This window comes from Patiria miniata, unplaced genomic scaffold (assembly GCF_015706575.1).
Source record: "Patiria miniata isolate m_02_andy unplaced genomic scaffold, ASM1570657v1 HiC_scaffold_2, whole genome shotgun sequence".
Taxonomy (NCBI): Eukaryota; Metazoa; Echinodermata; class Asteroidea; order Valvatida; family Asterinidae; genus Patiria; species Patiria miniata.
In genome coordinates this window covers 3,755,689-3,899,867 of record NW_024037058.1, presented here as the reverse complement: position 1 = coordinate 3,899,867, position 144,179 = coordinate 3,755,689, and the positions used below count along the sequence as shown (strand labels likewise).

General features: G+C 39.6%; 4 protein-coding genes across 4 annotated transcripts; 1 reads left to right on the top strand and 3 right to left on the bottom strand.

Moving 5' to 3' along the window:
* Positions 1–20,327: 20,327 nt before the first annotated feature.
* LOC119727034 (RNA-binding protein Musashi homolog 2-like) lies at positions 20,328–47,154 on the bottom strand. Its single transcript, XM_038198924.1, has 6 exons — positions 46,807–47,154; positions 46,420–46,460; positions 42,647–42,728; positions 41,119–41,203; positions 34,953–34,994; positions 20,328–20,384 (listed from the first exon to the last, which is right to left on the bottom strand). Exons 1-6 carry the CDS (start codon positions 46,866–46,868, stop codon positions 20,343–20,345), a joined length of 354 nt encoding a protein of 117 aa, XP_038054852.1. The 5' UTR covers positions 46,869–47,154; the 3' UTR covers positions 20,328–20,342.
* Positions 47,155–62,607: 15,453 nt separating this feature from the next.
* LOC119727033 lies at positions 62,608–112,201 on the bottom strand. The gene is made up of 8 exons (XM_038198922.1): positions 111,904–112,201; positions 110,301–110,519; positions 107,755–107,846; positions 105,534–105,598; positions 102,704–102,818; positions 87,860–87,921; positions 85,191–85,318; positions 62,608–63,984 (listed from the first exon to the last, which is right to left on the bottom strand). The coding sequence occupies exons 1-8, from the start codon at positions 112,057–112,059 to the stop codon at positions 63,691–63,693; spliced, it is 1,131 nt and encodes a 376-aa protein (XP_038054850.1). The 5' UTR covers positions 112,060–112,201; the 3' UTR covers positions 62,608–63,690.
* Positions 112,202–112,291: 90 nt separating this feature from the next.
* LOC119727032 (probable tRNA (uracil-O(2)-)-methyltransferase) lies at positions 112,292–121,644 on the top strand. The gene is made up of 9 exons (XM_038198921.1): positions 112,292–112,914; positions 113,655–113,772; positions 114,760–114,991; positions 116,053–116,229; positions 117,048–117,226; positions 118,084–118,267; positions 119,017–119,431; positions 119,612–119,728; positions 120,310–121,644. Exons 1-9 carry the CDS (start codon positions 112,395–112,397, stop codon positions 120,534–120,536), a joined length of 2,169 nt encoding a protein of 722 aa, XP_038054849.1. The 5' UTR covers positions 112,292–112,394; the 3' UTR covers positions 120,537–121,644.
* Positions 121,645–125,142: 3,498 nt separating this feature from the next.
* On the bottom strand, positions 125,143–141,502 carry LOC119727031 (nucleolar complex protein 4 homolog). The gene is made up of 11 exons (XM_038198920.1): positions 141,311–141,502; positions 139,552–139,800; positions 138,128–138,232; positions 136,871–137,023; positions 134,179–134,313; positions 133,299–133,461; positions 131,521–131,581; positions 129,843–129,953; positions 128,750–128,913; positions 127,538–127,734; positions 125,143–125,752 (listed from the first exon to the last, which is right to left on the bottom strand). The coding sequence occupies exons 1-11, from the start codon at positions 141,470–141,472 to the stop codon at positions 125,636–125,638; spliced, it is 1,617 nt and encodes a 538-aa protein (XP_038054848.1). The 5' UTR covers positions 141,473–141,502; the 3' UTR covers positions 125,143–125,635.
* Positions 141,503–144,179: the final 2,677 nt, after the last annotated feature.

Here is a 144,179-nt window from a genome sequence, read left to right as displayed (position 1 = left end):
CTCCATGCCCACACAAGCCAAACAGGGATTATCTTAAAGTTCTTGGGTTTTATCGACTCGCTTTTTTTTTAGGCAGTGTCAAAATGTGCTGTATCACTTTACAGACACACCTTTCCCTCCCACTGTGAGAAAACCATGGAAGAACCCCAGAAGTGCCCCAAGTTTTTTGCACAATGAGTGCACAGTACTACATGTCTCCATTTATTGACTGGTACATGGAGGACAAAGGAGGGTCCCTTTTTGCTGCCAACAATAATAGGGAGCAGTTAAGGGGGCTTTATGTGGGTGATTATGGGATTAACACCTTCCCTGGTTTCCAATCAATAATGTGCCAGACTACCAACACAACATGTGCAGCTAGTCATGATAATAGGCTGTGGATTAGAATGCATCTCCCAGATATGTCTGGTTCAACTCTAGTTCAACATTCCAATGGATCTCCTCCATCATTCAAAGATTTTGAATCCAAACTTTTCCCCTTATTCACGCTTGCTATATTTCAATCTGAAGGCCATGTGCATATTGCACTTGTCAGTTGTTTTTTTTAAAGTTGTTACAAAAGCTAGTGCAGAAGCTGATTTTTTTCTTTGAACTGCCTGTCTAGACCAACATAGCTTTCCGTAATGCTAAAATTTAAAACCAAGTCAGCAAAAATCAAGTTTGTTACCATCCATGGTGTGTTTATAACAATACGAGGAACACCTAGACCTACATATGTACATTGTCTTTCTGTTATAGTTTGTTTCAATTTCATCTATATTTATTTTAATTTTACGTATTGAAACCAATGTACTGTTGAATGTAAAGGACCACGATAGAAATAAGCTGCTTTTAGTTTTTTGTGTGTAATCCTCGACAACACCTCGGATACACATTGTATTTTTGTATTTCTGTGATTCTAGTCTGTTTTTAATTTCATCGGTAATGTTCTGTTCATTGTTCTTTGTGAGATATCCGTGGAGATTGTCAAATAAAAACAAACAAACAAACACCCCTGTACACCCAATATACAAATACAATGTGTGCATTCAGAACCCTGCCAAAATAGCATAATGTAAAAATATACAGTACACCAGCCCAAAATAAAACTTAAGGTGTGAACAACTTTCAACTAGAGTGACTGAAAAAAAGTCATAAAAGTTCCAAGACCTGGTGTTCCAGTATCTTTCTTATTATTAAAGGCAAAAGAGAAATTTTCTACTTAAATCAAAATATCCAGCCCTGGAACTTAAATAAAATAATATACAGACTGTTAACTAAACTTGCAAACAAGAACTCGCCTCTGGTATAGAAAAAACAAAATCATACCCACAGTATAAAAAAAATGAATAATATTATCAACAAAAACAAATATACTCAAGCACTGAATAAAACACACCACGGATAGTGCAATGCCTGCCATGAATTACATGCCCACATGTGATTCTAAAAAAAAAACATTCATGACACATCCTCCGAGAATGCACAGAGATCATCAGGCCAGATTAGGAATTCCGAGCCCCAGTCTATCCCGGCCCGATCAATTTTACAGTTGTGGCTTTGGTCAGGTTTTTTTCCCCTTCAATCTAACCGCAGAGGATAACACACATCACAGACACGCACACACACGCATGCGGAGAGAAAATGATGGAGAGTTGGTGTTACTCTAATGATATTCATCGTTGGTAAATAACGGGTTATCCTTTATGACATCAGGACCGATTCCTCCTCCTGGGATTTCAGCGGTTGGAATTCCCTTCATGCTGAACCGGCTGGTTTGACAGAAGTGAGAAATTAGGGAACTCGCGGTCTGGGAACCTCCATAGTGGAGCGTGAAGGTTTGAGCCGGCTTTTGTTAACCGCAGAGTGAGCAATTTTATTAGGGTGACCCTTGCGACCCAGCAGCTCTAGACACGACCCCTACTGGATATGAGCGTCATCGCTCCGCTGCACATCAGCAACGGGTCCGAGAGGGCCTGGGAGCATTACTTTCAATTACGTCCTGGTGCGGAGTAGATCTTCCAAAAGGGGGGGGGGGGGGGGGTTAGAAGGATGAAGGCGGTTAAGAACACTACAAGCTGATCCATGTATGCACGCGACGGGTGGACACCGCGTAAGATGGATTTCACTTTCCAGAACAGGGGGAATAGTAATGAGTGGAACGTACGATGATTGCGTTAAAACGTTTTGTAGAGGGTACTTTTTTTTTTTAAGTCCAGCGTGTAGCTGGATTAATGAACCAGGAATTTCAAGTGACGGCAGGTTTTCGACTCTCAGTGACTGATGACCCAACCACGAGGAGAACGCACATTAAAACAGCCCTGCAGGGCGAAATCAAATGACCAGTTTTTACCCCATCCAACACCGCGACCGTGCGACAGCGGGAACTTGTTTTTCAATCACGGGGGATATTTATAATTCGTGCGCGGGGCTGACATTTAACGGTGGTATTTTCAAGTTCAGCCAAGCTCGCCAAATCACATTAATGCGAGCGCCGTTGCCTGAAATCCTAAACAGCGCACGGGCAATGGGGAAAGTACATGCACATCGCCCGTAATGACATTAGTTCATTAAATGGATACACTGCAGATTGCATCACAAATCCAAACGACCTTCACAAATATAAATTTCCACTGCGCGCTCATCTGTTTCAAGAAAGGACATTGATGAATTAAATTACCAACAGATATGTAAAACCTCCTGCAAAAACGGCTAACCAAAAGCAATGACCCAAAATTCTGTTATGCATAATTGTATACAATCTGAATATATTGTATACAATTTTAATACACTGTTTAGAAGCTAAGAGGGCCTAGCATTGTGAACACAACACAATTTCATTTTCATGTTTGGTAAATAGGCCTACAACAAGGCCTTATTCTTGAATAAATGAGAATGCTGCGAGGACGCCATTTTGGGAGCATAAACAGACATGTTATTAGAATTCAAAAAGACATTTTTTACATCTTTTAAAATTTCTTAGATTTAAGAAAAGGTATTATTCAAATGCTTTAACCCTAACTCCTGAGAGTTCCTCAGGACTACCCTGAAATCCAACAGAGTCCAATGGTTACTTCCTGCTCAATCCAACAGAATCCAACTGTCCCAAATTTTTAGTTGTCTGCTGGATCCAAAAGAGTCCAACTTGGCGTTATTTATCAGTACTCTGAATATGTACGTGTACATTTGTACAAGGGGTTTACTGCTCAATCCAACAGGCTCCAACGGGTTTATGATATAGTTGGATCCTGTTGGATTCAACAGGGTTAGTGTTGAACATGATTTTCTAGTGTCTGTACCCAGAAACTGGCATTGTTACAACGTTCACTCAAAAAAAATGGCCTATTTACCAAATGCCTTACATGTTCAGTGTATCCTGAACAACATTTTATTTTACCAATGACCAAAAACCTAATTCTTCCGTTGAATAGATTTGCATGAACAACATTTGGCATACCTCCGGATCAAACTACAGGAACTGCAAAGTTCACTCCGAAGTGGAACATTGCATGCGTGTCTCAACGGCCGTTGTCTTCTGATATTTACATCAAAGTTATTAATGGCATTCCACAGAGCTATCAATCGTCCAATATCCTCATAACAATTTCTTCTGAAGTCAAGCTCAAAAGGCAACTGTCATAACAAACTAACTTTCTCTATTAAACTCTTTGCTTGGAACCTGGGCCCAAGTTCGGGCTCTGCTTACTATTAGCGAAAGACATAGAAGAAAACGCTTAGCGTGTCAGAAATTCCATGCTTACGGTTAGCATATTTCATGGGTCAGGAATTCTGGCTGTGCATTTACAGGTAGTACAGGAATCAGGTACCCAATTGAAAAAAAAAATGTTAAAGAAACCTAACCCCAAAATTTAAATCTTGGAAGTTGCTGTACAGATTGTTCATAAAGGTCTGCACGATAATATTACCACATCGGTGCGTCAATACAGCAAAATACAAGTGTCTACGGTGAGCTCAATACATGTACATTTAGCCTTACAATGTAAACTGCTTTTTTGCAAGTGTCATGAATGTAAATCTTCGGATCATCCTCAACAATTTTCCTCAAATTCTCCCAAACCTTACGGTTGATTTTGAAAGATCTTCCAGCTTAGGATTTAACAATAAAATGTCATTACACATTTGTGTCGAAATAATAATCAATTTGACAAATTGTCATTAAAAGTGTTATGGATTTTAATTCCACTGAGTGCATTTAATCATAAAATCATATGCGAGTCTCAAAAATTATTTTAAAAGCTACAAAAAAAAATTGAAGAATTTTTTAGAACTCTTATGGATGAACAAATGGACAGTATTTCCCCACATCCCATTTCCACTAAATTCCAAGCAATAAATCTGAAATGGACCATTAATAAATGTGAACATTGGAAAACAATATGTCCGACAACCCTTTAAGAGAAAAGGATCTCATGCATATTCATGTAGTCCAATTCCCCGCTGACCCAGTGCCCTGGAATAGCCGAGCCTTCAGATGACTCATTCTTTTTTTTTTCTCTCTTGCGCAAGGGCGAAACTGAAACGCGGATTATGTGTTAGTGTAATTGAATAGCACATAGGTAAGCAGTGCTAACACAGAGCACACATACACATTGTGCTGGCGTGCACACGTTTGCGGTTAGCATTTTGGGAAGTGTGACCGCTACAGATTCAAATCCGAGAAACAAATACGAAGTACTTGTCACGTAACGAGGAATTCTCTTCTTTTTCATCAGATTCTTTGTTTCACTTTACATGTACTGGGTATGTATAAATGTACAGGATGTCTTTTTTTTAAATGTAGCAGTCGAATCCATAAATATTAATAAAAATACTAGCAATCTCATTTTGCAAACTTATCTACACTATAGAGTCTAAAGGTGTAGTAAATACTCTACACAATGGTCTTTATCCCATCTCATTTGGACACCCCAGTCCAGAGATACAGCTAATTAAATGAAAGGACTTGAATTCCAAGTTGGGCCACTTGGTATCTAATGAAAGGCATTCACATACCAAGAAGATGAAGAAAGTGGCCCATATTTTGACAGTCATTACAAGCTTTGCTGTACCGGTAGCTTATAAACTAAAGGTCCAAATCACACAGAACAAAAAGCCTGTCAAAGGATAAGAAACACTCTATTATCTCATGTTAAATTATTTACCCTCCTGCTACGGTATCTGAACAGTCACAGACAGTCAAAAAATCAATCCTTTTCCCCTGCCATGCCTTTTACGCAGGCTAGTCACCAACAGTCAGTCTTTTTAGCAAGCACTGTGATTCAAATTCAAAAGCAGGCAAGTGCTAGGCACAGCTGGCTAATCACTCACAAAATCATAGCTGTATCAAGTTACATAAACAGTCACAGCCAGTCAATCCTGCTTTACATGTATGTACTGGTAGGCTGGGAGCTCTTAACTGTTGAAAACAGTTGTTTGATTGATATTGACTGCAAGGACAACTTGGCACAGAGTGTATGTTTGCATAGGAGGGATAAGCTATTTATTAAAGTACACGATGTTGTGCTGGCTAAGTGAATCCTCATGATAATGCCTATGAAATCCATAATTAATGCAACAGACATACATGTACTTTACGGAATATTAAAAAGCAGACATCACATCTCCATAACGACACCGGGCCCAGTTTCAGTTACACACGCATTAATTTAAAACCCGTAACTGATCTAGCACGGGGAAGCGTAATGTAGATAAATCGGCACTGCTGATGATAACGGCTTCCTGGCACTGGCCCCGTACGCTGGCCGGCCGACCGGCCTCTAAACAAATTGTGCTATGTGTATCAAAGGATATGCCAAGGGTAGCACCTGGGACGAAAAAAAACCTAGTTAACTAACGGAAGTGGGCATTTGTACCGGTCAGCTAAATTACGGTTTGCGGGATCGTGGAGCATCTGTAACACGTACAGCAGATTCCATGGCAACGAGTTGCTACACAGATTGAGGTTTTAATAACAGGAGATGCGCGAGTGCGGGAAAAAAAAATTAAATCAATACAATTAAGTATAAATACTCCCTTGGGCTTAGGGTTAGAAAATGGATTCCCACTGTGCTTCGGGGTATAGAGTGACCACTGCGTGTGGTCACTCTTTTATCATTGCTTGATGCAAAAATATACGCATCTAAAGCTGTAATGAGGGCAGTTTGTATTCATCTATACATTGGACAGCCGTGATTTCGCAGCGCGGTAAATTTGTCATTCCAACCACAGAATGCTTGAATTTGTTTTGGGCCTCCTCTTAATACCTGTCCGCATCACACCTGTGGACAGGTGGCCACTCAAGGGGTAGGGGCCCAAGATGGATGGGGTCAGGCCTAGCCAATTTCATTAGCGGATTCCGTTCAAAACGCTGAAAACACAGGTAAGCAAAAGAAGAAAAAAAGAAAAAGAGAGACAACTGTGCCCGAAGGTAAGCAGTAATTCAAATTGGAGTGACCCAATGGCGATTTGGCCTTTTCCTTTTTCTTATACTTTCTGAGAGTGGGGCCGTTCTTTGCGGTCAGTTGACATGTGCACACGAGCTGAGTACAGAAAGAAAACAGCAAAGCAGGGGGAGAAGGAAAAAAAATTCACCATGAAGAGGACGAGGGGCAAGGGAGAAGCCTGTGCGCTTTATTCGTGTGGACAGCGGTGCGCAATTATTGGGTCTTGGTCATCCGTTGCTAGGGGTTACCGTTTGTTCTTGTTCTATTTGCCGAGAGACTGACCTAACCTGTGGTGTTTTATAGATTCTGAGGCAGGCCAGGTGAGGGGCATTGCGAAGGTGTTGAGGAACTCGAGCAGAATATCTGAGAGATATTTTCACAAATTCTTTTTAGACAAAAACTCAGTTCAATCCTGCAATCCTGCCATTATAGCAAGCTTACTCTCAAAGTTAAAAGTGTAATTTGTCAGGATAGCAAAAAATTGTAGACTAAATTTCAGTCCATACGATTAAGAAACGAAAAGCTTCCATACACATGGTCGAATAATTTACAGTAAATATAGTTGTAATTTAATCATGGTAATTGTCATTCCATAAATCTGGGGTCCAAAAGTGTGACATTTTTGGTGCCCCTGTTACACCTAACCTGTGTGTAATTTGACATGGAAATATCATTGAAATTGACTTCAAACTATTTTTATTCATTTAGCAGGCACTTTGCATTGTAATACATAATCACTCTTCGAGATAGAAGGCATTAAAGAATGTGTTCTGAATTTACAAAATCTTATGTCAGATGTAACAGGGACACCAACAAAAAATTGGACCACAAATGTACAAGAATGACCCCAATTTAATCACGGTAAAATGGAGGTCGTAGGTTCTATTCCCGCTCCAGTCAATTTCTTTGTTAACTTTTGAATTGTTATTAAAGTACGCACCTTTTCAGTTTAACTTTGTGGTTGATTTGATCATCTCTATGTGTTGTACTGGATTAAAAGGTTTTGGGGTTAAATATATTAAAACTTGCAGTCATAGAACTGACAAACTAAAACACTGCACAGACCGGGAATTTACAAACGAATGTTTTTATCGAGAATCTTTGAATTTTCAAAACAAGGCAGACACAGAAAAAAGATCCCTGATTGTCAAAAAAATTCAAATATCAATTGCATAGTTGTAGATTGAAAACTATAAAAAATAGAACTTTATTTTTATCTGTGCCCTTCTACATTATAGTGGGGCAGATAGGGGAAATATTTGGGGGAATTGTGCCTTTGATGATACAAGCATGGCATTTGGCACTCAGTCTGAATAATATGTGTTAAAAAAGATATTTGGCTGTAACACCATCGCAAATTTGTCCTTTGAAAAAAATATAGGCAGAATAACAGCCATTTTTAAATTTTCAAAATGGCTGCCATTGCTTGTTATTCTACCTATACTTTTTCTTAAGAAAGATATTTGGCTGTAAGACCATCGCAGATTTGTCCTTTGAAATACAAATATAGGTAGAATAGCAAGCCATTTTCAAAATTTTCAAAATGCCTGCCATTGCTTGTTATTCTACCTATATTTTTTCATAGGACAAATCTGCGATGGCCCTATAGCCAAATATCTTTCTCATGACATACTCTGACTGTGTGCCAAATTCCATGCCTGTACCATCAAAGGCACAATCCCATCACCTATCTGCCTAATATTACAGTACTTTCATACCATGAAACAATATTGCCTACGCTGACGATAAAAATGACTAAGTAAAGCTGAAGAGACATGTAGAAAACAAATTTAAAGTATGGGCAGCCCAACATGTCAAAAGGGTGACATTTCCAATGTTATTAAGATGCATGAGCATGGAGTACCATTGCAAAATCGCATTAATGGATAGAAGCCAACTCAGCAAATAAGAAAATCTAGGTTTCTCAAACAACATTTTCTCAAACAGGACTGCGCTGGCGTGTGCCTGAGAGCAGCAAATTCAATCTCGTTCGAGTTCTTTTTAAAGAACACTCGGGAAATGAGGGTCCCGCATGTATGCAGCTTGGAATCAATCAAACACACTCCTTCAATTTTGAAGTTCTTCACCTGTGCCCCCCAAATCTTCTGCCCCGGGTGTGCAGCGTCTCAAATCCTTTCTATTTTCGTAATCCTTTTCTCTAGCGTTCCCTCCTTTGCCCCTTGAAACATGTGACATTTTCAGGACATATTGGGTGATGTATCCGTCTCGACCTGTCTTGCGGTTTCAAGTTTTTTTCTTTCCTTTTCTCATCTTCTTTTGGTTAAGAAAAGTAGGCTAAACAACCCGCTCCCTTGCGGACGAAAAAAAAAAGGGAAAACAGGCTATCATCTTTTTTGTTCTCCCGAGGTGGTCCAGAATTGTGGATTTCTGCAGGACATCAGAAGTCCACCTTCATCCAAAATAATGGAGTTTGTTATTAGGAAAGAAAATAAAGGTGCACTCTTTATAACAGTGTTTTCTTCAGGAGTCGTTTATTTACTAGAGTTGGGTTTTAGGGGGCGGGCTGCAAGTGGAATCACTAGGGTAGTTCCAAGATATGCTTAATTTTAAAATTTTCTTAAAAACTTTTTAAGTTTGGAGAAATGTCCACATGTGTTCAATATAAAGAAAGGAGAAAAAAAGAAATTTAATTGGGTGATCAGGTACCACCCGTCACCGTTTTAAAATTGTTAGAGGTTTTTTTCTCTTTTTTTCTTTTCCCCCAGACAATAAGTTTCCGCACTTTTTCTTCTAAATGGTATCTGGTATAAACATGAAACTTTGAACAAAGATCAACCCTGACCCTGAGTTGTGTATATTACTCTTGACGTCATGATGACGTCATTTTATTTGAAAAACTGACCAACTTCTTTCAATAACCAAGTTGCCTATATGATTTGGACAACCGATAATGACTTTGCGAGGTTTCAGGATCATGACGTCATCAGACTGAATGTTATTGTAGGGAGAATTTGAAAATGATCAGTTTTCTTTTTTTTTTATAAAATCCATCATTTTTTCGTGTCCAATGACAATGTTCTTAGCAACATTAGCACAAATAATGATATCAGCTACAATGTAGACCAAGGTGTAAATGTATTTTTCACTTTGCGGTCAATACAAAGGCACAGATTTTCCTACCGTGAAATTTAGCCAGAACCAAAAACTGCGCCCATAAATTCACATTTCAACTTGACCCCATTTATTACTGACCCGTTGAGTAAACAAATAGCCAGGACAAAATTGAGGAGATCCTTTTTCATCAGGTCAACCGTTTGGGCCAAGAGTAAACAGCCTACAGTCAATCCGCTAGAGTTTACTTATCCATTCTTTCATATTTTGAAAGCGTGGACCTAATCTTGGATAGGGAAGTCACGGAATGAAAAAAATGAAAAAAAAATGGGTGAAAAATGATGCAGTAGGGCAGATTGTTGAAGCAACATTTTCCAATCTTGTTAAAAGCCCGTCCCAAATGCTTCCACGACCAAAAAAAGAAGCAGATATATGAACCTGAGAAGTTAGCAATGGCTACTCGTGCAATATTGAAGACGCTTGGCCGATTTTGATATTAACGAACACAGCGGGGAGTCAAAGGAGGAGGGGGAAGTGGAAAGAAAAATTTGCATTAATCCAGAAGCCAGCTCAAGGCCTCGGCTAGGGTTTTAATCCCAGCCCGTGATTTCCTTCTTTTTTTTTTCTTCTTTTTTTTCCAACGGCCGGTGGGCTGTTCCGGCTTTCTTTTCTCTTCTACTTCTCTGCGTTCGCTCGCTCGCTCGCTGACTCGCTTTGCTCGCTCGATGTCAGGGTGTGATGCAACTGGGTCACGCCGTAAAATTTCGGGCAGGATTTTTTTTCTCGGGGATGGGCTCGTGGGGGTCGCTCCAATGACCTGGATTAAATGCGCGCGGACAGCTGGGATAGAGGGATGTGCGGGTATTGGATACAATGGGGCCAGCGAAAGGGGGAGGAAAAACATGAAATGGAAAATGAGATCTGATCATCAGGATTAAGTGCTACTGATAGAACCACTTTAGCATGGACTTTCATCTTTTTTTAACCCTAATTCCCTAGGCATATTTGCTATCATGTAACCTCAACCTTGCAAAATACTCCAACTGCCTCCATGTCAAGATTGCATGCAGCCTCAATTCTACAAAATCCTCTAGTTTAATACTTCTTGAATGTGGTCCTTTAAGGGGTGACCACTGCCTCAATCCTGCACTCCAACAATTACTGTCAATATGTTGAGGCAGAGCCAGTGAATAATCCTGGAGCATTTCAAGAGGATTTCAGGTATGATCCAGGCCTAAATCTATGCACAGCTGAGCATAAACAACACACGGTCCGGCCCAAGACCTTGACACAGTACATCCTCCAAAACCAGCCATACAGTTTTGCCATGATGTACATGTAGCCTCAATCCAGCAAAATCAGAAGGAAATACTAAGTTTGTACTAAAATTCTCCTTTAAGAAAAATCAGGGAGCCATAGGCAGGGGCATTTGTCTTTAAACACCCCCTTTAAAACCATCACTCAAAATGCCAAACTGAAACGACTGAGCAATCCATGGAAACACACCGTGCCACAAAAAGTCAGGCAACCCCGACAACACGAACCCTGTACAAGTTAGTTTGAACAGGCTGTGCCGGTATTGTGTGTAAACAACAAAGGCCAAAACCCGGCGTTCGTTGTATTCAAGGAGGTTTGCAAGCAAGGGTTGGACGGGCAGCCCAAGTTTAGGCCGTTATTAAAAAAAAAAAGGCGATAATAATATTACTCTAAATGGCCGAAGGGGAGTCATCATTTTCAATCTTTTTTTATTTTCTTAAAAGGGGGGGGGGAATAGTTGACTTTAACCCATGGTTGCAGAACAGTAATGCTAAAAATAGGTTGCGGAAGGAAAAAGTCCATTTTTGTGTTGGCGTTGCAGTGGACAAGTGGAGAATTTCCATTCAAAATGCTTTCAGAATTATTCTTCTGCAATTTCTGATTATAAACGACTGTCGAAATATAGATGGACAAAAGTATTTGACAAATTGGCTGTACCACATGTAATGCATGATTAAACAGTTAAAACCAATATTTTTGGTCGCATACCTTTATAATAAGAAAATTTCCTGATGTTTAACGACATTTAATTTTAGCTTTAATCACAACTCCATTTATTTATAATAATCATAATTAAGAAATGTGCATTTATAAAGTGCACATATCCAGAAATATTGCCATTTGGGGAACTATCAGACACACAAATTATATGCTGTGTAATATTCTGATTTTGAAAAAAAATACTCGCAGAGGTTTATTAAGATAAAGGGTAACAAAACACACCTATTCTTACTAAAGTATTTCAACAAATTAAAGAGCAGTTGCATTTTTCACATTTTTAACACAATCAATTCCACAGGAAGCAAACAAGAAACCCTAAAAATGTATCCCTAACCTGCCCGATGGAAATATTTTGTTTAGGCCAAAAAAAATTATAGTCCTGCTTCCAGTTTCCTTACCTACCCTATTCTGACAGCCCCTACCCTAATTTTCTTATGGGAAAAATGAGGAAAAAAACACCCAAAACCATCAATTTCTACCTTTTACCCTTGACTACATGCAGACGCCTCCATATGATCGTACACAAAAAAAATTGGCAAAAAAAACTCCCCACCTATATGTACCTACCCTATTTTCGAATGCCATGTCATCGGAAGCAGAACTATTATTTTTTTGGGCCTTATTATTGTACATTTTTATACTTCCCCTATTTCAGATGTACTTTCAATTCCTCACGCCAAGCAGACAACACTCCCCCCCCCCCCCCCCCCCAATGAGATCAAGAACCCAGTCCCATGGGAAGCCCCGACGAACTTCCAAGCCTGAACTCTGTACCTAGCTACTACCATGAGAATAGCCGTGAGAATACAGTTTCGGCAGCTGACGATAACATTTTTGCCGTCCGCCGTTCAAACCATCAATACAATATATTTTCCCTTCCTTATCAGCAAAGCAGAGCATGCCAAGTGCTGATAGCAGCATAACACAGGTTTAGCTGTACTTTACGCGGATCAATGTCCAGGAATTTGCAACTCTAGTTTTATTTTCTTCTTCTTTTTTTTCCCCTCTCCCCAGTATTATTCTCCCCCGTCAAAATCAATTGTAACTTTGTCACAGATGCGTCACACTTTGCCACCTCAACAATTAATAGCTTATTATTTCCCAACGATATTATTGACAGTGCACCATCTGGTTGTACCATCCTTGTTTATACAACTGCTCACTGCCTATATGTTATTTCTTTTTCATTTTTTTTTTTCAAACTTATTCGCAGATCAAGGCATAATTAATTAGCGAAGAAGTGCCGATACTACCACAGGCACGATTATCGACAGTCTGGCAACAGTATCATTTTTGTTTTCCTTAACAAATTTTGACAGCTTTGAGACGTGTATTGATAGCTAACAATTAAAAAGCTTGGCAGCAATTTATATCACACATTTAAAAGGGATTACAGTGTATGTCATGGATTTGATTAAATACTATAACCAACAATCACCAGAGCTGTATTAGAGAGAGTTGTGACATGAAGGGCACCAATTTCCGGCACCACTTTTGGTCTAAAAACGGAGTAAACATTCTGTCATGAGACTCTGGGGTTAGTTTAGTAGTATCCTCATCGTTAGTGACAGAAAATTTAGAAAAACTGGTGACCGTGCGCAAAAGTCCCATAGCGTTACAGATACATGTACAACGCGTGCAAGTTGAGTTGGACCAACCATTAGGCCAAAAAAGTCTCCGGTTTCTGGAGTGCGCGCACGTTGCCGTAGCCATGCGCATCAGCAAAATGAAAATTTTATTTTTTCAATGTTAGATGATGTCTAAGAACTGCCAAACTCACAGGTTTGACTGGAATCCTGCTGCTGCACAATTTTAACGAGTTTTTAGATGGGGTTACCATCGAGTATAAGCTTTAAAAAAAGCCACGTCGCCACACCACTTTTGGGGCAAGCTCCATACCAGAAACCGGAGACTTTTTTGGGGGGCCTTATCATCCAAATTGATAGTTTTTGCCTCTGTACGGCTCTGACAATCTCTTCAGATGAGTAAACTTGTCTGATTTTTTTCGGTATTTTCCTGAAGGTGACACTCCACAATCTTGCCAAATCTTCCAAAACCTCCTGGCAGATTTGGAAAAGCTTGGCAGGATTAGGGTTACACTTTCATGGTTCAGGATGAATTTGTTAAAATTTGTTTGAGTATGACCAATCATTAGCTGCGGGAATATTCTGTAATGATCATTTCCTGCTTCTACAACACTTAATCAAGCAATTCAATCCCTAGTCAATTGGCATCTTCTCTAATGATCTCTCACAAAAGACAAACCGTGGGTTAACAAAACATAATCACATCCGATGAAAAATCTCGGAGGAATGAGGAAGCAGAATTGAGGAAACGGCCGGACCACGCCACCTGTGTTTAACAATGGTCACTTCGGCCTTAACACATCTTTAACAAAAATAAACCTTCGGTTTCAAGAGACATAGTGGAATCATTAACATCATGGTGTATAAAAAGCAATTCAATGTGGACAATGAGTGGCTGAGACAGCTTTAGCGGCACAAACAGCGAACACAATACAGGTGTTTGAGAGAAAAGCTATTCTTCTGTCCACAACAATTCATTTCCTGGTTCTCAGGGATTTTTATACAAATTCTCCGACCATTGCTATGTAACCAGCCGGTTAGTCAGCCGGCTGGGCCCGGCTTGGCTTGAGAAGGTGCGAAAATAAAGAAACCCGGCGGTCAAGTGGACTTCTCAAGCCAGTAATGTGTACACTGGTACCAGGCCAAAAACAACACAACTATTGAATCGGCCGGAGTTCGGCAAATAGACAGAGCACCAGGAACGGAGGTGGTGGGTATGGAGTTACATGTACAGCGGTTTGGGTGTTCGCTTGCTCGTTTACCGCGCCGAGGACGATGAAAATGGAACGCTGAAAGCACAATAAAGCCACGGTGCGTGCTGGACGCTGACTTTGGCATATCCGATCGCAAAGTCATGTGCCGGACAAAGGGTTGCGCAACGTAAAAGGCAGTGTCCATCTCAAATCAGCTTTGTGACGAACGCTACTTGTGATGTGTGTTTTTCTATTTCTGTCTTACATGTATGTAACCTTACGTGTACAACAAAATTGTAACTTGAACCACAATATGGCTATTATGGTTGTGAGAGTAATAAACAATAACGATGATAATAAAAAATCCAGGTTATTTATTAAAGCAAATGATATAAAACCTTGCTATTTCAATCTTTGATAACAGTTAGTTTTTCTGTTTCAATGTTGTTGTTTTTGTCAGATCTGCCTTGTTTGGGAAGATTAATTCCACATTCCAAAATTTATTTCTCAGAAATGTCAAAGAACCTACAATGTACACATCTTGACAGATAAAAATACACCATTCTTATTTGATTTAATACGTGATCCGAGTCCCTATGAGTCACCGAAACCCGAAAAATCATCCACTTGACAAATAATTTTTGAACAAAGATGTTTATTGTCAACGAGGATCCTCCTGTACACATAGGACCTTCTTCACTTAACCAACTGTATGCCAAAACCCACATTATCGGCCAAAACAGGAAACGCATTCTGCGGATTAGCGTCAAAGATATTTTCCTCCTACCCCTTGTATCAACAAACACGGGACACTTTTTATTACGGGTTTGACAATAAAGTTAACTGTACTTTGCACTCCGGGGTGATTTAATAAAACCGGACTATCTCGCCATTAAACGGCTAAACAAAGTCCTCAGAAACCAACCAAAAATGCATTAGTCACCTTCAGTAAAAAGTCAAAAAGAAATAAATATATGACGATGAGGCCACCGAGGTTTGAAGTTCTACCCTGGTGCCCGCTTTTTTATTGAGCACAAAGTTAGGATAGAACTAACGATTGTCCGGCTGGGTTTTTTATTATGGCGCAGCACAGAAACCCACATTTAAAGACAACACTGGGGCTGATAGCTGGCGATAACATTATCAACAAACACACCTAATCTCCGATAACCGGGTGATACGTTTGTGTTGTGAGGTTGTCTTTGGTTTGGCGAGTAAAAAAAACAAACGAAAGACAGAAATCAGGCCATTTTTAGTTTGTCATTTCAAGAAAGGTTTTTTGAACGTGTTGCTTCCTTGTCACATGTACACGTACACACTTTGAGTGAGCTCCGAAACAATAAAAAATACATGTACCCTCAATAGTTGTAAATTGAGAAAAATTTGTTGTAATTTAACCTTTTACATGTATAAACAAGGCTACTTTGATGAAAGATATTAACTATTTTAAGAAACTTTATTGGATATTAAGTCATCCATGTTTGTAATAATGAACAGAAGAATCTTGCTAGGCAGATTTTCACTGGTAACCGCATACAAAATTACGCACAAAGTACATGTCACATTTGGCTGGTTGTCTGTACTATATACTAAAATGTAAAAACTGCCTTTTTCCTCAAGGGCTGAAGTTCGAGTAATTCTTTTTTTTTATTCACTTCCCCTCTTACATCAAAACCGAGTTGGAATATATCCACCATTAATTTGGTGCGACACTCCATGTTCAATGCTCCCCGTGCTATTTACTCTTCTGTCATTAACAGCACAATGGGAGCCTTTTGTGCACCTAGCCCTTCGGATCACAACTCGGTGTGAAAATGGAACAAACACACCAAGCAGGGATTGCTTTCATACTCGGAATATCCAAGAAGAAAAAAAAATCCACACGGCTAAAAAAATGTTGACTCCTTTACTGGCCTTTCAGCTTAACATTTTTAATTTGCTTTGAGGGAAACTTAGCCGACAAGAATGCAATGGGCGGTTATTAAACCTACATGTACCCCCCCCCCCCCCCCCCCCACAAAAAAGACTTTCCTTCACCTTTCTCATGATCTTTTACAAGGCCTTGTTCAAATAAAGGCTGTATTCTTTTCTTGGGCGAAGGCGGGAAAATTCAGTGCTTTGTTGTTCGGGATTGTTTGCGGAAAGTCTTTCATGGATTTGCAGGAGAAAGGTGCAAACAATGTACTACATATAATGTACCTACATGTACCACTAGCCTAGTCTGCCACAGAGCCCACAGATTTTCTGTCTGAAACTGTGAACATAATGTGGATACATACGTGTACATGTAGTCCTTTCCACATTGGTTTTAGTCAAGAATTTTTTGTGAGACTTTCTTGGGGAAGCAGATTTTACTTAAATTTGTTCCAAACTCATCCTGTCTCCTCTCTAAGAATTGACAAATAAAGAAAATGAATTTGTCCAAAAGTAGACATTTTGTCACATAAGCCTCCTGTGCAAACATACACTCTGTGCCAAGTTGCAACAGTTAAGAGCTTCCAGCCTACATAAAGCAGGATTGACTGGCTGTGACTGTTTATGTAGCTTGATACAGCTGGGATTTGACTGGAGGTGATTGATAAGCCAGCTGTGCCTGCCACTTGCCTCCTGCAATTTGACTAGTGCAAGAGCTTGCTCAAAATATGATCTGACTGTTGGTGACTAGCTTTTGTAGAAGGCATGGCAGGAGAAGTGGATGGAGCTTTTGACTGTCTGTGACTGTTTAAATACTTGAAGGGTTAAAGGTTGCTTCAACTTATACATGGTATCATGAATTATAGACATTCTCTGTGTGCAAGGCATCTGTAGCATGGACAGCATTGTCCTTCAGTAAATACAGACATACACAACTGGCAATGTACCGGTAACGCTGTACACGTATAATTTGTTCAATGATGAGTCTGTTTTTTATGCAAAGCAAGCCCAGTGCACGGCAACACCGACTGCGTGTTGCGTGCCAGGCGATCTACGACCACTATGTGCTCTGGGCAAACAAGGGGCGGTTTGTTTGTGTTTGCGAGTCGGATTGGTGGTGAAATGAGAAGGAGAGGCCCCACAACAATGACGACGATGAGGCACGGGTGGTGATACCGAGCTGAATTCATTGACCGTGTTATGAGGTTATTCATGGGGAGCAAACCGGTTGGCACAGGGTGTCATCTTCAGTCCCCGAAGCACGGACGACAGATTTTCACACAAAATTAAATTCCATCTTGGATTTTGATGGGTTCTGTTATGATAACCTATCGTTTCCACCAAAGGACGAAATTGGACGCAGAGAGTTCTCACTCTGATTTCACAACTGATTTTTTGTATTATGCAAAAATATATTTTCGACAAACTTGAATACTTATACAGGCTATTAAGCATTAATTATATTTCGTACACAAAAATGGGTTACCAGGCAAAATGCAATAAGTTTTATACTGCTTGCAAACTGGTTCTCAGCCGATTTTGGCTTATTTTCCTAACAATATCTTACACACATGTACGTGTATGTTTGCATGTTTTACTATTGCAAATTATAAAAGTCTTGTACACAACACTGCACAAAATATTTTACCAAAACTTCTTTTGGTTGAGGTCAAATTGTGAAATAAACAACTTTTATCAACATGTCTACTAAAATAGATGTGTGCACGCTAATGTCGACAATGTGGACAAGCACACATGCAGTCCACAGTTGTCGCGATATGAACATAACTGTCAATTTTCGTCTTCATTTGATTTCCGAAACGGCAAAATCTAATAAAACGGTGGCGCAGCACTGGCACACGCGACAGCGGAATCTCGGGGACGGTAAGGGGGGAAAAATAAATAAATAAATCTTGGGAATCTTAATGAAATCAACGCAAGGTTCTGTGATCTTTTAGCGAGGAGCGAGGGGTTACAGAGAGGCAAGGAATGCTGCCACGGTCATCTGATCAAGCGAAAGCAGCTGTATTTTTCGGGAAAATTTGATCAGGTCCTGCAAATTCAACAAGACGACCCTGCTTCCCAAAGTGCGAGGTGTATGAATCAAGCATCATCTATTGAAGGTGCTCAAACACAACACTTGTCAAGGATGTGACGTGCCTGGCAAACAGCTCTGTGCGCAGACAAGAGAGGGCATTTTGTACCACTTTCGAGAGCCCAGTCGACAGGACAAACCGCGTGCCCTTACCGGTTCTCCGTGCGTATAGCGCGAAGTACGCACGACTTATTTCATTCTGCATGTGCACAAAGCCATAGCGTCTTCACGTGAGCGTTAGGCGCCGTTAATAGCGAATCCGTATATGAATGCGCGCAAGCGTTGACACAACGCATATGTGCGCGCGGTTGCTATTATTCGCCGGTTCAATGCGTGACAGCGCGTAGCTGCAATCGGCTGAATGGGAATGTATCCCGGATGCTGATTGCAGGCGCAATTCAAAATATGACTCGGCAACTTTTGAATTGAAATGGAGATCCTAGAATATTATTTACACTGTACAACATTCACAGAGCTAAAACTTCATCAAGTTTAGCACCTGTCTTATGATTCTGAGCGCTTTTTGTTGCTTCAAAAGAAAAATATGCACCAATAACAAAGGCAGGTTTCCAGCAAAACAAATGCTAACAATTAAGTTGGTTTAAAGTTACTTTACTTCATAGTGTTTTGTGAACAAAAAAGGCCTTCTGGTCCTCATAGATATCTGTTCTCTCCGTCTGTTGATTTGTGACCTTTCAAAAGATCAGTCTAACCCCTACCCCCTCCAGTTTCTATTACCTAAATCATCAATTTTTGAAGTGCATTTACTTTTTTTTTTACCAATCTAAACAAAATGACAGATAGCCAGCCCCGTATGCGTAAAGCTATTCTTAGAAAGCCTAGCCCAGCAGGATTTATTACTCTTGGAATGTCACCTTTTTAATTTCAACGAATTCCCAACGGGGTTTCTGCTGCCTCCGTGAGAGTGAAACGCAAAAAGCAAAAACAAAAAAAGTGGTATGTGAACTCTTACGAGATGCCATTGTGATATGTGTGCGTGCCTCGCGACCAATGCGTGCACTATCGTGTGAGATTTGACGCCCCGAAAAACGCAATTCTGTCAAGCTATTAAAACTAAGGCAGTTTTAAAAAGAAGTACAAGGTACCTCAAAGTATCTGAAGGGAAAAAATGCCATATGTCATGTACAGCAACCTTTCCCAACTAAAATTTTCCAATTTAAAAAGGTATGTGTACAGATCGTGTTCTCTAACAAGTTTGAAGTCTCCTAACAAATTTAACTTGTACGTTTCATTTAAAATGTGGAAAAACTCTCCTTTTATTCTATGTTAGGGGTCTTCAACCCTATGAATAAAAAAGGTTTTAGTTTGGGTTCCTTTTTGCACACAAATTAGCAAGTACACTGGTCCCGCCAGACCCCTACATAAGTGATTCAGATTTGGGGCAGGAGCCAGTCTACTCTGCGAGAACTGATTTGCGGTGCCGCAAACAATTCAAACTTTGTAAAGTAATCATTCCTAAACTAAACAAAGGCCATTTGTTTCAATTGTTGTCTCATTCAAAAATGAATTACTCCTTGACTTGCTGGATCTATTTTGAGAGTGAAACTAGGAACATAGCACGTCCAGTACATCTTTCAAATTCCGCAAACCCTCCCGACTTTTCTTCCCCAGATTATTTGCTGTTATTTGTACTGAATACTGGGCAAATACGGAACGTGGGGCCACGACTTTTCAGCGAGCCAAAGCAGCTGGTGGGGTTTTAATATAAACACCCTGACTCCATCGACTCCCCGAATAAAAAGAAATAATAAAACGTGACTATGAGACCAGAGCAACCCACTGAAGGAGACAAAAAAATTCTCCAGTTCACTGACGGGGGAAGGAAAAAAAACAACCTAGAACGAGACACCTGGTCTTTTGTAAGACAGCGCCGGCTAAAGATATTTTTTAAAACTGGGCTGGATCTTTGGAAAATTCTAAGCACCACTGTAACTTCTACATGACTTTTAATGTGGGCATGGTCTTGTTGTCAAATTTATGAATGTGGAAAATGAAAAAAAAATTAACTCACAGTTTCTACGCATGGTTCACTGTTATCCCCTATCTGTACATTGTAAACAGAAATAAATAAATAATAAATAAAAATAAATAAAAACAATAAATAACAACAAATTGAATGTTGAATATTGTGTCATGAAAAAAAAAACATTTTTGTTAACATGTGATTTTGTCTGATGATTGAGCACAAATTTACCGTCACTCTAAAATTTGTTTCATCGACTAGATTAAAGCCCATCAAATTCACATGGTAATATGTTGACGAAAAATTATGAAAAATAGCAACATTCATACTTGTAAATTTGAGGCAAGGAATGGGTTTAAAATTAATTTACTAAAAATTAGCTTTGATAAGAACTTTTGTGGAATAATTGTGTCGGGGAGATACATGTATGTAATAAATGTTTTTGCTTTTCAACAAACTATTTTATGTTTATTAAGGCAAAAACTGACATTGAAAAAGCTTTGGTAAATTCAGGACGATCCTTCAACATTTCAAATGCATCTTTTGATTCATACAGACATCCACGTATACATCCCTTAATAACGTTCAAAATTTGTAAACAATTATCTCGAGAGCGGTTTCGTAAGGTGCCAATACGAAGCAATTTTCGTAATGCATCCTCTGTCATGTCAAGTATCAATTCTCCCGGTTGAAATGTACCGAGGGCATAGAAGGCGGGCAAATTCAGCGCGTAGGAGTAAAGTGTTTACATGCGCCGAGTAAGGCACGAAACCGAGATAGATGTTCCCGCAATCGCCAACAAAAAGAAATCTTATCGGTCGCAACATGCGATATACATCAAAGACATACTGGACCAAGTCAATATCCGAACATTATCTGCCCACAAACTGACAAACTTAATTCGTCAACCGATCAGAAAAGATGTTGTAAAGAGAACTAGAGCCAATTTGGGCAAATAAATAGCGGACGCAGTTGGTGATTTGAAATTTGTTGTATCTTTTTCTATTTTTTTCCCCGGAAATTACAAAAATACACTTTTATTTCGTGACAGTTAATAATACAAATAGATAATCATGATTTGGTAGAAAGAAATTAATACCGGTGAAATTTACCGTTTCAATGTTTCTGCCACATTTTAGCCTCTACTGCGACACTAACAAAAAGTACAACTCCCCATCCCAAAACAGAAAAACCCACAAGAATGCTAAATCGAATCTTAAGAATTTCTTTACTCAAAAACACACCAAAAAAACCCACAAGATAACATCTTAAGACCATTCATCAACTGCCACTGGCAGTAGGAAATTGCACTGCCCTGATACTTTGAGTTCCACCATGTAAAAGAAAAACTCTTTGGGCATTTTTCAGACTGCACTAAAAAGACGGGCCGAATGCCCTCAAACTTTCCTTGGAGAAGCCTAATTCTGGAGCCCTGGCTGCCTTAGTTGTTATCACAAGACTTGACCTCATCCTAATTGACCTAGTTGACCTCAGAATAAGGACAACCCTTTCCATTTGGGGTTCCAGTGGGGAGTAAGGGAGTAAGGAGCCCCAGGGATAAATCTCTAGTTTAATTGGCTTACTTGCCCTTATTAGTGCAAAGGGCCTTGTTATATAGGGATCCAGTGCAGGGATTTCTATTTTCTTAGATAACGCTGTGACACAGTGACCTAGAAAGCATTATCATGGCATTTCACTGGGGACTAGGCCTTTGTCCTGAAAGTTTTCATACTACTCCAAGTGGTAATAGAATCAAAGTTGAAAAAAGCATCACTGAATGGAGGAATGGTCGATAAACCTTAATCTGAAAGCCAATTAGATTTGAACAAATTCCTTATTTTCAAAAGAGGGAAAATATTCACTCCATTTTCAAACTAGGGACAAATTGATTTAGAATGAAATTTGTTCTTTTTTAACAGCATTGCTCCATGGAGGAATGGTCAATAACACTTGTGTTTACCTTCAACTGAAAGCCAATTAGATTTGAACAAATTCCTTATTTACAAAAGAGGAAAAACTCACTTTATTGAAGTGAAACTTCCTCCGTCCAACTCAAACTATGGACAAGTTGATTTAGAATGAAATTCCAGATTCAGCCAAAGTAAAAATTTGAAATATTTATCAGTTTTCCAACCTGCAAGATTTTAAGGAAAATTAGTCGTTTTGCTCAGAAACCAGACTTATTTATTTCCTAATTAGGGCCTAAATGTCAGATTTTAAAAATCATCTATGATTAATTGTAGTTTCTAAACTAAACGTGTATCACTTTTGCATTTTTTAAGGGGGAAAAGTTTATTCTGCCAAATTTCAAACAATTTTGTTTTAGTAGATCTCATGAAGAACTTTTTGGACAAAATTCTTTGGAAGTTATACATTTCGCCTTTACCCAAAGAAATCCCTCAAAAAAATGGAGAATCATTCGACCAGTGACTGTAAGATTGAATGCTATAATATGTTTTTTATTTGCAATATGTATGCAGTTGAATCATTTGTTGGTTATCACATGTGCATTCTGCGCAACGCACCGCCCGTGCATGACACGCTGGCTCCGGAATTATTTCTGACCTTTGCGGAGAAAAATTCTGGCCTGCTGAGCAGATGTAGATTGCGCTGAATTAACCGTTTGTCCGTCTCAAATGCTTGCGGATTAAAAAATAAACTGATTCGGCACGGAGGCACGAATGCGTTTTCGTCATCGGAACGCGAAGTTAGCCACAAAAAAAAATTGAAATGCTGCCGATAGTGTCCTCTCGAGAAAATTTACCGTCCTGTTCGCAAGATTTTCTTGATTTATTCAGAGGACGGCAGAGGATAAGCAAAATTGGAAGGGGAGTGGAAAGACGAGGGGAAAAAACTGTCAGGATTTTGAGAAGTTGGCATCGTAGCCCGGCTAAAACAGCATGCTCGCTTCACAGGAATGCAGGGTCAAGTGAAAAAAATGCACGAGGGGTTTGAATTGCTTGGGCTGTTTTATTTGACCGTTTGCTCGGCATGCCATCACACGATGGCCGTTGCTCAAGCTTTACATTGCCAACAGGCAAACAAAAAAGAGAGGGGAAAAGACAAGGGAATAAAAAAAAAGGTAGAACAAAATAGAACCTGGCTTTTTTTTCTTTCGCAAGCGGAGTAATACATAATGTACACAGTGGAGGGAACGTGTTGGTCGTGGACGGAGCAGGGAAAGAGAGAAGATAACGCCTGAAGGGTTAGGTTAGATCACTTGCGAGCTTTCTCGCTGGCATGGGGGCTGTGATTTCATTCCTGACAGAAGGGGGAAAAAAGCACTTTTGACGATTTTGTTCATTTTTTTTCTCCTTTCTTCGTTCTGCACGCTCCACATGTAATTGCAAGCCGAACGCACCTAGGTCAATTTTACTGGTGGCAGAAGCGGGATTTTTTTTTCACACTGACCCCGTGCTATTGGGCTGATGAAATACATCATCCAGAGAAATGAGCTGAACCGAGTTTAACCTACACTGGAAAGGAATTTAAATGTCTTCCTTATATTTTCTGTTTATGCCAATTTTGAATTGAGAAATATTACAATTTAATTCCATGTTAACACGCAAGGAAACTGCGAGAATTGCGATCAGACACAGTTTTGGTTGAAAGCCAAATTGTTTTCTTAATTACAAGTTGTAAATAAAAAAAAATGAAAAACAGATAATTGCACTTAAGTTGTTTTTATAAAGATGGTTAACAAGTTTTACACTTACACAAAATGGACGTGTTCTTTTGAAAAATGTCTAAAAAATTCAGATGACAATACTTTTGAGATACTCTATCTGTCTGCAAAAATAGATAAGGATAGATACCCCAAAATAACAAAAATGATAATGTTGAAAAAAAAATAACCAAATTAAATTTGAATTTCTTGTGTTACCAGATGAACTGAACCTCAAGCACAAAAACTTCATGTCTACGTGTCAAACATTTTAGTTGCTAATGAGAAACCAATTCTATTATTTTCCTTCGTTTTTTCTAACCAATCAAATTACTCGCAGCTGTCACAGGATCGAACTGCGAATCAAAAAAAAAATAGCATCACACAGGAGCAGCTGTGTCACAAGCATTGAATTTACTCTAGCAACTGTCGTCACGGAGACGGTCACCCCGGCAACCGGCAGGTATGGAATGTCAGCGGGTCAGCAGCAAGGCTCCAGTAATTAAGGGGCAACCAGTGAGAGGCTCACCTAGGGGGCTTTTGTGTACGGTTGGCATCAGCGTTGTTGACCCGAGTTTGGTTTTTATTTTAAGGGGGGGAGGGGAGAGACGGTGGATAGAGTTTGCGTGTCATCTTATCGTGGTCAGATCATGCACAGGAATGTCGTATTAAACCCGCAATAAAACACTGAATCAACAAACACTATATTTCGCAACCAGCGTGCACAGGAACGTCAAAACTGAAGAAAGAAATTAATAGCCGACAGAAATGGAGCTAAATATAAGATGGTGCATTACAGAACTTTTGATGACTGGTATGAACGGAATGTCATTCCACAGCTTGATGCCCCAGACGATATTTGATGATTTTGGAGCCGAGAGTCACGTCCAAAGTTTCCAGACGAGAAATTGTGGTTGCACGGTAATGGCCAATGACTTTTTTTGGTGGCTTTTCCAAACAGTGTGGAAAACCTTTGTTGTTTTTCTGATTATTTTTTTCTGTTTTCTTTTTTCTTGTTCTTCTTACCCTCATCAAAATTTTCCTTTTTTTTTGGCAGTCCCTCTCGAGTACATTATAAAGAGAACTTCATTAGGAATGTTAACGCTTTTCTGAACAGTTGTGGAAAAGCCATTGTTTTTGTTCTGATTATTATTTTATTATTTTTTCCTTTCTTGTTCTTCTAACCCTCATCCCATCCACTTGGCACAATTTTCCTTTTTGTGGTCCCTCTCGAGTAATCCGAGTAGATTATAAAGAGAACTTCATTAGGAATGATAACGCTTTTCCCAACAGTTTGGAAAAGCCTTTGTTTTTGTTCTGATTTTTTTTTGGGGGGGGGGTTGTTCTTCCAACCCTCATCCCAAACACTTGGCACAATTTCCTTTTTTGCTGTCCCTCTCGAGTAAATTATAAAGAGATCTTCGATAGAAATGTTAACACCTTTGAAATATTCGGAAGGCAGACAAGGACAGCCAGTCATCGATGTGGCTTTTTGGACTTGGCTTGTGCAGTCGGAAATTCATCTGGCGATATTGATTATTGACTTGTTCACAGCAGTGACAAAACAACAGCTGTGAATTTTTGTTTGTCATTCAACAAAGCCCTCTTCTTTTCAATGCCTTCACATGTGACTGGAGTGACTAGTTCTATAAAAAGAGCTGTGTTCCACGAATTTGCCAAATTACTAAAGCTTCATAACATTCAGGAACAAAAGCCATGGACATTTCCATGGAGGTAATCAGAACATCTCTCCCTGTTTTTCTTTTTAGTGAATTTATTTTTAGTTAATAGCCTGAAGAAGCATTTAGCCTATAGTTGGATGTGAAACTGACTTTATTCACAAAAACGAAATTCAGTTGCCCACATTTTCATTTAAATTGTCACAGTTTATCTACCTAGATATGAGACCATGTATGAGTTGAACATGTCTTTTTTTTCCATTGGTGTAAGAGAAGAAAATTGCAAAAAGTTAATATTTTTCCCTACCAAAATATTTTCCAAAACTTAGACTACTGAGAATATTTATTGAGCAAAATTACTCTTTTTTCTTCAGTACAAGTGAAAATATCGTTCTAAAGTTTCAATTTTCCCTACCCTTATACTGGATTACTATGAACATTCAATAAAGCCATTTTCCTTATTCCTTCAGTGTAAAGCCCGGTTCATACCTCACGCGAAAGCGAAGCGAAATTTGTGACGTCAACAACTTCCAAGTGCATCCATCATTGTTGAAGACATAAATTTTGCTTCACACTTGCTTTCGCGTGAAGTATGAACCAGGCTTAAGCAGGAATGAAATTGCAATTTTTACATTTTCTCTTGCCCAAATGCTTGTCCAAAAAAACCTGCCTGCTTTAACACAAACTTATTGGTATGCAAAACAAATCTAACGCAGCATGACAGTCCAGAAGCTCTTTAAGTTCTCTACTTGGATCGATGAGATCCCCTGAACCTTACTACAGTACAAAGCAACTTCATGAGAGATTTAGGATGAAGAGGGAAGATTAAAGGACAAGATTCGTTCTTTCAGGCCTGAAAATATCTTAAATCCTCAGGGTTTTTCCCCCAGGAACCCCACTTAAAGGTACAATATATACAACATTTGCTTTTCTTGTAATTTTTAGAAATGGCTGGATTTGGGGGTAGTATTTATAGCAAATATTGTAACACTGACCTGTTTAAGGTTTTGATGCTGGAAAAACCCAAGAAAAAAAAAACATGTTGTTCTTGTATTCTGGTTCCCTGATCCTACTTCAGACGAGACGGAGCAATTTTTAGACGTCGGGGACTTGTCAAGTCAGGGAACCAGACTAGCTGCCTTGCACCCGTTCACGGATGTGTAATTGATTGCAAACGAAATGTGAACTTACTAAATTTGGTAAACTGGGGGCAGTGTTTGAAAAAGGTCATTTTTTTTCCAACAATGGTCGGTCAACCATCATTCAAAATTGGTGCATAAATTCCACTTTTTCTCAAAAATGACCCCATCATTGTTGGAAATTGGTACAAAAAATCCACTTTTCTTGAAAATGACAGCTCAGCAGGTTATCTCTAAACGTTCATTTTGCCCTCCTAAATCACTCTGTATTACACTATTCATTCCTTACACAAAAATAAACTGAATGTGTAATCTTGCACCTCAGGGCAGACAATGGCGTCCATTGTTCACGTCTAGTGACCGCAAACTAACAGGGCTGGTGAATAATGTATTAAAATGGGCAGGGATATACACACACCGGCGCCAGGCGTGTTGTTGTGAACAACCAGCAAGCGGGGCTATAACTCAATGTTCAGTCTAGTGGAAGCCCAACTCCGATCCACCGTGGTATTAAAGAAGCTTTTTCCAGACAAAGCACCCATTTGGCCGCGAAAAACAAACGCATTTACCATAAAATGATATAGTTGAAAAGATGGTTTAAAGTATTAGTACGACCATACCTTGGAAATTTTCTGGTTTGTGTAATGAACATGCGAAGGAGTCTCGGGGTACAAAATTGTGGTCTTCAAAAATTGAGGTGTTGGAGTACTAGTCGTCATTCCAGCCACATAATTTCTTTAGAAATTTCTTTAAACGTGTGTGTACTAGGATTGCTGTTTTGGGGTATAATTTGAAGCAAGCGTGGGACTTGATAATTATCTCATAGTGAATGTCACAGTGAATTGAACACATTTTATGCATTGCCAGCAACATCTCCGGCTCCAAATATGATACCAAATGAAATATGGAATAGACAAGGCCAAAACCACGTCAGTTGTAAAAAAAAAATTAAAAAAAACAGGGTTTTCCAAAATTTTCTCCCTTAACCCTAAACCAACCCAACCCTTCAAAATCCAACTGCATGTTTTGTTGGAATCTGTTGGAGTGAGGACTGCACTGGTAAACTGATTATGCTTTACATGGGGTCAGGCATACCACCATCAGAGTCCAACAGTTTGGGTGTTGAGTAACCATGGTGTTGGGTTTTGCAAGAGTGAGAAATGTTCCTAGTAAATCACTGAAGGGGTTAGGTTTTAATGTAAGACGTTATTTGGGTTTCCTGCAACCATTTCCTGTGACCTTGAAATACTACATGTACCTGTATGTAAACAATCTAAAACAGATTTTTTTGTTGTTGCCAAATCTAGCCAAACGTGTATCTTTAAGGCCAGTACCGGTTTTGGTTTACACAGGTATTGTAACGAGCAGCGGTGCTGGTGCCCTCATGTTTAATTGAATGGATCTGTAGCAGTCAGAGTTTATTTGTATAACTCCATGCGGTAGAAGATTATTTTCTTTTCTTTGCCGGTTACATGTATCAACTGATATTTTTTTACAAAAATGGAGACATTTGAAAGGCAGTTAGAACGAATCCAGAATTTCCTCTTTTTGTTTCAAGAAAGTGGTATTTCTAGGAGTACGACGTCTATAAAAATGGAGAAAGCAGTTTAACAGGGAATTTGGAGGGAAAAAAATTCAACATGCTGTTCAGCAGAAACCTCCAACAGGGCAAAAAGTTGTCTGCTCAAAAATGTTGTACAATCGATCACTACTTCAGACTGTGTTTGTAAATCAATGTGATAAGCATTATAGATATTTTATATGTAAAACAAGTACGGGATCATATGAATTAAGTTTATTATAAATGGCATTCATAAATACATGTACCTGAAACAGTTACCCATTCCTATTGGTCAAGAGCCTGTCAGGTGGTTTTAAACCACCGATGAAACACCGGCTGGTTATGAACACAACTTCTGCATTCTGCGCCACATCGCGCAGTACGTGCCGCGCGCGCCAATTTCCATATTGGCACTAGGCACGCAAGGCACATACCATAGACATGGCCAGAGGAGTGTTTCACAAAACATGAATTGTTGAACAAATTTGTGGGAAATAAGTGAATTATGGACTCGTTTTGACTTTTTGTCCGAAAGGTATTTATGAATGAGAATAAATATGTGCTTGGCTGGTTTTAAACAAGTACGTTTAAAACTGAATAGGAGGCTGGCCGCAGAAAACAGCCCTTGTCTTCGTCCGTTAATGGCAACCAGGCCCTAGTACTTATTTTAAACCGGCCAAGCACACATTTACATGTATTCCCTTAAAATCGGCTGCGGATCAAACATACCTTTATAACAAAAGACATTCCCTAATACTTTTCCTGGTCTTATTTGCAAAACGGAAGCATATGAGAACCTCAAAGCCTATTACAATCTGTGCCTACCAGGAAAACATCTTTCGAGAGATAGCCTTTAATTATCACCGGTTCAGTAACTCGGTGCACTGAACCACTAAGAAATGGCGTTTTCCAGGCTAAGGGTCGGGTATCTGCACCACATCCGTGTACGTAATCTGTAGGGAACGCCTTCATCATATTAATTTGATCCGAGATGATCCATCATATGAGGAGAAACCCCCGACAATATTACTTGTGTAGACCGAGGTTACGGCGTAAATTCCGTGGCTGAAATTGCATGCAAATGCACTGCGCACCCCTTGATGCAAATTTCAGTTTTGCAATAGTCCAGTTTGCCCCTCAGTGATGCAGATTTATGCATCATGCATCCCTGGATCCTAAAATGGAATACACCTTTTCAGATTTATTTTATGTTGGGCTTTGCGCTTCGTGGACATAATTTAAAGGTAGCGTAGATCATTTGCAGCTACCCAAAAGTAACTGACACAATTATTGTTGGAAAGTTAATTAGTTTAAAGATAGTAATGGCACTAAACTCCCTGTGAAATTATTCTTTCTGGCATGCTGTCATTTTGAAGAAAACAATAAAAGAAGGCCATTTCCAAAGAGGCGTCACACGCTCCCTCGCACACAACAGCTCAATTTTGAAGAGTCAAAATTGTTGACCACCGAAATTGGTTCTAGCAAGTATAACACAAAAACGTCCAGTTTTTAAAGGATGGTTGTGTGGATGTTTATATCTTAGTTTTAAATGCTCTCTCCAATTCATATTCTCGTTTCAAATGCGTTTTGTAGCTCAATTGGTTGCATCTCAGGACATAACGTCCCTTTAATTTCCAAAGAGTTAAGCTAGGGACCAAAAGTTTGAGATGGAAAATCCTCTAATTTTCGATGCTCTAAAATAACATTCCTTCTGTGGAAACTCAATTTCAAATTCAATCTGTTGACACTGTAAACTCAAAAGAATGAATTTCACTCTTACTTACTTGTCTTGTCCGTAACTTCGTTCAGATAAAGGAAATTTGCGCTCTTCAGAAAATGACATAATATTCAAAGTACGGTACAGAGAAATGAGCGGTCATGTTGAGGTCCGATTTGCAAGTCAATTCAATGAGGACAATATTATTTCGCAACAGGATTTGTGGTCAAAATAACTTAAGAATCTTCTTTCTTTCTTTCTGTGCAAATTTATTCAAAAGAAAAAAGAGTCAGCGTTCTCGCTCGGGGACGGCAAACGTTATCTGTCTTTGCTCGCTCCGATCTTGTGCCAACAATCCGCAGACCGCGGGGAAAACAATGACATTTGAGGAAAAGATACCTGACGGAATTGGCCGCATGATTACTGAAAAGTAGGAAATTCTGTTTATGAATAATTTTCCACCTGGCTTCGCCGGGAGAAAAAGTAGGTTTTTTCTTGGTTTCGAGAATAAAGAAATTTATAGAGTGGTGATTTCAGAATATATTGACAAACGATACCTGATTGTCACACTATCACTGAAAAGTAGGAAATTAGGGTTTTTTTCAGGGCAAGGGTAAAGAAAGTTTGAGCAGTTATATAACAATACATGTATGTCGCGTCAGTGCAACAAGGTCGTAACTCCAATTTCTCTCGTCTCAAATAATTCCAATTTTAAACTTTTGTGGCATCATCTAATTTTTTTAATAGATATGAAACATGCAGAGTATATTTCACATGAATGAAACTATTACATGGTACTTCAATTACAAAGTTTAAAATTGGAATATTTGAGATGAGAGATCTCCTAGTTACGACCTTCAAAAAAGATTACTGAAAATTAGGAATTTCTTCAAGAATAATTTTCAAGCACGTCACAAGGAGAATAACTTCTTTTTTTTTTCCTTTAAATAATGTTTGATTGCAAATATGTCAAAGTTCTTGGAACGGTTGACAAGTCAACAAGGTTTAATAGACAAAATTCTTCAAGCTTCAATTGCTTCCCAAGAAATCTGTTTTTCATGTTACATTATCTTTTCTCCGCTTAGATTGCACAATTTGAGACATCTGCTTAAAGTTCAGTGAGACCTTGAAACCCCTGATTAACATTGCACGCATACACAGCCTGAGCTACGTGTATACATTTTTCAGTTTATGGATGACATCACTGTCTCCAAATGCAAAACTGAAAGGACAGTGACCCTGGCAAAATGGGCAGCCAAGCATGGGCTAACAAATGAACATTGCCACTGCCGGTCCCCGGTACACGGTCTGTTGGCCCGTCCCCTGCACTCCCTGTAGAAGTCCGCCGAGGATATATGGGCTAATACACTCGACATATGCACATACATTACCGGGCGGTACACATGTCGTTCGGCTAATAGTTTTAATAGGTAGTGGCTTGAAGAGTGCAGGTCCGGTTCAAGCAACTGGAACAATTCGGCCGAAGCGCGGCGTGGGACTGAAAGGAATGCCGCGCGACCACGCAGTGACCATTAGCTACAAATTTATCTGCGTTTCGGGACGGGTTCAAGAATCTCAATAGTGACGTCCACACTTTTATTTTTTAATCTGCATGCTGCGTAAAACTGACGACAAATAAATATTGTTGAATTCCACTTTTACGTGCAATCTGTCATTTGAAATGGGATTTTAAGGAAAACCAACAACTCTGGGAATAGAAGTCAAATTGAAAATTTAGAAGCGAAAATTTGATTGGAAAACGGTAATATTGTACAACTATAGGCCGATATTGGTTATTACTTAAAATAAAGAGGAAAGTTTCAAATTTACCGTTTCCACTTTTTATTTTTTTTGGTAAAGAGAACTTCAAGTACATTTTGCAATTTATAACTTAAGTTTTGTTAATCATTTCTTTTCTCTTTAGCAATTGAAAATAATTAATCATACAAGGCTATTTTCAATACCCAACAGTGTTTTGGGGATTTAACTTTATTTTTTATTATATTTAAAAGGGGCAGAACCACAAATGTAAGATTTATATTATGCAAAGTACCATACATGTACATGTAGGTAAATTTTACTGAACACCACTCTTACTGCAACAAGTCAGCTTAATCCCCGGCGAAGTCAATGTTCACATTTTTCCACGCCAGCAAAATTTCCATGCTTTAACCCCCGATCAGTGCAACTGCCAGGTAATATTATGAGTACAGATTGGAGCTTTTGCGAAGAATCGCGATCATCGTTAGCGCGCGTATTGCATTACATCGTTTAGCTCAGCACCGAGGACAGGGAGATACATATAATGATTACGCGGGCTCACAATTACGACGCTTCAATTTTGAGAACGAAAAGCAAAAGAACTTGTTTTTCCTCTCGTCCCAGAGAAAATTATTTCTGGAGAAATCCCATGATCTATGACCAACAGCTGCTAGGTAAAAGACCTTTTTTTTTACTTTAGCTTGATATTCAGAGATCATGCTTTTTTTTACCAATTTTGGGAAAAACCTGATCAATTCTAATATCGAAGAAATACTGGGCAAGATTACACTGTAGTTGACACACATTTCCTTTGACCCTAACGACCCCGAATCCATCATAATTCATACCCCTGTTTTGGAGTGTTGAGGCGGATTGAGGACACCTCCATATTGAAAACTGGGGGATTTTGATGGTTTCAGGATTGTAAGCCTAGCGGTACTGCAGGATTTTGATGGATTCAGGATACTTCCATACCGAGCAGTCACCAACACCAACATTTTTGTGTATGACACAGTAGGTGGATTTTGGTGGATTCAGGATATTTTCTAGTAAAAGTGCTTAAGGGGTTAGGGCTAATATAAGAACAACTCAGACATGTTGTTGTTGTTGTTTTGTATTAATGTTTCCTTTTGTGTGTGTTTTGTGTGATTCTGCGTAACATGCACTTTGTCTTCACTTCCCAACCCAACCCCACTTTCTCCTCGAAAACAAGAATAACTCAAGCCCGACAAAAACCACACTCGGCCGCCATAAATAAAACTTAAGCCCCGGTAGGGTTTCCTAAGCGAAAGCCTTCTGGTATAACCGGATGAAATATGGCAACTGCTGACGACGATTCCCGCCAACCGTATATGGCTTCCAATGATAAGCTACGATCCAATTTCGCGTTGAAGCATGACGATGAACGATTACAACTGACCGCGAATTATCGCTTCATATGTATTCGTTCTGAAATTGTGATGTATCACAGATCGCAGAGGTTCATGAAAAGGGTCATAAATACATTTATGCATCTGAGATAAGCAAGTGTTTACGTGTAGTTCCACTTTGAAGCACAGGGTTTTAACAATTTTACATAAAAAAAACATTGCCCCATATGTATTTCTTCCTTGATTTTGATGATTGAAGATCATGTATATCAATTCATAAAAAACTTGGAAGGATTTACATTTTCATGGGTAACCATTTTGCTTCATTTCCTAACCACTTCTCTGTACACAAGCCCCTGACAAAAATTATTACAAGCAAACGGGCACCATTTTGAGGACATTCATGTACCGAACTGACATGTAGTACATATGTTCATATTAAAATTATATTTTAGTCCAAAGCCCACATCAGACATGTTTTAAATAATGCATCCATTAAAATGGAGAAACCTGCATTGAATGTACTTTTTCAACACTTTCAGTCTTGGCGTGGTGCATGTATATTTCAATATTTAATGGTTTAATTAATTTATAGACAAACCCAATGAGCAGTTACTGTATTTGGTCACAGAAGCGAGACTGCAGTGAACTGTGCATGCTCCATAGTATAAAGGATTGTGCACTTTTCTTGCAAATTTTTGCCGTTGGAGCATTTGTAGCCAGCAAAGCATCTTCCTGAGTGTCCCTTTAACCTGGCCATTGACATTTTGGTTTATGTACATTCAAGAATAATTCAACAAGTCAGGACGAACATTTTTTTTATTTTGAGTGGACTTCTATCTTCCTGAGTGTCCCTTTAACCTGGCCATTGACATTTTGGTTTATGTACATTCAAGAATAATTCAACAAGTCAGGACGAACATTTTTTTTATTTTGAGTGGACTTCTACAGACTCAGTCGGCTGGTACCAACGCAATGACACAAAATTCCTAAACAGTTGGGCGCTTTCACATTGGAGTGTGCATTTGCAGGTACTACGGGAACCGGGCACCCATTTGACAAAAAAACACTGGTACCGGGTACCTGTTAAAGAAACCCAACCCCAAATTTGAATCTCGGAAGTTTCTGTTCAGATTGTTCATAAAGATCTGCACAATAATACTGCCACGTTAATACAGCAATTTCTGTGTGTACAGTGAGCTTTACAGCTTTATGGTCAAAACTGCAACTTTTGCGAGCGTCATAAATGTGAAATCTGTGTTTTGGTTTTTCCAGGTAGCCTGGTTTTCACTTTGAAAATTCCCCACAAATGACATTCAAAACCTTTCTTTCTCATTGTCTGAGAAGATACTTAAGTAATTTGTAAAGTTGGTTACTGGTACCCGATCCCATAATCTGGAACCAGTTCCTGACATCAGCGGTCGGATACTCCGTACCCGGTACCGATGCACGGCCCTACTCGCACACATCACTTTCAGTACTGTCGCCAGTTTCATTTTTAGACCAATCCTAGGCTATCACTGTAAACCCACCGAGGCCCCCATCAATGGAGGAAGCATTGAGCTAGCTATTGTTCAGATCGTCATGGGGCAGTTGCTGTGTACAATAGCTAGCCCAATGCCTTCGCCATTGAAAGGGCTTCCATGAAAGTGCAGTGACAACATGCTTTGGTCTACGCAGCTGAGATAAACATCATGACGTAAACTTTACTCAGAACACAATTCTAAACTTTTGGAAGGAAATATAAAAGCTCCTTACCTTGGGCGGTGACCTTTTGGGGAAAGCGACCTTGGGGTCAATCTGAAACAAGAAGGGAAAGCAAAAACGAAGATCAACAGAGTGCAAGATTAGATAAATAAATCAATCCAACGGTTTTGCAGTTGGCAACAATACCTCCGTGCAGGCCGTTGTCCTTCCAAAGGAAATGTTACATCCAATGAATAACACAGCCGAGGGGAAATCTATTCCATGACCAAACTCCACTTGATTATTATTTCTGCTCGACCTTGTTTAGGGAGAGTTGTACAGTTCCTATGCAGACAGACAATGTCTGCCACTTTAAATAATGTTTTCACACACTGACTCCTGTGTGCTTATGGGGAAAGAAAAATCGACAATTTCTATAACATGCGCCATCGCCTGATTAAATTCTCGGTTAGTTTGCTGTTTCCTTTTCTCAACATCCAATTCCAGCACTTCGCTCATTTGCTTTATAGTATTTACACATAATTCTCTTGAAACTTTGTATTATTTTTAACATTCTAAATATTTCATGGCTGCATATATCGAGAGCTTCAAGCAAATTCATGTTTAAGTGCATGTTTAAAGTGTATGTTTAGTTGTGTTTATTTTACAATGTTTAATATAAAAAAACGAGACTACATTTTGATGTACATACTTTTGAGAAAACCGTCTAAACAGCGTTTAAACATTTAAGACACTTGTCATTAATCCTAACCTTCCCAAATCCTCCAAAATCCTCTTTGTAAGATGGAGGATTTGGCAGGATTGAGGCTACATTTTTGTATATGGCAAAAATGTGTCATCTTTTGCCATATACATTTGTAAGCCTAAATCCGGCGACATCCTCAATTTTGCAAAGAGAATTTTGGAGGATTTGGGAAGGTTGGGGTTAAAAAATAATTGAGACTTGGTAGTGGTAATGCACACATCACTTGAGCCAATATCATACTGCTGATGATAAAAATCTTGAGTTGAAAAAAAATTGAACCGAACACAGCATTTGTTGAACATTTGTTCACCAAATACACGTAAAGTGCTAAGTCACTATACAGACAACAGCACTATTCTGGACCATACAAAGGAAAACCACACATCCCATATGTTAACACCAATTTCTGCTGAACACAATACACTTTGTAAGGTTCAACATCCACAAGTACATTTTCCCCCAATTTCACATTCTCTTCTGGTGGGAAAAATGCTCCATTTTGCCTCACGACCATACCCTCGCTGTCAAAACAATTACGCACCATGTTATATGTGACACTCGTCAGTAAGAACATTGGGGGGGGGGGGGGACCAGAGTGCAAAAGCAATTTTCGAGATGTCACCCAACGGTGTCAGGCTAATTCATAGCTCGACATTCTCCATGCTATTTAGAACAGAAACGGGTGCCTTCAACTTTGGCCGACTGAAAGGGTTCACGGATGTGTAGTGCGGCAGGAACATAAAGAGAACGTTGTCTCCCAAACAAAATGACAAGTTAAGCCTATTATTAACTCTAACCACCCTGAATCCATCAAAATCCATACCCCTGTTTTGGAGTATTTCGGCGGATTCAGGATACCTCCATATTGCAATACATAAATGTGTCAGAAACAGTCTGGTGCAATCCACAAGGTGTTGGCACTGTGTACTGAGTCTTCCAGGAATGTGACCACATGCACATTCAGGTATTTGTACATGTACATCAATGTGACAAGGCCGTTAGCGCGGACTGCCTACGGTGATTATGGCTACATGACCACAAACAACTTAAAGGGATGCAATTTCCTCAAAAAACAATATTTCTCTGTCGCTTTCTTTAGTGTGGCCCCACAGTGAATTTTCTTTGTACAATGCAACAGGGCTCACGGAGACCTGCATATATATGCACTGTCACATTATTCTTAAGTATCAAAACAATATTCTTTTTCTCTTATATTAAGTCAGCAAAATTTCACGGATATTTTCAGCAAATTTCACAGGGATCTATAAAGGGAATACAACGTTTGCTTTTGTTGTAATTTTCAGAAATGGATGGATTTGGGGGGTAAGTATTTTATAGCAAATATTGTTACACTGACTTGTTTAACATTTTGGTTTCGTAGATGCCAGAAAGTTCTTGTAGTCTGGTTCCCTGACTCCACTTAAGATGAAACGGAGCAATTTACAGACGTCGGGAATGGTAAGGTCAGGGAACCAGTCTAACTGGTTTGTACCTGTTCACAGGTGTGTAATCAATTGCAAAGAAAATGCAGACTAACTAAATATGATAAATTGGGAGCAGTATTTGAAAAAAGCCAGTGTTTTTCCAACGCTGGTCGGCCGACCAGCACTGGAAATTATTGGCAGCATACCAGGTGCCTAGAGTTACATGTAACAAACAGGATGCTTTAGACTGTCATTCACTAACAGTCCAGTAAGGTATTTCATGATAATTTGGTAGTTTTGTTTTCTGATGTTTGCAAATGTTGTAAAAAAAAACTCCCTATGAAATTTCATTGATGTAAGAAAATTTTACACAGAATAGCAGTTACATTTAGATGTAATATTTAGTCAGCAAAATTTCATGGATATTTTCAGCAAAATTTCATAACGATCTTAAAAAAACAAAAAACTCCTATGAAATTTTGTTAAAAGAATTACAAAGAAAAGCAGTTTCATTTAGATGCTCATAGAAAATGCTTTCATCTTACGATATACCCATTCATTCCAATGCAGGAAATGGACTTTACACAACCCCAGACTGCCCGACAAAAGATCTCGGGTTCCTGAAATTCTACATGTGCGTTTTGGCACAAAGGGTTATGAACTACATACATGTTGATTCTTCATTGGTAATCTATCAGTAAAACGACAGGGAGTTTCCAGTTTCAGTTGCTAGTTAAACATCTTTCCAAGTAATTTTCAATGACCGTCCTTTTTTTTCTTCTTCAGTTTTGGTTTCGGTTTTAAACAGGGCAGGTAACGTTATTTGATATTTACAATGTCTGTATTGTTTTTATGAAAACAAATATGAGAATCTGTAATCATTAAAAGGCTGTAAATAAAAAATAATTTCTTGTCACGCAAACTTGGAGTTTTAATGTTGTAATTTTAGTTTCTGCTTCATCAACATGAGGTCTGAGCAAAAAGTGTCAGCGTAAAGCACATTTTTCATTAGTCCAAAAAATTGGGACTCTCAATAATGTGTGTGAGAGTTCCAAAACTAAAGGTATTGAAAACATACAATACAAGAAAATAAACTGGCACATGAAACAACCAGTCCAACACTGCCTCAGTACTGCATTAATCAACTGTGCCAAAAAAAAAACATGTGGCATGTTAGGAACTAGTCTCTATTTACTACACATTTCTCCATAGTCAGCCACCAGACTAATGACACTGAATGAAGAGGACAGTCTTTTCAAACAATTGGACCAAAATCACTTGACTTCCCTCATGTGCATAATATTGAGAAAAAAATGTCTATTTTTTTAAAAATTGATTTGAGTCTTCAAACTAGCAAGAGATACTGTAGCAACAAGCATGTGTAACACAATGTAAAAAGAAAATTTTACACAATGTTATACATTGTATATAATTATACAAATTTAATACAAATTGTATACAATGTTATACAATGACTTCCTCTGAAAGGGAAAAAACTGTGTAATGCCATAAAACAGGGAGGGCAATTAGGAAAACTTTCTGCAATAGGATTCAATACATATTTGGGTACTGTTTTAAAATCAAACATGTTTTGGTTTTTGGTTTTGTTTTTTATTTGCACATTTTCAGAAATGTGCTTTTTCAATTAATAAGATAAATTCTCGCATTTTGACCAAAAAAGTTACAAAAATTACATGAAAAAGTATCAAACATTTAACCCTAATATTGGAGACTTGAATAAAAAAAAACAACACTTAGTGAATTACTCTTTCAAAATCAATCAACTCCAGTGAATAAATGACAAAATTCCATTCCTGCAAAGCCCATCAAATCCACATAAACCTAATGGGTAACTGCCTGTCCCGCCCGTTGCTTTTCGCCCATTATCCCTCCTGATAAAAGATCCAAGCCGGATTAAACACAGCTATGCCCCGCCATTCACCCAAAACTCCTGTTGACAACTTTCGTGTCGAACCAGCAATTCAAAAATTTGTCGTGGACGACCGTGTGAAACTTTTCCAAAATCGGCTCTCCCCAAACTGGTGTATTTTAAAGGTATACCCCTTTTGAACTGTCCAATTATGTTTTTTGAATGAAATAAAGTGGTGCGTTTTGCTTTTCCCTTTAAAGCTCTGGGCAAGCCCCACCCATTGGGTTTTGTTCGTCGCAGTTCAACGAGCACATGAAGAGAAGTACAATGGTGTATTAGTATAAGGCCATGCGCTCAACAGTTTCACTTCAAAAGACCTTCGACAGACGGGCCACACAATGAACAGGACGCAAGTACATTATGGGAAAATACCCACAAAGTACGTCACTGGTAGGGGGGAGGCTCAGACCGTGGAAGTAAAAATACCGGGAGTGGTATTGTGCAATTTGGACGGAACCAGACAGTCTATGACTGGGAACAGATAAAAGAATTGGTGTTTGCTGGACCTCTCAAAGAAACAGGGGAGACAATGTGACAGGAGGTACTTGAAAAGGAGTTTTTAAAGAAAAGCAACAAGTGCTTGGTCGCCAGGGTTGCAAAAGGGGGAGAACCTTACGATAGGCAGACAGAAAATAGAATGGCAGTATGTAAATATTTGAACACAAAAAATGTTGTTTTTAAGTTTTGAACTTTACACAAGAAAAGAAAGTGAAGTTAATGAACTGTACAAGAACATGTAGAACGAAAAACTATTACTTTATTTGCAGGGAACCATTTAACCCTAACCCTCCTCGCTCCTATGAAATCCTCCTGGCGGTTTTGGAGAATTCTAGAGAGGATTGAGGATGAATGGTGATTGAATCACATGAGGATTTTGGAGGATTGAGGATGAATGGTGATTGAAGCACATGAGGATTTTGGAGGATTGAGGATGAATGGTGATTGAATCACATGAGGATTTTGGAGGATTGAGGATGAATGGTGATTGAAGCATAGGAGGTTTTGTAGAATTGAGGATGAATGGTGTTTGAAGATGAGGATGATTTTGGAGGATTGAGGATGAATGCATTTTGAGGCAGGACTGTCTGATGATTTTGAAGGATTTAGGCATTGGTTGTCCTTCATTTAAACACGAGTGCAAAATTTTGGTTAATACTTTTAAAGGTTTTGTTTTGTTAAAATATCAAAACAAAACTTGATCATTTGGGAAACATGTAAAATGAGTTTTCTTGAGTGCATGGAGGCACTGATGCAGCTACTTATCTACATGTAGTTATCTTTAGTGGTGGGATTAAAATCCAGTTTTAATCGAATATTCAATTTCGAAATTCACTGATTAATTAATGTGTACAAGTTAATCTTGTGTCAGCCTAAACTAATTTGCATGCGCCTGTGCTTGTCGAAAAATTGGCAATGGGCGGGTTAACATAATACAATGGCTGAAATTGACCTATTTTTAGAAATTCCCCAATCATGCGCGAAAGTGGTTTTTCAACATAAGAGTGGCATTTGACAAACAGCTAACCACCCAATTTCTATGATTAAAATTATATGATGGACGTGGGTTTTTTTATCATCAACGCCAGATCCCTCGGATTTTTGGAAAATATGAAAGAAAGAATTCTATTCAGATTTTCAGTTAACCCTTCTTTTGTTTGATCAGTCACAGACAGTCAAAAATGCAATCCTGTTCCCCTGTTATGCCTTTTACACAGGCTAGTCACCAACTGTCAGATCATATTTCAAGCAGGCACTGTGACTAGTCAAGTTCAGTCAACAGACAAAAACACGCAAGTGATTAGCACAGCTGGCTTATCAATCACCTACAGTCAAAGCATAGCTGTATCACGTTACACAAACAGTCACAGCCAGTCAATCCTGCTTTATGTAGGCTGGGAGTTCTTACTGTTAATAACAGTCACTTGATTGATTTGACTGAAAGGACAACTTTGCATAGAATGTTTGTTTACATAGGAGGGTTGTTCAAATATCGGGTATTATCAGCCCAGCTTTATCAAACATCCGGGTACACTACGCATGGTGTGGTTAACATGCAATGTGTTGACTAAAACTGCATCAAAGAATTTTCCAAGGAATAATTAGAACTTCGAAACCTACCTTTTTACTGTCTACTTCATGGCGGTCTGTTTTTAGCACTTTCTCTACGCACTTGGGGTCGCCGAACGTGACAAACCCGAATCCCCTGGAGAGGCGAAAGAGAAAACATGTGAATCACGCGACTTGTCGGAACTTGTCCCTGTAGAGTACTTAACAAGGCAACGGATACTTCCCTGAGATTTTGTTACAAAATGAAATTTCGTGATACAGTTGACTCTCGTTAGTATAGTGGAGTATACTAACATGGCGCACTTTGACATTCCCCTCGACTTTTTCTCATGCAGTGTTGCCAAATTCTCTTTGTTGACAAACTTCAAATTCATTCAGTTATTACACTGGTACTTTAACCTTAATAATACTTGCTGTTGAACCTCTGTGAACAATTTCAGTGTCATGAAATTCAGTCCGAAACTCAAAAACGGTGGCGTCTGGAAACTGGACACAAAATCGGCCGAGTGTTCCCTAACAAGGCGCACTTGATCAAATCTCGGAAAATCCCGCGTTTACATTACTGAATTTTTGTTAAGTTGACAAATTCTGATAAACTATTATCTCCACTCACATACTCAAGTAAAAGTTTGTCAGAAAATTATTTTCTTATTTTTGGACGCATTTGAAAAAGGGTTCAGTGAGCTTTTCAATAATATAAATCGGAAAATTAAGTCACAATAAATTTCTCAGTTAACTTTGTAACGGGTAGGTAAACTCAAGATTAAATGGGGAATGTTAAGAGCTTGATGAAATTTCACTTACTGTGAAATATGAGGTAAACTTTTGCTCTAGCAGGGCACTAGAGGCAAAAAATCAAACGTTCAGGGACATCAACAAAAAAATAAGTTGAAAATTGGGGAGTCAGGTTGGTGTGGCGGTACTTTCCTTGCCTTCCACCGCTGTGATCCTGGCTTGATTCCTGCCTGGGCCAATATGTGGATTGGGTTTTCAGTCCCTTTTTGATTCCGTGGGTTTCCTCAGAATATTCTTCTGGGCTTTTCCTCCCACCTCTAAAACTATAACTTCTTCACATTGTCTTCTCTTTACTGGGCCCCATGGAAGACCAATGGATTCCACTGAATGGGCTACCCAGTTAAGATAAGAATTAAATAAATAAAGAGTACTGCAGTACATCTTTAAGATGTTTCATACACCGTTTTACTATATTTTTGACGACTGAACAAAAGCACATTGATAACAATATGAATAAGATGTTCAACCAAACACATTACCTTGCCTACAGAGGCTGGGTTAAAATTATAGATGTGCACCAACTTAGAAAATAATATTGCACGTCTAAAAACCTTCCGTAAAACAAAATTCTTTCATTTTAAGTTCCCCTTAAAGTTACAGCCACAATTGTTATGCAAAACAGAATGCATAAAATAGCAAGCTGAATTTGTAGATGACGTTTTCATCATCCGTTTTTATCATCCCTGATTGGTATAAAATTTACCTAGGGAATTTTGTCTTGAAGATGATTTGACGAGATTTCTTGATTTTCTTCTTTTTTTTTATTTCTTTTTTTTACACTTACCTTGATTTCTTAGAGGAAGGATCCCGCATGATAACGCATTCCTTGATATCTCCGTACTTGCGAAAGTAATCCCTTAGGCTATCTGGAATTTTAAAAGCCAAACAAAAAAACTTGGTTAACTTCGATCAGAAATTAACAATAAGTCAACTATGATATCATGCCAGGCAATTAACATAACACTATACAAATAATGAATGTTTATGAGTGCAATGGTAAGAATAACTTCATGAGGTAACAGATGGAATGTTCCATTCCACGAGGTGAATGAAACATTCCATCTGTCAACGAATGAAATTATTCTTTCCATTGCAAAAAAGGTTAAACATTCATTGTTTGTTATATACAACACCTGAATAAATCCTTGTCATCTGATCGGTCAGAGCCACCAATAGTGTGACCGTGCAAATTTGGAACTTCTATTTACCGTGGAATAGAACTTCTATTTTTGTGGTGCGGCCGGGCCAGGTTAGGACGAATAATTCAATGACATGTGATCAACGACCAACCAATCAGATGACAGGGATTTATTCAGGCGTTATTTAAGAATGAAAGTATTGAGTCCAGGGCCCCAGGGAGAACAGTTCTTAGATAACTGATGGGGCTACCCTGGTAAAATAAAACGATAAACAAATAATTTTAAAAAAAGTAAAAATACCAAATCAAGATTTTGTTCAAAATTTTTGAACTTGGATGTTTTGTTTTTTTTATTACTAAAGGAAGAAAAAATTATTTATGACATGTTTGTGTTGTGCTGGCTATTATATTTACATGTAAGAATTGACAGAAAAGATAGGACAGATTTTTTAATTCCGTGAAATACTCTGATGGCAAAGGCTTACAACTAAATTGCCTAATCCCGTTTTTATACGGCTTGAACCCTTCCACCTTTTAATTAAATCTTGAAATTGATGCAGCCGCATTATTTTTTATTGCCGGGATTAGCCTCGCGACAATGGCCGACGTCTGCCTGCAGGGGCTCAGCGGGTAATACGCACCAGATGGCCGTACGTCAGACCCCGGCGCCAACCTACGACCGCTAAGTCCGTAAGAATCAACTCCAGAACAAAATATCTGACTCAGTCAAACCATATTTTACATGCTTTTTTTCCCTTCGATAAACCTGATACGAAAAGGATACTACACTACATCTTGCTATAAACTCTGCTGCACTAGTGTACAGAAAATCGAATTTTATAGTCTTTATAAATAAAAAGTCCTGACCGAAGTCGGGGTGTGGCGAATTTTTTGTTTTCTTAAGACAACTAGAAGTTACGGCAAATTTAATCCAGGGATCCAGGCTGGATTTTCGCAAGTTAAGATTTTGTTTGGATTTTGCAAGTAAAGTGTTCAATCTGCATCTTAACTTTTTGGTGTGACATTTTCTTCTTTTTGCAGCGAAACAGTCTCTTTATTTTAAATTTTGATTCAGCTGGAAAAGGACGATATTAATTAAGCATGAGGCGAAAGTACAAGTGGATTTTTTTTCTTTCTTTTTAGTTTTTTTACGGTAACCTCAACAGGATTATGCGAACCTTAGAAGCCATCGTAAATCAGGTCGCGCAACACCGCCAAAATGTTCCCCGGCATTCAATGTCCCTAGGACCAAAAAACCCAAGTGCTTCACCGCGACGCCTCTCTTGTAAATCAGTTTATCGCATTACACAGCTTTTACACAAACGCCAGATAATTTAGTGACTTGCTTAATGCACAGTATAAACACAAGCATGACCTACATGCGTTAACCCTACCGACAAAATTCAAATTATCTGACAACTACGCCTTTATTTTCCCTAGCCTTGAGACATCAAGGAAAAATGAATAATACATTAACACATGACAACAAGCTTAATTGCACACGCTTGTGAATATTCATAAATGCTACACTGTTCGATCTTTTTAAGGTCACTTGCATGCAACTCTAATGGGGCCTCCATTTGCACCTAATTTAAAATTAATAAAAATGTTCGGTGACCTTAAATAATGCCATTATGAGGTTCCGTGCATCGTCCTAATGGATATGATGATTATTTTAACAGCAGTTAATGAAAAGAGGAATTTTTAGTTCAACCCCTGACATTAAATTCTTGTCTTCAAGTAAATTTTTGATATGAGTGACCTTCTACTGTGAACAATTGTCCAAGGTGTCACGAAGGAAGCAGGTTTTTTTTTTAGGGGTCCTATTACGTGACCTCACAGGTCTAAATGGACATGAAGAGGCAAAGGCAGTGCTTACTAATACACTCAACGGTACCAGATATACACCTCATATGTGCACTGCATTCCGTGAATATGGGCCAGCGCACAGCACCCCACGGCAATGCAGTGCCTCACCTAGACCCGGAACGAAAAAAAATGGATCAAGGCCGTGATAATGCTGTTTTTAAGCTAGCCAACCATGTGTGCGCACGCCCGCGTTAGCATTAGCGAAGACAAACGGCAATGCAACAGCACAGCCGTGGATTATTAATACACACGCTACTAGTCCGAGCGTGAAGGCTGAAGCCGCAAGTTTGACACGATGGAAACTGAACGAAAAGCCCAGGCGGGCATCCGCGTGGAAACGAAAATAATATAAATGCGCAGAAAGGCGGTCACAGTCGATAACAACTTCAAGTATTTGTCCAGTAGCTGTGCACGGAACTGGCCCCATGCATGTGAACATTTATACACACAGGCATATCTTTACATGGTTTTCCTGTGACGAAGCAATTTCATTAATTAAAATCAGTGACCTGAATGTTATGACTACTGGCACACATAATTGTGCAGGGTTTTTTTTTCTCCGATCTCTACCTCGGCCCCTCTTCTTGTATTTTCTCTTAACTCAAGGTTGAGCATGCATCGCTGTACGTCAGCTTAAGTGGCCGGCATTGTGAGAAGAATCGCCAATATCGCTGAGCCGACCGGCCAGGGACAGCGCTGCGTTGCCCTGAGCTACAGCGGGGTAGAAAAAAATGTAGGGCAGCCGCAGGCATGGGCACCGGTCGGTCCACTGTAGAAGCACTGGCACCGCATACTGCTTGACATTCAACGCGGACGGGAACCGATGTCCACGATACTAAAAAAAAAGCATCTCACTTTTTATGCACGCCATTCTCCCAGCATCAAGGTATGTCGGATCCCCACTGTATATATCCTAGTGTGATACGGCATAGTGATAATCGGCTTCGCATTCTCCGGCTTTGTGTCGGCTCTCTCACAGATTGCAATTCCTTTGATCATAGTGAAAACCTTCGGGTCATTTTGCGGTTTCGTCTCCACTTGCGGAAGTTCCATTTGCAGCCAATACTCTTCTTTTTTTTTTCCTCTGCCATCCGACGCATTAATGTCGGATTGAAGTGCAAATTGTTTTTCTCCTGCAATTGCAGCAAATCGGGAATTCAATTTGCACGTATACTTCTTCTGAAGTTCTGGGCTCCATGTGATGCAACTTATGTTGACATTTGCCCGATGTTGTTGTACACTGTATACACATTGATGACCACCTCTGTAGAAACTGTTCATGTTTTGTTGTTGTTTGGCATGTTGGTGACCTCCGGCATGACCTCCAAACATTTCATGACCTTATATGGATGTAAACCTCTGGCTCTGGCTGTTGACCTCTGACCTTTCCCATTTATAACTTTCTCGATATTTATTAGAATATCAGAGTGGAAATTTATTTCTGTTGGGAATATTTATCGTCCAAAATATAAACCTGATGATTGTGAAAATAGTGTAAAAATAGTCCAAGAAAAGGTTAAAAAAATTTAAAAAATATGTAAATGCCTTACCTGTTTCTGTCTGCCAACTCAGCCCGCCTATAAACATTTTCCTGTGGACAAGAAAAACAAATGAGAAACAAAATCGGGGTGTATTGGAATCCATTTTCACTCAACCAAGGTTAACTAAATATACTACACCGACAAAAATACCCTGCAAGGCTACAGCGCTGACTGACCCCGTACTATAGAATCACATGTAAAAACCTGTCCATAGGATTTGCGTGCTGAAAGATCCCCGTTCCATTGTGCTGTGCACAACACAACACACTCATCACACGAACGGCAATTGCCAATGCATGCAGCGTACTACAGCTGATCATCCAACGAGACAATCTAAGCCTTCACCCGGCCCAAAACGAGCCCTAAAACACCCCTCTCTGTCGCACTGCTACTCACCCAGGATCGTTGGCGATCTCCGTGCCGTGTACGTTGGCGTTCTGGGTGTTTCCTGCGTCCATGATTCGTGGGGATTTATTCCTATTTTTAAAAATCTACGCTACTAAAAACTGAACTAAGGTACAGATGAGTCCTACGGTAGTGAATGTACGTATGGTGTGTGGTCACACGCGCCTTTTGCTATGCTAGCTGCGGATACACGATGGTACAGTGTGGTAAATGTCCGTGTGCGGTTTTGTACGCTAGGCCACTATAGTAATAATACACGCAAAGGCAGCACACCGCGCCAATATTACCACACGTGGGATACTACACTACACATTGCATCGCGTGTGTAACATGCACGTATGCTACACACACGGCCTCAAACGTGGGTGGCGCTATCACCGCTTTGTCAACACAATTCTGAATGAATGACCAGTGATTGACAGCCGGCTGAGCCATTTGATTGGCTACTCCCGCACGGTCCGCGCGCCGGTCACTCGGCGGTCACTGTGACCTGATGACGTCACAACCAATGTTGATATTAAATTATGCATATCGGGCACACCTTTATTTTCCGTTCTCAAAATACATTTCCTCTCGAGCCGTTGTTGGGTAATTGTTGTTTTTTTAGATTCCGCGTTCGTAAAAGAAGAAATGGAGTCAGCACGTCACCGCGGTTCATGTTTGATCAATGAATTTGTTTTCTAGACTCTTGTTTATCAGTTAAACTTTGCACGGATCAGTGCCTCAGAAATATCAAAGCTTTTTAAGCTTTTTATTTAGAGCTTAATCATTGTATTTTTGTTAGGCGTTTTGTATACCATAAAACACTCTCATTTTAAACCTTTTGATAAACACTTTTTTCGCATTTTCTATTATATTTTTTTACAAAGTCTTCATTTTATGAGGCGCCCTTTAATGACTTTATTGCAAAACAAATGAACATAAGACGAAATAAATAAATATAGGACGAAACAAATAAATATAGCATGAAACAAATAAATATAGGACAAAACAAATAACTATAGGACGAAACAAATAAATATAGGACGAAACAAATAAATATAGCATGAAATAAATAAATATAGGCAAAAACAAATACATATAGGACGAAACAAACAAATATAGGACGAAACAAAATAACAAATATAGGATGAGAAAAAAGTATATATGACAAATAGTTGCAATATATTATATATATAAACGAAGCTAGTTTCGTCCTAATTCGTCCTACATTTATGTGTTAGTCCTACATATATTTGTTTCGCAATAAAGTCATAAGGGCGCCTTATATTTTCTTGTTCATTTAAAAAGTACAACTCATTTAACATTATTGAAAAAAAAGAGAGATCAGTTAAGTTTTTCATTAACTTAAGTATACTTAATTATTACATCAAACATATACATGTATTTAAATACACTATCTGCGTAATTCAATTAGATAAATATAAATTATATAAAAATATATAAATACTCAAGAAAACGCATTCATTTTCCGTTTTGCCGCAGCTTGTTTCAATGCCACCGTTTTTCTGCTTTTCAGAATCGTATTGTATTGATGGTTTAACTGGCATGTTCCCCTATTACATGTGTATGACCACGAATGCTTTTGCAACAACAAAATGTTTTAATCCTTATTTTACTGTTGCTCACGACACCTTCGTTGCACTGAACTATTTATCTTTCACACTGGCCATGCACCTTCCCCACACAAAAAAATATGATCGATCGATTCATTAGGTATCGATTGGATTAGGCCGAGGCGCGGCCCGGGCGCCCGTGATAGCGAATCTGGGTATATCGATCAGCAATCGAGGTGCTATTGTGAAACTAATCCGATATAGAGTGAATGACTCTGCATTGGTGAGAATCAAGAAGAACCTTGTAAACTTATTAAATAATACAAATGTAAAGCACAATCATTTAGGAACTAGAAAGCACTCAGAGAGCGCAAACCTCCGCCAAGGCTAAACAATTCCCCGCCATATTGTGGTGTGTTTTTTTTTAACCCTGCATCCAGACCCAGATCCGGATCACTTCCAAAATCAAATCGATTTGTACTTGTACCAAGGACCACCCCTAAAAACATTTCATGCAAATCTGATAACTTTGTGAGTTATCTTCATTCTTGTTAAACAGACAAATCAACCAACTAACCAACCAACCAGCCAACAAACAAACTAACCAAATCCGATGACAAACATAACCTCCTTAGCGGAGGTAATGAAGTCTCTAAAATTACCCCCTCCCGCCAAACCACCCCCCCCCCCAAAAAAAACCACCTGGTTCGTCCCCATCGCCCTATTATATTCCCTGTCACAAACAAACAAACTTGGGAAGGAAGGAAACGCAAGTGTCACAAAGCATTGTGGGTAGGTCACTTGCTGTAAACAATTAACATGCATGTACTGGGTCATGCGGACACGGAAGTGCTGACCTCAAATCATCGGTTAAATACAATCCAAGGAACATATGGACGTCGACAGGATTTTTTCCAGAGGGGGGCAAAGCATTATCCCAAAATCCTTTCTCTAGCATGCTCTCAATTTTTCGAGGGTAGGCGGGGGACATTTTGCCCACCCCACCCCACTGACACCCCTGCATATACGGACGCCCATGTTGTTACTGTGCATTAAATAAACAGCATTATATCTTCGCACCTCTTTTTGTCCCGGGGGTGGGGAGGGACAAGCCCTACCCCTCCTGGAGACGCCCATGCCAACCCTACATTTTACACATGCACATGCATCAGTAGGCCTACATGGGCTGGAAATCGTTGTGGATTTTGAATCGGTGTCTTCCAGAAATAAGCAGCGGAATTGCGAAGTTCATCTCAGAATTGGGGCACGACAGTATACTACACCGATGGTTGTAATTACCGAGGATGCTTTTGGGGGCAACGGCCAGTCGGGACCCATGCGAGGGGGCAAAGACCTGCCATCCACCCGGGAACCAACCCCGGCTTGCTCTGCTGGCGCAGAGAGAACATTAATGATTTCTTACCGACGAAGGAGGGCTTGAATTAATCAGGGATGACGTCTGCTGAAGGGTTGACAGCTTAGTCATAGTATGGGTCCAAGTTAATTCCAGTTATGCACTCTAAGTAAATGCACTTGTTCAATTCATTTCATTGCACATCCTTCCCTGAAAATAAAAGTCTCCAGTACATGAAGATTAGCGTGTCAATTTCTCAGTTGTCCGTGAAATGTTTTAACACATTCGGATCGGTGTCTTCTCCGAGAGAGACCATTTTTGTCTCTAGTGTTGGCGCCATCGAAATGTGTCAAATATGTTCATAATATAGTGGTTGTAGATCATGTCTAAAATGATGACTGGGGGAGCATGGGTAAAATTTGTCTCGAAATTGAACACTGAAAAGAAGTCATGTTGGGACCAGTGCAATTTCTTAATGTTTTACGATAATTGCATTGTTCAGAGGCCTTCCCATTTGTACTTTTAAAACTGTTTGTATAATGCTATTGCGTTATTTCTTAAATCTCTCAAAACGACTCCTTGATAACCCAGGGTGTTAGGAAAGTTTAGCTGCAATAACATTTTCTGGCTTTTTTTGGAGGCGATTAGGTCAGAGATTATCCCTTTTTAATCATCAAATATGGGACAACTTAAAAGGGTAGAAAACAGGAATAATAGACCCAGATACTCAGACAGATCTCAAGTTCTCAACCCCCCCCCCCCCCCCAAAAAAAAACCTCCAACCACGACAAGAATGGTAGTTACGGATAGGATAGAAAATTCAACATTTATGAGAAAAAGATACTGGAATGTATACAGGTCGAGTCAAAAAAGGAAACCCAAATAGCAGGACCATTTTTGTAATGAAATTCTGCATGGAAAGCCCAATTAATATAATTTTTTTTTAGTAAAAGAATCATTCAAGTCACTCGTGTACTGTGACGGAATTTTGAACATAAGCACTGTTTTAAAGTTCTGTTCACGGATCACAAAAAAATGAAGTGTTCTTTCTGCAAAACGAAAAATATTCACGTACATCCCTATGTGAATGTTTTCGTTTTGCTGAAAGAACAACCAAATATATAGCGCCGCTTATAGCGGCGCTATATATTTGGTTTATGGGTTTTCTGTTACAATATACCCAAAAACTTGCTCATTGAAAACATTTGTGAGAACAGTTTGCCCATTGGCTTACTGTCATGTATGACACTACAACGAATCACCAAAGAAAAGAATTAAACTTTACGACAGCAAAGTGTCCAAAATTCTGGCAACTGATGATATAACTGTTAAATAGAGGTTTCTGAAATGACATCACCCTTTTGCTCACGAATATGTAAATTCGCATATTAACCAAAAAGGCACCAAAACACCCTTGTAAATGGCAAAATAAAAATTGAAAATGTGGTCAAATGGGATACAAAGGTGCTCTTTCAAGGACTGCATTTAAAAAATAATACATTACATGAGGCCTTTTTACTACATGAATTATAGACGCGTAGGCTATATGGAACGTATGGAAAGGAAGAGTGTGTCGTGTGGATGCACCGCGCGCGGAAGGACTTGGGAAGCAAGTCTAACTTCACTCGCGCTTTCTTCAGTTGCAGACCTTAAAGATAGCGCCATCATGTTGGCTTCAACGAAGAGCAGGATTCGGGAAGAAAAGCACAGCTTATTCCAATATGATCAATAACTTATTTGAAAATCCCTGACAAACTGATGGATGATGTTTTGATCTACCCAATTAACCAAGATCCATCGTCCATTTTCCCCCTAAGCCTTGGGCCAAAATAGATGCAACTGCACTCTTGGCAATGTAAGATTGCTCTGTTATCCACGCGGAGAGAAGGGGCTTGAGCCAGATTCGAGTCGGGAAATCAAAAAAGCTATATCTTTAATTACCCATTTTTACGGAGGGAGCTAAGGAAAATACACAAAGGGCTTGAAATGAGCACGCGTGGAGACCTACCGTCGAGCCTGTGCGACTAGCGAGTCTTTTAAGGTCGCCCATCATACCGACAGTCAATTCCAAGTGCAAACAAAACATCAACATCTTTATTATACGTCATCACGCCGGCTGGCCGGCTGCACTGACTAGGTCCCCCACGTCTTAAAGGTGTAGGCCTACGCCCGAAGTTCTGCATTTCTTTTTATTTTGTTTCATAATTTCTGCTCAAAAGCATATTTCAAAAATCAGGGTCACACCATAGTTTACATTTGCGGAGAAATTGTTTTGGAAATTCCCGGTGGATCTCATCTCACGCAGCAGCAATTTTTTAGACTTGTCTACAGGGCGAGTCAAACAGAAAGTGACCTGGATTGCATTTTTTCCCCTTAAAATGCAAATTTGATACGCCAGTGAAGTATTCCTTAAAAGAGCATGTTCTTCCACTACATCTGAAAAAAAAAATAATGAAATTGATCCACGCTATCACAAGTTATGCATGTTTTATCAAAAGAAGCTGTCCATGGAACGCCACTGAGTAAGAAATACAGATTACACACAGGCATTCAAACACAAATGAGATTTTAATTTTAAAGACTGAAACATTATTTTTTACTGTCAGATTTTGAGCTTTGAATATGAGGGACAAGTCAACTTTTTTTTCTGAAATACTGATAGAGATTTTTTTCTGTTTTCCTTTGCAAGTCTTCGTTCAAAAAAGTGCGTGTTCTTTCAGAAAAACGAAACAATTCACACACATTCGAATGTGAATTGTTTTCGTTTACGAACACTTGCCTTTTGTAATCCGTGGACAGAATTTAAAACGGTGGTTGTGTTTAAAATTCCGTAACTTGAAAATTACTTGAGCGATTTGAATGATTCTTGTACTAAAAGAAAGCTTATTAATTGGGCTTCCATATCCAAGATTTTGAAAGTGCTACATGCAGAACTTCATTCAAGAATAGGTCCAGCCAATTGGGTTTCCTTTTTTTTTTACTCACCCTGTACATACATCATCGTGGCAAACGCGTTTCGGCGTATCTAAAAAGGGTCCAATCCAGACGAAAGTTCCCTTTAAATTCTCAAGCCGTAGACAAACGTTCACCATAAAATAACAAGCGGGAAACCGTGGAATCGACGGAGTCTCCCCTCCTTGCTCTTTTCTTTTCTCTACCCGTCTCGTGGAACCCCGAGAGGACAAGAAAAATATTCACCCGGCTTTCCCCGGCCGGCCCCGGGGGCTCGCGGACGGCTCTCCGGCCCCGGGATGTCGATGGCCGAGTCGCGCTGGCGACGGAATCGGAAAAAGGGTTTTCGTCGATACAAGCAGAACGGGCTGGTGATATGTTGGAGATGATGATAGTTGGAAGGGGGGGGGGGCAAACTCACACTTTATATTCTGAGTTTTGTTCACTGTTTGATTAGCCAACTTCAAGGTTCTGTGTGCTCTGAGTTTGTAAGCCTTGTAGAAATATAAGCCTTTCATGAAAACGGTATAGGTATAGAGGCGGTAATGGTACATGGTCGAAGTGACGCTGTAATGAATGATTCTGATTGTGCTGAAAATGACAGTAAGGGGATGATGGGGATGATGATGATGATGATGATGATGATGATGATGATGATGATAATGAGATAAGGAGCCCTAAACATTGTATCAGGAAAGACGGATGAAAATGAAAACGGAAGAAATGAAAAACCAAACACACAAACGTATTACACTCTAAAAACCATCAAAGTCAAAATATTGGTTGGTTTTCAGTTAATGAAAATTGACGAGGACATTAGGAATATAGTTTAAAATGCAAAGTTTCACAATATGCCTAGAAAATGTGGTTGGATTTGACTCCAGTTTTAGTTATTTCCGTAACTGTTTTTATATAGTCAATAATACTGCCTTGAAAAATCTAGTCAGATTGACTGATTTTCAGTTGCACCCAGCTGACCACGAATGGCTAGTCAAATTTAACTGGTTTCTAGTCAAATCCGACTAATGCTTCTTAGAGTATGTCACTGACAGAACGAACGGACATCCTGCGGTGAGAGTCACACTATAGACAGTGACAATTCGAGAAAATGACGAGTGACATATCGCCACTTGGTCTACCGGTCGGCCGGGACACTGTCAGACGTCCGACTGTGGCGACTATATAACGAGACAGTACTAATTAAGTTGACACTATGACCACTGAACGTCCATCATTCCAACGGTCAACTACATCCATTTAACGATGATTAGTGACAGTAGTATGGATAAAGTCCAGTGCTGATGGCGAAAATGCGGAATAAAGCGTATACATTGTAAAAAATGACGACACAACTACCTCTATCTATCCTCATTACACGAACAATTTGAGCGATACGAAAGCGGCATTTTGCACTAACCGTTAGGCGGACCTCACTGCAGATGACGACATTTTTCTTGATACTCAATGTTAAAAAAACAAGCCTAACTCTGTTTTCTGAGCACAAATGTACGTCCCTTGGTACTAAATGGAAGAGACTTCAGCTGTATTTACCTTATTACGCATGCGCGATACATATCACGTGATCGACTAAGTGAAATGTGATTTGGATCCCCCGACTTTTTTTTCTCAAAAAGTAACTCTTTCTTCAGTTTTGTTGAAACAAGTCGTAGGCCTATTATACTGATCGATGGAATACATTTTACAATTTCCCCCCTAATTCACGGCTCTGTTTTTTTTTTTAAGGGAATTTAAGTCCGAGAGCCGTTACTAACTAACGCATGCGCATTTGAATTGTTTTTAGTCGGCAATGGTGTAGTTTAAGACACCTGTATTTTAATTAGTTCCGTTCAAAATGACTTTTGCGAGTGACTATCAATTCCACAATCGACAACTGATGCAAACGAATCGATACATGTCTATATGGCATGGCCTACAAAATATACTGAGGAAGTGCGTGTGAGAGAGACTTAAAGTTCTTCAAAACAAAGTCCGATGAATTATCCTTTCCTGAATTTCAGCAAAGTACAACGACACCGCCCTCCTGATGAACGCATGGGCATGCATTAAAAAGCAGGGCTCTTCCCTCAAAATTTAATTGATAACCTAGATGCGGAGAAGCAAGAGGTTTTACCGGTCACTGTGCATGGCGAAAACAGATGGGCAGCGTAAATGTAACAGGCATCGCCCGGGCTGATTAGGAAGGATTGCCGGCTGGTCGTTGCGCTGGAGCCCCGGTACTTTTTTTTGTCCGCGGACTTTGATTCTATAGTGCAAGACTGATAATGAACTAGAGACCTCTACTCATCACACTACGGCCGCTTCTTGGGCTTGTTTTCTGGGTTTTTTTCCTCCTCGATTTGCACTCGAAAAACTGGAGTGGCATCGCAAACTAATTAGCAGGCAGTGGTCGAGAGAATTTTCGACGCGTAACTGCTGTTCAATGGAGTGTTAAGAATTCCAGTGGCTGATATTGTGCGAATTTAAAATGCAAATTTACAGGATTTTTGGTCAATTTATTCAATTAACAAGGGCGTGATTTTGCATAATGTGCTAGATTACTCCGTATTTTTTTTGCTTTAAAGAGAAAAAAAATGAGCAAATCTAGTAAAGTTGGTCCTATAGAGCATACAGAATTCTATTACATCATGTAGATTGATTCAGAATGACTATTCAGTGAATGGGTGGGATCCGGCCCATTCGTTGTAGTAAGGGGTTCTCCCATACGATAGCACTGCCCAAATAACAAGTGACGGGGAGTCAGTCAGTCAGTCAGTCAGTCGTACGGTCATCGGAGCTTGGTTTGAAGACTAACTTTAATGTTAGCAAACTTAAAACAAGAGTGTTTGATCTACTGCTTTGTCTGTGACATTAAATTTTGGTTTTCAAGTAATGTATATGCAACAATGAACAGATGATCTTAACACCGACATGAATAATCGGACAACCTCAATAAAAATTACCATCAGGTCAAAACATTTTGTTGGCAAGGTTTGTGATGTTTGTGAACTGCAAAAACGTCAAATTTACATACACGTGGACAAGACTGATTTTGGTGACTTGTATTCAAAATAGCTATTCTTGCGACTTTTACTATAAGTTTTTTTTTTCACCATGCATGGTGATTAGGGCTATACGTTACTAGTACGCGAAGAAACAATTGAAATAAGGTAACTAAGTACATGTATAACGTAAGTGAAAATTGCTGTCAAAAGTGGATTCCTTTAATTTTGAACCACCCTGTATAAGAACGTGGTCGCCCCCAGCCTATGACAACTGCCAATTAATTATTATTGTCGGGAAAGATATTGTTTCCTGTATGCATTTTGCTTGGTGTTTAACTTTTCTGACTCTTAATTTCACGAACACAACACCCCTTTTGTAGGAAGCATGGGTGGATTCAGGGATAAGAAATGAGATTTACGGGCTGATTAAAATTGTGTGTAGTATTGTTTCAACTGACATAAATTATTATTTGCTTAGCGATACTGTTTCCTCAGCATTTTCTGAATAAGTCCTCTTAACAAAATCATTATGGGTACACAAATAGAAAACAAATACTACATTCACTATTAAACAAACAAATATGTGTTGACGAGTTGATTTTGATTTTCGTTATAAATAAGAAATGAGAATAGAGAATGCGATAAAGAAAAGGTATGTGCTTCACAAAAACGGCGTATAATGAGTACACGACATGGCTTACATTTGGGTGAGTAAAAAGAAAGTGATCGAATTAGAAAAAAAAATTGTTTAATAAAATATGTAGCTCGCTCTATTAAAGTACATATTATTGACTAGTAACTGTAAAAACTTTACTTAATTTGCATACTTTATTCCCGAGTTATGACATATAGTAATAAAAAATCACAAAATTCAGCTGTCCACCACTGATCATATACCGTTCCGTTCTATCTACGAACTGATTAATACCCATGAAATACAATGCCACTTAAACGTTTTTCCACCTCCAAGAATGAATGAAAACTTGCAAAGGAAAACAGACACGAATCGCCATCAATATTTCAGAAAAAAATGAGTGGACATGTTTCTCATATTCAATACACAAAATCGGACAGTGAAAATAATGTTTCAGTCCGACTCAAACGATTAAAATCTCATTTGTTCTTGTAGTACAACATGCATACATTCTGATAACATGGATCAATTTCAGTAATTCTTTTGTTTCCAGATGAGCGGAACAACATGCTCTTTGAAGACTAACTTGATTCGTGTATTACTTTGATTGCTTTTTAAAACAAGAGAAACATCAGTAATCCAGGTCAGTTTTGACTCACCTTGCATAGAGATTTTATTTTCAATAAGGACGAAATGTAACATTTCTATCGTAATATAGGACAGCATCAAATAATTTATGGATTTCCGGAGTCAGGATTTTTTTTCAGTAATGGAGGGCAAAATGCGGCGATAAATTCATCCGTGCTAAACCAGCCTCATCGTATAAACCTTTCAAACTGATGTGAGAATTATCGTACATCCCATTACAAATAATCATGTCACATTGGGACAGAAGTCCACGGAGGATTTGATCCCGATTTTGCCTGACTAGACCTGCCACCTCTACAATCCTGTACCAGGATCGAGAATATACTGTATTCTGTGGTTTCTCCTTCCTTCTCCGTTGCCATTACCCTATTAATCAGTGATCACTTACACCTCTTCTTCAACCGCGATCCAGTTTCTTGTAATCTCCTCTACAAGAGCGTTCGGTGCTCGCTACTACGCTGCCCCCGCGCTCCCCCCCCCCCCCCCCCTCGCATTGCCAGCCGTTATTAGACGTGTAGATCCCATACAGGGCAAGGAACAGAATCGAGGTCCTTTAATTGGGTTACCGTGTTATCGTGGAACGCTCAACCATTTATCACTTTAGACGATGTTGAAGGGGTTGGTGAGAGGGCGATATATTCTCACGGAGTACTAGAATGGTGCACAAGTTCGTGGTGTGAAACGAGGACACGCGTAGGAAACCTTTTGTGATCGAGGACGCGTACCCAATTGACCTATAGCGGTAGAATCGCGTCAACGCAGCTTGTGAAATATTGTCCAATTACATGATATACAAACGGACGCGGACTACGCGCAAAATCTGAGACAAACAAAACTCAAGGTACAAAATTCCATAGGGTTGTCTAAGGGGCGTGGCTAACTCGCAAACGGCGATAGGTCAATTGAGGACAGTCATTGACTGGGAGAAGGTGTGCAAAACCAACTAGAGGTGCTGTTAGTACACGTAAAATAAAGAAAGCCAGTAGGATGTCCTCGATTTGTGTGCTTTAACCTAACATACTCTTTGTGGAACTATGAACAAAAGAGGTCCACATAATCATGTATAGTAGCAGAGACGTTTTGAGTACTTGCCCACGTCCACACAAGGTTCCCCCTCTCTGGAAAATCGGAAAATGAAGAGGATTGCTCAAGGAAAACATGATAAAACATGGGTTTTTACAATGGGAGTGTATGATGGGGGGGGGGGGGGAGCGCAAGCAATGGTGTCAATCTATCGAGGATATGAGATGTACATGGTTATGGTGTAAATCTAGGACAATTACGAAACCTCTTTTCCGAGGACAGATGCATTTACCCAAGCGAGGACAGTCCTCGATTGGGAAACGTGTTAAAAACCAATGAGAGATGGTGAAAGAACAAAGAAAAACAAGGGCAAGTAACGGAATCAAATTCCTTTAACGAGATATTCGTACGGATAATGCGGAAACTGTAACATTGTACATATATTAATTGACGACACATGAGGGAATTCCTTTTCTGAATGAGGACATGTACTTACCCAAGTAAGGACAATCCTCGATTGGAAAATGAGTACAATGTAAAAAAAAAACCAACGAGTACAGGTCTCTTTATTGAGTTACATTGTAACGCCAAACAATTTTTCACGTTTAATGTTAAGGTGAAGGGGGTGATCGTGAGCAACGTCAATAAGAGGGATGAACATGTTCATGATGTAAATCGAGGACACACAGTCCTCGAGTGGAAAATGTGTACAAACATAGTAGCTACAAGTACAAAGAAATAATGGAAAGCAAGGAACAGAATAATAGTATTTTAATTGGGTTAATATCATTTAAGGTTAAAATGCTATGCCATTTATCAATTTAGAATGATGGGGTTGTTTGTGAGGACGACATATTTCACAGACGAGGATAGAGAGGCACATGTTTGTACAAATGAGAGGTGCAGTTAGTATAAAGAAAAGAGAAACAATGGGATGTCCTCGATTGACACCATACAAAGATGTGTGCCTTCTCATCCGAGGACTTGGAACAAATGGGTTATGCCTGTTAAGCTTTACGAAACCAACGAGAGGTGCAGTTATTATAAAGAGAAGAAAAACAATGGGATATCCTCGACTGACACAATACAAAGATGTGTGCCTTCACTTGCGAGGACCTGGAACAATGGGTTATGCCTGCGATAAAATAACCCCAAGGACCTGAGCCAAAGTCCTCAGAAGGTATTGTGCACAAACTTTATGGGACATGTCGTGCAAAATGTTGTCCAAACAATAGGAACAAAAAGAAGAAAACAATGAGAGTCCTAAGTTGTATACCATTCTGTGTGTGTGGTTGGGGAGTATTTTGATGCCAATTTGAGGTGTACGTACAAGAAATTATGCAAGATGTAATTGTGAGTGGGACTGTGATCTCGCCTTACTATTGTTACTTTCAAAAGAATTGGTGGAAATTCTCACAACTTAGAATGGATGTAATCTGGGCAAATCCAATTACTTATCTGAGATAATCAAAGCCCTATGGATTAATCGGGTTACTGGGTGAAGGATCTGCTGATTATCCACCCGTGGTGATTAGCCAAAAGGATTCTCAGCGGATGTCAATATTCAAAAGATTACAAATCCTACATTTGCGTTCTGACCTTTTTAAGATTTTCAAGTTTATCTTTGTTGTATCATATCAAATTCTCACTAGTTTTAAAAAAAGGTAGGGAGAATCTGATTTAGAAATGTTCCAATGTGGTTTTTGTCAAATGGAATGTTGCTTTGATCTTGGTTCTTGTTTCTTGGTTGGTTCTTCTCCTAAATACTCCGCGCACATGGGAGTTTTAACAGGAGGCCAGAAACACCGGGCAAACCCCTTCTCTTAGCGATAAGTGTCACTGGGTTCTTTTACGTGCATTGGATTACACAACACACGGGACCTACGGCTTTACGTCCTATCCGAAGGACGAAGCAATAATGGTTAAGTGCCTTGCTTAAGGGCACAAGTGTCCAGACCTGGGCTTGAACCCATGCCTCTGAAACACCAGAGCATGAGTCCGCTGCTCTTAACAGCTCGGCCATGACACTCCACACTTCCTTTCTTTGTCATTCAACAAATCGTTCACTGAGGGTAGGTCCGAAGATGATTCTGAAAAAGCTTTAAAAAGACAGGATCACAAGCAATAAAAAAATATGAATTCGCAGAAATCAATTCAAAATATAATTTAATAAACGTCTTAAAATAACAACAAACCATTAAATTAACAAAGAAATGATCAGTGTTGATTTAAATGATTCCTTACTTAACATATTATTTAAACTGTTCATTTTTGTATGAATTGATTTTTCATATAAGCAATTTATACATTTGTTGTCCAACTCATTTTCAATTTGAGTAACTCATACAATTTTCGCTTTCATTTGGAAAAATAGATTATATAATGGCTCACACAACAAGAACAATATGTACAGCTTTAGGCCATAAACTTTGGATACAGACGATCAATATTCAATCACTGAAATAAAACTATTTAAAAAATAACCGTGTCAAAACAATTGGATTTGCAGATTTTGAGATCAGCTTGATTAATTCATTAACTTCAAGTACATGTATAGGTAAACAGGAAAACTGGAAGGCAAATGACACGAGGACAAGATCCCATTTTTAAGCTCTGGCAGGAGCTTCTACAGGGTGAGTAAAAAAAAAAGAAACCCAAATGTTGGGGCCATTGTTTTAGGGAAGTTCTGCATGTGGCATTTTCAAAATCTAGGATATGAAAGCCCAATTCATAAGCTTTCTTTTAGTACAAAAATCATTCAAATCACTCATGTACTTTTCAAGTTACATAATTTTAAACACAACCACCGTTTTAAGGTTCTGTCCACGGATCACAAAAAAGATCAGTGTTCTTTCAACAAAACGAAAAGAAATCACATAGGGATGTGTGTGAATTGTTTTCGTTTTGCTGAAAGAACGCACACCTTTTTTGTAAACTTGAAAAGTACACGAGTGATTTAAATGATTTTTGTACTAAAAGAAAGCTGATAAATTTGGCTTTTATATCCTACATTTTGAAAGTGCTACATGCAGAACGTCACTAAAACAGTAGTCCCAACATTTGGGGTTTTTTTTTTTTACTCACCCTGTGCAGGTCGCTTGGTGGTCAGTTGGTCTGTTCCTGGAGAATTGACCAAAATAAGCCCCCTAAATTTCCCATAAAATATAACTGCCCCATTTAATTGTAAAAAAAGAAGCAAACAAAATCAATTAATACTTAACGAAATTGTTGGTAACAATTGGGAAAGATTTTTACGAAAAGTTTGTAATGGAGGCAAAATATGTGCAGTAATGTTATAGTCACGTGGTATTTATCACAAATTGCTATAAATCTAGGTATAAATTTTGCGCTTCACCGATGTATTTTACATGCACTCATACTCAGTGTTGTTCTGAGTGATTGTGAGACAAAAATCACTCGGGTGGGACTCGAACCCTCGACTTCCTGCTTATGCAGACGTCTTACCAGTCGACCACTGAGCCTGCCGGGGTCAGCCGGCTGGTTCGAATCTGATATAGCAGCCAGCCACAGCCAAACTAAGATAGCATTTTCATTGGGTGATGTAAACTCAATAGTGGGTTTTGTCCTTCAAAGACTTATTTCATCCATGCATAATGACTGAAGCTTTGTATGGTGGATGAGATAAAGTAGAAAGATTGCGAGTAACACCACGTGGAAAGTAGTCTCTTCTTGGAAGAAGTGTGGTTCTGAAAAGAACTGGTTAAACCAATTAACATTACCTCATATTCTAAATATGACAGATTAAATCATTCTTATGAGTTGTTATCACGTTATGAAGTGTTTTTAACTAGACGGCGCCCTCCAACACTCGCGGTCATCGCGCCTTGGTAATTTCCCATCCGGGTATTTCTCACGCCCCACCGAAGGGTCCCACATTGGCACAATATAGGTGGGGAATTGTTTAGCCTTGGCAAAGGTTTGCGCTCTCTGAGTGCTTTCTAGTTCCTTATGACTTGGAAAAGCAGAGCTGAACTGGTGTATGTGTACTGTACATCTGGCCATAAGTTTCACCCATTCACACTGGGGCCCCAATTTATAGTCTAGCCACAAGTGTTATTCAGAAGTGTACATATGTCAGACTTTTGTCAGACTTTGCACATCCTTGGCTGTGATTGGTCAATACATCATAGGGGCAGATCGTTCTATTGGAGGAATTTAAACCAAGGCTCTTTGGGAGACTTGTTTAACAAGTAAACAAGTAGTGTAAAATGAATCCATCAATTATACCTGTAATTGAGCCAAAAAAATGATAAGAGAGAAACATCAAACTCATTAAATTTACCCAAAAGCAGATTGGTCATCCGTATTGGTGAGTCTAATATACAAAAAAATCAGCTGAAACTTCATTTCAGTTAAAGACCTGAGGAATACATGTCACGGTTCTATGATCTTATATGTGATGCGATCAAGCTAAATGAGTCGTTTGTCGGGAATTTTTATCTGGAGATACAGGCCAAAATAGGGCCACTTCATCACATCACTTCATCACATCTCTTGGTGTTCCGACTTCCATAATTTGTTAACTAAAGATGGTATCAGCATGCAGTTTTCATAGCAGTAATGCTCAGATTGTGCCCTTTTGAAATTGTAATAAAAATGTTGTTGACCAGGGTCGACAAGTGACTCATGTAGCTTGATCGCATCACATATGTGAGTTCAAACTCCTAAACTTAATTGAATATAAATTCGAACCAAACACCTATAGAATACCATTCCAGTGCTGTAGTCTACACACTTTTTTATGGAATCAATTCATATAGTCCACTGTCCTGTTCATACTATGCCTAAAATCATAGGGGCCGGTGACTGCTGATCTCATTCAGAAAATATTGTGCAGGAAACACAAAGCATTATGGGTATTTTTTTGCCATAATAATCTATGTACATATACATGCAGTATGAATGCATTCTTCACACGTGGGGAGAGATTGAACTTTGGTCTAAAATATGTTATGCACTGAAAGCACATAAAGAAATCTATAAATCACCAGCACCAAAGGTGGTGGGTACCAGTTACTAGATTATCAAATGAGAAATCAAAGAAATCTAGGCCACTGGTGCCCTTGGATATGGCCCTAGGGACCAAATATTGAGTTTTTCAGTGAAATCTCAAAGAAATGTTGCCATAACTGGTTTCTGGTGGTGGGTACCACCCACTAAGTATAGACCAATGAGAGCTCAATGCAATTTATGTGTCACTGGTTCCTTTGGGTAAGGCAGTGGGGTACCAGCTTCTGAGTTATCAGATGAGAACTCAAAGAAATCTAGCCATCACTGGTGCCCTTGGATATGGCCGTAGGTACAACTATTGCATTTTCCAATGAAATCTCAATGAAATTTAGCAATTACTGGTTTCCTTTAAGGTGATGGGTACAGTTGTCAAATGAGATCAAACAAAAAGGGCAGTCACTGGTTCACTTGGATAGGACAGTGGGCACCAACTACTAAGTTATCCACTGAGAGTTCGAAGGTGGTGGGTACCAGCTAGTAAATTGACAGATGAGAGTTAAAGAATCGCCGGTTTCCTTAAGTGGGACAGTGCTTGGGCACCAACTACTAAGTTATCCAATGAGAGCTCAAAGGTGGTTACCAGCTATTAAATTGACAAATGAGAGTTAAAGAAACGTAGGCATCACTGGTCCCCTTCCATAAGACAATGGGCACCAGCTAAAGAGGTAGGCATCTTTAGTAATCAAATACAAACTCGTCGGGGTGGTACAGCCGGTAGATGTACGTACCAATCAGCACGCACAGCTGCACCAGGCGAGACACGCCCACTTTCTGAACCAAACCTTTGGTGGCGACCTCCATGATGGGCCCGCTGGCGGTGTAGGACAGGGGCTTGGTGGACACCTCGATGTTGTAGACCACGAGTTGGGTGTAGACGAAGATCAGGGCCAGCTTGACAATGAAGGGGGAGTGCCAGGCTGAGGACAGTGACTCGTCTTGACTGTCGCTGTAATCGTCATAGTCATCTGACTGTAAAGAGGGGGCAACAAGAGGAGAATTTCAGGGGCGGATCTAGCTGTCAGGAAATCGGGGGGGGGGGGGGGGAGGTGATATGAAAGGGGGGTTGAGTGAAGGTGTGCTGAAGGCACACCCTGCTAGGGGTCCGGAAACAATTGGAAATCTTTGATTCTTTTCTCCTGCATTCTAAGGCAGTTTGAGAACAAATCTAAGAACTTTAGCATTCCCACTTATTTTTTTCAACACATTCTACTAGTATAACATTTGCAAATTATTAAGGCTGTACCGAATATCTGATCATCCACCAAATACCCAAATAGAATGTTACTAAATAGAATATTAGAAAAATGTCACGGTCTCATGAGGATAATAAAGAAAGTCTGGGATAAATTTTTTTTCTGCGGCCAAAAATTTTGGGCAACATTTTTTGAAAAAAAAATTGAGCCCAAAAGCAAATCCTGGGTCATGTCATCTTTCATTTTCATTTCAATTTTTTGTTGGGTTGACCAATTAATTTTTGGAGAAATTTTCACCCAAAGAAGATCACCCCTAAAAACGAATATTTCCCAAACTGGAAAAGTAGCCGTTTTGAAAACGATACCTCCACAACATGGCTAAATAGCGTCACTTTTGGACCAAATTGCATCCGAAATGCTCAAAATTGGAAGCCCCAAGTCCAGGCCAGAGGTGCAGTGCCATAAGTCTTCAATCCCCAATTCCATGGCTCTCAGAACACTCTAATTTGAATGTATAACAATTACTCATGAGCTTGACAGACAGATTTTTAGCCCAGTTACTTGGTTGCACCATTTAAGAGAATTTGTTGAAGACCATGGGGAACGCAACTTTAATTAAAAGATTGGAAACTTTGCCCCATGAAAACTACCTTGATGTGTCAAATTCGCATGGCACCAGCAAATGTGTAAAGTCCTTTCTGTTTCTGGTTCTTTGTGCTCCGCTACGTGTGTAAACAAAAGCCTCTGGAAGAAGTCAAAAACCTTGCCTCCAGACAGAAATTGGACAACTTGAAAAGAAACCCCCAGAGGTATGCAAACAGCGCACTGTTATTCTCAAATTGTTTCAGTGTGGATTTATTTTATTATTATTCTGCTAAAAACGTTTAGGTGTTTTTTGGTCGCAAAAGAAAAGTTGACATAAATTTCAAAGGAATTTTCTTATTGATTTTTGGTTGTACCCTAAAAAAAGAATAAGATATTTTACTGATGGATTTTTCATAAACACATATTGACTCTTGCAGGAAAAACTGCTGCGGGCCAACAATATCGTGTTCATGCAAGAGTCACGTGATTGTGCTATGTAATTTCTGGAAGGAGTAGTGTTTGGAGTAAAAAAAAAAAATCAGAGGAAAATATGTTGCAACCTGATGCCACTTTTTTCTTCATTTGAAGGTCAGTCTTTGCAAAAATGATGATAGACATGAGTCTGGGACTGAGAAACATTTCCAATTTTGTTAGGAAATAATTAGAAAATTTTCTTGACTCTCCATAGACTTTGTACGCAACCGTTGAAGTGGTGTCAGGTTGCAACATTTTTTTCCAAATCAGATTTTTGACCCCAGTGACCCCATGATGACCTTTGACCCCAGTTTGGTCATGTGACATGTTGGGGCTGGGCTACTGAAACTTTTGACAAAGTTTGGTTGAAATCGGTCCAAATATGTAGGAGCAATAGACAATGTCAACGTTTGTAACCGACTACATAACTAGTGGACTAATGGAGAGACATGATGATTTGTTGAGCTGCTATCCCGTGGCTAAAAAGTGATTATTTTCACAGTTAAGAAAAAGTGGTGGAGATAAGAAAAACTGAACATACTATTTACATGTAAACGATAAAGCACAGTAATCTGTAAGCTTGTCAAAATAATTCAGTGTCTCCTGATGATGAACAGAGCATACTGTTTGAAATGTTAGTTAAAACAACTGGTTCTTCTCAGAACTACACAACTCATAAGAGATATTATTCACATGGTGTTACCGCAAACCTTCCATACTTTGTTCATGTCCACCATGAAAAGTCTCATTTGAAATAGTTCTTATTAACACAAATGGTTTCACATACCAATTTAAGGTAAAGAAAGTGTGTTGAATTTGAACTTTCCTTTTTTAAGCTAAAAAAATTGCCAAAGACATTCCATCAGAAAGTATCACTTGAAATAAGGTAAGCTTAATTTTTATGATTTCAAAACAACATGAACACTTTGTGAGTGAAAGGTTTGCAGAAACACCATGTGGAAATAATTTCTCAACAAAGAGAATGGTTCTGAAAAGAACTAGAGGTATCAACTCGACGTTCCCGTCAGTATGCTCTGAATGTCTTCAGGAGAGTGCCCACTTCACATTAAGCACTTTTGTGTTTACTTTCTTAGAGTCTAGACGTTCTCCTTGAAGATGGTCAGAGCATACTGACTAGAACGTCAAGTTTATACCTCTGGTTCTTTTCAGAACCATTCTCTTAGTTTGAGAAAATATTCCCACATGGTGTTTCTGCAAAGCTGTCACTCATTAGTATCTTGCCTCAAATCTTACTTATACTCGGACTCACTAATAGATGAAACTCAATGTGCATTTCCCCTCCTACACTAGCACTGTGTTCCACAGCTGTGTCCTGATTGGTCCAATCTTGGCCAATGGTCTAACATGATTGGTTAAAACTCCTAGCTGTGATTGGTCTAAACCACGCATAATTAGTGCCAGGAACTTCTCAGAATCCTTCTCGGAATCCCAGCTTTTGCAGAAAACTCAATTTTGCAAGTAATTTAAGGGTAACAAACTGGGCAATTTTAGTGTAGTGAGTATTTTATACACCTCACATTATTATTAGGCTGTTAGAATTTACACACTGGCCCTCATGGCAGTGTAATTTGCAAAATAAGCTGGTTGAAACCATGAGTAGCAGTAAACCTATGTTTCCCCAAGTATAATGAATTTTGTCGAAATACATGCATTGTGACAAGGTTTCTTATACATGTACACTTTTTGAGAGCTCAGGGTGATTAAAAGAAGCATAACATGTGTGTATACATGCAAAAGACAATTTAATGACATAAAACTCAAGAAATGAAGTATTTATTTGGTCTGCATTTACATGCAGAGGCTGATACAAATTCAAGCTTTAAAGTTCCAGCTGTTGCATGCGTGTGAGATAATCCCTATTGGAAACATAACAGTGAAGTCCTTCTTTGACAGGATTAGTGTAAATCTGCAGAGAAAGGCAGACTGCGCAAGTCTAACGCCAAGTTTGTTCAGGCCCTAAGCTTCGGCATGTGTACTCTGCGTCGCACTTTGTAGAATGGCATAAAAGGCCATTATCCAGTTACAATGGGAAATCACTTTATCGCCGTCTCGGAATTCTTAACTCGTGTCAAAATCCCCCCGCAAAACGAACGGGTCAACCACCGACAGTCTCCACATGGACAACTCGCCGTCCAATTTAATAACAATAAAAAAAAACTGAAACCTTTCACGAAGATTTTCTCTTCCTTGTTCAGTATGTGTACGAGTTCACTGAACTGAAGTTACTCTGGTATGCTGTCATGAGGTTATTGGAAAAGACATCCAAATCACATTACTGGGGACGGAAAACTCAATTGCCAGAGAACATGACCATTAAGTTCAGTTTAAGTTATTGGTAGCTGCAATGCATTATCACGAGTCTGTGTGTCTATCAACGGTTGGAAAATTTGCCTGACGCGCTCCCCCACCTTTTTCTTCTCAACAAATTTTTGAAGTACTGACGTTCACACGACTTGTGTGCAAGTGAAGTTTAAACAGTGTATATGGTTAGCAAACACGAATCTATAGGTGTATGTTCACAGCATTGCGCAGCAAGAAATTGAAAGAACTGTTTCAAGTAATTATGCCAAAGAGTTCAAACTATAAAACATCTTACTGTGTCAAGCGGTCATAACCCTCCTGCTATCCGAACAGTCACAGACAGTCAAAAAATCAATCCTCTTCCCCTGCCATGCCTTTTACACAGGCTAGTCACCAACAGTCAGATCATATTTCAAGCAAGCACTGTGACTAGCCATATTCAGTCAACAGACAAAATAGGAAAGTGGTAGGCACAGCTGGCCTATCAGTCATCCACAGTCAAAGCATAGCTGTATCAAGTTACATAAACAGTCACAGCCAGTCAATCCTGCTTTATGTAGGCAGGTTGGGAGCTCTTAACTTGGGGTGCTGTGGTCCAATGGTTACAGTGTTCGACTCATGTGCCGTGGAACATGGGCTCGAATCCTGACGGGGAACATGGTGTTGACGGGGAACATGGTGTTCCCCAGCAAGACACGGGGAACATGGTGTTCTTGGGCAAGACACTTTACTACGAGTGCCTCTCTCCACCCAGGAGTATAAATGGGTACCTGTGAAGGTAGAGACCAGATTGCGCTGATCTCGAGCTGCTGCAGAAAAGTGGTCTCATTTGATAAACAGGGATAATAATTGTAAAGCGCTTTGAAACCTTAGGTATAACGCGCTACATTAAGCACCACATTGTAACGGTTGGAAACAGTCACTTGATTGATTTTAACTGAAAGGACAACTTGGCACAGAATGTATGTTTGCATAAGAAAGTTGACAATGATTCAATTATAAGGCGATTGGTTGAGTGTTCTGGCATCTTCAGTTGGGTAGAAATCATGCATGGTACTGCACCAAAACACTCGACCAATGACAAACATCTGAAGTTAGTTTTTGTAACAACCCCCCAAAACGCACCCCGAAGTCAGTATAAACCAACTTGATCTTCAAGTTCACTGAGAAAGACAATGGTGTTTATGTGTAAGCAGGAGGGGAGGGGGAATAGGGTGGGGGACATAATCAGCAACCCTGGGGGAAGGGCGATAGTTACAGCTTTCGCATCCGATAAGGAAATTGCAATAATGCAGTTAGTTTTTCGCGACATGAAGGAGGGGTGACAACAACACCTTCCGAATTAATATGTGTAACTTCCTGCTGTTGTTTGATGGCATTCAAGTTTACTTGAATCTTTTTCAACAGAATTCTTCTTCCCTGTTTGGGTACCTGGTCCGAATTTTGTGGAGCTACTAGACACAAAAGTTTGCTAAGAACAAAGACAATTACTAATAGTGAAAACAGATTATAAACATAAATGTTATGCAATGTGAATAGGTCTCTCTCAAAGACGGTCATCTCTGTAGGAGAACTGCAACTGCGTATTTCACGCAATCAAGCGCGCAGTGTTGAAAATGATCCAAACACGCAGGCTTGTTGCTCGAAATGTGTTCGAAATACGACGCAGCCGATGCGCGTTATGCAAGTTGACACTCAAAATGCCGATGCATGTGGCTGGTCTGTAGGAAATCACGGCATCTGAGGAGAGACCTATTGCTTGTAACTGAACCTCCTCTTCCTTTATTGTAAAATAATTGAATATTTATTGTCAGATAATTGAATATTTATTGTGTCCTTTATTGACACACAAAAAAAGTTTTGATCAAGATATAGGACTTGGAGAAGAGACTAATAATTGTTCACTTTCTATCGTTCTTCCTTTTGATCACAAGCAGTTCTTCCTTTTGATCACAAGCAGAAACCTAAAAGCGAAGAAGAAAAATTAGTGCATCAAGTCAAATCTCGAAGGACACTCGCTACCCATGTTTGCAGAGGCAGGCGTGTTGGTTGCATGAATGTGTCGTTGCGACATCTCAATGTTTTTATTCTTCCAAGCTAAGCTATGCGCTCAGCGGAGCATGGCTCCACCTATTTGCCTAGGTGATTTATGGGTTTGTTTAATGCCCTAAGTGCAGACATGCGCAGGGTTTTTTTTGTTAAATTGCCAAATATGTGTACCGATTCGTGAGCTGAGGGGATATCACAAGAAAGAAAAAAAGGGATGAAAAATACTTAACGGCAACATGGGAATGTATTTTCAGCACATAACTGAAACAAAATAGTTTGGGAAGCACGCATTGATTTATGGATGGGACACTCTAGAATCTTGAGAGTGGAATTCAGACTTAAAGTCATGCTGTCATCCTAACACATTCTCTTAACAATTTTAAAGTTGAATAAAGAAATTGACTAGAGCAGGGTTTGAACCTAGCTACCCAGGCCTATGTTGGCAGTTCCCCATTTTGTCAATGTCTGTGCTTAAAGAGGATGTGGAATGCTCGAAGACATTTCCGTCATTTTTCGGGTATATGTAGCCTAAGGTGTGATGAAATAAAAACGACTATTGTTTCTGTCATGAAATGAGTACAAAAGGTACTTTTGAGAGCTGTTTTTCAGGTCCAGTTTCGACCCGAACGTGCAACTGTGTAAATGTCGTTGCGGGCAGCAAACAAAACACAGTAAATCGTGACGTAATAAACAGGACTCCCGATCAGTGTTGTAGGTCTCGAGACCGGTCTCGGTCTCGGTCTCGGTCTCGAGACCACTTTTTGCTGGTCTCGGTCTCGGTCTCGGTCTCGGGAGCTGTGGTCTCGGTCTTGGTCTCAGTCCCCTTTGGTCTCGATATTTTGGCCGGTCTCGAGTCGAGACCAGCCAAAAAGTGAGGGGGCGGATTCCGCCTCGGCCCCAGTTTAGGATGAAATAAAGAATCAGTTGAGGGCAAATGTGACTGCAGTGTGATGCTAATAGACATGTCTCTCTTCACTTTCTAGTGAGTGAGGCATAGTCCAACAACCATTGCACCTCTTCTTATTTTTCGTTTTTATTGTGGGATGGTTTGTTGAAACAAACACTTTATAGCCATCCTCATTGATTCCAAATACAACTGGGATTAAAATCTTATGAATAAAGGATTGAAACATTATTCTTACTGTCAGATTTTTTGTTTTTAATATGGGAAACAATTCAACTCTTATTCCCCAGAAATATTGGTGATTTTTTTCTATTTTTCTTTTCAATTTTTCCTTTATTCGTGGAGGTGGGAAACATTTTTTTTTCATTATATTTATTAATGGATATTCATCAATTCGTGGACCGTTAAATTGCTATTAGTGGTGGACAGCTGAATTTTGTGATCTCTTTATTAAAATAGACACGACTTGGGAATAGAGAATGCAAATTACGTGAAATTTTCAGAGTTACTACTCAATAACATGTTCTTTATCCCAATCATATTTTTTTATGAAATGGAGGGTGCCATTTCTTTCTTTTTTTATCATACTGTCACTTTCTTTTTGACTCGCCATGTATTCATCTTTTCATCTGTGATAAACACAAATTGAGCTACTGCCATAGTCACACAAAAATAGAGTCTATTTGCCTGCCTTGTCTCCTTTCTAAATGTTAATTGCGTTTGCAAGACTTTTGTTCCATTAATCGCTAAATGCTGTTTACGGCCATCACAATAAACGAATGAAATATTGGCAATATGTTGTACATGTACTTGTAAATTACTAAAATATTTAAGTAAATCGCCCGGCATAGTAGCCGATGCGGGCGATACGCTGGTACAAAACACAAAATAGGCGTGCGCACGCAGCCATGAATCCTAAAAGTACATCTCGCCCACCACATTCAGTTTGTGACAGCGCCCTTCTATTGTGTCGGCCATATTCTCCAATAGGCTAATGGCGATGATGACGGCGGGCAGATTAACAGAAGATAGATCAGGCAAATATGGTTCATCGATCTTCTATAGTATATGTAATGGTATTGACATTATACACAAATAAAGTGGCATTACATTTCAGCCTAAGCCAGGCCTCTCTGGCTACCACCTCTCAATTTTTGGGTCTACATGTACAAGTCTATATTCCATGACTGAAATTTTAAAAAATATATCAATATTTTCTTGCTCCAAATTTTTTTTTGAATCAGGTTTACAAGGAGGTCCAATGTAAAATTAAAGTTGCATTTAAATATCCGTTAGTGGTCATTGCTGAAACCAAGGGCTGGCTCTGGAGTTTAGGGTCCGAGTTCCTATAACAGATGAAACATCCACCTTTAACTTTTTACTTTTGTCAAGTTTCAACATGTTCAAGTTTTGCAAAAACTAGTACAAATTGTCGTACTCCTAAGTTAGAGTTTCTTCATCAGATTTACACTTTATAGTAGTTAAACAATATTTGTTTAATTGATTGTGACAATAACAAATTCTGTTGCCATGTTGTAATTTATGGCATGAAGCAAACACGAAGAGCACTCGCATGACACAATTAAGCAGGTACAAGTGATTCCTAACTTTCAATCACTTCCTTCACATCCCCATGAACATCAACATCTCAAGGACAGACTGTTCAGCTGTAATTAGTGTCTTGTTGTTTATTTAGATTATTGTTGTTTATTTAGATTATTGTTATTTATTATCCGCGGTCTCAGTCTCGGTCCGCCTTGAAGGGGCTGGTCTCGGTCTCGGTCTCGGTCTCGCAGCTTCAGGTCTCGGTCTTGGTCTCGGTCTCGGACTATCCGGTCTCGACTACAACACTGCTCCCGATGCACAGTAGCATACACGAGTCCTGTTTATTACGTCACGATTTACTGTGTTTTGTTTGCTGCCCGCAACGACGACTTTTACACAGTTGCACGTTCGGGTCGAAACTGGACCTGAAAAACAGCTCTCAAAAGTACCTTTTGTACTCATTTCATGACAGAAACAATAGTCGTTTTTATTTCATCACACCTTAGGCTACATATACCCGAAAAATGAGGGAAATGTCTTCGAGCATTCCACATCCTCTTTGACGGACGCTAGTCAGAAGCCATAAACTAGCTGGCTTGCACCCCTTCACAGATGTGTAACCAACTGCAAACAAATGTGGACTAAATTTGGTGAACTGGGGGCAGTATTTGAGAAAAAACACAAAAAAAAAGACTTTCAGAAATGTTCCACTGTTGTAAACTGTATAATTTTTACTAATGAAAAGTTGTCCGGGTATGGCACACTGAATATATTTTCAAATTTAAAGGCTATAGCATCATTTGCAAGCACTCAAAAACGAAACTGTCAAAATATTAGGAAATAGCCCACTTAAGTTGAATGTAAGTAGGCCTACCGTATCTAAATAGTAGAATGAAACATCCTGTGAACTACTTGAGCCTGGTATGCTGTCATTCTCAAGAAAAGAGGAATTTTGTATCAGTACTAACGATGGTTAGGGCCTAACCATCACTGAGAACAAACATTCACCCAAATACTACATCTGTTAAATGGCCACAAGCTAGCTTTTGACTTCATGCATATTTTTGGGTATGCTCGGTAAATGTATTACCATGACAAAGCTGACGTTCGGGTTCTCCCTGTGACCTATGGGTTCTGTGCACGACAGATTCTGTGAATTGCATTTCGATGGTTGATAAAGAACAGCAGCTTTTTGGGGGTGTTTTTCCAGCTGCAATGGACACGAAACATATCTGTGAAATGTCTGCTTTATATAAATTAATAGCCCTTAAATCAGACCATTTCATGAAATTACGACAAGTGCATGATCCTACAGGGTGTCAACAAAACACGAACCCTCAAAGCGTCCTCTTTTCACAGTTTTTACAAATATACATCCTTTAACTTTTAACAGCCTTTAACAGCTCAAAAAAATCAGTACATGATAAAAAGCAGATCAAAAAAGTTGTTAACACTTTGAACAAGAAGCATCACACTCTGCTAATTCCCACGTCATGTTTATCTTTTCGGTCCTCACATTCTGAAAAAGGAAATTTTAGAATGCACTCTTCTAAGTGATGTTTTGGCTCAAAATAAGGTTTTCTGCTACATTTTGTAAGTGTGGGAAATCCATTCAATGATTTTTTTTCAGCAGAGCACAAACAAATGAACTTTAATATGGCATTATGGCCCGAAATCGCCGAAATTTTATGTTTTAAATTGTTTACTTATCCTATTTCAAAGGTCTGGTTGAAAGGAAACTAACCTATAATGTTAAACCTGATCGTTTACATTGGACATGGCGGACATTCTGTGGCATAAGTCATACGCATTTCCAGCTTTCATACGTATTTCTAGCCGTGCCCTTTCAATGTATGCTATACGTTGTGTGTCACATAATACTCACAGTCACAGCACCACTAAACAAATGTTGTTTCTCGAACGTCCACAGAATGCGATGCACTGTGCGGTACGATTCACAACTAGCACTCAACAGCTCGATTTTTGAGAGTCAAAATTTTGAACCCCGAAATTCATTCTCGCATTGTTGTCGCAAGAATAACACAAAAACCCCCAGTTTTTAAAGGATGTTTGTGTGGATGTTTATATCCCACTTTTAAATGCTCTCTCCAATTCACATAATTTTGTTTCATGACAAAGCATCTTGTAGCCCAATTTGGCACATTTCAGGACGTAATGTCCCTTTAAGACATGCTTAAAGAAATCACATCATGCCACTAGACCACTCATTGTAATTTCTTACAAAATAGCCTGAAGAATTTACCACCGTCTCAAATGCTACAATGTTGTATAAAGTAAGTAATTAAGTTTCTCCTGTACCAAGTAAACTTTCAGCTTAACAAATTTGATAATCCTTTTATCCAATAATTGAGGAGCGTATAATCAGTAATTACAGCAGCATGGCAGTTTTCCAAAGGACGTGATCTCTTAATCAGATTGGATGCAAAAATGTTGAACAATACAAGAACAGCTGAATTAAAAAAGGAAAAGAAAATCAGATTATCTTTGTAATGCAGAGTGCACACATTCACAGTACATATTTGTGCATTCCAAAAGGCAGGATTTTACGTGTACATTTCACAGTAATGCAAAACCATGCATGACTTGAATTTGAGAAAAATTATGATCAATGTACGATTTGAAAAAGATTTAAAGGTATAGTCCATCATTTGTAATTTGTGCATTTTGTTCGTTTGAAGCAACAAAAGTGCTCAATATCTGAAGAAGGATGCTGAACAACCAATCTGATGAAGTTTCAGCTTAGCTTCAGCTGCATTTTTCGAGAAAAACAACAACATTCTAGGATCTCGATTTCTAATCAAAAGTTGCTGAATCATGTTTTGAATTGGGCCTGAATTCAGCGTCCGAGACACGTTCTCACTGAGCCGATTGCAGCTATGCGATGTCGTGCACTGATCCGACGAATTATAGAAACCGCGCGTGCGTGTGCGTCATGCCAAAGTTTGCGCGCGCTTCGCCGAATAACAAAACGAACTACTAGTTTGAATTTCCTACGGTGCGTCTTAAGAAGCACTGTTGGAAAGGCCTTCTTTCGTTGATTTCTTCAAAATGACAGCTTGCCAGAAAGAATAATTTCTCAGGGAGTTTAGTCCCCTTACTATCTTTCAACCAAGTATGTTTTTCAACAATAATTACGCCAGTTACTTTTTGGATAGCTGCAAATGATGGACTCGGGCTTTAAACAGTGTTTGAATTGCCACAGCATAAAGTTAAAGGTAATATACAACATTTGCAAACATCTCAAAACAAAATTACCAAATTATTATGAAATACCATACTTGACTGTAAGCAAATAATAGTCTCAAGCATCCTGTGAAATCACGGCACCTGGTGTGCTGTCATTTGCAAAAAAAGTGGAATTTTTGTAACAATTTCCAACGATGGTCAGCTGACCATCTTTTGAAAAAAAAAACCCTGACATTTTCAAATACTTCCCCCAATTTACCAAATTTAGTTAGTCCGCAGTTTGTTTACAATCGGTGACATATTTTGAACGGGTGCAAGCCAGCTAGGCTGGTTTCCTGATCTGACAATTCCCTGGCGTCTTTAAATAGTTCCCTTTCATGTGAAGTAGGATCAGGGAACCAGACTACAAGAACAGCATTTTTTTCTTGGTTTTTCCAGCATCCATAAACACAAAACTTTAAACAGGTTAGTGTAACAATATTTGCAATAAAATACTAACCCCCGTGCACATCCAACCATTACTGAAAATTACAGCAAAATCAAAAGTTGTATATATTTTCTTTAAGTTTGTCACAAGTAACCCTCATCACGCTGGCGTTTATCTCCTGTTTCAATGGTATGAATTTGAAACAACTGAGAATACTACCGTTCCCCCTGGAGGGGATGCCAGACCATTGCAAGGTTCTCTCCAGCTTTCCAAATTGCTAATTTTCTAGTAAAACTAAAGTTACTCACTTTTAAATGAGAGATTGAACAATCAAATTGCCCCTACATTTAGTTACAGAAAAATTACTTAACAATTTTTTTTGCAGCTCAACAATAATTCAGTTATCGCATGGTAGACTGGCTCCCATCCACTATCAGAATCAATAATGCAACAAGGGACTTGAAACCAGTCTACACACTGGTCAGATTTTTGTGCGCAACAGCAACCAAATCATAAAAGTCTCCTTCAGAGGTTAGCTGATACCCAGAAGAGAGAAATGTATATTTCTGTTGTTGAAACAAAATAGGGCTGTCCGTTTTTGAATAATTTAGTATTTGATTACTCAAAACTGTGTTCGACCGAATATTTGGATATTCAAAACTGCCAGCTGCAAAGTTCTGCGTGCTGTGCTGGTAAAAAGTTGCACAAAGAGTGTACCACTTAAATTGGCGTGCGGCGATCGATATGGGGCACTGAGTGTTTTGCAGTTACTTAGTTAAGTTAACTGTCAAAAGCCCTTTTCACACTAGAGCATCTCAACCCGGGTTGAACTCAACCCTGGGCGAACCCAGTGCCGCCCCGGGTTGAGTTTTTGATTTTTCAACCCTGAGTTTAACCCCGCATCGTTTCACACTTATTTTATGAAAATCAAGCTGATCATGCTCAACTGCTTTGAACCCTGGCAAGAATTTCAAACCGGGTTGAAAATCTCAACCCTGGTCTGGAGCAGGGTTGAGTTCAACCCGGGGAGAAATCAATCTCGGGGTTGATGCGGGGTTAAAGCAGGGTTAAAATTCTTCCTAAAATTTTAAACCCGGGTTGAAAATCTCAACTCTGGTCTAGAGCAGGGTTGAGTTCAACCCAGGATGAAATCAATCTCGGGGTTGATGCGGGGTTGACGCAGGGTTGAAATTCTTTAAGTGTGAAACGATGCATGTTTTTAACCCTGCGTCAACACTGCCTCAACCCCAGATCTGTCTAGTGTGAAAAGGGCTTATGGCTTTAACCTGCTAAAAGGATGTTAACAATGAACCTCCATCGACAATAAAGCTACCATCAACAAAAAAGTGGCACCTGACTATATGTGCCACAACATTACAATAAAATAACATCACAGTTGTGTGTATGTTCGTAATTTTTTCGTTTTTGAAAATATTATTCGAATATTCGGTTGATGATCGAATATTTGAGTATTCGATATATTCGGGACAGCCCTAATACAAAATATGTTGAAAATTCATTTGGAGAGAAATATTTGATGAATACTTAAAGAACATGGACAGTACACCTTAAAGGGAAGAAAAACATTTGCAAACATCACAAAATGAAACGATCAAATAATCACGAAATACCTCACTAGATTGTTCGGGAATGACAGTCTAAAGCATCCTGTAAAACTGTGGCTCCTGGTGTGCTGCCATTTTCAAGAAAAATGGTATTTTTCCAACGCTGGTCGGCTGACCAGCGTTGGAGAAAACTGGCTTTTTTTTTTAAAAACTGCTACTAATTTTTCATAATTAGTTATTCCGCGTTTTCTTTGCAATTGTTTACCCACCTGTGAAGGGGTACAAGCCTGCTAGACTGCTTCTCTGACCTTACAATTTCCCAAAGTCATGATTGCTCCGATTCATCTAAAGTGGGGTCAGGGAACCAGACTACAAGAACACGATTGGTTTTCATGGTTTTTCCAGCATGTACAAGCCCAAAACGTGAAACAAGTCATTTAACAATATTTGCTATAACGTACTGATCCTCCAAATTCATTTATTTCTGAAAATTGCAGAAAAAGCAAATGTTGTACATTCCCTTTAAAGAGCATGGACAGTATACCTTAATAACAAAAGCGAATCCCATTTTTTCCACTAGGAGTATGTTGAACCAATCCTCTATGCATAGAGCAAGGATGCTCTATGCTCTACGGTTGACCAATACCAAATCAGCCAAATTACAAAAATGAGAATGAGATTATCTGCTTAATACAGTGTGTACACATTCACAGCATACATGCATGTAACACAGGATTGTACTAGCACAATTGTTACAGATTGGATTGGATTTCTGTTGACAGTGATTTGAGCAGGGGGTTGGGTGGGGGAAGGTGTGGGCAAATTATCACTTTGTGGTGATGTAATCTTTTGGACAAATATTTGAGGGGAAAAGTAAAGGAGATATTGCAACAATAATCCGTGTGTTGGCATCAACATTTACAATTTTGCATTGCAGAGGCTGAGTGTTTGATTCCACTTTGCAGTAGAAAATGGCTATATCTGACATCACTGCACTGGATATTTGGATAATAAACCAATTTTTTTGTTTCTTCATATTGTTTGGCTGAATTCAAAGGACCAGCCCTTTGTCCCCTTATTGATCGACTGAGTCACTGCCTGACTGACTCCCCGACTCCCCGACTGACTCACTCACTCACTAAATCACTCACTGAATCACTAAGTATGACGATTTGTAGAACTTTGTAAAGGAACAATTGAGCAAACTCTGACAATATTTGGCACCTTTTAAGTTTTTCAACATGGGGCTTTAAAAACTCCTTTATAATGTGCATAAATACTATAATCCAGGAAAGATATACTCTGTATGAAAGACATGTATTGTCAGACCCCTTAAGCTACGCAGTCTTATTTCTACACATTCACCTTCAATTTGTGTGCAATAACACACGCGCGTTGCAAGCGTAACCTGCGCAGATTATGGAGGGTTGAGAATACTTGGAGTAGAAGCATATGAAATATTTTGCAATTTTTTAGTAAATATTTTGAGTGGAAGTTGATGTGCTGGGATTAAAATTGCTGAATAATGTGAACAAAATTGAAACAAAGATTTCCATTTTAGCATTATAACAAAATACAGCTTTTGTTTTATATGGATGTACACAAACACAATCTGGGGACGAAACTGTATTTGGGCAATTCTAGAGTTATGAAAGAAAATTGTAATGTCCGTGAGGGAGCTTTAAGAGCTAAATGAATACAAATGAAAATGCATTTTTCAAATGTTATACATCCATCGTCAAGCAATGGTCAAGGAGATTACAGACTACCGGTGGGAGTTTTTGGATCATTTCTCTGAATCATTAATTACCGGTAGATATCATTTTCTTCTATAATGCTGGAATTGCCAATATACATGTGTAAGAAAAGTGATGTACATGTACTTCAAATCTTTGGTACCGGTAATTGTATTACTGTTATATAAACAAAAACAATTTAAGTGGAGTTATAAATTTATAGAATTATTTAGATACAATGGAGATGACCATTTCATCTTTTTCTCAAAAAATCAACAAACCCAAGCAAATAAACTATGGCTCCTGTTTTTCACAGTAATCCATGGGGGAAAAAAAATATGTGATGTACTTAAAATTGAATCATATCATTTTTCTATTTCATTTGCAAACAAAGGTTTCTAATTTAATTTCTGTAATTCCAGCCTTCGACGGACTCAGTAGGCCTCATCCTTTCCTTCTTTGGGCTCGGAATCTTGGAAGGATGCCCGATCGTCCCATCGACTAAACGGTGAAGTGGGAAGGAACGATGATGACATCAATGTGATGTATATGTCTCGCTGTAAACAACCCATCAGTCCGACTCATAATATTTACGCTTTTTGCGAGGGCCCAAGGAATTCTGCAGTGCAAGGAAAATACACAAGCGCGCCGCCGGTGTATATTTTCGTACCCTTTTCAGTAACGGGTGCCGGTTGGGAACTATATAAAGGGCTAACATGGGCGGGCGATTAATTTTCCATCGGGATCCACTCCGTTGACGTTATTAATGACGGTGTTTAATGAACAATTCGGAGCCGATCTTTCAAGAAGATGGCCCAACATTCTCTTGGCTTGCCCTATGAAAGATGGTCTTATGAAAGATCTGAACATTACTTGTGAACTATATGGGGAATCACTGACGCATTTTAATGATTCGGTAGAGTTGACGATGGCTCGTTTTAACACATATCTCAACTTCAAAAATTCTTCCACTTATCACAGCCATCGACAAATGATCATGTATTTATAACTCCACGGTAGAACAATAAGCCGTTTCATCCAAATTAAAGTTCAGACATTTATTGTTGAAAGAAAAATATAGACAAATGTCATGATGAAAAAATTAATTGTTTGGAATGTTGTTTTTAAAGGGTTATTTTTGTTTAAACTATGTCTTGCACTATGGCGACTCAAACATACTTTGACTTATTCACTTGATTGTTTTCATTGAAAAACCCTAACCCCCTAGGCCCTTTGTAAAAACATTCCTGGATGTGCCGGCCTAAACAGGAACCGCAGGAAATGTTTAACCCAATGCTTAATGATTGCCATTGATATGGTAAAGAATGAATAGCGTATTTTGCTGTTTATGGCCTTAAAAAAGGTATTTTCATATTAAAGGGCATGTGATGTTCCTCTCCCCTCCCCCCCCCCCAAAAAAAAACCCCAGGACTCTCGGTTATTAAAATAAATCGGCTGAATGAGAACGTGCCCCAAACGGCTGATTTCGGGCGCAATTCAAAACATGACTTGGCAACTGTTGAATTGAAATGAGATCCTAGAATATTGTTTTCTCGGAATATACAGCATTCACTGATCTGAAACTTCATCAGGTCTGTGAATGATTAGCTAACCGTCCTGCTATTTAAACAGTCACAGACAGTCAAAATTTCCATCCACTTCCCCTGCTATACTTTTAACAAAGGCTAGTCACCAACAGTCAGATCATAATGCAAGCAAGCACTGGGACTAGTCAAACTCAGTCAACAGACCATGAACAGACAAAGCAGGCAAGTTGTGGGCACAGCTGGCTTATCAATCACCCAGAGTCAAAGCATAGCTGTATCAAGTTACATAAACAGTCCCAGCCAGTCAATCCTGCTCTATGTTGGTTATGAATTCTTAAATATTTCAGTCTTCAAGTTTGACTGAAAGGACTACTTGGCACAGAATGTATGTTTGCATAGGAGGGTTAATTAGTCATGAAGTTTTGTATGACATCTCTCACACATGCATAAAACCTGACAAGTACAATATAATGCAGTAATCACTTCTTAACGACCATTAAGTGGATTTGAAAGCTTTCAAAACAAGACTCAGGACGTAAGGACAAGGGCCCCTACTTGTACAACCAATTAATGAATATTTCATCAAGTATTTTTCCACCCCTGACCACAATGATCACACAGCATCTCCCCGTGCATCATCAATACCAGTCTAACTGGGGATCAATTTGTATTGATTTCTATGCGTGCCGTTTTCCGAGCAGACAGTTATTTTTGGACAGCAAGCCAGGACGCACTGCACAAAGAACAGGGGGTGTTACTGCTTAAACTTTGACATCAATTATTGAAGAGAATTGATTGGGGATGGTATTGGTATAAGTGGGGATACTGGGTTGGAGGGGATTAAGTCTCTGGGGTAATGTTGAAAGGGTGGCCTTGGTCACTTGGAGGTTGGAACAAAATTGGCGTAAATATTTTTGTCAGGGGAGGGGAGGGGTTAGTCTGAGGATCATACTTTCAGGTGCAGAGCCACACTGTGAGCGTCTGAAATAATCTGTGCATGTATATTTTATGCGACCCACACGCCAGGCAATCGGAGCTGCCTTCAGAAGTTGTGACGTCGTTTTGAGCAGAAATTCGGCCTAAGGCCAAAAAAGAAAGTCTCCGGTTTCTGGTATGGAGCTTGCCCCCAAAGTGGTGCGGCGACGCGTTTATTTTTTTTTACCCAACTTTTTTTTTTCTTCAAAGTCGGCTGATGTTGTAGATGATGCTTTAATCTCCTTAAAACTCTCAAAAAATATGCTTCAGAGTGCAGCTTGAGGTGACCTCAGTTAGGCCATAAGGCTTGAGAAGTCTGCACCCTCTTACGATCTCGACCGACACGAACATTCTTTGGGAAATTTGGATAGTCAAGACAAAAATCAGCGAAAAAGGTAACGTCAGACCATACAGCAACATCGACATCGTTCATGAGCAGCCAGGCTGGTCATTAGTCTGCTCCTTTTTTTGCGCTAAATGAAAAGGTTTACAGGTTCCAGATACACGACCATCGCTCCCTCAGTCTGGCTTCCAGACGCACAATTACAAAATTACAATACTGTCTGCAAATGGTGCCCAACTAAATTCAGTGCAAAATATGTGGGAGCCCAGAGAGGCCACATAAAGCTTATACTCGATAGTAACCCCATCTAAAAACACGTTAAAATTGTGCAGCAGCAGGATTCCACTCAAACCAGGGAGAGACATCATCTTACACTGGAAAAAAAACTTTTTAATTTTGCCATCGTGCATGGCTACGGCAACGCACACGCAGACCAGAAACCGGAGACTTTTTTTGGGCCTAAGCTGTTGATTGGCATATAGCTGCCATTTTTTTGTCACACATCAGGGGAGACAATTTGGGGCTTGTGCACAAGGTTTATGAGGAGTACCGAAAATTTTCTTAGCATTTTCTTTCAAAAATTGCAATTTTTCTCAGACTTAATGACTCATAATATCACATATTTTCAACATATTTTCAACGACTGACCAACACGGAAGTTGTCTATGGTGGGAAATACATGTAAATGGTGTTCAGATATTGCGTTTTATGCAACGCCTGAAGAAATCCCCGTCATCTGATTGGTGGGTCATTGATCACGTCATTTAATTATTCATCCCAACGCACAGCGCGGCCGCACCGTTAAAACAGAAGTTCAATTCCACAGTAAATAACACTTCCACTGCATGGTCATACTGGCGGCTCTAACCAACCAGGTGATGAGGATTAATTCACATGCAGGTGTTGTATAAAACAAATAATGAATGTGTCACATTGCTGCAATGGAAATAATAATTTCATTCGGTAGCAGATGCAATGTTCCACTCCACTCGGTTTCATTTGTGCAATGGTAAGAATAATTTCATTCAGTGACAGATAGAATGTTCCATTCCACTCGGCTTCGGCTCATGGAATGGAACATTCCATCTGTCACCTCATGAAATTATTCTTACCATTGCACTCATAAACATTCATTATTTGTATACTAGCCAAGTATCAGTGACATGAAGACATGTCTATATTCAACTCATGTGTAACCCCCCAAAAATCCACACAAATCTATGTTTATATTGAATGCAGTTGGTATCAAATAAAGCTCCCAGAGAAAGAGTTTTGAAGGAGAAAACAAGATCACGCGGCAGACAGATGTAGATCTAGCCGAGTTACACAATAAGTCAATACCGTGAGCGTCTGGCGCACTAATGAATGCGCAATGTTCAAGTTACCAGGAAAAATCTGTACGACATGAGACGGATCAATAAGGCTTAGGGGCAGGGTGCCTGTTGTCATAGAGGGGGCACTTTACAGTAATAGTAAGAGCAATGTTATTGCACAAACACATCCATGTAAAGTAAAGTTGTGGTGATTAAATAGGATCATGGAGCTATAGCTCCATGATAGGATCATTTGTGACCCGCTCTGCAAAAATGAGTCTGATGTCGCACAATTTGAATTCAAGCTTTTGCCATTTTGAAATGGAAACAGTAAAAATTTGCTCAAAATTTGGATTTTTTTGTTTTTGTTTTATTTTGGTTGTTTGATAGTTTTAGTTCAAATATCTTACACAGAAATGTAAATATTGTAAGAAAAAGAAAAAAAATTATGAATCTTTGGTGCTTTTCTTGGTTAGTTACAGTGTATTTGTCATTTTTCAAAGCCTTTTTTCTCCATTGAGACACTTCTAGCTTTGCAAAAACTTTACAGAATGAAACAAGCACAACAATGCAACCAAATGTCCTAGAGAGGTCCATGATATACCAAATGAAAGCTTATTTCATTCCCATTTTATTAATGTAGTTAACTCAAAATGTCAGTTTTGCCACAACAGACTCATTTTTGCGGAGCGGGTCACATTTGCTTTTTGTGCTTTGAGTAACCTGTTGAAGTTTCAGCTTAGTGGGTACTAAACATTTTTAGAACTTTAAATAGAGAAAAACTTTGCAACATTTTTTGGTCCAGTAAGCAGATTCCATTGTCAGTGCTTCTGATTAAAAAAAGTTACCTTTTCCGATTTTGCAACTTTCATTCTCTCTTGTATCAGTCCAAATTCAGCAGTTGAAACATGAGGCTCATTAAAGCGTGTGCATGATGTTGAGGTCCCAGTGGATGGGTAATCCTTGTAGTTTTTAAAGACTATCGTCAAATTTTTAAAAGTGTGCCTGTGAGCACACTTTTTCACAAACCAACCACCTTTAAGCAAAAAACCAAATCTATAGACAAATCCGATGGCATGTTCTGCGGTGGCAACAGGCTCTTGTGAGTCGCGCTCAGATAGTACGCACAGGCTCCGGGCTCCTTTGACCAATAGGAATACCAAAATGCGCGTGTGCCTCATCTTTAAGAACGCGTGGAACATGCGCGTGAGCCTGACACCACCGCAGTAAAAGCTTCTAATTCTGGTCGCCGGATTCCACTATACATGGGTGATTCCGGTATAATGAAAGGTAATGAAACGTCTGTGAGAGAACCAATTAAAGGGAATGTACAACATTTGCTTTTGGTGCAATTTTCAGAAATAAATGGATTTGGAGCATTAGTATGTTATAGCAAATATTGTTTAACTGAGTTACTTCACGTTTTGGGTTTGAAGAAGCTGCAAAATCCAAGAAAACCAATCATGTTTTTGTAGTCTGGTTTCCTGACCCCAGGTGAAGTGAAACAGAGCAATTTATAGACTTTGGGGATTGTAAGGTCAGAGAATCAGTCTAGAAGGCTTGTACCCCTTCACAGGTGTGTAATCAATTGCAAAGAAAATGTGGAATAACTAAATACAAAAAAATTAGGAGCACATTTTGAAAACAAGTCAGTTTTCTCCAACGCTGGTCGGCCGACCAGCGTTGGAAAAATACAAGTTTTCTTGAAAATGTCAGCACACCAGGAGCCACGATTTGACAGGATGCTTTGGATTGTCATTCCATAGCAATCCAGTAAGATATTTTGTGATAATTTGATCATTTTGTTTTTTGATGTTTGCAAATGTTGCATTTTCCCTTTAATCATGATATCTAATTATGTGAGAACGCCTCACATTTATTAAATATTTTGTTTGGAATAAAGTTATTTGGATATTTGGTGGATGATCCAACATTCGGATTTTTTGTATATTCTGCGCAGCCCTAGAAGTTCATCTCTTCAATGCCTTACCTGCTCTGTAATCCGTTTGGCTACCAGAGAAGTAACGTGAATTACACTGAGGACTCGTATCGCTACCAAGAGCAGGAAAGACGCTGAAAAAAGGTTGCGTAGGAAGGAAAAGGCCATGGTAACTCGGGCTGAAAAAGAAAATGGAATTTTTTAAATTATTGTGTACAACACTGAAGAAAGCTATCAGATTTGGGAATGATTTCGTGCCACATAGCACACAGGGGTTAATTAATACACAAATAATGAATGTTTATGAGTGCAATGGTGAGAATATTTTCAGGAGTTGAAAGATTGAATGTTCCATTCAAAGTAGGCGAAGCCGAGTTGAATGGAATATTCCATCTTTCAACTCATGAAAATATTCCCACCATTGCACGAATGCAAAACATTCATAATGCAAAGATCGTATAGCGCAAAGATCGTATGTATATAACATCCAAGTCGATCTTTGTCATTCGATTGGAGGATAAAACTTTAAGAAGAAACAAAACTCACAAAAGTGTGTCATATCCACTGCTTTTTTCAGTTTGTTCGAGGCTAACAAAGGTTTAAAAGTCAAATTATTGTCAATAATGAAAATTAACATTGTAAGTTCTTAAAAACAATGGCAAAAAATCATCAAAACTGCATCAACTTCAAAGGCAAGTTTTGTACTGCTATAACGCATGATATGGTCTAAATAGCGCAAAGATCGTATAGCACCAGGGCCTTCTAAAATCGAAACTGAATAGTGGAATTCAAACCAAATATTCAAAAATCCGGGTTTTAAACCCACCACTAGTGTTCAGTGATCACAGGCTGAGATCCGTCTATCCAAAAAAAAGTAACAAACCACATCAGCTCTACAGTGCGTCCCAAAATACCCGCAACTTGTTTTTGCGAGGCTCTAGCGTCGGCGCAGAAACACGTACCGCCATTATTTTTATACCACTTGAAAGCTTGGAATCTGACCTTCATCCCTGACGAGTATTGGTTTGATATTTAAGAGAGTTTTAGAATTATTCATGTTCAAATAAAGGCATGTCGAAAACAAACTCAACCGATTTCAAGGAAAATCGATGATGCGGTACATCAGATGCAAACTCGAGTCACACTTTGAGCGCGCTTTTTGAATAGGTACATACCTTGCACGTGAATTTCAAAATTGAACTTGAAACAAAGATTAATATTGTGAATTTGTTTAAGGTGTAGTCTACGTGGATCGAAAAGAATAGGAAACACAGAAAGTAAAAGGCAACGAGTTCGTCACATCAAGAACATGATGAACCACTTCCACAGTTGCAAAAATGTGCATAATTGATTTTCCCTGAAATCGGTTGAATTTGTTTTTGACATGCCTTATTTGAACACGAATCATTTCAAAAATCTTTTAAAAAATCAAACCAATACTTACCAGGGATAAAGTTAAGATTCCAAGCTTTAAAATGATATTAAAATAATGGCGATACGTGTTTCCGCGGCGACGCTAGAGCCTCGCAAAAAAAATTTCAGGGTATTTTGGGACACCCTGTATATTAGAGAAAAACAGGGTGAGTAAAAAAAAAGCGAAACCCAAACCCCAAAAATATATTTCACCTTTAAAAAATATGTAGCACCAAAAAAATTAGTGACTTAAAAGCCAATTTCATAAGCTACCTTTAGATAAAAAAATTTACTGAAATTGCTCAATCCGGTTAAAGAATATCACCATTTAAACGCAATGACCCTAAAACCTGTCTCTTCCAAAAACAGCAATTTATTGTGTGTTTTGACTGTTTGGAACAACAAAGAAAATGACACAGAATACTTGTTCAACAACCGTCAACAACTGTAGTACACAATATCTTTATTAACAACCCTGGTTAGGTAAACAATATGATTTTTTAAGAGATGGGCCTTCAAAAGGACTTTGTTGAATATTGTTAACTTTTAAACTGAGGTTTTATCGCTGGTGATGTTTGAAGACAATTGTGACGACAATTCTTGAAATCGCTTTTTTGGACGAAAGAGGTTTTAGCGTCATTGCGTTTAAATGGTGATATTCTATGAACGGATTGAGCAAATTCAGTAATTTTTTCATCTAAAAGTAGCTTTAATATGAAATTGGCTTTCCAGTCATTATTATGTTTGGTGCTACACATTTTTTTAAATATCAAATTTTGGGGGTTTGTGTTCCACTTTTTTTGGACTCACCCTGTATATGAGAGAAACAGTTGCTGGAAATTGTTTAACATATCCTCAAGAATCATTGCGTGGGAGGGCTAGCTATTTCACCTTCGAGCAACTCTTATTTTGGTCGATACAACGCCCGCCATCCATGCCCACCATCTCTCTTTAACACCGACGTTGTCCGACCCACCCATGCTTACCAACTCTGTGTCTTGTTATTTTGTGCCTCGTGAGAGCCCACTGGCCAAGTATTGATTCCCCACGATAACAAACACAACGACCAGCACAGTATCTCTTAATCAAGTCTAATTACAGACTTTTTTTCCTTTCTCTCCCCCCCCCCCCCATCTTTCTCTCCGATGTTTTTAGCGATTGTATCTTGGCACTCATCCGCAAAACATCGATTCAAGTTCCCAACGGTCTACCCCTTAGAACAAATTCCCGGGGATAAAGTTGACAAACTCGAGGGGAGAATTTTGTTTTTGGGGTGTTTTTTTTCCGTTTCGGGGGGAGGTACTTACCGAAACCCATTGTTGCCATGGACAAGAGCAGCTGCACGAATGACTCCTCGTCGGTGTTGGCACTGGAATATCAATAAGGAATTTCCTTTTAACACGTCTGGAAATTTGATTTTGGTTTGGGGATAGTTTAAGTTCATTAACACAGTTTATCTTTCATTATTTTGTTTGGGGAGGGTATATCTTCAATTTCAACACGAAAAAAAGACAACTTCTCAACCAAGGGACTCTGTATCTGAGGTACAGGAACGTTTAGCAAGAGAAAAAGTGAAAATAAATAAAGAAATACCAAGAAATGCCAGTAAATAAGCTAGCCAAATGCTAGTCAAAACAGCCACGGGCTAGTCAAACTATTCCTTAAGTAGCCCGGCTGGCGAGTCAAAAAATAGTGGGATACGGCAAAGATGAAAGGACAGGAAGAAATCAATCATTCAATTCAGAAAGCAAACCTCATCAATTTGTTTCCAATTTATTAATCGTTTTAAAGGCTTCAATTATTAGATCTGTTAAAATACGTACAAAATTGCCTCTAAATTGAGCCTGAAAAATACGGCATTTTGTATTTGAGCTAAAAAAAAAAAGTGGGCTAGTGAAAATGCCCGCTGGCTAGTTAAGTGTCTGTTTCTGTAGCCCGGCTGGCTAGTGAACAAAAAAGTTAAGGTTGAACTCTGATAAGGTATTTTCTTTTAAAACTTTGGGAAAATAGATAGTTTAAGTTCATTTAAAGGTAATATACAACATTTGCTTTTGCTGTAATTTTCAGATGTGGATGGATTTGGGGGTTAGATTTTATAGCAAATATTGATACGCTGACTTGTTTGACGTTTTGTGTTCATAGATGCTGGAAAAACCAAGAAAAGAATGCTGTTCTTGTAGTCTGGTTCCCTAACCCTACTTCAGTTGAAACGGAGCAATTTAAAGACGTCGTGGAGTTGTCAGGTCAGGGAACCAGAGACTAGCTGGCTTGCACCCATCACGGATGTGTAACCAATTGCAAACAAAATGTGGACTAACTACATTTGGTAAAATTGGGGCAGTATTTCTGTAAAGTCAGTATTTCTCCAACGACGGTCAGCCGACCGATTTTGTTTTCATCGATGGTTTTTCCACCATCTATGAAAACAAAAATCTAAAAAGGTCAGTGTTGCAATATTTGCTACAAAAAGCTCACCCCCAAATCCATCCATTTTTGAAAATTACAGCAAAAACAAATGTTACCTACTAATCTTTAAACTCCATCAGGTAAGCTGTCATGCAAGCTACTGAAAGTTTGAACAATTTTATTGCTTCAAATGGGGAAAAAAATGCATCAAAAAAGCAAATGATCTGATTTACCTTTAAATTCACAAAGCTGACCTAAGGCAAGTGCAAATATCACGAAATCCCCAAACATCTCTCTTAATCCTACATGATTCCTACAAAGTGCAGTGCAAGTCACGGGAGAACATTTCAAAAGGGTAATCTTTTAAGCAGTGAATGCGCATGTATTCGGGGGAAATACAGATAATATTCTCGTTCTCAAGGGAAAACGGATTCAGTTTATGTGGGAGATACACATTTTGGGGTATTTTGCACTAAATTGTTTAGCTGCAACATCAGCCGACATTTCAAGGAAAAAAAAAGTAGGGTTAAAAAAAAACCCAAAAAAAACGCATCCCCGCACCACCACTTTTGGGGCAAGCTCCATACCAGAAACCGGAGACTTTTTTTTTTGGCCTTAGTTAGTTAGTAACAAACGTTGACATTGTTTATTGCTCCTTCATATTTTGACCAATTTCGACCACACTTTGTCCAAAGTATCAGTTCCCAGCCCCAACATATGGCACATGACCAAACTGCGGTCAAAGGTCATCATGGGGTCACTACGGTCAAAAACCTACTCCTTCCAGAAATTACATGGCACAATCATGTGACTCATGCATGAACATGAATTTATTGGCCCGCAGCTTCCGAGATATTTCCGATCGAGTTTGTTTGTTCTTCACATTCCTTCCACTATACTGCCAAGGCAAGGTTGAATGAGCATCAATTGAGCAGGTAAATTGTTTTGGCTTTTCTGCAACTTTGCGGAAAAGCCATTGTTTTGCTTCTGATTTGTTTTCTTCTTCTTCTTGTTCTTCTATTCCAAATCCCATAGACCTTGTACTTTTTCACCCCTCATTTGACATTCAATAGAGTTCAAATTTGATGAAACTTTGCACAGACCGAGGCCCTACACTGATCTCATGCATATTCTCTGACGTCATGATGACATTGATCATCACGTGTCTTGACGTCATCAAAGGAGCAAAAGCCAGTTGTATTGTCCACTGTGGACAATCAACAATTTTAGTTCAAATTATTTTTTTTCTCTGTAGAAATCTTCTATGGTGGTAGTTTTTTTTTTTTTCAAGAAGAGACATCAGTACATTTAATACTAAATTACATTGAAATCTCAATCATTCTGCAATTTGAAATAAAAAATGCAGCTTTCTCTGAACTTTTTGTCTGTTTTTCTACAGAAAGCTTGAAAGAAACTAAAAGGATATGACATCAAAGGCTTTTGTACTATTGTTGAAGTTTTTTCACACTTTTTTGTATTTGTTTTCTATAGAAAGTTTGACAGAAATTGAAAGGAATTATAATGAAGAATCTGAATGTTTTGTGCTATTATTGAAGCATTTTCAACTCATGGTGTGTAATGTAAGAATTTGCAATAAGACATTTTACGGGAAAAAAAAATTTCCTTTAGAAAATTTGACAGAATTTAAAAGGAAATACATTATGACATCTGAATGTTTTGCGTTATTGTTAAAGCTTTTTCAACCTACGGTGTACAAGAATTTGGAATTAGATATTTTATGCCAGCATAAAATTTGGTGCTACTGTCAAAAATTCCCACAACTTTCAAATTCACATGTCTCTGAATCTCGCAACAAAAGCCCCCAATTTAAAAGGGAATCATAATACGACATCATGACATTTTGTGCTATTGTTGAGGATTTTCCACGATTCTCAAGTTGACATTTCACCCTCACAACAACAAAAACACCTCACAACAAAAAACCCCAAGCTTCAAAGGAGTCATTAGGCCAAAAAAATAGTTCTGCTTCCGGTTTCCCTACCTACTCTATTCTGACAGCCCCTACCCTAATTTTTTTATTGGAAAAATGCGAAAATAACACCCAAAACCATCAATTTCTACCTTTTACCCTTGACTACACGTAGACGCCTCCATATGATCGCACAAAATAAAAATTGGAAAAAAAAAAAATTACCTACCTACCTACCCTATTTTTGAATGCCATGTAATCGGAAGCAGAACCGGGTTTTTTTGGCCTGATACAATATTTAATGTTTTCTACTAATGTTGAAAGGTTCCATCCCTTTCAAATTCACAAGTTTCTCACGGTCGCAACTAAAAGCCTGAATTTGAATGAGAATCATAACACCACATCATAATGTGCTGTGCTATTGTTAAAAATTTTCCACGACTTTCAAATTTACTCTCACTCACGCAACAAAAGCCCAGATATATCCCCGCTCAAATGAAAATTGAAAAGAGTCTGATCACGTCGTGGATAATTGCTTCGCTCCACAATGCCCACTTATCTCCGTGCTTTCTTTTTTTTAAAACCAATTTAGACACCCTTCATTAGGCAATGCACTCGTGTACAAGTAATCTCAGCTCTTAACGGAAACGACAGTGGGGGTAGGGGTGGGGGGATAGCCAGTACAACTGATTTTTTTTTTACAGATTTAATAACAAGAGGTCATCAACGATATGTTACGAGTTCAGTGCTCTGTTTGAATGTACACGTCATAAACCTACACAAGTAATATCTTTTTACGACAATTCTTTAATTGAAAATCCATGTATTCATTGGTTTTCCAATGCTTCGCTGATTTTCAAAGGAGAATTTCACTACAGTACGTCGAGTACCCAAAGGGTTTTTAGTTTATGAGTCAAATTTCTTTTGCAAATTTCTTTGTCGTTCAATGAGGTAATTGTGTGCTAGTAGATTTGTTCTCGGTGGAATATATGTGGCTATGTTTGCGTCCCAAGGGGGTGAAAACCAATTAACTTTTGGAATTGGTTAAATACAGATTGTGTGTTTTGATGCAAGCAGAGGGAATGCATTTAATTGTTTATTACAAAATTGAAACAATTCAATTGTTGTAATCACTATTTTTTAATTGGAAATGTGTGCAAAGATTATTTTCGGAAACAGAGGGGAAAATTTAAGGATCTTTACCTTTTTTTCCACAAATCTTTATACCATTATTATTCTTGATTCATAAATACCAAAGACAGTTGACCCATTCCTATTGGTCAAGAACCTGTCATATGGTAGGTTTTAAATGGTTGATAAAACACCGGCTGGCTGGTTTTAAACACTTTTCTGGAGTCATATCAAATCTGGTCCCTTTCACCCTTTTTTATTGGTTGAACGTTTACAATATTCACTTAGGCATGAGCAATACTACCAATGAGTTCATATTTCGAGAGTCTGTTGTGTTTATGGGTCCTTTCAAACCAGTAAATAATGGAACGAACTCACCGAGTCTTCACATGAACTCGTGGCATGGGCGCCGCCATTTTAATACACACTGTAACTCATGGAACGTGTAGTTGGTGTCCCTCACAGAACGTATCATAATGCATGGACATACGACATCTCCCCCCTTTAAGCTGTCAACAAACAAAACTGGTTAAACACATTAACAATGAACAATAGTTAACAGTAAATAAATGGCAATGCTTTCTGGCATTAAAACATATGTTGTGAATGCTGCTGTGAAAGTGTGTTCAGTTAAGGTTGTTTAGGTCTGAAATTATGTGAGATTATTCAAGTGCCAAAATCCTGAAATTGTCCAGATTTGTGAGCAATCTAGAGTTCAGTTCTGTGGAGTGTAGAGTTCAATGTTCCAGTTTAGTGTCAGGTTTAGTACACCACATAATCCTGGTGCCAGCGTGGAGGTTTTCCTGTGCGTCGTGGTCTGACTGTTGTTGTTGGCTTGGGATTCTGTGGGTGAATTGGGTCAGGTGGGGTCTGGACTTCAAGAACTGGTTCTGGTTCTGGGATAAGCAGCAAGTGGCGACGGTTACGACGATACTCGACGCCCTGAACGTTGACAATGTAGGAGCGTGGGGGACCTGCTTTTCGAACCACCTCACCCAACGGACTCAGATGTGTTTTGTTGCGGATCCGCACCGTGTCACCTGGTTTCAGCTCACACAGATGACGGACGCCATGCTTCTCGTTGAAGTAAGACTCGCTCTTGGCCTTACGTTGCTTGTCGGCTGCCTTCAACTGGTGCGTGTTGATCACCTTGGGACGGAGATTGCGAGGGAGTGTTGGCAATGTTGTGCGTAGTTCGCGACCCATCAGCAGGCGTGCAGGACTAAGGTTGAGGCCTGGGATTGGTGTGGATCGGTAGGTCAGCAATGCTCGCAGAGGATCAGGCTGCCGGAGCATGGATTTAGCAATGTGGACTGCCTTCTCGGCCATTCCATTCGCCTGAGGGTAGTTTGGGCTAGATGTGAGATGTTGGATGTCATACTCACTTGCAAATTGGTTGAACTCGGTCAGGAACTGTGGCCCATTATCGGTGACGATAACCTCAGGTATGCCAAAACGGGCGAAAGTGGCCTTCAAAAAGTTAATGACGGCCAACGACGTTGTTGTCTGGAGATGATGGACCTCAATCCATCGCGAAAAGTAGTCGACTAGGACAATGTAGTGTCTCCCATTGACCTCTGCCAGATCACAGGCAAGACGTTGCCAAGGTCGTTCAGGAAGCGGAGTCGAGATTAGAGGTTCCGCTCGCTGTGCTGACTGCTTAGTCTGACAGAAGGAGCATTTCTCTATGTACTGGGCAATGTCGCTCCCAATACCTGGCCACCAAACGGCTTGAGCAGCTCGGGCTCTGGAATTTGATATTCCCTGGTGACCTTCGTGGATCCTCAACAGCATCTCTTGGCGCATATTTGCCGGGATGACGATGCGGTCGCCATGGGTGAGGATCCCCTGGACGAAGCTGAGGTTGTCTTGGTTCTCCCAGTAGAGCTTCACTGTTGTTGATTCAATGTCGCGGGAGTACTTTGGCCAGCCACTGCGAATGTGTGATGCGACTTGCACCAGCACTTCATCGAGGGCAGTTTCACGTTTGATCTCGTCCAATTTCCCCTGGGAGACTGGCCAGTGGCTTGTGACCATATGGACATGTGCTTCAACTTCGTCTGGAAGGTTGTCGCTTTCAGTGACCGATGACTTCAAGGGTGCGCGAGACAGGGTATCGGCCACAGTGAGGAGTTTGCCAGGTACGTACTCTGCAGTGCAGTGGTACTTCATGAGACGCATAAGAAGTCGTTGACACCTCAGCGGAGCGTCACACAGATCCTTATTGTTGATGAGTGGAACCAGCGGTTTATGGTCAGTCTGTATGGTGACGTGAAGGCCTCGAAGGTATACGTAAAACCTTTCGCACGACCACACCGAGGCCAACAGCTCTTTCTCTATCTGCGCGTAGCGTCGTTCAGATGGAGTGAGGCTTCTTGAACAGTACGCCACTGGCTTCCACTGTTTGTCATCTTGTTGCTGCAGAATACATCCACCCAGTCCGTATTCGCTTGCATCAGCGCTAACCATGGTCGGCTTATTTGGATCATAGAAAGCGAGTGCAGGAGCTGATGTGAGGAGTGTCTTAATGCTGCGAAAAGCTGACTGCTGTGGTGATCCCCACACCCAGCTGACATCACTCTTCAGTAGGTCATTTATTGGTGCAGCGACTGAAGAGACATGGGGAATGAATCGCGCAAGCCAATTGATCATCCCCATTAGTCGTTTGACTTCGGTTTTGGTGGTTGGCGGTGGCATTTGGATGATCGCTGCTATCTTTGCAGGGTCGGCATGGATGCCATCTTTATCGAGCTTCATGCCGAGGAAGTCGACCTTTGTTTGGGCGATTTTGCATTTGTCCTTGTTCAGCTGTAGTCCAGCGTTCTGCACAATTTCGAGAATGCGCTGGAGTCTTTCATCGTGTTCTTCTTTTGTGCGACCGGTGATCAGTACGTCGTCCATGTACACCACGACCCCGGGTATGTCGGTTAGAAGGTCGCACATGATGCGTTGATATATTTCTGGTGCCGATGTGATGCCAAATGGAAGGCGTTTAAAGCAGTAACGCCCGAATGGTGTAATGAAGGTAGTGAACTTCTGGCTTTCCTCTGTCAGTGGTACTTGCCAGAAGCCATGCTTGGCATCTAGCAGGGAGAATATCTGGGCGCCAGCGACTTTGCCGAGGACTTCTTCGACGGTTGGTATGGTAAACCTCTCCCTGACAACTGCTTTGTTCAGTCGTCTGAGGTCTACGCATAGGCGAATGTCACCATTCTTTTTCGGCGCTATCACAATAGGCGAGCACCAATCTGTGGGGTCAGTGATACGCTGAATGATGTTCTGTTGCTCCATCCTCTCCAGCTCCTCTTTCAGTTTGGGCATGAGAGGAATGGGGATACGACGAGGAGTCATGACGCAGTAAGGGGTGGTGGCTTCGTCTACCTTGATGCTAACTGCTTGTCCATGCAGACATCCACCCCCTTCAAAAACACTCTCATGGCTGAGTAGAGTGTAGACTCTGTGGACCAATCCAAGCGAGTCACAGGCATGCTTGCCTATGACTGGTTCTCCCTGAGGCAAGATGAGGAACAGCAAGCTTTGAGTTTTGCCCTTGACTTGGCAAATGAGTCTGGTCTGGCCGATTGGTGTGGCTTTTCCCCCGAAGAATCCTGTAAGGCGAGTTGAGGACGGCTGTAGGGTCTTATCGGGGACATTCAGCGCGTTGAAGATGTCAAGCGGGAGGATATTGACCTCAGAGCCCGTGTCAAGTAGGAATGACACAGTCTGTCCATGTACATGGAGATCCTGTCTCCAAACGTCATCGATGGGCAGTTGCTGTCGGCGTATGGCACCGACAAAGAACTCGTTCTCTGCAAAAGTACAGGTTTCATCCTCTTGTTCTGGATCTGTCTGGAGAACTGCTCGCATCTGTTTGGGCCTTGATCGGCAGACTTTTGAAAAGTGGCCGATCTTATTGCAGCTCTTACAGTGTTGTCCCTTGGCAGGACAAGTTCTATGGGTAGAGGCGTAGCCGCAATTCTGGCAAAGGGGACCACTCAGTCTGGGGTACGAGGATCGCTGATCCCTTCTCATGGGAGGCTTGTTGGAGCGTTGCTTCTGGCGCTGCTGCACCTGATGGACTGCCTGGACTGTAGTAGTATTACTATCTCCCCGGGCCTTAATGTCCTGCTGATCCTTTGTGGCTGTTTCAAGCGTTTTGGCAAGTTCGATGGCTTTGGAGAATGTCAGGCCATCTTTGGTGAGCAAGTGTTTCTGGATGAACAAACTGCGTATGCCGCAAACTAGCCGGTCGCGGAGGGCATCATCAAGAAAAGAACCGAATTTACACGGTCCAGCCAAGGTTTGCAATTCCACAGAATACTGTGCTACAGTCTCACCAGCATTTTGATTGCGCTGATAAAACCGGAATCGTTCAGCAATCACCAGTCGTTTGGGTCCGTAGTGCGATTTGAGCAGAGTACACAGTTCAGCGTAAGTCTTTTCAGTGACTGCCACAGGTTCAGAAAGGCTCTTCACAGTTTTGTACACATTTGCTCCGATACAACTCAGCAGAACAGCAGACTGCTTGGCTGGAGAAATGTCATTGGCCTTGAAATACAGGTCCAATCGTTCGAGGTAGTTGGTGATTTCCTCTACTTGGTCATATGGATCGAGCCGTCCGATCAAAGCTGAACTATAGGGCGCCCCCTGTGACTGCGACATGATCGATGTACGTTAGACACACGTACGAACGTGGCGAATCGGACGAAAAATAACGGTTTGTTTTGCCACAAAATGTCCAACTACCTGACGTGATATAGTCTCAAAATGTCACTGATTATGTCCGCAAACATTTACTGGGACCACCGCTGTCACTATGTTGTGTTTATGGGTCCTTTCAAACCAGTAAATAATGGAACGAACTCACCGAGTCTTCACATGAACTCGTGGCATGGGCGCCGCCATTTTAATACACACTGTAACTCATGGAACGTGTAGTTGGTGTCCCTCACAGAACGTATCATAATGCATGGACATACGACAGAGTCCTAAATTCACACTACACCAGCACCGCTGCATTCTGTCTACATCGAATCTCCATATAAGGAGATGGTAACGACTACTCGAAAGAGGCACATACCATAACATAGCTAAAGGAGTGTTTAAAAATATGTGAAGAAAAATTGCTGAACACAATCATTGAAAATTTATAATTTTTGACTTGTTTTGACTTTTTGACTCGAAGGTATTTACAAATGGGAATTGCTTGGCCAGTATTGAACAATGTTGAAAAACCGGCTCTAGCCCCTGAGCCAGCTTTAAACGTTCTTGTTTAAAACTGGCCAAGCACATATTCATTCCCTTATTGAAAGACAATGTCATCCCCTTTTAATAAAATATCAAAATATTTGGCATCGTTTGATACGGTCTTTAAAATGTCTCAAATCTTTTTGTGAGTAAATATCTGAAATTCGCAAAATAGGTGGCGCATTTCAGAGGGGCAAATATTAAAGTGGCACTTGATGTGCAGATGACACATACACACACATACAGGAATTTGTATCTTTGTGGAGTCATTTCTTTGTTCTTGTGTACTAAAACAAATGAGTTTGAAAATCTAGTTTCAAAATACTCAACCAGAAATTTAATTTCCTGGGCTGAAATGCGGACTTAATATCCCTTACATAAAATTCTTCAATTTGCGACACATCAACACACCTTGGAAATTCCTAGTTTTTGAGTAAATCCATATATCTATTTCGTGATAACCTTTCTGGAGACGTATTATCTATAGAAATTGCCATGTGGAGACATATACAATCTTTTGTTCCCTATTGTGCACATGCCTCCACAGGGTACCTTGTACCAGATCATTTTGTTTCAAAGAGATACATGTACAAGACATTTCAGGATTCAAATTCTGAAACAAATCATCTCTGCAGATGCCTGTGTTCAATTTGAACTGATCTTTAAAAGTCATTCATTGTATGTTGTGAAAAGAACAAACAGCACTCACAAAAACCAAGTTGGGTTTTCATATTTAAGCATGTTTCCCCAAGGGTTTTTTGGTAATTATGAAGACTCTCTCTCCAAGACTTGAGTGGTTTTGATGAGGCTGCGTGCATGGATGGTATCTGGGGGATCTGGCTGTCAGTGCATTGCCTCGGGCTGGGATCAAGATTTGTCAGTTGCAGAGGTCTTGGAATTATTCTTTTTCTTGTTTAAAGGTAATATATACAACATTTGCGTTTGGCCGTAATTTTCAGAAATGGATGGATTTGGGGGTTAGTATTTCATAGCAAATATTGTTACACTGATCTGTGTATAAGTTTTGTGTTCACGGATGCTGGAAAAACCAACAAAAAAATGCTGTTCTTGTAGTATGGTTCCCTGTCCCGACTTCAGATGAAACGGAGCAATTTTGGGAATTGTCAGGTCAGGGAATTCCGAACCAGACTAGCTGGCTTGCGCCCAATCACAGATGTCTAACCGATTGCAAACAAAATGTGGACTAACTAAATTTGGTATTAAAAATGGGGGCAGTATTTGAAAAAAGGCACTTTTTTTCCAACGATGGTTGGCCGACCATTGTTGAAAATTGATACAAAAATTCCACTTTTCTTGAAAATGACAGCACACCAGGTGCCATGATTTCACAGGATGTTGGAGACTATTATTCACTTACAGTCAAGTAAGGTATTTCATAATAAATGCAAATGTTGAATAATACCTTTAATACTTCGCTGGTTATTACTTGATTGAGGCACAGAAAACAATATCTGTGTTCCTAAACTATTCACGGTATGACCTTGTAACTTTCAATATATACTGACCCTCAACCCGAGTGGTGCATATTACTCTGACGTCATGATGACGTCATTGGGTGTCAAATTACAAGCAGTTTTCGTTGGAAAAAATGACCAACTTAATTAACTTATAACCCTTGAACAAAGTGATGAATCATGTTCACACTTTGTAATCAAATAGACCATGAAGTGAAAGTATGTAAACTCGCTTGACCTTTTCTTCCGGGTCTACCGGAAGGTCAAAGTTCGGTGAATTTAAAATACAGACAGAAGCCTCAAAATCAAAACAAACCAAATTTCTTCCAAACAACATACGGGATTATGATAAAACCTGGTATGAACTTGGTTGTACTGGAAAGGTTAAATTTTGTGATCCTTTGTTCTGACATAAAAACATTCATGACTTAACTGGGCAGTGTTTAATGAAATTGTTGTCTGCCGGACCACTCTGCGTTTGCAACTTAACAAATGCGAACCTCTAGTTGATGTTTTTATCATTGTTTTGTTTTGTCCGCAAGGCCCCCCTTTTAATGTCACGGCCACGCCCTAAAAAGGGTTGAAAACCAGTTTTCCATCAACTCTTTTTTCTTTCTCTAAATAAATGTAACATATTCATTAGATGAATTTGCGTCGGGGTGATGTAAACCAATATTAGGTTTTGCCCTTCACCGACGTATAAATATTGTATACTCAGTACGTACATAATACCTCCTGAGTGAAAGTTGGAAAAAAATCACTCGGGTGGGACTCGAACCCATGACCTCCTGCCTTTTTTCTCTCCAACTGAGTACACAGTGTTTACACGTCGGTGAAGGGCAAAACCTAATATTGAACTGCATCATACTCCAACAGAGGTTTTTTTTTCAAATTACAAATTTTGCATAAATTTGCAACTCTTTAATGCAATTTGTGTATTTAACTAATTTTCCACCCTGAAATATCAACGAATGAAATTAAAATGTAGTTGAAAAAAAATATGGATGTCTGATCAAATTCAGGAAAGCATTTCCGTATCAATTTACACAAACTTGAAACTGTCAAGCTTTGGGGCTCATACCGTGAGCCAAAAAAAATATTTGAAAGATATCTGATCAGATATTCGTTACGAAATACCCAAGTCTGATCAAAATCAGATTACAGTAAGTGAGACGCAGCGCTAATGAGCTTTGGAATTATATGCGCACGCGAAGGACACAAAACATATTTTGAAAACATGGGGCCTATACATGAAAGGTGCATTTTTAAAAAAACATTTGTCACTAATTGTGGTACACACAACACCGTCCTCCTCCTAATGTTATTGCACAAACGAGTCTGATAGCAGCAATTAAGTTTGCAGTGCGGAAGATAATTTGCACAAATTTGTCTGGAACCACCAAGTCGGATTCGGATGCTAAACGGGCTGTAATTCAGTTAACGGCCTAATAAAGAGAATGGTTAGGATTGGTGAATGGATAGATAGACGTGGTGACAAGTGGGGTGCACTTGTGTTATGTTGGCACAAAAGTATGAATTCTATGGGCAACCAGCCTATAGATCCTTTGCATTAGAGACATCTTTGAAGGTGCAACCTTTTCTTTCCTAGTGTTTGCATGGGGGCAATTCCACGGTTACTCACGTTATATTTTTGATGTACTTTTGAGTTTCCTTGGGCTGTAATTACCTTACTGAAAAGGTTTAATAACTGTTATCCCCATGGTAGATAGAGTAGACCTAGACCTACCTAAGCACCAAAGATGACATCCAGACAAATGTATTATGTATGACTAACAAGATGCATAAAATCGGTTACTCACGTTACGAAAATGTAACGTGAGTGCATCTTGTTTATCATACCTAACACATTTTTCTGGATGTCATCTTTGGTGCTTAGGTAGGTCTAGGTCTACTCTATCTACCATGGGGATAACAGTTATTAAACCTTTTCAGTAAGGTAATTACAGCCCAAGGAATCTCAAAAGTACATAAAAAATGTAACGTGAGTAACCGTGGAATTGTCCATGGGTACATCTCTTATTATCTCTGCCACGGATGTTATGTTTTCACCGGTGTTGGTTTGTGTGTTGGTTGGTTGGTTGGTTAGTTTGTCTGTGAACAGGATAACAAAGGATTTTTTTGATTTTTTTGATAGGATTTTTCACCCGTCTAGGAAAATCTTTCACTAGATCGCTTTGTGTGAACAGCTCCATGTGTGTGGCACTGACCCGGTGACCCTGTATGCCTTATCACCCACCTAATCTAACCACACCGGTCAATGGACTAGACCATTTTATACAATGGGGGTGGAAAGGTAGATAGGCCATCAGCCTGGGGGTTTGGTCAGTGTCAAATCAGGGCATAAATGATTATAGTGCACATGCGAAAGGTGTACCGCCCCTAGAGTGGTAACAAGCATTTTCATGGACATTTTGAAAAAAAGGGTGATAACACCCAAAAAGCTGCCACCGCTGCAATGCTATCACATATTTTCCAACTCTGGAGGAGTATACCTTGCCAAAAATCGCTATGACGATTATTCCCCTCATTTAATAACGGTGGCCAAAATTTTGGACCGAGGCTGATGGCCTAAGACCAAAACAGGCATGTTGATGAAAGTCAAGAAAAAGTTGAAGTGTGCCACATTATTGGACTTCAAGTGTACATGCAAATCTTAGTCCGGGTTGTCCCACAAAAAACCTAACAGTCGAATCAGGCATGTTTTCAGAAAAGTGGGGGTAGTATTCAAAATCATGTCTAATGTATTGCTGAGTAGAATAAGGGTTTTCCAAATGCTTTTTAGTTGGTTTCATTAGGATGTTTTGTTCAAAAGATACAGCAATCACAATACAGGACTTGAAAAAAAACAATTGTGCCACTTTCTTTATTGATCAAATTTACAGATCGAAGCCGGTAGAATAAGTCACACGTTACTCTTGAACAACGGAAATAAATCCTTTGTGTGTTTCGCTAACTGCGCTTTCTCACTTTCAAGAAAAGTGGCCCAAGACGATTTTTGATCCTTGAGTTTGATGAAGCATAGCGTTTGTTCCAATGCAGGGATTTGAATGAAATAAAATTTGTATGGTAGATTGGTTATCTGACATTAAGAGGTAATTTGAAAATATTCCAAAACTCACATGCAATATACAGGGTGAGTCAAAAAAAGCGGAACCCAAACCCCATAAAATATTTTTCATATTTAAAAAAATATGTAGCACCAAGCCAATTGTATAAGCTACTTTTAGATGAAAAAAATTACTGAAATCGATCAATCCGTTCAAAGAATATCACAATTTAAACACAATAACCTCTTTCCCAAAACCTCTTTCGTCCAAAAAATGTGATTTTAAGAATCGTCGTCACAATTGTCTTCAAATATCACCAGCTATAAAACATACCTCAGTTTAAAAGCTAAAAATATTCAACAAAGTCCGCTTGAAGGCCCGTCTTTTCAAAAAAGTGGATTATATAAATCATATTGTTGCCTAACCAGGGTTGTTAATAAAGATATTGTGTACTACAGTTGTTGACAGTGGTTGAAACAAGTATTCTGTGTCATTTTCTTTGTTGTTCCAAACAGTACGCATACACAATAATTTAAATTTTTTTTTTGACGAAACAGGTTTTAGGGTCATTACTTTTAAATGGTGATATTCTTTGAATGGATTGAGAAATTAGAGTGTTTTTTTTTTCATCTGGAAAGTAGTTTTCATCTGAAAGTAGCTGACAGTAGCTTGGGGTTTGGGTTCCGCTTTTTTGACTCATCCTGTACCTTTATATTAATTAGTTTACGACTGTTAGATTTTTTGTGTGGGACAACCTGTATATAAGGTTATCCCTGTACAGAATCTAGAGCTGTGTCCTAGCTACTACAGTTACCCGGGATACTGCCGTAATGAATCAAGACATTTTGTGAGATAGCATCAGGGAAAATGGAACGGATCATGTACATGTCTTACTTGATCCACTCCTCGGGCACTTTCATGGGATGAGCCATCATGTTAGACTCCTGCTGCATGGCCCACAGGATGGAGAACATGGCTAGGGTGGCGATACCGCAGTCGCTTATGATCCCTGAACAATATTCAATTAAAGGGAAAATACAACATTTGCAAACATCCAAAAATAAAACTACCAAATCATTTGGAAATACCTTGCTGGACTGTTAGTGAATGACAGTGTAAAGCATCCTGTAAAATCATGGCACCTGGTATACTGTCATTTTCAAGAAAAGTGGTATTTTTGTATCAATTTCCAACGCTGGTCGGCCGACCAGCGTTGGAAAAACTGGCTTTTTTTTCAAATACTGGCCCCAATTGACCATCGCACTTGTTTGCAATTGATTACACACCTATGAATGGGTACAAGCCAGCTTGACTGGTTCCCTGACCTTACAATTCCCCAATGTATGTAAACTGCTCTGTTTCTTCTTATATGGAGTCAGGGAACCAGACTACAGGAAAATGATTGTTTTTCTTGGTTTTTATAGCATTTTCGAACCCAAAACCTCAAAAAAGTCAGTGTAACTGTATTTGCTATATATTTCCAACCCCCCAATTCCATCCATTTCTGAAAATTACAGCAAAAGCAAATGATGTATATTCCCTTTAAAGGTAGAGTAGATCATTTGCAGCCGTCCAAAACGTGACTGACAAAATAATCGTTGAAGAGCTTACTTGGTTTAAAGATAGTAATGGCACTAAACTCCCTGTGAAATTATTCTTTCCGGCATGCTGTCATTTTGAAGAAAACAATATAAGAAGGTAATTTCCAAAGATGTGTCAAGTGACACATTTTTGGAAATTTCCATTCGTTTTAAAATAGAGTAGATCACTTGCAGAGCAGTAACTGACGAAATTACTTTTGAAAAGCTTACTTGGTTTAAAGATAGTAATGACACTAAACTCCCTGTGAAATTATTCTTTCCGGCATGCTATCATTTTGAAGAAAACAATATAAGAAGGTAATTTCCAAAGTTGTGTCAAGTGACACATTTTTGGAAATTTCCATTTGCTTTGGAATAGAGTAGATCATTTGCAGAGCAGTAACCGACGAAATTACTTTTGAAAAGCTTACTTGGTTTAAAGATAGTAATGACACTAAACTCCCTGTGAAATTATTCTTTCCGGCATGCTGTCATTTTGAAGAAAACAATATAAGAAGGTAATTTCCAAAGATGTGTCAAGTGACACATTTTTGGAAATTTCCATTTGCTTTGAAATAGAGTAGATCATTTGCAGAGCAGTAACTGACGAAATTGCTTTTGAAAAGCTTACTTGGTTTAAAGATAGCAATGACACTAAACTCCCTGTGAAATTATTCTTTCCGGCATGCTGTCATTTTGAAGAAAACAATAAAAGAAGGCCATTTCTAAAGATGCGTCAATTGACGCATTTGTATGCTATTCGTCAGTTTGTCAGATCGTGTATACAGCGCGCGCGAGATCCGACAAACTGACGAATAGCATACAAACAGTGTGAAGAACAACCGGCTATTTAGATTTTGTAATATGACAAACTGACGAATACATTAACGATCAAATAAAACATATCGCACAACTCCATGTAGTTTGTTTAACTTTTAGGGAAAATATCATGCATTCTACATGTAGCGTGCAATATTATTTTGATCATAATAGATATGTGCAAAAATGAATTGAGTCTTGAAAGGTCACTGTTTATGTGACATTTTTGACCACAGTAGCACATCATTCCTTGGTACTTTGAACGCACCCCTTACATTAGCTGGTTACCAGCGAAATTCCGTATTTGTCACTATATCAAATTATGGATTGTTATTATGACTGATTCGCCACAGGCTCTGAATCTCAAAATCGAGATAAGAATTAAGAATTTTGGCATAAATACTTGAAAGAGCAACCTTTAAAAATCACAAAAATGACAAAATCTCAAAATCGCCAAAATCTTCGATTCGCCGGTTTGTCAACTCTGCGACGAATTTGCTTGTTGTCACTTTGTCCCTATCCGGTTCGTTAGTGTGACGTCACCTCCAGCACTTTCTGCATGATTGGAACCGGAAGTTAACGCAGCTCGAGCGTTTGTAGCCAATGGGCGCTAGTAATCAGTGGTGCGCGCGCGTGTATGACGTTTTCACTAACGAACCGGATAATGCAACACTCTCCAATAATACTAAGCACACAAACTCACGATTTTGTTTGTGACGATTCTTAGATTAATCAGAAATAGATCCTTTGGTCTGGGAACCAGACTAGGGAGTCCATTGGGAGAGACATTCGAACGCACGGCCGATGTCGAATGCTCATGCAAAGATGCTCGGCTTTGAGGGTATTTTAGAATAAAATTAGTAGTGCATACTTCACGGTATACGCAAGTGAACAAGTGCGTACGTGTTCTACATAAACCCCGAGGACCGACACACAAAGGGAGAACAACAGATCCTTTCAGTCCTCGGGAGTTGGGTCTTTTGTTAAAAACGGTCCTCTGTAGTAAGTTTGTGTGCTTAGTCTAGGGGAGAGTGTTATATTACAGGGACAATGGGAAACACAAAGCATTGTCCTCGGCAGTATAGTAAAACAAGAGTGCGTGCACATGCGGTGTGTCCCGTCAACGGGGCTCTCAAAAATGGTAAAATAGCGCCCTCTTTTGTTCACGCACGGAGCTCATGATGTTCACTAGCTAACATTTCTAGTCCAATATTTTGTACAACGGCATGAAAAAGTTTACTGCCGTTGCATCTATTGAGGGCAGCAGATCAAACAAATGGAAGCATGAAACTGAACATACAGGGATAAAAAAGAGGGAAATTCACCTTCATCTTTCATTAATGTTAACAGCAGCAACACAACGGAGACAACTATAAGAGCAGCAAGTATCCTGAAAGAAAGAAGACAAGAGAATACAGTTAAACTGGAAGCTTTAAGACATCATTGCACTAGTGTTATTAGGACAAGACAAATTTCAACCAATACAGTGTCATTGCGGTTTTCTTTCCATCTGAATTCGACTTTTATTTCTATTCAATTATAGCGCAAAAACAGAAGTCAAAGTATAACCAGGGGTGTGAAGTGACCACAGATAAAAATAGCTGAAAACAGCTGAACAAAAATGTAAAAAAGCTGAACTTTGGAAATCTCCTATACTTTTGTACACAGTAAGTGAGGGGGAAAAAAGCTGAAATCCATAACAAAAAAAGCTGAAATCAGCTTTAAAGCTGAGATTTTACACCCCTGATAACATTAGAGTGAAATTTACAAATAAAGTAGCAGAAAATAAGGAAAAAAATCACAACTAATTAATAGCCATAGTACATGCAAACTTAGGCTTGTTAATGGCTTGAACTTTTGGGATTGGGCTTCTTTAATAGGGTACCCATGTTTTCAACCAGGTACCCGGTTCCCGTAATAATAACAATTTGGGAGGCTAATCATCCTTACTCGCAACTGAGAAGCTGAATTGCAAAGGACGCGGCTACAACATGGTCGAGCTGCTGGCATGTAAAGTGTCTTAGGCAACCAGCCACATCGACCCATATATGACCACGGAGCACAGCCTGAGATCCAAAGTGTTTGATTTTTCCGGAAGGAGGAAAACCGGAGGGCCCGGAGATAAACCCTCGTGGCACAGGAGAGAACCAACGCACAACTCTACTCACATATGGTCCAAGCCTGGAATCGAACCAGGGCCACAGTGGTGAGAGGCGAGTGCCTTACGCACTCAGCCACCCATGCCCCCCGTAAATGCACACTTAAAAAATTGAGGGATATCATTTCCCAAAATGCCAATGGGCGTCAGGTCTACTTTTAAGGGTTATCATCTTCGAGAGAAAAATGATGTCCAAAACACAGTTATCCCAAAAGTGAAACAGACAGCGAACAAACTTAAACTTTGTGGGTTATTTTTTTTCCAAACAAAAAAGAAATGAAAAAAAGGGTACAAATTAACAACTCCCCCACAAAACAGGAAAGTGAAAAGGGTTAATCATGTTTTTCTTTGATGTATGTCTTGAACCCTTTGGAGACTTGTATTGTTCCCTTCTTGAGAAGTGGGGGGGGGGGAGGTGTTATTGGTGCCTATAGGAATAAACAGTGTTTGCAGCTTATTCTAACTTGGAATAGGCTGTTCCGAAGAAGCATGGGCAAGCATTCCAACTTGGGACCACCTGGTGTTCAAAGGCCATTGATCAGCCTAAACAATACAAGTTCTCCAACAAGAACGAACCTTTCAAGTGCCAGTGGGCAGATTCACAGTTGTGTCCGCATTATTGCAATAGCACCCCCAATTTAGGCTATTCACAATGCAGTGTGCCACCATTTTTCAAGTCTATGGCCCATTTGAATGAGTGTCAGTAGACAACTTTAGGCCCCCAAAAAAGTCCCCGGTTTCTGGTATGGAGCTTGCCCAAAAAGTGGTGCGGCAACGCAGTTTTTTTTTCTTTGAACCGTTTTTTTTTCTTCAAATGTCGGCTGATGACTGCAAATGGTGCCCGACTAAACTTAGTGCAAATATATGGGAGTCCAGAGAGGCCACATAAAGCTTATTCTCGATCGTAACCCCATCTAAAAACACGTTAAAATTGTGCAGCAGCAGGATTCCAGTCAAACCAGTGAGTTTGGCGGTTTTGAGGCATCATCTTTCATTGAATAATAAACGTTTTCATTTTGCCGATCAGAAACCGGAGACTTTTTCTTTTGGGCCTTAGCTAATTTGTTATAGATTGGGGCATAGCATTCTGCCGCCTTAATACAAAAAACACCATATCGATAAAAAGAAAAGAAAAGGGCAAACAAATACTCGAATCATACGCTTACAAAACAACTGACCGAACAATTGCTGAAACGAACAATTTCAAATGTCCCACGCTACGAATTGGTTGACCATCTCCCACAATGCACTGGGAAAAATGAACTCCGTGGCAAACTCTTGGTGGCGCACTGCATTGTGAATTGCCCAAATTGTCAGGGATGGGAGGAAAATGCTAGTTAAAAATAAGTTGCTGGTCTCATGAACAGATGTCTCAGTTTAGTACTTACCACCTGACTGCTGGCGATCCCGAAGATAAAAGAACATAGCCCATGACCACAGAAAGTGTGTAGGAGATTCCAGCTGCACCAAGTATCAAAGACTTTTGGACGAAGAAGATAAATAGAAATTAAGCAAACAAACAAACAGATTGCTACGGGCTCCGTGCACAAGCACACTACCAACGGCCAGAAAATGAGAGTTGGGGGTGGCCTAGACTGGTTCCCGATCCATCCACCGCGTATTTAGAATGTATCCAAAGTTATTGGAGGCGGGGATTAGTATCGGAGACAATTGCAAGTTGAATTCAAACGTATTCGTGCGCCAACGACGCCTGACACTCATGCGAAGACGCGGAGGCTATGGCTTTTGCACATGCAGGAAGTCGCGCGTACTTTGCGAAGAAACCAGTACAGAACGCGCACGCTGTGTGTCCTGTCCACGGAGCTCTCAAAAGAGGTAAAAATGCGCCCTCTTTTGTTGGCACACTGAGCCCATATACACATGTTTATGCTCTACAAGAATAACAATTTTTTGAAAAAAATGACTGAGGGTAGGGTGCTATCATTTCAAATGTAATGTCCTTGTGTTCTTGGGCAAGATGCTTTACCACACTTGCTTCTCCCAACCTGTATAAGAGTTGAGTGCACGGCTGTCTGTCATCATTGGATGGTGACCACTTTAACTCTCTTAACCAGTTTGCGTCGGAGGATGTCGTAACACGCACTGGAGTATTACAACATATGTTCTAAACGCCGTGCCATTGCCGTGCCAAACTCAATTCAATTCAAAGTTAGGGCAAACATATGTGATGCGATCAAGCTACATGAGTCGTTTGTCGACCCTGGTCAAATTTTTTTTCTTACAGATTTGAAAAGAGCAGAATATCAGCATTACTGCTGTGAAAACTGCATGCTGGTACCATCTTCAGTTCAAAAGTTATGGAAGTTGGAACACCAAGAGATGTGATGAAGTGATGTGATGAAGTGGCCCTATTTTGTCCTGTATCTCCAAATAAAAATTCCAAACAAACGACTCACTAAGCTTGTTCGCATCACATATTAAGAATACACATGCTCACAATACCCTCTCTTGCGTCCACATCACGGGAGTGAAATTGGCGCGAATATCTTGATCGCGCTGAAAGTTGATTTAATTGTTTTAACATGGCCAGTTACTCCAGATGCATTAAGGTTCGAATAGTAAGCTCGGCGTTTAGTAGGGCTGTGCATTGGAACCGGGTACCCGAGTACCCGACCGTCAATGTCGGGAACCGGTTCCTGATTATGGAATCGAGTACCCGTAACCATCTTTAGAAATTACTCAGTAAGTTCTCAGAGAATGAAAAAGAACAGCTTTGAATGTCATTGATAGAGAAATTTCAAATTGAAAAACAGACTACGTGGAAAACAAAACCAATTCCACATTTACGATGCTCGTGATAGTTGCAGTTTTTACCATAAAGCTAAAGAGCTCACTGTATACATTTGTAACTTGCGTACTGGCGCACCGATATGGGGTAGTATTAGCATGCAGACCTTTATGAACAATCTGAACAGCAACTTCTGAGATTGACATTTTTGGGGTAGGTTTCTTTAATTGATACCCGGGTACCCGTATTTTTTGTCAATAGGGTACCGGTTCCTGTACTACCCGTAAATGCACACCCCTAGCGTTTAGAGCAACTGCCGTGCTGTACAAGAGCTATTGCCGCACTCATTTCAATTAAGTTCGGCAGAGCAGTAGCACGGGATCCAATGAAAGCACTATTTGGGCATTTTCACACTAATGGGCCAATTAGATAAGTTTATGGAGGTTGCATATAAAGGGTAAAAGATGAGCTAGTATTTTCTTGTTTTTTTCTTATACCTTGCTAAGTTGAAAGTGACTAGGACAAGACAAGACAAAAGATGATACCTTGTTTTGTTTGAGAAATAACAGGCATCTTTTCTGTGTGATACGTATGTAATGTTGACAGACACACTGCTACGAAAAGGGTGGTTAAGACAAATTCAGTTTCTAATAGGCACTTCCAGTGACATTATTAAGCCATTTTACATTGTTATCCAGTAAAAATATAAGTTTTCACACTGGCTTCAAATTTATGATGTGATTAGGGTGACGTACGAACAGGGACAGACATTTTTTCGACAAATGTCCAGTCTGTTCGTACGTATAAATCCTGATCATAAAATAACAAATAATTCTGCACACCGACTCTGAGTTTTCTAGGTTTTGACTAATAAGCATTCCTCCAGGGTACATCTTCTTACATAAGTCAACATTAGGGGATCATTAAACTTTATGCTTACTTTGTGACTTTATCTACAATGTCTGTCCTTCGTTACGTACGTTACACTTTTTAAAACAATATCCACTATATTTTCTAAAATACAAAACCAGTTATATCATTTGCAGATGAGGACATTTGTCCGAAGCTTGCAATGTTTACAGCAAAACTTGAGAGACCAAGATCGCAGTTTTATCTTCAAAACTTAAAGGTCTTCTCAAATGTCACACTTTTGGGCCCATTAATGTGGAATTGCCCATAATTTACCTTCATGAGTAGTGGCTGTTCCTCAATCTGCTCAGCCACCCTACTGCTGGTCCTGACGGACACCCGGACCAACTCCACTGCCTCGATGGTCAGAAAGACCGGCTCTGACAACCAGATGAGCTTGTCATAGACCCACAGGAACAGGTAGGGCACGACGGTGATGGGTAGGGCTAGGAGGACGCAAAACAGCCCTGTTTGGAAGAACGGGATGATTGACACCTGTATGCAAATGAAAAACACATTACGATTAAAAATTAACCCTCACCGCCCTGAATCTTTCAAATCCTCTTTGCCAAAGTGAAGGAATTTGGAGGATTGCAGTTACATGGCAAAAGTGTGTTACTGGTTTTGTAGGATGCACTTTGTCAAGGTCTGGTGTTGTTTTTGCTCAGCCATGCATAAATATAGGCCTGCAGTTATGCTTGAAAATTGAAATCCTCCATACTGCTCCAGGATGTCACTGGCCAAGCCCCAATTATTATTGGGGGGGGGGGGGGGAGGCGGGGGGGGGGGGGGGGGGGAGATAGGCCCATAACAATACAATGTGTTGATTTTAGTGCTGGCATGAACCGGGACACAGGGGGAAAAAATCGGATAAATAAACTACAGTCAATCATCTCAATGTAAAACTTAAAGGGAAAGCAAAAACGACAAAAACCTAACAGCCCCCCAAAAGCTATAAAACTTAAGTCCTAACACCTCCCCCCCCCCCCCAACACAAAATATTAAAGTTAAAACAAAAGCAATATTGAATGAATAGAGCTTTGTTGGTCAATCTTGTGGGAATGTCAATTAGTAATGCCCGGGTGTAGTTAACAAAATCTGTGGACCAATAACCAGATGGCGCAACTTTTTTTTTTATTATCAGAAATTTATTACCAATTATTAAAGTTTATTAATATTAGGCAGTGTATATTTTGCCGGAGACGGCAAACCTTCAGTAAAAGTTAGTTTGCCGGATATGCACTGAACATGTGCAGTTACTGTTTTTTTGTACCTCGTATTCACAAGATGGGATTCAGACCATTTTATAATTTCGGACTTTATTTCCCTTTTAAAAAAAATCCTCCAGAGCCACAAATCTGAAAAAGAAAATGTAATACTCTGCAAAAAATGTTTGAGACATGTTAAAATAATAAAAGAAGAATATTCTTATTTATTTGGGGATGAGAAAAAAAACCTTAAATGCGGTGCGGTCGGAATCGAACGCGAGTCATCCCGCTTACTAGAGCCTTAGCTTAACCACTACACCAAACGTGCTACACAACGTTTGGTGGGAATTTAATACATCTTATAATTCAGCCCTATTTTAAAGAGTACAGCGCCCTCTGTTGATATGGATTGCCGCCGGCAAACCTTTAGTAATCGTTAGTTTGCCGTCATTACCTCCGGCAAAATATCCACTATCTTAATATTATGCCTAATAATGGTTTACAAAGTCAATGGTTTATAAAGTTATAAACCAAGATATTGATACTCCAATTTAATGATAGTTTTGTCAGTGGTGAACCGTTCAACATTAAACCTTACTTTCCACATTATTTCTGGAAATCCTTCCTTATATAATATAATAACATGGCCATGGACAACTTTCCAAACTCACCAACACACTCGGTAATGCAGCCCCAATCAGCGTGTGCAGCATCATCAACAGGGACAAACGAAGCACAACCTCTGGCCCGCAAAATGAGCCAAAAACAGGCATCGTTATCAGCCAAACTAATGGCACGATGGACAAACATTCCCTGGGGATGCACATAGTGACTTCTAATTATTTATTAGCTGCGAAGAAAAGTGGCTGTCAATGCTTGAGAGTAAAACAAACTTGTCTTTTAGAGAAATTTATCATCGTCAAAACACAGTGGCAGACGACATGTTCGAATTTCGCTGCACACAGATTAGTCTGTTCCCTATACACGTCAGTATTCATTTTTCATGGTGATGGGGTTAGGAGCTACACCAAAAAGCTAGGAAGTTTTCTTCCCAGCATGCAATAAAACATCAAAATGGCGACACTTCCGGTTATTGCGCCGCATTTCGACATTTTTTTAGCGCATAAAAACTGTAGAATTTCTTGAGTTTAGAACATTTCCAATGACTTTTCAATTTCCGAACCTGATAATAAGCATGGAAGTTATTAACTGGCAAAATGTTAAAAGCATTGAGACGTCTTGTGTGGAGAAAACGTTCTCGAAAGCAATCGAAATTTGGCTGTTAAAACCACACGTTGTGAACCGGAGACTTTCTGGTGCAGTCGTGCTGTACAGAACGCGCACGAATGATGGACTTACGCTAGGGAAACTCATTCAAAAGTTTTCTACCACAAGTTGTGAATTAAGTGACAGTTTCTCTGCCCAGTATATTGAAACACTGACGAAAGACAACGCTGGTTTATCCTGTGATGAAAATGGCCTTAAAAATAGCATCCCAAAATACTCTGAAAATGAACAAGAACATGAAGAACGGAACTCGAGTTGTGACGGTCCTGAAAGTTCTCCACATTTGACGGATGAGAATTCACGATTTGAGTTGTGTGTTCGGAAACTTGTACCACGAAGCACAGGACATCGAAATGGAAGTGCAGAAGAAACAGTGAATGAAATAATCGTCATTGGTAAATCACAACTTCATTTAAAAGTTTTTTTAATTAATAAACTTATTTTATAGGCCTGTAGGTGGGTAGACACTAATTAAATTAAAGTTAAAACTAACAAGTAACATTACTGACCGGTAAAGGGAAAATGTAAGATTAAAAGAATGTGTTATAATCATAATAAAGACAAGAGTAACGTTTTCTTTTTTTCACAAGATGAGTGGTGATACAATGGTTACGGTGTTCGACTCATGTGCCGTGGTACGTGGGTTCGAATCCTGGCAGGGAACATGGTGCTTGAGTCCATGGGCCACATTACTGTCTTTACCACAATCGCCTCTCTCCACCTACCTAGTCCAAGCATGGAGAAATAAAACACATGGTCCAAGTAACTAGGATTCTACGAATCGCCTTGTTTAACATTTGGATGGACACGGTCGCCCGACCATGTCCAAATGTTAAAAAAAGACAATTCGTAGAGTCCCAGTTACTTGGACTACTCTCCACCCAGGAGTCCTAGAAGGTAGAGACCAAAAGGTGCTGATCTCGAGCTGCTTCAAAAACTGGTCTTTTGTCAATGTTGCCTGATGAACAGGGACAAAAGTGCAATAATTGTGAAGCACTTTGAGACCTGCTTTGGTATATGCGCCACATTATTGTTATTCATACATTATAAATCCAGAGAAGATTCATTTATAAATCCACAGTAAGTATGGTTAATGCATTGTATTATTACATGTATGACGTTTATATTTCTTTAGATCATGAAGAATGTTCAGCCACATTTATTCCTCTTCAAAATGCCTCTGAAGCATCGAGCGACAGCAGAAACCTGATGCAGACAGCGTACAGATTTACTTTCTCTTTGAAGACCTCAAGGTATATCATATACAAAGAAAGTACTTGTGAATGAAAACTACCACTGGGCGAGTAACTCCATTACTCGGAGTATTCCTGAGTAGTTTATGCTACTCGTTGTTCTACTCATGGTTTTTCATCTACTCGAGTACTCGTCCTGGCGCGAGTAGAAGCAGCTACTCGCGAGTAGCAATTTAGGGTTTAGGGTTCATGGCTAAATACGTCCCCAACAAACAGGGAATCACTCCCTCCACCTCTCTCTCCCTAGGATTCCATTCGTCAAAAAAAATTCAAGTAAATGATTCAAACCGTCACACATTAAGTACTGAAGAATGTGGTGTGACTTGCATGCTATTTGCTTGTAGTTACTTCCTGCATATATGTATATCACTTTTCTGCATTTATTGGAATTCAGTGAACTACTAGTGAGTACTTGACTACTCGTGAGTAATTTCTTTGCGAGTACTCGAGTAGAAAAATCCACTGCTCGCCCAGGCCTAATGAAAGCCATTTGATATCAAGTGAAAATAGAAGTTGTTGCATTGACAACAACTTAAACTGTCTGGCAAGTACGTGTAGTTTTGTCCCATTTCTTTGATTGGTCTTTTGTTGTTTTCTCTTTTTTTCACAAAGAATATATTCAATAGCCACTTGTGTTTCATGCCAAAATTGAAAATGGCAGGGTTTTTTGCCTTGAGCAATTCAGAAGTATTGCTGTGTAAACTGTGGATATGCTCAAATCAGATGAGCACAATTAATAATGAAAGAAAATGCTAACAACAAATACAAGTGAAATTAATGGATTTCAAAACACCGACCCAAATTATATTCATTTTGATATTATTTCTCAGAAATTCAAGAAGTGAAAAATTGAAATTAAAAAACTCCCTATAACTGTGGACCATTTTTTTCTTTTCATAGATTCATTTCCTTTATTTAATGTCATCACTTATTTTCTTCGCAAAACTTAATTTGTTTTATGCCCTTTTCATTCTTCTGTATTTTCAGGATAAACCTCACTATTTCGGAGGACTACAAAGAACCAAAGTCCCCCTCCCTAGCAGTGGCATGCCCGACGATAGCCTGGCTACAAGACTGCTTGCTGCCCAAGATAGCCAAATGGGCATCGGAAGTCAGCCCCGATGCGCCAGTCAGGAACTCCCAGGCTCTCGTGTCTATGGAGCGCTACAGCGCCCTCTACGGCGAACTGAAGAAAAAATACGGGGCAAAGTTTGTCGAGGTGTGATAAAATAACACACTGACTATAAGCCTTTTCGGAGTTCCAACTTCGCATTCGTAACCTGTGACAACGCGCATTGTTTGTCTCAAATGGCCTTTGACATCATCGCGCCACTGACTTTACAAAAAAGGCTGTTTGTGCATTGTGGGTACTGTCAAAGGGCATTTGAGACAAACAATGTGCGTTGTCACAGGTTACGAATGCGCGCAGTTGGAACTATGAAAAGGCTTATTCCACAGACCAGAACTGTAGTTGAGTCCATGACAAGTCATTTCACAAGTGCACGAACAGTTGCAGAGAAATGCCTTTGTCTTGAAGTCTTTCACATTATTCAAATCTCAGGGGTTGACGCGGGGTTGACACAGGGTTGAAAACATGTGGCGTTTCACACTTGAAATTGTTCAATCCTGACCCTACCCTGCGTCAACCCTGAGATTGATTTCGCCCAGGGTTGTACTCAACCCTGCTCCAGACCAGGGTTGAGATACATGTTCAAACCGGGTTGAAACTCTCGCCAGGGTTCAAAGCAGAGGAAATAAGCTCAGTTTGCATGAAACAAGTGTGCAACGATGTGGGGTTAAACGCGGGGTTGACAAATAAAAAACTCAACCCGGGTGGCACTGGGTTCACCCAGGGTTGAGTTCAACCTTGGTTGGCTCTACTGTGAAAAGACCTATAATAGGGTGCATTTGTTTCGGTACGGATTCGAATTCAGAATCAAAAGCTGGATTCTTGGTACCAGTACCATGCTAGAACAAAGAAACTGCACCTGATCTGGATCTCAAGTCACGTCACTAGCCAAAAATACGCATTAGCCATGAAATACGCACTAGCCATGAAATACACATTAGGTGTTTATCAGTCCGATCCCTCAGAAGTCCATCGTAAGGCGTTCACATATAATCACGAGTCAATTCACAAGACCAGTCACAACTAACAGATGGTGACTTGACTTGAGACAAAACAGAAAACTTTTAACATCTAATTTTCAAAACAAGATACAAACCGGAAGCATGTTTATACAAATTCATAACAGACTTTTTGTCTGGTTTTTTTTTTAGATTTGGCCTGAGAACACAGACCCGCTGAAATTTGTGTACGAGGATGTTGCCATAGCAACCTACCTGATTTCGCTGTGGGAGCAAGAACGAGCTGAGATGGGATTAGAGAGTCCCCAGTCCTTCGTTGACTTGGGTTGCGGCAACGGCCTTCTGGTGCACATACTCAACAGTGAGGGGGTGAGTATCCCAAATGGCACCGTCGTGGATAGGGTGCAAGTCTATGGACCCTTTTTGCTGTTCCTAGATGGCCATCAATGTCCTCGTTGTGCCTATCTCACTGACTGATTGTCACTTGTGAATAAGACTGTTTGTTGCCTGGTGAAGAGAGCTGGGCAGTGCTATTGTATAGGATTACCTCCTAATGGGCTAAATCCAGCCAATTGTGTACACTTAAACCAGATGCAGTAAATTGCCATTCTGATCAGATTGAATAAAATGTTGTGCACTCCAGGACCCGAGAGGCGCATTGCTGTGCACCCTGAGGGGTTAAAAACGACATATCCCACATCACAGCAGTCAACAATTGTTTCGTTTGAGCCAATAAGTAAAAAAAATAAATGGTTGTAACTTATACTGTGTGATAAATTAAACCACTGCGATGTAACCTTTGATAACTGAAAGTTTTGATGCCCTGCCGGACATGAGACTGAGTGGTTGACGTTGCAATTCTCATTGCGAGAGGCTAGCTATTCTTGGCAGGTTCCATACGCACGCACAACGCGCGCATTGAATGCAGTACGATCTCCGTGTGAAAATAGATATAAGTGTGCGCCATGCGGTTTTATAGACCAGACACATGTCCATTCTACACCAATGAAATTGCAGCATTCAAGCACACGATATAACAATTTACATTGTCAAAGGTATATGCATATAATTTTCAGTTTTAGCTATATTAAAAGGAATTTTGAGAAAATGTATTCAATGAGACAATACATATTCCAAGAAAATTATTTTTGCTCAGGAAACAGATGTTGGTTTTATCATTTGTTTAGTATCCTGGAAAAGGCATCGATTTGAGAAGAAGGAAGATCTGGGATCTGTATGGACCAGAGACCAATCTGGAGGAGTGTTCCATCACTCCATCCGATAGCTTCCTGTTCCCTGATTATGATTGGCTGATTGGCAACCATTCAGATGAGCTGACACCATGGATACCTGTCATGGCTGCGAGGTATTGGTTGGATTGGGTTGGGTTGGGTTGGGTTAGGTTTTGGTTGGGTTTGGTTTGGTTTGGTTGGGTTTGGTTGGGTTGGGTTGAGTTGGGTTACGTTGGGTTGGGTTTGGATTGGTTGGGTTAGACTGGGTTGGGGGCAATGGTGGGGTTGTGTTGGAATTGTTTTGATTGGGCTTGATTGGGTTGGGTTGAATGGGATTGGCTGGGTAGGGTTAGACTGGCCTGGGTTGGTTTATCTTGGGTTAAGGCTGGATTGGGTTAGACTGGGTTGAGATTGGTTGCGTTAGACTGGGTTGGGGTGTTTAGGTATGGAATTGCTTCGGTTATTCTGAGTTGGGTTGGAATGGGTTGAATTGGGATTGGTTGGGTTGGGTTAGGATGGTTGGGTTAGACTGGGTTATCCTGGGTCAAGGCTGGATTGGGTTAGACTGGGTTGGGATTGGTTGCATAAGACTGGGTTGGGGTGATTAGCAGGGTTGGAGTTGCTTTGGCTGTACTGGGTTGGATTGGGTTGAATTGGGATTGGATTAGGATTGGTTGGGTTAGACTGGGTTGGGATTGGTTGCGTAAGACTAGGTTGGGGTGTTTAGCAGGGTTGGAATTGCTTTGGCTGTGCTGGGTTGGATTGGGTTGAATTGGGATTGGTTGGGTTGGATTAGGATTGGTGGGTTTGGATTAGGATTGGTTGGGTTAGACTGGGTTGGGTTATCCTGGGTTACGGCTGGACTGGGTTAGACTGGGTTGGGGACTGTAATGGGTTGGGATTGGTTGGCCGGGGTTGGTGATTGGGTTGGGTTGGGTTGGGTTTGGTAAGATAACATGAACTCTACAACTGACTGATTTCATGTTCACAGATCATCCTATACAACCAGATACTTTGTCCTGCCCTGCTGCTTTCATGACTTTGACATGAAGTTCATGCGGACTGATCAGACCAAGACACAGTACCGCGCCTACCTAGACTTTGTGGAGGAGGTCGGAAGAGTGTGTGGCTTCCAAGTTCAGGAGGACATCCTGAGAATTCCATCCACAAAGAGGGTGGGTTTGATATTTTTGTCACTTTGTTTTTAAACCCAAACTCCTTAGGAACTTACTAGGAACTGGACTAAGTCTATCAAAATCCATCAACCACTGTGCTTCCAATACAAAACTGTACATAACATAATGGAATCCACCACTGACCACTGGTTGACATTCATGGACTTGCTACACATGGCTTTTATCACAATAGCAGTACAGGAAGCTAGGCAAAATCAATCGGATACCCCTAGCACTGCTTTAGGCCATTAGGCCCAAGTCCATCATACTCCATCAAGTCAAGCCACGCCTCCTGGATGAAGTCCCCCAAAATCCACCAAAATGGGGGAATGGATTTTAATGGAGTTGAGGTGGTTAGGGTTAATGTAGATATGAAAGTTATTTATGAGTTGCTTATTATGTGAACACATTTTTAACAATCATTTTGGAACTTCAATACCCAAAAGAAAACTTTATGCCTAAAATTTCGGCCCAATCTAAAAAAGACATTAGTCATTTATGTTGACACAAAAGGCCTTTATATGTACTGGAATCCACTATCCAAATACATTTAATTTCTTTTGCTTGGAAAGCACTGTTTAGAGTTACATACACTTTTGTATTTTTCAAACCTACAATTGATGAATTATCTTGCTTGCCAAACTTATTGCGTCGAACTTTGGAATGAAAAGCACAGTGTTAGCAAGTCAGTGAAAATGTTTATATCAGTGGTGGGAAAAATCAGACCTTTTATTTTTTTATTTAAACAGATTTGCCAAATAGGAAGTCATAGAACCTACACACCAGAGTGGTCGGAAGCTATTCATCAGGAGATTACAGATTACATCGCTAGCCGACACTCCTGTAACAGTGAAAATAATACTGAAAATGCAGTGAATGCTGCTAGTACCTTGACTTGTCAAATACCAAACACTCACTCAAGCTGTGGTGACCAGACTCATGTCCTAGAATCCAATACAAAGAGTTCAGTCCCGTCCGCCCAGTGGGCTCCTCATTTTCACCCCCGCGAGAAAATGGAGCCGGTCCGTAATTGTGCCAAGGTGGACTATGATTTGAGGCAGATGATTGTCAACAAGGTGGCTTGTTCCATACTGACTGATGCAGGGGTGGATTTTGCAGACAGTGTGAGGGGAAAGAAAGAGAAAAAGCTGTGGCGAAAAGGAGGTAATGAAAAGTCAAAATGTGTTAACCAAACTTCCACCCTCATGAGACCAACATGAATGAAATTACTATTTAAAGCAACTTGTAAGTGAATTAGTATAAATTTATCAATGACAACTAGGAATTGAAATACAAAAATGATGTGCTACTAAAAAAAGTAATAGAATTTTCTCTATTTTTCAGGCTCTCTGACTTTTGCGGAGATTGCCAAACTCTTTGACAGCGACACCCTGAAACAGCTGAAGAGCGAATGCGGAGGCTTGAAGACACTCCTCAAAAATTCCCACCAAGTTTTCCAAGGTAAAAAGAAAACTTAGCCTTATGATAATGAATCATGTATCTGTAGGGACATGCATTATTTACAAACAAAACTCGGGAGAAGCCAACACTGTATTTAAAAATGATTTTATGGTACAGCAATGCAACTGGGCAACTGAAGAACACACGCAAACAGACAAACAGTTGTGTTTTTCTATACGCCCTTGGACAATGCTTTGTGTTTCCCCTTTGTCCCTGTAATTTAACACTCTCCCATATACTAAGCACATAACCGTATGATTGAGGACCGTTTTCAACCAAAGACCCTATGCTCAAGTTCTGAAAGGATCTTTTGTTCTCCCTTTGTATGTCTGTCCTCTTTCGTAAAGCCATACATGTACTCGAGTAGATGAAACACCACGAGTAGCAAACACTACTAGTGAGTACACGAGTACTCCGGTTACTCGCCCAGCACTGATACCCTTTAAAAGAAATACCCTTTTAAAGGAATACCCTTTAATGGGCCCAATCTGGCCCATTGTGTGTACGCAGATATGTGGAAAGACTTGCAGTGAACAGCCATTCTGAATTAATGGAATAATTGTCTTGTTAAATATTGTCAGTGTCCAGTTGCAGCGTTGAGATAAGAGACTGGTCTGAAGGTGCCCCAACCCAGCGAGCTCACGCCAAGAAGCCGATGAGAAAAAATGCTCGCAAGACGGACACCTTCAAGACTCGGCTGTGCTGGTTCCACGCCCAGCACCCCGACGGATGCCCTCTCTTGGCTAGCCAGTGCCAGTTTGCGCATGGAAAGGACGAACTGCGGAAATTAATGCTGTCTGTGAAATAGCGCGATTATCTGTGGAACTGTCTGATGTTGTGGAGCACAAATTTGCACAGTACAGAAAACCATTGGAATTTATACAAGTATGGGAGCTAGCTGCATGCAGCTTGGAAAAGTTGCCTTCATTGTGAATCCAATGTCAAAAATTGTGAGATGTTGATATCGGACATGCAACTTTTCCTCAGAGCAGCTGATTTCTTCATTTTCCACTCCACACTTATGGCATTAAAAATTAAAAATCACAGTACAAACTCTTTTCTTAGTTACCTCTCAGTTGCATGCCTGTGATATATGGCATGGTTAAATTACTAAACAAAATAGCAAAAAGCCACTAAACAAAAATGGAACATACGTTGACTTCGTTTGTAATTTTTTTGGGAAATGTGTGTTATTTAACTATTAGTAATCAATTCAGATTACTCTACCTTTTTTGTTATTTGACTGTTGAAAAAATAGAGGAATGCCATCTTAAAACGTCAGGTTTATGAATTTAGTGTTAAATTATAAAAATGAAGATAAAACTCAACACTAAAATGAAAGTGAATGCACAAAACTGAATCAACTTGAACAAGTAGGTAGGTAATAAAGTCATTTTTTTGGTCATAATACTGTTGCAAATCTTTGAAACCTAGGGAAAGGAAGATTGCTTGAGGTTGCAAAAGTCATTGTGGAGCAATAAGAACTGTTGTAGAACTAAAGAAATAGTCCTCCTGATAACTGTTAATGCACCTAAACTGATAACTGTTAATGCACGTTTAACTTATTAATCAGAAGAAACGTTAATATGGTGTGTTTCTATGAAGTGACTGTTTGTGATATTTAAGTAAATTAAGGTATGGAGTACCGAAGTGAATACGTCACGCGCACAAAATGTGTGTGAAAGACATTGGCACGTGATTCAGCTTGTGAACCAACACGCGCGCGTACTCCATTCGTTTGCACTACACTTTTTGGTTCTAAATTACGTCGCACTTCGGTACTCCATAAAGGGTCAGTTGATTTGTACATATCTGATTTCACTTATTTGTGTTTTATGAGAGACAAGAAAAGATGATTATGTTAAAGATGTTTTTGTTAATAAACCACTTACCACCAAATATTTGGTCTGAAAGTCTCACTAAATTGTACGAGTTCAGATGTGACAAAGCTTAAAACAAAAGACGAGTGATCATTGTTTTTACTGGCTGTTAGGCCAAAAAAAATAATAAGTCGGTCTCTGGTCAGCGCGCGCGTCGATTTTAATCATGCGCGTCGATCTTTTTTTTTTTCCCAAAATGTTCCGCGGTAGCTCCAACAGTGCCCTCTATTTCCGCCCCTCCTCAATATTTTTTACCACAGAGCACCAAGGAATGGGAAATTGCACCAAGGCAAATTATGGAGGACACCAGTGTACATAAGGACACCAAAAAAGCAAAATAGTACCCACCTTGTCTGTACAATCCAAGCTTGAAGAAAAAAAAAAAAAGCAAAAAAAAAAAAAAAAGCCGCGTGGCCGCGTCAATCCCGAACTTTGGTCTGACCAGAGACCGACTATTTTTTTTGGGGGGCCTTAATAACTGGGTTTTTTTATACGTCCTCTGTTCGCAGACCATCTTTTTTCAAAACGTTGCTCAGTGAACCTGTCTGACCTGTGGCGTGACCCTGGTCACTGCTGCCCAAAATTGTGCGAGACTTAATCCTGACTTAAGTGCAGTTGTGTGAAGGTGCCATACGTGTGTTACATAGCTGGCCAACACTGTGCATTGAGGTTAACCGAATATTGAAAAAAAACGAAAAAAACAACAACACCCCAACAAACAAAGAAAAGCAACTTTCCAGTATCAAAATTTCATGAAACCAAGATCGTAAGAAAAAAATGTTTTAAATGCCTTGTTTTTCAATACAGTGGAACGTCGCTATACTGAACACCGCTATACCGAACATTCGGTTATACCGAATATCGTCCTTGGCTCCCCATTTTTGTGTAAAAATGTACCGAACATTGTTATATTTCCCCATGGAATAGAAGGGGAAAGCCACCCGTTGCTGTAGGTAGCAAGCTCAAAAACTGTGTAATTACATGATTCAGTAGTCAGCACGTGTTCACAGTCGTCTTTTAGTAACTACCAGGGCGTGCAGGGTGAAGTTCTGAAGGGCGCTATTTGTTGAAAGTGAGTACCGGAGCACCAGCAGCTTAAAATTGCTATACCGAACGATCGCTATGATGAACAATTCCTGTGGATCCTGCAATGTTCGTTGTAGCGGCGTTTCACTGTACAGTATTTGAGTTCACTTACAACATTCCAGGGGGTTCGCTTAGAGTGTAGACACCCCAAACCTCCCCCAGAAGTGTGGGCTGATTCTCCTTTGCGAGTACTTACATGTACCCGTAGAGCACTACTGCATATGCAATATTCCCCTAGGGGAAACAATAAGATTTGTACCTACAGTAACTTGCGGACCGCGCTCAATATTAAAGTCAATGCATCTGGAGAGGCAGGATAGTGCTTTACTGGTTAAGTGCTCGCTAGTAGAATCAGTCCACACTTCTAGGGGGGTGGTATTCCATTGCGCTCATCTTGCCTGTAGAGCACTACTACATATGTAGGGTAGCACCGTTATAGGCAGGTGGGTTCGTGTGTACGACACCAAAGTGTACAAGATGGCCAGCAGGCCACAAGGAAACTTCGCTCGCACCCCCCGCCCTGCAAACAGGACGCTGGGATACTGTGATGAGCTTCACAGAATCTTGTAAAGGAAGTGACCTATGACCTATGTATAAAGCATCTGGCTGCAGCTGTTCAAGACCGCAGTTAGACAATGTATGCAAATGCTATCCGAAAACTTCCCATAAAAATGCGCATATTTCATACCGGATGTAATTTCTGTTTCATTGCGGACCATGTAGACAAAATTTTGAGCGTCGCATAATGCAATCTGACCGTTCGTGATTTGAAACAGAGCCTGAATGAGTGAAATTTACAACACAGATGTTTTACAGAATTTCCTACATTATTACGCTTTTCAACGAGAAAAAAAACATCTCTAAACTGGAATTAAAGAGTAATGAATCAGTCTTAACGGCCGTTTGAAACCTTGCAGAGTCATGACCTTGATGACGCGCAGGTCACTGGTCACGCAAAATCCAACCAGTCAGAGCATGAATTCATCAGAGTATCCCAGCGTCCTGTTTGCAGGGCGGGGGTACGAGCGAACAAGAAAACAGGACATACTGATAAAAAAACCCACCCAGCTATGCTAAAGGAACCAGAGAAAACAACTTACCAAAGGCCTGGTCGTTACTGGATAGAATTGCGGGGCACAGCGGAGGAGAAACCAGGTCTGGTTGCACCGTTGGGTGAGTAAGATGCAGGGCTGCTTGGCCGGTCTTTCCTTCAGACTGCCTTACATCCCTGGGGTAGCACATTGTGAATGAATTGGCAGACTTCAAGCATGCAGCTTGTATAATCTGGAAAAACGACACACTATCAGTGGTGTATCCAGAGGGGGGGGGGGGGGGGGGGGGGGGGGGGGGGAGCAGCAGAGGGGGCACTCTGCCCCTCCCTGCCGGATTTTTTTTCACATTTTTCGTTCAGCAATTATTGCAAGAAATGGTTAGAGAGTTTTAACATCGATCCCCAAAAAGAAAGCCCACTCAAAAACCATTACAATGGGCCGAACAAATGGGTATATAATTTGCAGTATGCATAATAATGGTCAGTTTTGAAGAGCGCCCCCATTTTGCCCCCCTGACATCCAACGCTAGATACGCTACTGCACACTATGGGGAAACTCGCACTAAGTCTATGGGGATTTACTAATGAAACTAAACTAAACTCAGGATCTTTGAAAGGAACCGTCACGAGGAAATTGAATTAATAGAGACCAGAGACACAATTTCAAAATAAAAAAAAAAAATCAAAACGAATTTATTTACAAGAGTTCAAAATCAGGACTAAACCAAAATAAAATGGACCAAAACCAAAAATCAACTTAAAGGGAAGATACAACATTTGCAAACATCAAAAAACGAAATGATCAAATTATCACGAAATATCTTACTGGATGGTTAGGGAATGACATTCTAAAGCACCCTGTAAAATCGTGGCTCCTGGTGTGCTGACATTTTCAAGAAAAATTGAATTTTTCCAACGCTGGTCAGCTGACCAGTGTTGGAGAAAACTTTTTTTTCCCAAAAACTGCTCTTAATTTTTCATAAATAGTTTTTCCGCATTTTCTTTGCAATTGATTACACACCTGTGAAGAGGTACAAGCCTGCCAGACTGATTCTCTGGCCTTACGATTCCCCAAAGTCGACAAACTGCTCCGTTTCATCTTAAGTGGGGTCTGGGAACCAGACTTCAAGAATATGATGCTTTTCTTGGTTTTCCAGCATCTTCAAGCCCAAAACGTGAAGGTAGTCAGTTTAACAATATTTCCTATAACATTCTAATCCTCCAAATCCACTTACTACTGAAAATTGCAGCAAGAGCAAATGTTGTACATTCCCTTTAAAAGACTAAAACTAAACTCAAAGACCAAGACTAAAACCTGAAACCAACACAGTGAAAATTAATGGATCTTTAAAGACACTTTGGCAGAAAATGAACGACTCCAACAGCAGACAACCTAATCTAGGGGCTAGACGTTGTTATTGTTTGATACGCGATAGCCTGAGATAACCAATATCGCCCACGGACTTGTCAGAACAAGGTCTAGGGAAACTGCTGAAATCTCCCCCGAAAAATGGGGGGAAACTAGTGCGCATGTGCGACTTCTGCAGGCAATTACAGTCCATTTTTAGTCCCAGGAGGTTTCATGGTAAAGTCAAGTCAATATGGCCCATCAGGCTGGTGTTATCTCCAGTTCATCTCCATGGCATAAAACAACTGAGAATAGTACTATTCCCCCTGGACGGGATGCCAGTCCATGGCAGATGTTACTCCTCAGCTAATGCCGGTGCCCATGCATGCTCCTGGGTGGAAAGAGGCAAGTTGGGGTAAAGTAGCTTGCCCAAAGACACAACACAGCTGTAACTGGTCTTTTAATTTACGAGTAAAACGCAAACAATTATGCATTGCATTCCATGAGAACAATTGGATAAATAATTTGAAAAAGACATGTTTTCAATCATAAGTCCAGAACTCGGCGAAGGTGTCATCTTTCTCCCCGAACAGCCCTTTAGGTGGCTCAAACTCAATAGGGGCTGTCCTCATCTTCTTATTCGCCACCCAGCCAATCATCTGGAGAGAGAAAAATGAATATCTATGAATATTCATGATAAAATCAATACATCTGAATAAGCCATTTGCGAGTGACCTTTACACTTTGGAAATTTTAATTTGAAAAACATCTGGTACACTGACTTGCTCAGCATGCTTGGCACATTGTAACTTTGAATTCTCCAGACCAAAGACACTGTTGCTAATCACATGATTCGGGGCAAGCTCTTGCAAGTTACGTAAGAGACGCTCAGCACCAATACATTGTTCACAATGGGTGAGAATGGCACAAAGACACCAGACCATGCCAGAGCTGGGTGTTGCTAGCATAAGGCTTGCCCCGAATCATGTGACATACACATGTAGTAACAGTCTCTTTGGGCAGGAGAATGTAAAGTTTAAACGTGCAAAGCATTGGATTAAGTCAGCATTCCAGATTTTATTCAAATTTAACTCGCAAATGGCTTATTGTTAATCATCCCCTCACAAAAAAGTTCACAGCTAGTTTACTAAACAATTAAAAATACTACAGAAAATGATTAACCCTCCTGCTGTCTGAACAGTCACAGACAGTCAAAAAAATCAATCCTCTCCCCTGCCATGCCTTCTACACAGGCTAGTCACCAACAGTCAGATCATATTTCAAGCAAGCACTGTGACTAGTCCAATTCAGTCAATAGACAAAAACTGTTAAGTGGTAGGCACAGCTGGCTTATCAATCACCTACAGTCAAAGCACAGCTGAATCATGTTACATAAATAGTCACAGCCAGTCAATCCCGCTTCATGTAGGCTGAGAGCTCTTAACTGTTGAAAACAGTCACTTGATTGATTTTGACTGAAGGGAAACTTGGCACAGAATGTATGTTTGCATAGGAGGGTTAATATTCATAATATGCAAATGAGCTTCGATGACGTGGATGTTTTAGAAAATGATTGCCTAGGGCCAAAAGACTGGGGTCAAACATTTTGATTTTTTAACACTGACATTGACATTGCCCATGCATTTTGTTGGCATATGTTGACTCACATAAAACTGAAATAACACAATTGAAGTTGGAAACCTCACATTTTTTTTGTTGGAATTGCTCTTAAAAAAAATTGCACTTTTGATGCATGCATAAGTAGGCATACAGTATTGAAAATCCCTTTCATTGAATAGGAAAATCAACCTATACCCAAATGTCCACATCTCTAAACCAATCAACCCTAAAATGGAATAGTACAGCCCACCTCTGAGTAAAGAACTCTAGGAACTCTCGGATGTCCCATTCAGACAGAGGGATTGTTGATAAGGGGTGTGCATTAGAGGTGTGCAAATAAAAAAAGATACCCGGGTACCCGTTAAAGAAACCCAACCCCAAAATTCAAATCTCGGAAGTTGCTGTTCAGATTGTTCAATCATAAAGGTCCGCACAATATATACTACCACATCAGTGCGTCAATACAGCAAGACACATGTACAGTGAGCTTTATAGCTTTACGGTATAAACTGCAATTTTCGCAAGCGTCATAAATGTGAAATATGTTTTATTTTCCCATGTAGCCTGGTTTTCATTTGAAAATTCCCCACAAATGACATTCAAAACCATTCTTTTTCATTGTCTGAGAAGTTCCTGAGTAATTGTTGAGTTGGTTACGTGTACCCGATCCCATAATATGGAACTGGTTCCTGACATTAACGATCCTGTACTCACTGGTACCCGGTTCCTATGCACAGCCAAATTGTTGATACAGTAAAATCAGTTTTGACCCTCAATTATTCATCTCCCATCGCAATCCCCCCAAACACAGTGGTACAGCCCACCTCTGCAGTAGACAGCTCTAGGTATTCAGAGACGTCCCATTCTTCTTTAGGTAAGGGCCTGTCAATCCAGGCAGCCGCTGTGGCCACCCCAGGGTGGTAGTGGGATTTGAGGGTTTGCATCTCCCAAAGTGAGCTGTCCATGGCGCGGCATTTGGCTGGGTCTGTCTCTGCCATTATGTAAGGATCATCTTCAAGTTCTGTCGTCACTAAAGTAAAGTTGTAAATAAAGCAAAGGTTTAAGCACGCAGAGCAAAAGTAAACATCCAAAATTATACAGGGCGAGTTAAAAAAAAAAAAAGGAACCCCCAAATGGCGCCCCCTAGTTTGTAAAGAAGTTCTGCATGTAGAGCTTTCCACGTCTAGGATATGAAAGCCCAACTAATAAGCTTTCTTTTAGCAAAAGAATCATTCAAATCACTCATGTACTTTTTGATTATGGCATTTTGAACACAAACAGTTTTAAAATTGTGTCCACGTATCACATTTAAGGTACGTGATATTTCAGTAACATGAAACCAATATCGTATCATGAAAACTACTTTGCTACCAAAGACTGTAAATCCTCCAAGTTTGACAATGGTGTAGGAAAAAAATCATGCAGTTTAAAAAGTTGCAAATTTAAAGATAACGTGAGGAAAAATATCTAAGCACCAACACACATACATGCCCGTAATTGGGCCCTATCAACTGCACAGTGCCCAATCAAAGCATGGGTAATTCCATTTTGTGTGCTCCCAGGCATACAAGCACTGTGCGATCGATATTCCCTGTTTGTTTTGGGCAGTGCAACATTGTCACGCAGCAATTTCAACTGGCGTACTCTTTAAATTTTCAAGTTTTCAACTGCATCATTTTTTCATAAACCGTTGTCAATCTTGGACGATTTAGAGTCTTTGGTAGCAAACGGGGTATCAAAATGTAGCTAACAACATTCCCTGAAGGTCTATATAAACGATGTTATCATAAGACAATCAAATTTAAAATTATGACCCCTCCAATTCAGTGTGGAATTTCTTTTTTTTGCGGTGTTTATATGGCATCGAGGCATTACTTTAGCTAGTGAAAACACCTTACGTAAGTTTCCACCTGTTACCATGTGTAACCATTCAGCACTCCAGACTCGAAACCAATTCAGTTTTATGAAAAAGGGTCTGGGAACGAGACAAGGAAATTTCAGAAGTTCCTGGATGTCGGCGCTATCTTATATTTTACCTGATGGCCCGTTGGTTTTGTGCACCATCACCTGGCAACTAGGGTGCCGATGAAGCAGGTTACCGACGAACGGAATGACCAGCGTCAGGGCTGTCGGGGGCGCCGTCAGGGCTAGACGGGACAATCGCTTGGCAAAGGCAGCTACTAGGTAAGCAGGTAAGTACCTGTAGACAGAACAACACATGATATGGCTGGTTAACGCATTAATACCTGTAACACCCAAAAGTGCCCTGTCCGTTATGCCCTGTACTGCCCGAAACTGCCCCTGCACTGTATGGTTTTACAGATTCATCAAGGAATAAATACAATGTAATACAGGGTGAGTAAAAAAAACCGAAACGCAAATGTTGGGATTATTGTTTTAGTAAAGTTCTGCGTGTAGCACTTTCAAAATCTAGGATATGAAACCCCAATTCAAAAGCTTTCTTTTAGTACAACAATCATTCAAATCACTCATGTAATTTTCAAGTTACAGAATTTTAAACACAACCACCGTTTTTCACACACATCCCTATGTGATTTGTTTTTGTTTTGCTGAATGAACACTAACCTTTTTGTGTGATCCGTGAACAGAACTTTAAAACGGTGTTTGTGTTTAAAATTCCGGAACTTGAAAATTACATGAGTGATTTGAATGATTCTTGTATTAAAAGGAAGCTTATGATGTTCGACTTTTGCTTCCAAATACTGTGACATCATCAAACCGGAATTTAGGTGCTATTAATACATACACTTATATTTTCATACCTTATTTTAACTTCATAATGATCATCCACTCCGAACTAAATCAGTATTCACTTCCCGTTTTTGACTGATGACGTCATCAAGCCAGAAATAACTTGCATGTGTACATAGAATGTTTACTGAAATTTATCACACTGTTAAAGATGCATTTTTAAACAAAATATTTGATTGTACTGTAAAGGATATAATTTCGTGATCCTTACATAAACATATTCATAACTTAACTGGGCAGTGTCTCATGACAAAATTGCTTGCCCTACCGCTCTGCGTTTGTAACTCAACAAATGCGAACCTCTAGTTATTATTATTATTATTATTTTGGCAACTAAAAAGCAAACCCTTCTCTTACGTTGAGCTGAGGAAGAGATTTGCCAAGTGGAAGAACCTGGCCCTGTACTTGACATGGAAGATGCTCGGCTCAAACAATGCGTACAGCTTCTTGTAAAACTCAGGATATTCCCTAGTAAAATGAGCAGAAAGTAGAAGTCATTATAAGGACCAACAAACAGATCCTAGATATGTGTTTTTACAAAAACAAGTGCTAAATCTGTATTTTGATGAGTAAGTTCATTCATGTTTTTTCACTGTGCAGGTGAAACCAAAATGTTGGGACTATTGTTTTAGTGAAGTTCTGCATTTAGCACTTTCAAAAAAGCATATGAAAGCCCAATTCATAATCTTTCTTTTAGTACAAGAATCATTCATATCACTCATGTACTTTTCAAGTTATGGAATTGTAAACACAACCACCGTTTTAAAGTTCTGGCCATGGATCACAAAAAAAGGTGTGCGTTCTTTCAGCAAAACGAGAACAATTCACACACATCCCTATATGATTTGTTTTCATTTTGCTGAAAGAACACTTATCTTTTTGTGATCCTTGGACAGAACTTTAAAACGGTGGTTGTGTTTACAATTCCGTAACTTGAAAAGTACATGAGTGATTTGAATGATTCTTGTACTAAAAGACAACTTATGAATTGGGCTTTAATATCCTAGATTTTGAAAGTGTACATGCAGAACTTCACTTAAACAATGGTCCCGACATTTGGGTTTTGTTTTTATTTTGTACTCACCCTGTAAGTTCATTCATGTTTTTTTGTCTCCACATCTATGGAATGACCCAAATGTGTTGGGTTTTCTCTGGGGGAAAAACCCTACACATTTGGGAAATTCCCCTACCACAGATAAGGAGTCAAAAAGTGTGACAGTTTTTGGTATCTCTGTTTCAAGATCTAAGTAATTTGCCATGCAAGTATAATTAAAATGGACTTAAAATTATATTTTATTTGTTTGGCAGGTCTTTTGATTTTTATAATCACTCTTCGAGTTAGAAGGCATTAACCCTAACTGCCTTATAAACATCAAAATCCATGCCCCATCTTGGTGGATTTTTGGGGGACTTGGTCCTGCAGGCCTGGTTTGACTAAATATTGATGGAGTATGATGGACTTGGGCCTGGAGGCCTAAAGCAAAGCATGCATTGGAAGCAGTCTGATTGGTGGATTTTGGTGGACTTTTGGCAGTAAGGGTTAAAGAATGTGTCCTGAATTTACAAATCTTACATTAAGACGATACCCCAAATTTAAGGAATGACCCATTTAATCATGTTTTCTAAAGAACAAACACAACTACAACTTTCTAAACAGTGGATTCAATTTGACCCTCAAATATTATCATTTGTTTGTTTTGTTTGTTTTTTCCCCAGCCTGGCAAAGTCCCTTATACAATTTCAAGCACATTATTCAGACCATTAGCTAACCCTAACAGAACTCAACCCATCAAACCCCAACGGCATGTTTTGTTGGAATCTGTCGGAATGGGTACAGTACCCCTAAACTGACAGTCTTTTACATTGGGTTGGCACACCTCCAGAATCAAAGTCAGAAATATGTGTGTGCAGTTTGCCATATGGTGTTGGAATTTGCCAGGATGGGTATGGTTCCTAGTAAATCATGCTAGGGAGTTAGGGTTGGGCTACAATTTACAACCTGGACCGTGATATTTCTTAACAGAAAGTTACTTACAAGTTGTGTTTGGTAATAAGAATGAACAGCCCGTTGAGTGCTAGCAGACTGATAGCACCACCTGGCAAAGAAAAATAAGAATACTTTTGATGATCACTTTGTTTAGATAAAGAATTGTCTCCCATATAACCAATTCATTAGCAGAATGATATCTACATACAAGAACAGATTCTTGGCACAATACTTAACAATTGTTGACTGCTGTGATGTGGGATATGAAGTTTTTAACATCCGAGGGGCGCATAGCACCCGAGACGAAGCTGAAGGTGCTTTGCGCCCAGAGGGGGTTAAAATTGTTATACAGTGCCAATAACTCAAAAAGATAAATAGTTGTAACTTACTGTGTGAGAAATAAATTAAATCGATAACTGAAGGTTTTGCTGAGCTGCCGGACATGAGACTGAGCATTTGACATTGCAGTTCTCATTGCGCAAAGCTAGCGCTCTGGCAGGTTCCAAACACGCACGCAATGAATACAGTGCGATGTTACCTCCAGTGTGAGACATGCATTTTTATTGTTCAGACACCTAGTCCAATGAAATTACAGTTTTCAAGCACACGATATAACAATTCTGTTTGCATCCCTAAAATGCATGAGGTTTGATTATCAGTGCAAACACTACATTTCCCACAGCCACAAAGAATAAAATACTGCTTAGTAAAGTTCAGTAAAAACTAAAAGTAAGTATATTTCAAAGTTTTGCAATTAATTTTGGCTTGTGCACATGCATACATCCCATAAAAAAAAGGATTCTTTGCTTACAGGGTTAGCATAGAATTTCCAAATTTGCACTGTAAATTATTACCATGTTTTTTTTATTATTTATATATTTCTGATAAAGAAATCAAGGATTCCTCAAAAGTGCCCTAGGCACTGTAGCTCGAAAGCCTGAAGAAACTTGTGGAGAGGAGACAATTAAAAGAAATTGAAGTTAGAGGTGGGAAGAAAACCCCAGAAGAATATTCTGGGGAAAACCCACGGAATCAGGCGGGGACTGAAAACCCAATCCACATGTTTACCCAGGCGGGATTCGAACCCGGGTCACAGCGGTGGAAGGCGAGGAAAGTACCGCTACGCCAACCTGACTCCCCGGGTTGCACTTTTATGTTAACCCTAATCCCCTAGGCCCTCTGGCTAGGATGCAACCTCAATTCTGCAAAATCCTCCAATTGCCACCAAGAAAACATTGGATTCAGCCTCAATCCTCCAAAATCATCCATTATTTCTTGAATTTAGTCTGTGGAGGGTGACCACTGCCTCAATCCTCCAAAATCCTCTGCCACTTACTGCTATGTCAAATTAGGTTTTGCCCTTCACCGACATGTAAACATTGTATACTAGGTGTGTTACCTCCCGAGTGAAAGTTGGAAAAAATCACTCAGGTGGGACTCGAACATGCGACCTCCTGCTTTCTAGTGCAGATGTCTTCCCACTCGACCACCGAGCTAACGGGATCGGGTTCCAAAATTCCATCTTATGAATTACTGCTATGGTTTGAGGCAGTGCGAATGGCGTTAAGAAGCAGTGTGGATGAAATACAAGAAAAACACAGGGCTGATTTATGCATGGCTGAACATAACCAATGCAGGATATGGCCTACTGGCTTGACGTAATGCATCCTCCACAAAAAAAAGCGATACATCTTTGTCATTCATCCTCAATCCCCTAAAATCATCCAAAAATGGCAGGAGGATTTTAGGGGATGAAGAGGGTTAGGGTTAATAGACGAATTACTAGCAAGTTAACAAATCCAGTTTAGGATCAAGACTGTTCATACCGATGCTGTAGGAAATGGTCAGGAAGTCAGTGAGTAGGAGAGGGTTGGTCAGGTGTGGCATGACCGCCTCATGAAGAATAACCAGGGTCTTCTTGTAGATGGCTGGAGGTAATGTCAGGCCCAGGAAGATGAGCCAGGCATCGCTGAAATGTCGCCTGTGCTCCTGGACACAAAAATAAAAGGGACGAGTGTTTGCAATTACTTTGTGAACCGCGTACCTAAAAATACAGGGCAAGTCAAAAAATGCAGAACCCAAACCCCCAAAAATGTATTTCATATTTAAAAAAATATGTAGCACCAAACACAGTAATGATTGGAAAACCTATTTCATAAGCTACTTTTAGATGAAAACATTACTGAAATTGCTCAATCCATTCAAAGAATATCACCATTTAAACGCAATGACCCTAAAACCTGTTCTGTCAACAACAAAAAGAGCAGTTTATTGTGTATTCCGATTGTTTGGAACAACGAAGAAAATGACACAGAATACTTGGTTCGACAACTGTAGTGCACGATATCTATATTAACAACCCTGGTCAAATGCTGGTTAAGCAAACAATGCGGGGAGTGTGGCTTAGTGGTTAGGGTTTGTGACTCATGATCAGAGGGTCAGGGGTTCGAATCCAGCTGCTGGCCATATGTTGTGTCCTTGGGCAAGCCACTTTACCCCACTTGCCTCTCTCCAAAGTCTCCATCCAGGAGCACAAATGGGTACCGGCATTAGCTGGGGAGTAACCTGCAATGGACTGGCATCCAATCCAGGGGGAGTAGAAATATTCTCAGTCGTTTCATGCTACTGACACCATCGTCAGGTAATACTTTTTTGTAAAACAATCAAAGAAACGACGATTAACAAGAAAAGTCAAGGTTAAGATACCTTGAGAGACATTATCTTGGCTTCGTCATCGTCCTGCGGTGCTCTACACATGAAATTGTTGATGTCTTCCTCTGCTGTTGGCATGGTAACATGCTCCAATAAGGCAAATGTGTTGTTGCAGAGAGTAGCAAGGTCCTGTGAAAAAAGAAAAGAAAAGAGATATACCTAAAAAAAAACTCATATGAGATCTGCTCCCACAAAAACCAGACAAAGTTGCAGAAGTCGTTTTCGTACGGCATTTCTTAAAGGGAAAATACATCATTTGCAAACATCAAAAAATAAAACTACCAAATCATTTTGAAATACCTTGCTGGACTGTTAGTGAATTACAGTGTAAAGCATCCTGTAAAATCATGGCACCTGGTATACTGCCATTTTCAAGAAAAGTGGTATTTTTGTATCAATTTCCAACGCTGATCGGCCGATCAGCGTTGGAAACAACTGGCTTTTTTTTCAAATACTGGCCCCAATTGACCATCGCACTTGTTTGCAATCGATTACAAACCTATGAACGGGTACGAGCCAGCTAGACTGGTTCCCTGACCTTACAATTCCCCAATGTATGTAAACTGCTCTGTTTCTTCTTATATGGAGTCAGGGAACCAGACTACAGGAAAATGATCGTTTTTCTTGGTTTTTATAGCTTTTTCGAACCCAAAACCTCAAAAAAGTCAGTGTAACTATATTTGCTATATATTTCCAACCCCCCAATTCCATCCATTTCTGAAAATTACAACAAAAGCAAATGATGTATATTCCCTTTAAGGGCATTTGAAGTCATTTGGGGTGGAACTGACCATTTTTAAGATTTCAAAATTTTCTGAATCAGTAACTATCAATTTAAAACCTCCCAAAATATGAATGTAATCAATCAAGCATAAGCATGTTTTTTGGTCGATTATGCGAAAAATATTGTTTATAGAAATTTATACAAAAAGCATTTCAATACGTGTATTTATCTCATAATTGGGTTGTCTATTTATAAATTTTCATCTTGTATGTTTTGTTCCAACCAAAAATCTCTTTTCCCCCTTCTGGGACTTCTGTTACCCTCTGAATAATGGTTTTTGTTCTGTTTACAAAGTATCGGTTTTTCGATCAGACTGGATCAGTCTGTACATTATCGATATTGATTGTAGGGCAGGAACCAGCCTACCCCACGAGAACGGAATTTCTGTTTGGCAGCCAATAATTTTGAGATTGTAACGAATTAATTCAATAACTAAACATGGACCAATTTTGTTTTCGGTCGATGTCTCATTCAAAAGTGAAAAATTTAGAAAAGGAATCAAGTTTTCGGGATGAAACTCAAAAATAGCACGGGGAACGCAAAATTTAAATGAAATTCAGAAATGGTACTGTACTCTTCCAAGGAATTGTTCCTTTTAAAATTTGTGTTGCCATTTTCAAGGGTATTTTGGTGCCTTTTTAATTTTTATGCTAATGCAAATTTCCATAATCATGAGCAAAGTCTGATGTCATTTCAGGCAGAAACCTCAATGTTACAGCTATTTCAGACCAAACGTTGACAGAATGTCGGATATTTCTCTGCCAGAAATTTTCTTTTCTTTACTAAATTGTTGTGTCAGCACACAGTAGTAAGCCAATGAGCAAACTTTTTTCACTAATATTTTCAATAAGCAATTTTTTGGGGTTCGCAGTTCGAACAGAAAACCCCTAAACTGAACAGCGTCTTCCTGAAATGACATCACAGCAACAGCGCCCTCAGTTGTCTGAAAAAGCATGGAACATTTTAAATGTTTAACCCTAACAACCCTGAGCCCATCAAGCTCCAACAGCGGGTTTTGCTTGATTTTGGCAGGGTTGGTACCGAACACTGGCCAGCTGGTGTTGGACTTTGATTGACGGGGTACCAAAGGCCCAGGGAGACCCTGTTGAATTTTGTGAGGTTCGGGGCAGAAGGGCATGAGATTTGTGAACACGTTGGAGTTCACTGGCATTTCTTCGTGGGTATGCTCACCCACAGTCCTCAGCACAGCTTGTGGTCAAATGTGCATGTACATATTGCTTTATTTTGTTAGGTTTGGTACCATCCCTATCCAATCACTCGACAATGCATAGGCCCATCCATACCAAGTCAATCAAACTCCAACAGTTGGAGTTTGGCAGGTTTAGTACTGTTCCCCGCACAAGGCCTGTTGGAGTTCGGCAGTTTTGGTACCAGTGCTTACAGACCTGTATGCAGCTGTTGAAATTTGTTAGGTTTGGTATCCTTTCTAGTGCAAGAGCCTAGGGGGTTAGGGATAAAGAGTTGTACTTTTCAATAAAAATTAACCAAAAAGGGGATGTCAAATATTTTTCATACATTTCAGAGGAGTAGAAAGTTGCACAAAATATGTTCCTAAGAAAAATTCACTTCATGTACCCTTTAAACATACCACGTACATGAGTATTGTGTATTAAACTGTCAATGCAACATTGTACCCTAAAGTTCGATTCATCACAAGTCCATCAGAGGTCAATTACAATCATCACGGCCCAAGTCAGGGCCCAATAGACCATTATCATGTGCGGCCATCTTGATTTTTCCCCATTCAAATCAATGTAACCAAAGCGAGGCTGGAAGGAAAAATAGTCTGGTTCCTTTTTGCACAAAAAACATTATCATTCAGTACTGTTATTGGAGACAGGGAACATGACTGAAATGGTACTGCTAAACCACAAAACTCACCTGTTTTGCATCTTCCTTGGCAACTTTGGCAAGCTGTAGTCTGACCTGTATGAGAACGTGAAACCTGATGTCATCGTACTCCAGATATTCCTGGAATCGGCTGATCAGATCCTTCATGTCCAAATCCTTGGACAGAAGCTTGGGAACAACATGCTGGGGGTTGCAAAAGAAAAACACAGTCCATAAAATGTAATTGAAAAACACGAAAGGCATTCTATTAAGCGTATTTTATGCAGCAGAGGCTTATAAAACAAGAAAAGTAGTGTTAAAGAACACGAATGCCCCACAAATGCCCCGCAAAAAAGTACATGAGTGAGTAATTAAATTTGCACATACTGGTTTGGTTAAACTAATAATAATAATAATCCTTTTGTTTGAATCCTAATGACCTTGGCCTTTGTCTTATGGGGTCCAAAATCATTCATTTTCTCTAAGGTTCATGACATACATGTACATAAAACATGAGTTATCAATGTGAAACCAAACACACACGCACAACCCCGCATAGTACTGCAGTGCCCATATGCATGGGAGTCGCTATTGGAGTCGTGTACAAAACCTATGGGAGTCTTCCTAAAAAGTATAAACAAAAGAGGGACAATAGGGCGTCCACGATCGACAGTGTGTTTCTGTCTTGTATTACGCTCGAGGACGGAAAGGGAGAACAAAAGATCCTTTCAGTCCTCGAACGACGGTGCTTTTGTTCGAAACTGTCCTCGATCGTACGTTTACGTGCTTAGTCTATGGGAAAGTGTTAAAGTACAGGCACAAAGGGAGATACAATAGGTTGTCCTCAGGCGTATAGTAAAACACGACTGCATGAACACGTTTGTGTGCACACACACATATACAAGTGTGTACATGTATTTGCCTGCAATCAGGGACCCCCTATTGTCACTCTTTTGTTTGTACTAACTTTTTAGGAAGACCTCCCATATGTTTGTACACGATCCTCAATTGTGGACCTTTGGGAGATTGGGGACCCTATTGTCCTCTATTGTTCAACGTCCCCAATTGAATGCAGAAACAAACTTACACCCCCCCCCCCCTCCGCGCCCCCAATGGAAGGACAAGGCGACGCGGGGCAAACAAAAAAACTGGACTCTATTTTAGAGCACTATGGAACAGTGGAGGGAAGATAACTTGGGATGTGTAGTGTCATTGTGCTTTTGATTAAAACATCACACCCTCTGCACTAGGGGATTTTCAACTCTGTATTGACATAATAAACATGCTCATCTGAAATGTCAAACTTACAGACAGCACACTGACTGGGAACACATATCCCTGCAATTCCTTGGTCCTCAAAGGATGGTTTGACTCGGCTTGAAGAAGCTTCATCAGGCTACACAGACACAACTCCTACAAAATACAACAAAACAAAATAAAGCAAACACAGTGCTTAAGGCAATTGTGTGGAGGGGACACTTACATCATATTCAGATTTTCTGCGATCAATACAACAGAATCCTTTTAACTGCGGCAAAATTGGTGATTTGTATACCGCATGATCAGAATTTTTTTCATCGCATAACCCGAGGTTTTTCGATTTTTAGCCAAATTGCCGGATATTGGTGAGTATTATGTTCGTCTTTCTTCGATTGTTGCACATCTCAGGAATTTTTTTCATGAAATGCAGTAATTTTTTTGGTGAAGTTGAAAGTCTTAGCTACGATTTGGTGTATTGTAGTTGACATGCTCCACTTCCATGTAAACTGCTGCACAAATACTGCGATCATAAATGCAGCGAATGACTGCACATTGCCATTCACAGGTGCGTGGACAATGCTCATAAATAATTCACGACTTTGACCCAAGCAGTGGACTTTGCCATTGCGCATGCTCACAACACAAACAAAATACAGTAAACACCGGCCAAGTCGACATCGCAAAAATCGCTCAAGTCCGCCCTCTGACTAAAGTACCGATTGTCCGTAATGCATTTCCATTGAATTTTTTATTTCTAAGTCGGCTTTTATAAGTCGCCATTTCCCTCAAGTCGTCGTGTTACTCTCGGTCCCCTTTCCACAAAAAGTGTAACAAAATCCTTTGTGTAAGTCGGCATTCAAAAAAATCTCGCATTGCATCGACTTCCTGTACTGCGGTTGGCAAAAAGTGTTGAGTGAAAAGTGGTTTGGCGCGGCCCCTGATCACTGCATCGGTACGGTACCAGTACGCGGTGTCGCTGCACAGCCAAGCCAAGGGGTTTACTGCATACATCATAAGCATATCAATATCAGCACCCCCTCTAGGCCTGAACGCATGCGCTCTGTCTATTTTTGGGGTCATCTTATTGAATGATGCAGTCAATACCACACCCACTTTTAATTCATAAGTGTGAACATGTATTACTATTTTGTACACGTGGTCTCCATTATCAATACCCCAGCCTGTGATGATAAAATTTGAGCATTAATTCGCTGGAATCAACTCAAGCATTAAGGAGATAAACTAGGGTAAATCGAAGCCAATAAGTGTAATTAATCATATGTGCAAAAAAGGCCATTCGTGAAAGTCGGCAAAATGACGACTCGCAGCAGATGTCGGCATTCGCATAAGTCGTCACAAATTCTCGGGTCCAGAGAGTGCCGACTTAGCTGGAGTTTACTGTATGCTTTACTGTCAGTGGGTGATGTTTATAAGTGCTGAGCTTGATTTGTCTCTGAGCAAAGCAATCTTACCTGAACTGCGGGAGCCTCCGAGAAGTTCTCCATCCCCCGAGCCAAGCACCTGAGGCAGTCATGATACCTGTCCTGCAGCCAGGCCTTGTACTGATCCTCCGGCTTCATGCTGGCATCCTCCCTCTCTGAGTCGCCTTTCTTGGATGTCGGCTTCGCTTTGGCTGAAGTCAGCGCATCTTTACTGAAGAGGTGGGAGAATATCTTGTGGAGACTCTTGACCGCAGCAGCAGTGATGGACTTGTCATCGGACTGTTTTTAGAGTCACAAAAATAGGATAATTATCCAACCCTCAAAAGCAAAGTTCGAAATAACCACATGTATGCACCGGCACTACTGACTGTTTTTAGAACGATTTTAACCCTCCTGCTGTCTGAACAGTCACAGACAGTCACAAAAATCGATCATCTCCCCTGCCATGCCTTTTACACAGGCTAGACACCAACAGTCAGATCATATTTCAAGCAAGCACTGTGACTAGTCAAATTTAGTCAACATACAAAAGCAGGCAATTGGCAGACACAGCTGGCTTATCAATCACCTACAGTCAAAGCATAGCTGTATCAAGTTACATAAACAGCCACAGCCAGGTGGGCATATAGTCATATAGATTCGCAATAGATTTTTGCAATGCCGTAACGATAGCAGTTGAAAACAGCATTACGGCTGTCGTAACAATAGCCACTACGTAAATAAACAAAATTGAAAAGGGCATTCCCCTCTCCTTTTTTGAGAAAGCCCGGATGAGACCTAAATTGACCTTACTTGACCTAAATGAACATAATTTATGGAAAGAATGTAGTATCCAGACGTCACTTCTTTGGTTGTGTACAAAGTGTATGGAGAGTCGAGTGCATTTTCAAAGCCTGTATTTTCTAACAAAACTGGAAATATTTCTCAGTCCCAGATTCATCTTTTTCCAAAGATTTTTGCAATAACTTACCTACATTGAGATAATATACAAAGGAAAAAAGTGGTGTCAGGATGTAGCATTCTTTCTGCCTAACGTGTAACGTTATAAGGGGCCTACTAATAAAATTAGAAAGAATTCCACTTGTGGCCATCACTAATTTTTTATCACTAATTTTTCCCTGCAATGACCTATCAACCATCAGAAAGTGATAACATACATCAAATTTAGCAGGAAAAAAATATTGAAGCATTTCCTGAAAAAACACTTAGAATTTTTCATATCAGTTTCACAGGGTTTGTGCACAGGGTGTCAAGTGACATCAGGGCCCAATCTCACGGCGCTGCTTAACAGTTAGCAGAAAAGTTGTGCTTAGCATAGCAGAAACATTTGCAATCCTTAAGCACTCAGAGTATTTCATGGCGTGGATGTGCATACAGTCGCATGTGCATGGAGATTTCTATTGTTACGTCACTATGATCAAGTTAAGCAACCTGACGCCACTTTTTTCTTCATTATATCATCTCAGTGAAGGTCAGTCATTGCAAAAATGATGATACTTAGTCATGTATATAGGACTGAGAAACATTTCCAATTTTGTTCCAGGAAATACTTACTTAGACAATTTTCTTGACTCTTCATAAACTTTGTACACAACCGCTGAAGTGGCGTCAGGTTGCAACATTCTTTCCATACTCTGTACATAATTGCCAGAGTGGCGTCCGGACACTTTCAAGAAAGTAAAAATGTTTGCATCCGTCATTTCTGTCGGAAATAGACGGAAATGCGTTTATTTCAACGTTAAACAACGTACACAAAAACTGACTGGCATACAACTTGTTCGTTTCTCACCTGGACAATCTCCAGCAATTCCACCAAGGAGTTAGAGTGTCCTCTACTCTCAAGAAACAATTTTTCATGTTCCTTGATGTCGTTAATCACGGCTTTCCTTTGGTCTTTGGTCATTTTCTGAGACCCCACGTGTTGGCTCCGTTCTTCCTTGGGCGCGGCCATCTTGAATTTCGACCAAGTCCATTTGAGAATAGGGGAGCTACACTCATATTAATACTGAACTCATTAACTCTTGAATAATATGGGGTACAGTAAACACGTTCCACAGAAGTTCATCGGCATAAATATGTAGGCCTTTGGGAAAAAGCACATGGACTTAACCAACGTTATACAAAATGCACATTCTAAAATCCTGCCCCACCCCCACTCCAAATGTGACTAGCTGATAACTTTACGCCAATCCTTGGCTCGATCGATAAGATTTAATTTAATTTTTAAAATGATACAAAATAGAACTGCAGACAAGTAAATTGAATAATATGAAAAAAAGATAACTCGAATAAATAAATAGCACAAATTAGAAACCATAGAGGCATTTGCAAGAAGCCGAAGCTTCTATACTTAAAAAGGTATAGAGATGAGTTATCGGCATACGATCTAAAAAAAAACACGACGCACTTTATACAAATAAGGCAGACAATAACTCAACAAAAACATTTTGTTTTGAATTGAAATTCCGACCAATAATATTCGGTATATGTGCCACAAGCCTCTTGAAATTTGAGGGAACTGTCTGAGAATAAATTTAATCCGATAAAAATAAATACATGTAGTGTGCATATCGCGAAAATAAAAATTCAATCCGAAATAAATCAATTTTAATTGGAAAAAAAATAAGACACTCTTTGTGGAGACGATAACTCAAGAAAAGTGTACTGCATTTATTTGAAATTTTGTCTCTTAATTGGTTTTGATATATGAACACAACAGGTTTGAAAATCGGCATGAACCGTTGAAGAATTAATTTAATATGATTAAAAAAATAAAGTGTGTTAATCCCAAAAAATTCACGTCAATTTTTATTGAAGAAAAATAAAACACTCTCTGTGGAGACGATAACTCAAGAAAAACATATTGCATTCAATTGAAATTTCGTCTATTGATTGGTCGTGATATATGACACAACAGGTTTGAAAATCGACGGGAACCGTTCAAGAATAAATTTAATATAATGACAACACAAAAACTACGGTGTGTAAGAACGCGAGCACTCCCATACATTTTGCCAAAAGCAACTTCTTCCAAAAGAGGGCGCGCTACACAAATAGTGGTCACCACCGTAAATACACCTGAAACATACAACTAAAGAAAAACATATTGTTGTGAATTAAAATTTCGACCAATGATTTTTTGGTGGGATATGTTACACAAGCCTATTGAAATTCGAGAGGAACTGTTGAAGAATAAATTTAATAATAAACAGTGTGTTATCGCAAAACAAAAGTCAATTTTAATTGAACAACTTTAAAACACTCTTTGTTGAGACGATCAAGAAAAATATGGTGCATTTTAATTGAAATTTCGTCCAATGATTGGTTAGCATGTGACTTGCGCTTGTTGAATTTCCGTAGGATCTGTGAGAATAAATTTAATATGATAAAAAAATACCCGTGTGCAAGGACATTACCCGTACATTTTACCAACTGAAATTTTGTTCCAAAAGAGGGCGCGCTACACAAATAGTGGTCACCAAATTCTGTCAACACGGATATGGGGATCACGATCTGCGAAACTGAAGTCGGCTTTGACCAAAAATACTACACTCGTTGTGCAGATAATAACTCAGGAAAAACATGTTGTTTTGAATTGAAATTTCGACCAATGATTGTTTGGGATATGTGACACAAGCCTATTGAAATTTGAGGGGAACTGTCGAAGAATAAATTTAATAATAAACAGTGTGCTATCGCAAAACAATCCGAATTGAAGTCAATTTTAATTGAACAAAAAATAAAACACTCTTTGTGGAGACGATAACTCAAGAAAAAGTTGTTGAATTAAATTGAAATTTCGTCTATTGACTGGTCGTGATATATGATACGAGAGGTTTGAAAATCGATGGGAACCGTTGAAGAATAAATTAAATATGATTTAAAAAACATACAGTTGGTTCATCCCGAAAAATTTTGCCATCCCGAAAATTGTGCAGACACTCATTGTGCAGACGAATAACTCAAGAAAAACACACTGCATTGAATTGAAATTTCCAATGATTTGCCAGATTATGTGACTTACGCTTTATTGAAGTTCTGTGGGATTCTGTGATAGAATATATGTAATATGAAAAACAAAAACTACAGTGTGTACTCGACTGTACATTTTGCCAACTGAAATTGTCTTTCAAAAGAGGGCGCGCTACACAAATAGTGGTCACCACTTTTACGTAATGCCTTCTCGTCAGCACGGATCAAGATCTGAAAACGAAACTGAAGAACAAAAATAGAACTCTCCGCGTTGTGCAGACAATAACTCAAGAAAAACATGTTTTAAATTGAAATTTCGACCAATGATTGCGAGAGATATGTGGCACAAGACTATCGAAATTCGAGGGGAACTGTCGAAGAATACATATAATACTACTAAAATTGTGTGTTATCGCGAAAAATTCAATCCGATTTGAAGTCAATTTTTAATTGACCAAAAATAAAACATTCTTTGTGGAGACGATAACTCAAGAAAAACATATTCAATTTAATTGAAATTTCGTGTATTGATTGGCCGTGATATATGACACGACAATTTTGAAAATCAACGGGAACCGTTGAAGAATGAACTTAATATGGTTTTAAAAAAATACAGTGTGTTAATCCCGAAAAATTCAATTCGAATTGAAGTCAATTTTATTATTGAACAAAAAAGAAAAACACAC

Coding starts and splice junctions, on each gene's coding strand:
- LOC119727034 (XM_038198924.1), bottom strand. CDS start 46,868: ATGGACGCAGGAAACACCCAGAACGCCAACGTACACGGCACGGAGATC. Junction 41,204..42,646: donor CCTTCCTCTAAGAAATCAAG/GTAAGTGTAAAA, acceptor TCGCCTCTCCAG/GGGATTCGGGTTTGTCACGT. Junction 34,995..41,118: donor ATGAAGTAGACAGTAAAAAG/GTAGGTTTCGAA, acceptor TTCTTGTTTCAG/ATTGACCCCAAGGTCGCTTT.
- LOC119727033 (XM_038198922.1), bottom strand. CDS start 112,059: ATGTGCATCCCCAGGGAATGTTTGTCCATCGTGCCATTAGTTTGGCTG. Junction 110,520..111,903: donor CTGCATTACCGAGTGTGTTG/GTGAGTTTGGAA, acceptor ATTTGCATACAG/GTGTCAATCATCCCGTTCTT. Junction 63,985..85,190: donor CCAAACGGATTACAGAGCAG/GTAAGGCATTGA, acceptor CCCTCTTTACAG/TCAGATGACTATGACGATTA.
- LOC119727032 (XM_038198921.1), top strand. CDS start 112,395: ATGACTTTTCAATTTCCGAACCTGATAATAAGCATGGAAGTTATTAAC. Junction 118,268..119,016: donor GAATTCCATCCACAAAGAGG/GTGGGTTTGATA, acceptor TTATTTAAACAG/ATTTGCCAAATAGGAAGTCA. Junction 119,729..120,309: donor TTCCCACCAAGTTTTCCAAG/GTAAAAAGAAAA, acceptor AAATATTGTCAG/TGTCCAGTTGCAGCGTTGAG.
- LOC119727031 (XM_038198920.1), bottom strand. CDS start 141,472: ATGGCCGCGCCCAAGGAAGAACGGAGCCAACACGTGGGGTCTCAGAAA. Junction 137,024..138,127: donor TCCCAGTCAGTGTGCTGTCT/GTAAGTTTGACA, acceptor TGCAACCCCCAG/CATGTTGTTCCCAAGCTTCT. Junction 131,582..133,298: donor GACCATTTCCTACAGCATCG/GTATGAACAGTC, acceptor TTTCTTTGCCAG/GTGGTGCTATCAGTCTGCTA.